Here is a 134600-nt window from a genome sequence, read left to right as displayed (position 1 = left end):
GTATGTCTCAACCATTAATGAATATTTGGGACCAACTTTGAAGTTCTTTCCTTTAAAGAAGCCAAAGGAGAAGCTTCAGTATTGTTATACAGCCCCAGGGATCTGCAGACAGACACACCTCAGTGGCTTATAAATATGTAATGGAGGTAAATGAAAGATCAAGATTCTGATATTGCTAGGTAGAAAACTTTAAGTGAAATATACTTTTTTGAATGAATGAATATTTTATACAAACATTTCCATTAATCCTGGAATTGATCACTTATTCCACCTCAATGATTACTACAGGATGCATTCCCAATGAATTTGGTATTTCTCTGAACTGAATTCTTAGAATAATAAAAATAAAATCACAAATCTGGGTGTGACGTTTTGTAGGATCTCTGCTGGGTGGATAATTTTATCCCTTCACAGTCAGTTTAATTCTTGTTTTGCTGTAGTTGTGATGTATTAGGCTCTGTTTTAATGAATGAAATTAAACATTTCTCTCTTCAGAAATGTTTCATGCATTGGTGTAAAAATTTAAGCTTCAGACTTTCTTCATTTTTCTTCATTTGGTTAGCCAAAATTACCAACTCAAATTATTTGATTGTAGTATAGATGATTGTTTGCTACACCACCTGAATGAAGCATTTGGTTTTCTGTGTTTGGATATGGTAATAAATCAACTGAAAGTATGTGTCCAAGCAATTGCATGGATGCCATCTTCTCATGTATTCTCAATTGCTTTAATTTCTTTCCTACAGCAGAGTTGTCTGAATACTGTAAGTGGATGTTCTGGATACCGAATTGTTATGCCAGTACATAAAACCTTAGCATATTACACCCCTAATTAGACTAGGGAAACAACTTGTCCAATGGCCCATATACAACAGCAGATGCTGAACAGTATGTTTCCACTGAGAAATGCTTCGTAGAACCATTCTGGTTTGCTTTAAAAAAACCACCAATTTGCTGTGCTAAATTCCTAAGTCAGCATCTCTCAACACCTGCGGCACTTTTTCCATTGAGTTTCATCTCAAACATTTAATGGGATGTTTTTGTATCTTGTACTATTACAGTCTTCACTGCTATCAGTACACGGATGATTCAAAGTCCTGTTGTGAGAAGAGTTTTTTCTGTACTTCATAGGTGTCTGGACTGTCCGATGTTGCCCAATGGATTTTAATTGATATCTTGAATGTGCAATTCAGTATCTGGCCAGGTAGAAACAGCTGACCTAACTCATTGTCCTTGCACAGTTTGAACACGAGTCCATAAAGTGTGAAAGTTTTCAGTCTTAGCTTGGTGAGATAATTCTCAGTCTGACTGATGTCAGGAAAGGATTCTCCTTACAAGTAGCTGCTCCATTTTCTGACTCCATGTAAAAACATAAGATATCCTCCGTACAGACCTCAGCATACTATTGGAAGAAGGAAAGGAAAAACTCTTCGAGGCTTTACAGAAATTGCTCTGCGGGTCAACAGGAAAATTATTTCTAAAAATGGCTTGAAGTGTTAAGTTGGCTTGGAAGAACACACTTTTTTGAACATTCTGATGGTACCATGTTGTGTGTTGGGAATTAAAAGTAGTTGGAGATTCTACAAAATTGGAAGGTAGTGACACAATAAGCTATAAACCATGATGTGATTTCTGAAATGAAATGGTTAATGTTGACTGACAAACTAAAAATTTGCTACTATGCAGGGTATGTGACCTAATTAGGCTTGTGTCGAAAAAAAATATTTCACTCTCAATGACAGACTCAAACTAGATATGTGGCGCAATCCTAAGAAAAAGAGATAAAAACCTGGAAGTATATTTGCGCAAAACATGCAAATTTTCCAATTTTGTAACTAAGTTGAGTCTCACATTGTTCTAATTTGTAAATGGCCCTGTAAAAGACAAGTCAGTGACTAAAATGACAGAGGAGGAAAAATGCATTGTTTTCCAAGCAGATCACCATAAATGTCTAAATTACCTGAATCAACAGTGCTGTGCATGAAACTCATTTGATCTCTACTTAAGTCACATAAAGCAAGGCTTTAGGGTGGAATGGGCATGCCATTAGCAAGGAAATGGGGAGGGAGCATTGCAAGCACCAAATCAAAGCCTACTTCAGTAGTAGGGAGCGCTTGCCATACAAGATGAGCTTGTTGGTAAACACATTACATGTGCAAATGGTGCCTCTGGGCCTGGGGCGGTCTGGACCAGTATAAAAGCCAGTCCAACTGCAGGCTTCCTCACCCACTTCTCTTGCCTTCTCGTCCTTGGTGAACAAGGTAAGTAGCGAGACCATTCATGTGTTTCTCCTCTTTGTCCTTTTCTCTTTCTTTTCTGGGCTTGATCTATCTTTTGGTGACACCGTTGCTCCTTTGTCGTGTTCAAAACTCTCAGATCCTTGCCACCACCATGGGAGGTGGGAGAAGGTCTTGGGCTTTCTTTGCAGGGAAACGGTGGGGACCAGGGCTCTTTTGTCTCCCTTCCTCCCTACGCAGGCTGTCCCTGCTCCCCAGCCTCTGCCTTTGCTCTCGCCGAGCAGGCTGTCAGGCTGCGCCTCACCTGCTGCCTGTGCTTTCCCTGCCCTCTCTCCCAGGTGTGCCTCCGTCCCGCAGCCATGTCCTGCTACGATCTGTGCCGTCCCTGTGGCCCAACCCCGCTTGCCAACAGCTGCAACGAGGCCTGCGTCAGGCAGTGCCAGGACTCGCGGGTGGTCATCGAACCATCTCCCGTGGTGGTGACCCTGCCCGGACCCATCCTCAGCTCCTTCCCCCAGAACACCGCTGTGGGATCCACCACCTCCGCTGCTGTTGGCAGCATCCTGAGTGCTGAGGGAGTGCCCATCAACTCCGGGGGCTTTAACCTCTCTGGCCTTGGTGGCCGCTACTACGGCAGAAGGTGCCTGCCCTGCTAAAGCCGTGCCGGACGTCCCATGAGTGCATCGACCAGGAAGCCCACAGCCAGGTGCCGGACCGAGGATGGAGCTGCCGGCCAGGCTTTCCAGAGGGGTTGAGCACCCTCGTGCCCTCCTGCAAAGGAGGGAGGGAAGGAAGGTGCCAGCCTGTGCTGTCTGGAAACACGGCCAACTGATGTCTTCGTCTTCTTCTCCTGCTTTCTTCTCCGCATCATGAGTCCCTGTTGTCTCCTGCTGTCCTGTGCCATGGGTTCATCCTGAAGCAAGCTGAGAGGGGCCCTGCTCATCACCCTCTCCCGATGTGTGTGGGAGGAAGACGTGTGTCCCGTTGCTGCGAAGGGGTGCCTGCCTGTCAGCTGCCCTTGTAGCAGCCTGGACAGGGTCCCTTCCGACACGCACTGCTTTGTTTCACTCTTTAGACTCATTAAAGTTTGTGCTGCATTGTAGCTTGACGTCTCCTCGTGTTCCTTCCCTCCTGAGAAGCCCAGCCAAGCTGTTGAGGAGAAATGTGGTGCCCTGGAGGGGACAAGGGTGGGTGGGTAAGGGCCAATGGTGGTCCTGCGTCATGCGTGTAGGCGCTGAGTACCCTCAAGGGCCATGGTCATTGGCAGAGACATGGGGCAGTGGAGGGGTGCGTGGTATTGTCTGAGTATGGCAAGGGTTGCCAGGAGGTCCCCCAAGGGACATGTGAGCAACAAGTAAGGTTGGATCTTGGCTTCCAGTTGATGAGGCAAGCCCTTGACCTGCTGGAAGACATTTCTGTGCAGGCTAACTCCCACCTGCCCAAGGCTCTGATTGCATGTTTCCACCCACAGTGTGTCCTTGCCCTTCCCTCCTCCAAGCACTTCTTCCAAACCCCGGAACTGGAGGGAGTCCCAAAGGAGTTGAGGGGACATGTGGCAGGCAGGGCAACTGTGTAAAAGGAAATATGAGTCCTGATTTTCAGTTTGCTTCTCTTTCCTTCCCTTCTGTGGTCTGTTTCTCCATGGCGAATGCTCTGCACGTGGCCCTACAGTCGTCTTCTGACAGAGTCAAAGACTACTCTTGTGCACTGTCCTGGGGTTAAAAGCATATGTTTGCACCTGATGGCTACCTTCTTGTCTTCCCTGAAAGCAAGCTATCCTTCAAAATACCCCTTGGTCTGTATCTGCTGGGAGACCCTGTAGAAATGTACTCCCACCCATGACTGTAAGCCACGCGGAGCCATTAGCAGAAGCAAGGCCAAGATCGAACCAGGGAAGGAAGGCAACATCCTCAGCAGATGCTCTGAGGGAGCAGGGTGCGTCCGGATGCTTGAGCCTTTCCGTAGACCCTCAGTATGGGGGGCTGAGTCAGGGAGAATGGAGAGATGGTAGGAAACGGCTCCTCTGCATTTAACGTGTTGCTTGTGGAAGGGTTTTAAGTGGAAGTGCCACGGGTAGAAAACCGGTGTGCAATATGGTTTGAGCGTAATGAAAACACTTTTATGTTTGAAGGAAATCTTTCCATTACATGCAGGGCTGCTGTGTTGCAGTCACACTGGGGATTTCTTCTGCATGCGTGTTTGCCTAGATCAACATCTCCTGTCAAGCTAAAAGCTCCCTTCATCTTCCTGAAGGAGGAATTTGGCCTGGGCGTCTGTGATTAGAGAGTTGCCCGTCTCCGATGGAGTCCCAGCCTAGCTGGGGAAGGTGTTTTGTCCACCGTTTGCAATGAGTCCCTAGCTGGGGTGTCAGAGGAGTGCAGCTGGTTCCCCAAGCGGAGCTGTCATTCCTCTTGGGGACGTTCAGCCCCTGTCTTGCCCCAGGAAATGCAGTGCAGAGCATTGGATCCTTGCCTTAGAATGCATGCCTGGGGAGATCCTGACATCCACTGCTCTCCAGACTGTCCTTGCTGGCACTGCCAGCCCTCGCTCGCTTCTGCAGAGGGTTACATGTTGCATGGAAATCTTGCTGAGTGTTTGGAACCGTGTGTGCTGTCCTGTCGGTATGTAGGGCCCAAGACAAAGTTGAGGTACGGACACGGGGAGTGGAAGAAGGAAGAGTTTTGAAGCCGGAAGACGTTCCTGCTTGGGAGTGGTTTCTGCAAGATAACAGCAGTGGCTCAGTAATACTTACTTGTGGGAAAGCAACGTTATTCTTCCCGAAACATTCTTGTTCTGGTGATTGGGGAACTCCAGGCACTGCTGAAAGAGGGGAGAGGCAAAAGAGACAGGCTAAAGTGTTCGAAGGGCAATGCGAGATAGCAAAGAAAGTTCAAAAACCCAACAGCATAGTGTCCCTGATGAAAAAATGATTCCTAAGACAGCTGAAAAGGCCTTGGAGGCAGAGAGAGCAATGGATGTGGCCAGTCCCCGCATAAAGAAAGCCTGCCCTTTAATCCTAGGTTTATAATGAAAAAAACTGCGTTCATGACAACAAAGGCTAAAAGCATGCCTCAAGAGGGTAAGATGCTGACACCACCTGAAAATATGGCACCACTCCACTCAGTTGGCTGAAACATCTGCCTGATTTTTGTTGTAAATTCCCCTGGAAACGTTTTGCCCTCTAATACTGTCACTTGAAAGGAGCCTGTGTGGCTGAATGGGCATGTCATGAACAGGGAAATGAAAAGGCAGCGTTGCAGGGAACATAAGCAGTGTCCCCATTTCTTTAATTGTGATGCTTTGCATGCAAGACGAGCTTGTTGGTAAACACATTACATGCGCAAAGAGTGCCTCTGGGCCTGGGGCGGTCTGGTCCAGTATAAAAGCCAGTCCAACTGCAGGCTTCCTCACCCACTTCTCTTGCCTTCTCGTCCTTGGTGAACAAGGTGAGCTGCTACCACCTTTGCTTTGCTCTTCTCTTTCTCTTGTTCTCCTCTTTCTTTTCTGGCCTTGCTATAGCTTTTATCGAGACCCTAGCTCTTTGGTTGTCTTCCTGACTCTCGGCCCCTTGCCACCACCATGGGAGGTGGGAGAAGGTCTTGGGCTTTCTTTGCAGGGGAACGGTGGGGACCAGGGCTCTTTTGTCTCCCTTCCTCCCTACGCAGGCTGTCCCTGCTCCCAGCCTCTGCCTTTGCTCTCGCCGAGCAGGCTGTCAGGCTGCGCCTCACCTGCTGCCTGTGCTTTCCCTGCCCTCTCTCCCAGGTGCGCCTCCGTCCCGCAGCCATGTCCTGCTACGATCTGTGCCGTCCCTGTGGCCCAACCCCGCTTGCCAACAGCTGCAACGAGGCCTGCGTCAGGCAGTGCCAGGACTCGCGGGTGGTCATCGAACCATCTCCCGTGGTGGTGACCCTGCCCGGACCCATCCTCAGCTCCTTCCCCCAGAACACCGCTGTGGGATCCACCACCTCCGCTGCTGTTGGCAGCATCCTGAGTGCTGAGGGAGTGCCCATCAACTCCGGGGGCTTTAACCTCTCTGGCCTTGGTGGCCGCTACTACGGCAGAAGGTGCCTGCCCTGCTAAAGCCGTGCCGGACGTCCCATGAGTGCATCGACCAGGAAGCCCACAGCCAGGTGCCGGACCGAGGATGGAGCTGCCGGCCAGGCTTTCCAGAGGGGTTGAGCACCCTCGTGCCCTCCTGCAAAGGAGGGAGGGAAGGAAGGTGCCAGCCTGTGCTGTCTGGAAACACGGCCAACTGATGTCTTCGTCTTCTTCTCCTGCTTTCTTCTCCGCATCATGAGTCCCTGTTGTCTCCTGCTGTCCTGTGCCATGGGTTCATCCTGAAGCAAGCTGAGAGGGGCCCTGCTCATCACCCTCTCCCGATGTGTGTGGGAGGAAGACGTGTGTCCCGTTGCTGCGAAGGGGTGCCTGCCTGTCAGCTGCCCTTGTAGCAGCCTGGACGGGGTCCCTTCCGACACGCACTGCTTTGTTTCACTCTTTAGACTCATTAAAGTTTGTGCTGCATTGTAGCTTGACGTCTCCTCGTGTTCCTTCCCTCCTGAGAAGCCCAGCCAAGCTGTTGAGGAGAAATGTGGTGCCCTGGAGGGGACAAGGGTGGGTGGGTAAGGGCCAATGGTGGTCCTGCGTCATGCGTGTAGGCGCTGAGTACCCTCAAGGGCCATGGTCATTGGCAGAGACATGGGGCAGTGGAGGGGTGCGTGGTATTGTCTGAGTATGGCAAGGGTTGCCAGGAGGTCCCCCAAGGGACATGTGAGCAACAAGTAAGGTTGGATCTTGGCTTCCAGTTGATGAGGCAAGCCCTTGACCTGCTGGAAGACATTTCTGTGCAGGCTAACTCCCACCTGCCCAAGGCTCTGATTGCATGTTTCCACCCACAGTGTGTCCTTGCCCTTCCCTCCTCCAAGCACTTCTTCCAAACCCCGGAACTGGAGGGAGTCCCAAAGGAGTTGAGGGGACATGTGGCAGGCAGGGCAACTGTGTAAAAGGAAATATGAGTCCTGATTTTCAGTTTGCTTCTCTTTCCTTCCCTTCTGTGGTCTGTTTCTCCATGGCGAATGCTCTGCACGTGGCCCTACAGTCGTCTTCTGACAGAGTCAAAGACTACTCTTGTGCACTGTCCTGGGGTTAAAAGCATATGTTTGCACCTGATGGCTACCTTCTTGTCTTCCCTGGAAGCAAGCTATCCTTCAAAATACCCCTTGGTCTGTATCTGCTGGGAGACCCTGTAGAAATGTACTCCCACCCATGACTGTAAGCCACGCGGAGCCATTAGCAGAAGCAAGGCCAAGATCGAACCAGGGAAGGAAGGCAACATCCTCAGCAGATGCTCTGAGGGAGCAGGGTGCGTCCGGATGCTTGAGCCTTTCCGTAGACCCTCAGTATGGGGGGCTGAGTCAGGGAGAATGGAGAGATGGTAGGAAACGGCTCCTCTGCATTTAACGTGTTGCTTGTGGAAGGGTTTTAAGTGGAAGTGCCACGGGTAGAAAACCGGTGTGCAATATGGTTTGAGCGTAATGAAAACACTTTTATGTTTGAAGGAAATCTTTCCATTACATGCAGGGCTGCTGTGTTGCAGTCACACTGGGGATTTCTTCTGCATGCGTGTTTGCCTAGATCAACATCTCCTGTCAAGCTAAAAGCTCCCTTCATCTTCCTGAAGGAGGAATTTGGCCTGGGCGTCTGTGATTAGAGAGTTGCCCGTCTCCGATGGAGTCCCAGCCTAGCTGGGGAAGGTGTTTTGTCCACCGTTTGCAATGAGTCCCTAGCTGGGGTGTCAGAGGAGTGCAGCTGGTTCCCCAAGCAGAGCTGTCATTCCTCTTGGGGACGTTCAGCCCCTGTCTTGCCCCAGGAAATGCAGTGCAGAGCATTGGATCCTTGCCTTAGAATGCATGCCTGGGGAGATCCTGACATCCACTGCTCTCCAGACTGTCCTTGCTGGCACTGCCAGCCCTCGCTCGCTTCTGCAGAGGGTTACATGTTGCATGGAAATCTTGCTGAGTGTTTGGAACCGTGTGTGCTGTCCTGTCGGTATGTAGGGCCCAAGACAAAGTTGAGGTACGGACACGGGGAGTGGAAGAAGGAAGAGTTTTGAAGCCGGAAGACGTTCCTGCTTGGGAGTGGTTTCTGCAAGATAACAGCAGTGGCTCAGTAATACTTACTTGTGGGAAAGCAACGTTATTCTTCCCGAAACGTTCTTGTTCTGGTGATTGGGGAACTCCAGGCACTGCTGAAAGAGGGGAGAGGCAAAAGAGACAGGCTAAAGTGTTCGAAGGGCAATGCGAGATAGCAAAGAAAGTTCAAAAACCCAACAGCATAGTGTCCCTGATGAAAAAATGATTCCTAAGACAGCTGAAAAGGCCTTGGAGGCAGAGAGAGCAATGGATGTGGCCAGTCCCCGCATAAAGAAAGCCTGCCCTTTAATCCTAGGTTTATAATGAAAAAAACTGCGTTCATGACAACAAAGGCTAAAAGCATGCCTCAAGAGGGTAAGATGCTGACACCACCTGAAAATATGGCACCACTCCACTCAGTTGGCTGAAACATCTGCCTGATTTTTGTTGTAAATTCCCCTGGAAACGTTTTGCCCTCTAATACTGTCACTTGAAAGGAGCCTGTGTGGCTGAATGGGCATGTCATGAACAGGGAAATGAAAAGGCAGCGTTGCAGGGAACATAAGCAGTGTCCCCATTTCTTTAATTGTGATGCTTTGCATGCAAGACGAGCTTGTTGGTAAACACATTACATGCGCAAAGAGTGCCTCTGGGCCTGGGGCGGTCTGGTCCAGTATAAAAGCCAGTCCAACTGCAGGCTTCCTCACCCACTTCTCTTGCCTTCTCGTCCTTGGTGAACAAGGTGAGCTGCTACCACCTTTGCTTTGCTCTTCTCTTTCTCTTGTTCTCCTCTTTCTTTTCTGGCCTTGCTATAGCTTTTATCGAGACCCTAGCTCTTTGGTTGTCTTCCTGACTCTCGGCCCCTTGCCACCACCATGGGAGGTGGGAGAAGGTCTTGGGCTTTCTTTGCAGGGGAACGGTGGGGACCAGGGCTCTTTTGTCTCCCTTCCTCCCTACGCAGGCTGTCCCTGCTCCCCAGCCTCTGCCTTTGCTCTCGCCGAGCAGGCTGTCAGGCTGCGCCTCACCTGCTGCCTGTGCTTTCCCTGCCCTCTCTCCCAGGTGCGCCTCCGTCCCGCAGCCATGTCCTGCTACGATCTGTGCCGTCCCTGTGGCCCAACCCCGCTTGCCAACAGCTGCAACGAGGCCTGCGTCAGGCAGTGCCAGGACTCGCGGGTGGTGATCCAGCCCTCTCCCGTGGTGGTGACCCTGCCCGGACCCATCCTCAGCTCCTTCCCCCAGAACACCGCTGTGGGATCCACCACCTCTGCTGCTGTTGGCAGCATCCTGAGTGCTGAGGGAGTGCCCATCAACTCCGGGGGCTTTAACCTCTCTGGCCTTGGTGGCCTCTGCTACAGCAGAAGGTGCCTGCCCTGCTAAAGCCGTGCCGGACGTCCCGTGAGTGCATCGACCAGGAAGCCCACAGCCAGGTGCCGGACCGAGGATGGAGCTGCCGGCCAGGCTTTCCAGAGGGGTTGAGCACCCTCGTGCCCTCCTGCAAAGGAGGGAGGGAAGGAAGGTGCCAGCCTGTGCTGTCTGGAAACACGGCCAACTGATGTCTTCGTCTTCTTCTCCTGCTTTCTTCTCCGCATCATGAGTCCCTGTTGTCTCCTGCTGTCCTGTGCCATGGGTTCATCCTGAAGCAAGCTGAGAGGGGCCCTGCTCATCACCCTCTCCCGATGTGTGTGGGAGGAAGACGTGTGTCCCGTTGCTGCGAAGGGGTGCCTGCCTGTCAGCTGCCCTTGTAGCAGCCTGGACGGGGTCCCTTCCGACACGCACTGCTTTGTTTCACTCTTTAGACTCATTAAAGTTTGTGCTGCATTGTAGCTTGACGTCTCCTCGTGTTCCTTCCCTCCTGGGATGCCCAGCCAAGCTGTTGAGAGGGAAATGGGATGCCCTACAGGGTAAAGGGGTGGCTGAAGGGATGTGGTGCGCTTGCCTCATTCTTGGGGGATTGGGAGTGGGTGTCCCACTGAAAGGGTCACCGGGAGGGGACCGTTCTTTACCTGTGACAAAGCCTTCCCAAAGTCACCCGCATCCCTGAGTCCTAAACACCAGACTTGTTGTGTCTCTCGGCAAACCCCTGCGATGCCTTCCATGGCTCCAAGACATGTGTGGTGTGTTGACAGATGCCCAAGGAGCTGTAAGCCTTCACTTCTGCCCCCAGTCCATCTCTCTGTGCCCCCCAGCCCCCCATTCTGAAGCACTCAGCAATGTTGTCAGAGCCGCACAGTCAGTGCTTGGGAGGTTACATGACCTGTGGCCCAGGACACTGAAGGGAGGGCATTTAGCAAGTCCTTCTCCGTCCCTTGCACACCACAGGATGGAAAGAAAGAACCCTCCCGGATGCAGCCGTTGTGTCTTCCTGCCTTTCTGCCCTGAACTGCAAGACCTCCGACATCAGGGAGGGAAGTAACCTTGCTTGTGCACGGAGCTGGTGTGTAGTTGGTGTGGTAAACTCCACGGGATGCGGTGCTTGTTCCTGCCACGGGGGATGTAGGAGAGGAGAAGCAGCCTGTCCCTTCCTCCCACATGCTCTAGTCCTCCATAGGCGACGTTTTGCCTCGTGCCATGCCACTCCTGCTTCAGATAGAGTGAGGGGCACCTCCTGTGCTGCCCCATACGCTGTGGGAACCCCTACAGTGCCTTTCCCCGTGGCTAGAGCCCTGTCTTCCCTGAGAGACAGCTGCCGTCAGCAACCCCCTGTGCCCTGCTGATGCACTCTCCATCAATGCTCATGAGCCATGCTGAGCTGACAGCAGAAGCACGGTGGGGGAACAGATCATCGCAGGAGGGAAGGCAGCATCTGCGGCACGGGATCGGAGAGAGCAGGGTGCGGCAGGGCACTGGAGCCTTTGGGCAGACCCTCGCCATAGGTGCTGACTGCGGGACTTGCACGGGCCCTTGGGAAACTGCATGTCTGAGTGTGCTGAGATGCTTGGGAAGAGGAAACAGAGATCCTGATGTCTACTTGCCTCCAGTGTGTTGCTGCTGACGTTCCCAGACCATGAGTCCTTGTGATGAGTTTTGATGTCCTATGGAAAGCTTTCCAAGGTTTTTGCAGTGCCTGCTATGGAGTTAGTGTGTAGGCTCAAAGAAGAAGTGTTTGGTAGGCTTGGGGCTGAAGCAGGAACAGTTGGGAAGCGCCAACACTGACCTTTGGTGCTGGGTAGCGGCGGGGAGTAGACTTTGTGTGTGTTGGAGAGGAGTGTCTCTGCTTCTCAAACGTCCTTCTCCTGTTGATGGGAGGCTGCGGGAGGCTCTCCAGATAAGGTAAGGAAGGGCAAAGAGCGTATGAATTTCTCTTGATGTGAAATTGCTGAGCCTAAAACCTTACAGGGTATCCAAGGTGACTGGGAAGTTTATGCCTGACTTTGATGGCGTTAGGTGTTAGGTTACGCAATGGATACGGTGACTCCTGTCACAGAAACTTCTTTTTAAGTCTGGCCTTGTATTTTAGGGTTGCCAGAAAACATGCCCCGTTCTTTCTGAGATTCCGTAAAGTGAGGCCCTGGAGGGCAAGGGGATGGCATCAGCTGGCGAGGTGGGACACTCCTCATGCCTGGCCGCACCATCTGCCTATGCTGACGTGTCATTTCCCCTGGAAACGTTTTGCCCTCTAATACTGTCACTTGAAAGGAGCCTGTGTGGCTGAATGGGCATGTCATGAACAGGGAAATGAAAAGGCAGCGTTGCAGGGAACATAAGCAGTGTCCCCATTTCTTTAATTGTGATGCTTTGCATGCAAGACGAGCTTGTTGGTAAACACATTACATGCGCAAAGAGTGCCTCTGGGCCTGGGGCGGTCTGGTCCAGTATAAAAGCCAGTCCAACTGCAGGCTTCCTCACCCACTTCTCTTGCCTTCTCGTCCTTGGTGAACAAGGTGAGCTGCTACCACCTTTGCTTTGCTCTTCTCTTTCTCTTGTTCTCCTCTTTCTTTTCTGGCCTTGCTATAGCTTTTATCGAGACCCTAGCTCTTTGGTTGTCTTCCTGACTCTCGGCCCCTTGCCACCACCATGGGAGGTGGGAGAAGGTCTTGGGCTTTCTTTGCAGGGGAACGGTGGGGACCAGGGCTCTTTTGTCTCCCTTCCTCCCTACGCAGGCTGTCCCTGCTCCCCAGCCTCTGCCTTTGCTCTCGCCGAGCAGGCTGTCAGGCTGCGCCTCACCTGCTGCCTGTGCTTTCCCTGCCCTCTCTCCCAGGTGCGCCTCCGTCCCGCAGCCATGTCCTGCTACGATCTGTGCCGTCCCTGTGGCCCAACCCCGCTTGCCAACAGCTGCAACGAGGCCTGCGTCAGGCAGTGCCAGGACTCGCGGGTGGTCATCGAACCATCTCCCGTGGTGGTGACCCTGCCCGGACCCATCCTCAGCTCCTTCCCCAGAACACCGCTGTGGGATCCACCACCTCCGCTGCTGTTGGCAGCATCCTGAGTGCTGAGGGAGTGCCCATCAACTCCGGGGGCTTTAACCTCTCTGGCCTTGGTGGCCGCTACTACGGCAGAAGGTGCCTGCCCTGCTAAAGCCGTGCCGGACGTCCCATGAGTGCATCGACCAGGAAGCCCACAGCCAGGTGCCGGACCGAGGATGGAGCTGCCGGCCAGGCTTTCCAGAGGGGTTGAGCACCCTCGTGCCCTCCTGCAAAGGAGGGAGGGAAGGAAGGTGCCAGCCTGTGCTGTCTGGAAACACGGCCAACTGATGTCTTCGTCTTCTTCTCCTGCTTTCTTCTCCGCATCATGAGTCCCTGTTGTCTCCTGCTGTCCTGTGCCATGGGTTCATCCTGAAGCAAGCTGAGAGGGGCCCTGCTCATCACCCTCTCCCGATGTGTGTGGGAGGAAGACGTGTGTCCCGTTGCTGCGAAGGGGTGCCTGCCTGTCAGCTGCCCTTGTAGCAGCCTGGACGGGTCCCTTCCGACACGCACTGCTTTGTTTCACTCTTTAGACTCATTAAAGTTTGTGCTGCATTGTAGCTTGACGTCTCCTCGTGTTCCTTCCCTCCTGAGAAGCCCAGCCAAGCTGTTGAGGAGAAATGTGGTGCCCTGGAGGGGACAAGGGTGGGTGGGTAAGGGCCAATGGTGGTCCTGCGTCATGCGTGTAGGCGCTGAGTACCCTCAAGGGCCATGGTCATTGGCAGAGACATGGGCAGTGGAGGGGTGTGTGGTATTGTCTGAGTATGGCAAGGGTTGCCAGGAGGTCCCCCAAGGGACATGTGAGCAACAAGTAAGGTTGGATCTTGGCTTCCAGTTGATGAGGCAAGCCCTTGACCTGCTGGAAGACATTTCTGTGCAGGCTAACTCCCACCTGCCCAAGGCTCTGATTGCATGTTTCCACCCACAGTGTGTCCTTGCCCTTCCCTCCTCCAAGCACTTCTTCCAAACCCCGGAACTGGAGGGAGTCCCAAAGGAGTTGAGGGGACATGTGGCAGGCAGGGCAACTGTGTAAAAGGAAATATGAGTCCTGATTTTCAGTTTGCTTCTCTTTCCTTCCCTTCTGTGGTCTGTTTCTCCATGGCGAATGCTCTGCACGTGGCCCTACAGTCGTCTTCTGACAGAGTCAAAGACTACTCTTGTGCACTGTCCTGGGGTTAAAAGCATATGTTTGCACCTGATGGCTACCTTCTTGTCTTCCCTGGAAGCAAGCTATCCTTCAAAATACCCCTTGGTCTGTATCTGCTGGGAGACCCTGTAGAAATGTACTCCCACCCATGACTGTAAGCCACGCGGAGCCATTAGCAGAAGCAAGGCCAAGATCGAACCAGGGAAGGAAGGCAACATCCTCAGCAGATGCTCTGAGGGAGCAGGGTGCGTCCGGATGCTTGAGCCTTTCCGTAGACCCTCAGTATGGGGGCTGAGTCAGGGAGAATGGAGAGATGGTAGGAAACGGCTCCTCTGCATTTAACGTGTTGCTTGTGGAAGGGTTTTAAGTGGAAGTGCCACGGGTAGAAAACCGGTGTGCAATATGGTTTGAGCGTAATGAAAACACTTTTATGTTTGAAGGAAATCTTTCCATTACATGCAGGGCTGCTGTGTTGCAGTCACACTGGGGATTTCTTCTGCATGCGTGTTTGCCTAGATCAACATCTCCTGTCAAGCTAAAAGCTCCCTTCATCTTCCTGAAGGAGGAATTTGGCCTGGGCGTCTGTGATTAGAGAGTTGCCCGTCTCCGATGGAGTCCCAGCCTAGCTGGGGAAGGTGTTTTGTCCACCGTTTGCAATGAGTCCCTAGCTGGGGTGTCAGAGGAGTGCAGCTGGTTCCCCAAGCAGAGCTGTCATTCCTCTTGGGGACGTTCAGCCCTGTCTTGCCCCAGGAAATGCAGTGCAGAGCATTGGATCCTTGCCTTAGAATGCATGCCTGGGGAGATCCTGACATCCACTGCTCTCCAGACTGTCCTTGCTGGCACTGCCAGCCCTCGCTCGCTTCTGCAGAGGGTTACATGTTGCATGGAAATCTTGCTGAGTGTTTGGAACCGTGTGTGCTGTCCTGTCGGTATGTAGGGCCCAAGACAAAGTTGAGGTACGGACACGGGGAGTGGAAGAAGGAAGAGTTTTGAAGCCGGAAGACGTTCCTGCTTGGGAGTGGTTTCTGCAAGATAACAGCAGTGGCTCAGTAATACTTACTTGTGGGAAAGCAACGTTATTCTTCCCGAAACGTTCTTGTTCTGGTGATTGGGGAACTCCAGGCACTGCTGAAAGAGGGGAGAGGCAAAAGAGACAGGCTAAAGTGTTCGAAGGGCAATGCGAGATAGCAAAGAAAGTTCAAAAACCCAACAGCATAGTGTCCCTGATGAAAAAATGATTCCTAAGACAGCTGAAAAGGCCTTGGAGGCAGAGAGAGCAATGGATGTGGCCAGTCCCCGCATAAAGAAAGCCTGCCCTTTAATCCTAGGTTTATAATGAAAAAAAACTGCGTTCATGACAACAAAGGCTAAAAGCATGCCTCAAGAGGGTAAGATGCTGACACCACCTGAAAATATGGCACCACTCCACTCAGTTGGCTGAAACATCTGCCTGATTTTTGTTGTAAATTCCCCTGGAAACGTTTTGCCCTCTAATACTGTCACTTGAAAGGAGCCTGTGTGGCTGAATGGGCATGTCATGAACAGGGAAATGAAAAGGCAGCGTTGCAGGGAACATAAGCAGTGTCCCCATTTCTTTAATTGTGATGCTTTGCATGCAAGACGAGCTTGTTGGTAAACACATTACATGCGCAAAGAGTGCCTCTGGGCCTGGGGCGGTCTGGTCCAGTATAAAAGCCAGTCCAACTGCAGGCTTCCTCACCCACTTCTCTTGCCTTCTCGTCCTTGGTGAACAAGGTGAGCTGCTACCACCTTTGCTTTGCTCTTCTCTTTCTCTTGTTCTCCTCTTTCTTTTCTGGCCTTGCTATAGCTTTTATCGAGACCCTAGCTCTTTGGTTGTCTTCCTGACTCTCGGCCCCTTGCCACCACCATGGGAGGTGGGAGAAGGTCTTGGGCTTTCTTTGCAGGGGAACGGTGGGGACCAGGGCTCTTTTGTCTCCCTTCCTCCCTACGCAGGCTGTCCCTGCTCCCCAGCCTCTGCCTTTGCTCTCGCCGAGCAGGCTGTCAGGCTGCGCCTCACCTGCTGCCTGTGCTTTCCCTGCCCTCTCTCCCAGGTGCGCCTCCGTCCCGCAGCCATGTCCTGCTACGATCTGTGCCGTCCCTGTGGCCCAACCCCGCTTGCCAACAGCTGCAACGAGGCCTGCGTCAGGCAGTGCCAGGACTCGCGGGTGGTGATCCAGCCCTCTCCCGTGGTGGTGACCCTGCCCGGACCCATCCTCAGCTCCTTCCCCAGAACACCGCTGTGGGATCCACCACCTCTGCTGCTGTTGGCAGCATCCTGAGTGCTGAGGGAGTGCCCATCAACTCCGGGGCTTTAACCTCTCTGGCCTTGGTGGCCTCTGCTACAGCAGAAGGTGCCTGCCCTGCTAAAGCCGTGCCGGACGTCCCGTGAGTGCATCGACCAGGAAGCCCACAGCCAGGTGCCGGACCGAGGATGGAGCTGCCGGCCAGGCTTTCCAGAGGGGTTGAGCACCCTCGTGCCCTCCTGCAAAGGAGGGAGGAAGGAAGGTGCCAGCCTGTGCTGTCTGGAAACACGGCCAACTGATGTCTTCTTCTTCTTCTCCTGCTTTCTTCTCCGCATCATGAGTCCCTGTTGTCTCCTGCTGTCCTGTGCCATGGGTTCATCCTGAAGCAAGCTGAGAGGGGCCCTGCTCATCACCCTCTCCCGATGTGTGTGGGAGGAAGACGTGTGTCCCGTTGCTGCGAAGGGGTGCCTGCCTGTCAGCTGCCCTTGTAGCAGCCTGGACGGGGTCCCTTCCGACACGCACTGCTTTGTTTCACTCTTTAGACTCATTAAAGTTTGTGCTGCATTGTAGCTTGACGTCTCCTCGTGTTCCTTCCCTCCTGGATGCCCAGCCAAGCTGTTGAGAGGGAAATGGGATGCCCTACAGGGTAAAGGGGTGGCTGAAGGGATGTGGTGCGCTTGCCTCATTCTTGGGGGATTGGGAGTGGGTGTCCCACTGAAAGGGTCACCGGGAGGGGACCGTTCTTTACCTGTGACAAAGCCTTCCCAAAGTCACCCGCATCCCTGAGTCCTAAACACCAGACTTGTTGTGTCTCTCGGCAAACCCCTGCGATGCCTTCCATGGCTCCAAGACATGTGTGGTGTGTTGACAGATGCCCAAGGAGCTGTAAGCCTTCACTTCTGCCCCAGTCCATCTCTCTGTGCCCCCCAGCCCCCCATTCTGAAGCACTCAGCAATGTTGTCAGAGCCGCACAGTCAGTGCTTGGGAGGTTACATGACCTGTGGCCCAGGACACTGAAGGGAGGGCATTTAGCAAGTCCTTCTCCGTCCCTTGCACACCACAGGATGGAAAGAAAGAACCCTCCCGGATGCAGCCGTTGTGTCTTCCTGCCTTTCTGCCCTGAACTGCAAGACCTCCGACATCAGGGAGGGAAGTAACCTTGCTTGTGCACGGAGCTGGTGTGTAGTTGGTGTGGTAAACTCCACGGGGATGCGGTGCTTGTTCCTGCCACGGGGGATGTAGGAGAGGAGAAGCAGCCTGTCCCTTCCTCCCACATGCTCTAGTCCTCCATAGGCGACGTTTTGCCTCGTGCCATGCCACTCCTGCTTCAGATAGAGTGAGGGGCACCTCCTGTGCTGCCCCATACGCTGTGGGAACCCCTACAGTGCCTTTCCCCGTGGCTAGAGCCCTGTCTTCCCTGAGAGACAGCTGCCGTCAGCAACCCCCCTGTGCCCTGCTGATGCACTCTCCATCAATGCTCATGAGCCATGCTGAGCTGACAGCAGAAGCACGGTGGGGGGAACAGATCATCGCAGGAGGGAAGGCAGCATCTGCGGCACGGGATCGGAGAGAGCAGGGTGCGGCAGGGCACTGGAGCCTTTGGGCAGACCCTCGCCATAGGTGCTGACTGCGGGACTTGCACAGGCCCTTGGGAAACTGCATGTCTGAGTGTGCTGAGATGCTTGGGAAGAGGAAACAGAGATCCTGATGTCTACTTGCCTCCAGTGTGTTGCTGCTGACGTTCCCAGACCATGAGTCCTTGTGATGAGTTTTGATGTCCTATGGAAAGCTTTCCAAGGTTTTTGCAGTGCCTGCTATGGAGTTAGTGTGTAGGCTCAAAGAAGAAGTGTTTGGTAGGCTTGGGGCTGAAGCAGGAACAGTTGGGAAGCGCCAACACTGACCTTTGGTGCTGGGTAGCGGCGGGAGTAGACTTTGTGTGTGTTGGAGAGGAGTGTCTCTGCTTCTCAAACGTCCTTCTCCTGTTGATGGGAGGCTGCGGGAGGCTCTCCAGATAAGGTAAGGAAGGGCAAAGAGCGTATGAATTTCTCTTGATGTGAAATTGCTGAGCCTAAAACCTTACAGGGTATCCAAGGTGACTGGGAAGTTTATGCCTGACTTTGATGGCGTTAGGTGTTAGGTTACGCAATGGATACGGTGACTCCTGTCACAGAAACTTCTTTTTAAGTCTGGCCTTGTATTTTAGGGTTGCCAGAAAACATGCCCCGTTCTTTCTGAGATTCCGTAAAGTGAGGCCCTGGAGGGCAAGGGGATGGCATCAGCTGGCGAGGTGGGACACTCCTCATGCCTGGCCGCACCATCTGCCTATGCTGACGTGTCATTTCCCCTGGAAACGTTTTGCCCTCTAATACTGTCACTTGAAAGGAGCCTGTGTGGCTGAATGGGCATGTCATGAACAGGGAAATGAAAAGGCAGCGTTGCAGGGAACATAAGCAGTGTCCCCATTTCTTTAATTGTGATGCTTTGCATGCAAGACGAGCTTGTTGGTAAACACATTACATGCGCAAAGAGTGCCTCTGGGCCTGGGGCGGTCTGGTCCAGTATAAAAGCCAGTCCAACTGCAGGCTTCCTCACCCACTTCTCTTGCCTTCTCGTCCTTGGTGAACAAGGTGAGCTGCTACCACCTTTGCTTTGCTCTTCTCTTTCTCTTGTTCTCCTCTTTCTTTTCTGGCCTTGCTATAGCTTTTATCGAGACCCTAGCTCTTTGGTTGTCTTCCTGACTCTCGGCCCCTTGCCACCACCATGGGAGGTGGGAGAAGGTCTTGGGCTTTCTTTGCAGGGGAACGGTGGGGACCAGGGCTCTTTTGTCTCCCTTCCTCCCTACGCAGGCTGTCCCTGCTCCCCAGCCTCTGCCTTTGCTCTCGCCGAGCAGGCTGTCAGGCTGCGCCTCACCTGCTGCCTGTGCTTTCCCTGCCCTCTCTCCCAGGTGCGCCTCCGTCCCGCAGCCATGTCCTGCTACGATCTGTGCCGTCCCTGTGGCCCAACCCCGCTTGCCAACAGCTGCAACGAGGCCTGCGTCAGGCAGTGCCAGGACTCGCGGGTGGTCATCGAACCATCTCCCGTGGTGGTGACCCTGCCCGGACCCATCCTCAGCTCCTTCCCCCAGAACACCGCTGTGGGATCCACCACCTCCGCTGCTGTTGGCAGCATCCTGAGTGCTGAGGGAGTGCCCATCAACTCCGGGGGCTTTAACCTCTCTGGCCTTGGTGGCCGCTACTACGGCAGAAGGTGCCTGCCCTGCTAAAGTCGTGCCGGACGTCCCATGAGTGCATTGACCAGGAAGCCCACAGCCAGGTGCCGGACCGAGGATGGAGCTGCCGGCCAGGCTTTCCAGAGGGGTTGAGCACCCTCGTGCCCTCCTGCAAAGGAGGGAGGGAAGGAAGGTGCCAGCCTGTGCTGTCTGGAAACACGGCCAACTGATGTCTTCGTCTTCTTCTCCTGCTTTCTTCTCCGCATCATGAGTCCCTGTTGTCTCCTGCTGTCCTGTGCCATGGGTTCATCCTGAAGCAAGCTGAGAGGGGCCCTGCTCATCACCCTCTCCCGATGTGTGTGGGAGGAAGACGTGTGTCCCGTTGCTGCGAAGGGGTGCCTGCCTGTCAGCTGCCCTTGTAGCAGCCTGGACGGGGTCCCTTCCGACACGCACTGCTTTGTTTCACTCTTTAGACTCATTAAAGTTTGTGCTGCATTGTAGCTTGACGTCTCCTCGTGTTCCTTCCTCCTGAGAAGCCCAGCCAAGCTGTTGAGGAGAAATGTGGTGCCCTGGAGGGGACAAGGGTGGTGGGTAAGGGCCAATGGTGGTCCTGCGTCATGCGTGTAGGCGCTGAGTACCCTCAAGGCCATGGTCATTGGCAGAGACATGGGGCAGTGGAGGGGTGCGTGGTATTGTCTGAGTATGGCAAGGGTTGCCAGGAGGTCCCCCAAGGGACATGTGAGCAACAAGTAAGGTTGGATCTTGGCTTCCAGTTGATGAGGCAAGCCCTTGACCTGCTGGAAGACATTTCTGTGCAGGCTAACTCCCACCTGCCCAAGGCTCTGATTGCATGTTTCCACCCACAGTGTGTCCTTGCCCTTCCCTCCTCCAAGCACTTCTTCCAAACCCCGGAACTGGAGGGAGTCCCAAAGGAGTTGAGGGACATGTGGCAGGCAGGGCAACTGTGTAAAAGGAAATATGAGTCCTGATTTTCAGTTTGCTTCTCTTTCCTTCCCTTCTGTGGTCTGTTTCTCCATGGCGAATGCTCTGCACGTGGCCCTACAGTCGTCTTCTGACAGAGTCAAAGACTACTCTTGTGCACTGTCCTGGGGTTAAAAGCATATGTTTGCACCTGATGGCTACCTTCTTGTCTTCCCTGAAAGCAAGCTATCCTTCAAAATACCCCTTGGTCTGTATCTGCTGGGAGACCCTGTAGAAATGTACTCCACCCATGACTGTAAGCCACGCGGAGCCATTAGCAGAAGCAAGGCAAGATCGAACCAGGGAGGGAAGGCAACATCCTCAGCAGATGCTCTGAGGGAGCAGGGTGCGTCCGGATGCTTGAGCCTTTCCGTAGACCCTCAGTATGGGGGCTGAGTCAGGAGAATGGAGAGATGGTAGGAAACGGCTCCTCTGCATTTAACGTGTTGCTTGTGGAAGGGTTTAAGTGGAAGTGCCACGGTAGAAAACCGGTGTGCAATATGGTTTGAGCGTAATGAAAACACTTTTATGTTTGAAGGAATCTTTCCATTACATGCAGGGCTGCTGTGTTGCAGTCACACTGGGATTTCTTCTGCATGCGTGTTTGCCTAGATCAACATCTCCTGTCAAGCTAAAAGCTCCTTCATCTTCCTGAAGGAGGAATTTGGCCTGGGCGTCTGTGATTAGAGAGTTGCCCGTCTCCGATGGAGTCCAGCCTAGCTGGGGAAGGTGTTTGTCCACCGTTTGCAATGAGTCCCTAGCTGGGGTGTCAGAGGAGTGCAGCTGGTTCCCCAAGCAGAGCTGTCATTCCTCTTGGGGACGTTCAGCCCCTGTCTTGCCCCAGGAAATGCAGTGCAGAGCATTGGATCCTTGCCTTAGAATGCATGCCTGGGGAGATCCTGACATCCACTGCTCTCCAGACTGTCCTTGCTGGCACTGCCAGCCTCGCTCGCTTCTGCAGAGGGTTACATGTTGCATGGAAATCTTGCTGAGTGTTTGGAACCGTGTGTGCTGTCCTGTCGGTATGTTAGGGCCCAAGACAAAGTTGAGGTACGGACACGGGGAGTGAAGAAGGAAGAGTTTTGAAGCCGGAAGACGTTCCTGCTTGGGAGTGGTTTCTGCAAGATAACAGCAGTGGCTCAGTAATACTTACTTGTGGGAAAGCAACGTTATTCTTCCCGAAACGTTCTTGTTCTGGTGATTGGGGAACTCCAGGCACTGCTGAAAGAGGGAGAGGCAAAGAGACAGGCTAAAGTGTTCGAAGGCAATGCGAGATAGCAAAGAAAGTTCAAAAACCCAACAGCATAGTGTCCTGATGAAAAATGATTCCTAAGACAGCTGAAAGGCCTTGGAGGCAGAGAGAGCAATGGATGTGGCCAGTCCCGCATAAAGAAAGCCTGCCCTTTAATCCTAGGTTTATAATGAAAAAAACTGCGTTCATGACAACAAAGGCTAAAAGCATGCCTCAAGAGGGTAAGATGCTGACACCACCTGAAATATGGCACCACTCCACTCAGTTGGCTGAAACATCTGCCTGATTTTTGTTGTAAATTCCCCTGGAAACGTTTTGCCCTCTAATACTGTCACTTGAAAGGAGCCTGTGTGGCTGAATGGGCATGTCATGAACAGGGAAATGAAAAGGCAGCGTTGCAGGGAACATAAGCAGTGTCCCCATTTCTTTAATTGTGATGCTTTGCATGCAAGACGAGCTTGTTGGTAAACACATTACATGCGCAAAGAGTGCCTCTGGGCCTGGGGCGGTCTGGTCCAGTATAAAAGCCAGTCCAACTGCAGGCTTCCTCACCCACTTCTCTTGCCTTCTCGTCCTTGGTGAACAAGGTGAGCTGCTACCACCTTTGCTTTGCTCTTCTCTTTCTCTTGTTCTCCTCTTTCTTTTCTGGCCTTGCTATAGCTTTTATCGAGACCCTAGCTCTTTGGTTGTCTTCCTGACTCTCGGCCCCTTGCCACCACCATGGGAGGTGGGAGAAGGTCTTGGGCTTTCTTTGCAGGGGAACGGTGGGGACCAGGGCTCTTTTGTCTCCCTTCCTCCCTACGCAGGCTGTCCCTGCTCCCCAGCCTCTGCCTTTGCTCTCGCCGAGCAGGCTGTCAGGCTGCGCCTCACCTGCTGCCTGTGCTTTCCCTGCCCTCTCTCCCAGGTGCGCCTCCGTCCCGCAGCCATGTCCTGCTACGATCTGTGCCGTCCCTGTGGCCCAACCCCGCTTGCCAACAGCTGCAACGAGGCCTGCGTCAGGCAGTGCCAGGACTCGCGGGTGGTGATCCAGCCCTCTCCCGTGGTGGTGACCCTGCCCGGACCCATCCTCAGCTCCTTCCCCCAGAACACCGCTGTGGGATCCACCACCTCTGCTGCTGTTGGCAGCATCCTGAGTGCTGAGGGAGTGCCCATCAACTCCGGGGGCTTTAACCTCTCTGGCCTTGGTGGCCTCTGCTACAGCAGAAGGTGCCTGCCCTGCTAAAGCCGTGCCGGACGTCCCGTGAGTGCATCGACCAGGAAGCCCACAGCCAGGTGCCGGACCGAGGATGGAGCTGCCGGCCAGGCTTTCCAGAGGGGTTGAGCACCCTCGTGCCCTCCTGCAAAGGAGGGAGGGAAGGAAGGTGCCAGCCTGTGCTGTCTGGAAACACGGCCAACTGATGTCTTCTCTTCTTCTCCTGCTTTCTTCTCGCATCATGAGTCCCTGTTGTCTCCTGCTGTCCTGTGCCATGGGTTCATCCTGAAGCAAGCTGAGAGGGGCCCTGCTCATCACCCTCTCCCGATGTGTGTGGGAGGAAGACGTGTGTCCCGTTGCTGCGAAGGGGTGCCTGCCTGTCAGCTGCCCTTGTAGCAGCCTGGACGGGGTCCCTTCCGACACGCACTGCTTTGTTTCACTCTTTAGACTCATTAAAGTTTGTGCTGCATTGTAGCTTGACGTCTCCTCGTGTTCCTTCCCTCCTGGGATGCCCAGCCAAGCTGTTGAGAGGGAAATGGGATGCCCTACAGGGTAAAGGGGTGGCTGAAGGGATGTGGTGCGCTTGCCTCATTCTTGGGGGATTGGGAGTGGGTGTCCCACTGAAAGGGTCACCGGGAGGGGACCGTTCTTTACCTGTGACAAAGCCTTCCCAAAGTCACCCGCATCCCTGAGTCCTAAACACCAGACTTGTTGTGTCTCTCGGCAAACCCCTGCGATGCCTTCCATGGCTCCAAGACATGTGTGGTGTGTTGACAGATGCCCAAGGAGCTGTAAGCCTTCACTTCTGCCCCCAGTCCATCTCTCTGTGCCCCCCAGCCCCCCATTCTGAAGCACTCAGCAATGTTGTCAGAGCCGCACAGTCAGTGCTTGGGAGGTTACATGACCTGTGGCCCAGGACACTGAAGGGAGGCATTTAGCAAGTCCTTCTCCGTCCCTTGCACACCACAGGATGGAAAGAAAGAACCTCCCGGATGCAGCCGTTGTGTCTTCCTGCCTTTCTGCCCTGAACTGCAAGACCTCCGACATCAGGGAGGGAAGTAACCTTGCTTGTGCACGGAGTTGGTGTGTAGTTGGTGTGGTAAACTCCACGGGGATGCGGTGCTTGTTCCTGCCACGGGGGATGTAGGAGAGGAGAAGCAGCCTGTCCCTTCCTCCCACATGCTCTAGTCCTCCATAGGCGACGTTTTGCCTCATGCCATGCCACTCCTGCTTCAGATAGAGTGAGGGGCACCTCCTGTGCTGCCCCATACGCTGTGGGAACCCCTACAGTGCCTTTCCCCATGGCTAGAGCCCTGTCTTCCCTGAGAGACAGCTGCCGTCAGCAACCCCCTGTGCCCTGCTGATGCACTCTCCATCAATGCTCATGAGCCATGCTGAGCTGACAGCAGAAGCACGGTGGGGGGAACAGATCATCGCAGGAGGGAAGGCAGCATCTGCGGCACGGGATCGGAGAGAGCAGGGTGCGGCAGGGCACTGGAGCCTTTGGGCAGACCCTCGCCGTAGGTGCTGACTGCGGGACTTGCACGGGCCCTTGGGAAACTGCATGTCTGAGTGTGCTGAGATGCTTGGGAAGAGGAAACAGAGATCCTGATGTCTACTTGCCTCCAGTGTGTTGCTGCTGACGTTCCCAGACCATGAGTCCTTGTGATGAGTTTTGATGTCCTATGGAAAGCTTTCCAAGGTTTTTGCAGTGCCTGCTATGGAGTTAGTGTGTAGGCTCAAAGAAGAAGTGTTTGGTAGGCTTGGGGCTGAAGCAGGAACAGTTGGGAAGCGCCAACACTGACCTTTGGTGCTGGGTAGCGGCGGGAGTAGACTTTGTGTGTGTTGGAGGGAGTGTCTCTGCTTCTCAAACGTCCTTCTCCTGTTGATGGGAGGCTGCGGGAGGCTCTCCAGATAAGGTAAGGAAGGGCAAAGAGCGTATGAATTTCTCTTGATGTGAAATTGCTGAGCCTAAAACCTTACAGGGTATCCAAGGTGACTGGAAGTTTATGCCTGACTTTGATGGCGTTAGGTGTTAGGTTACGCAATGGATACGGTGACTCCTGTCACAGAAACTTCTTTTTAAGTCTGGCCTTGTATTTTAGGGTTGCCAGAAAACATGCCCCGTTCTTTCTGAGATTCCGTAAAGTGAGGCCCTGGAGGGCAAGGGGATGGCATCAGCTGGCGAGGTGGGACACTCCTCATGCCTGGCCGCACCATCTGCCTATGCTGACGTGTCATTTCCCCTGGAAACGTTTTGCCCTCTAATACTGTCACTTGAAAGGAGCCTGTGTGGCTGAATGGGCATGTCATGAACAGGGAAATGAAAAGGCAGCGTTGCAGGGAACATAAGCAGTGTCCCCATTTCTTTAATTGTGATGCTTTGCATGCAAGACGAGCTTGTTGGTAAACACATTACATGCGCAAAGAGTGCCTCTGGGCCTGGGGCGGTCTGGTCCAGTATAAAAGCCAGTCCAACTGCAGGCTTCCTCACCCACTTCTCTTGCCTTCTCGTCCTTGGTGAACAAGGTGAGCTGCTACCACCTTTGCTTTGCTCTTCTCTTTCTCTTGTTCTCCTCTTTCTTTTCTGGCCTTGCTATAGCTTTTATCGAGACCCTAGCTCTTTGGTTGTCTTCCTGACTCTCGGCCCCTTGCCACCACCATGGGAGGTGGGAGAAGGTCTTGGGCTTTCTTTGCAGGGAACGGTGGGGACCAGGGCTCTTTTGTCTCCCTTCCTCCTACGCAGGCTGTCCCTGCTCCCCAGCCTCTGCCTTTGCTCTCGCCGAGCAGGCTGTCAGGCTGCGCCTCACCTGCTGCCTGTGCTTTCCCTGCCCTCTCTCCCAGGTGCGCCTCCGTCCCGCAGCCATGTCCTGCTACGATCTGTGCCGTCCCTGTGGCCCAACCCCGCTTGCCAACAGCTGCAACGAGGCCTGCGTCAGGCAGTGCCAGGACTCGCGGGTGGTGATCAGCCCTCTCCCGTGGTGGTGACCCTGCCCGGACCCATCCTCAGCTCCTTCCCCCAGAACACCGCTGTGGGATCCACCACCTCTGCTGCTGTTGGCAGCATCCTGAGTGCTGAGGGAGTGCCCATCAACTCCGGGGGCTTTAACCTCTCTGGCCTTGGTGGCCTCTGCTACAGCAGAAGGTGCCTGCCCTGCTAAAGCCGTGCCGGACGTCCCGTGAGTGCATCGACCAGGAAGCCCACAGCCAGGTGCCGGACCGAGGATGGAGCTGCCGGCCAGGCTTTCCAGAGGGGTTGAGCACCCTCGTGCCCTCCTGCAAAGGAGGGAGGGAAGGAAGGTGCCAGCCTGTGCTGTCTGGAAACACGGCCAACTGATGTCTTCGTCTTCTTCTCCTGCTTTCTTCTCCGCATCATGAGTCCCTGTTGTCTCCTGCTGTCCTGTGCCATGGGTTCATCCTGAAGCAAGCTGAGAGGGGCCCTGCTCATCACCCTCTCCCGATGTGTGTGGGAGGAAGACGTGTGTCCCGTTGCTGCGAAGGGGTGCCTGCCTGTCAGCTGCCCTTGTAGCAGCCTGGACGGGGTCCCTTCCGACACGCACTGCTTTGTTTCACTCTTTAGACTCATTAAAGTTTGTGCTGCATTGTAGCTTGACGTCTCCTCGTGTTCCTTCCCTCCTGAGAAGCCCAGCCAGCTGTTCAGGAGAAATGTGGTGCCCTGGAGGGACAAGGGTGGGTGGGTAAGGGCCAATGGTGGTCCTGCGTCATGCGTGTAGGCGCTGAGTACCCTCAAGGTCCATGGTCATTGGCAGAGACGTGGGCAGTGGAGGGGTGCGTGGTATTGTCTGAGTATGGCAAGGGTTGCCAGGAGGTCCCCCAAGGGACATGTGAGCAACAAGTAAGGTTGGATCTTGGCTTCCAGTTGATGAGGCAAGCCCTGACCTGCTGGAAGACATTTCTGTGCAGGCTAACTCCCACCTGCCCAAGGCTCTGATTGCATGTTTCCATCCACAGTGTGTCCTTGCCCTTCCCTCCTCCAAGCACTTCTTCCAAACCCCGGAACTGGAGGGAGTCCCAAAGGAGTTGAGGGACATGTGGCAGGCAGGGCAACTGCGTAAAAGGAAATATGAGTCCTGATTTTCAGTTTGCTTCTCTTTCCTTCCCTTCTGTGGTCTGTTTCTCCATGGCGAATGCTCTGCACGTGGCCCTACAGTCGTCTCTGACAGAGTCAAAGACTACTCTTGTGCACTGTCCTGGGGTTAAAAAGCATATGTTTGCACCTGATGGCTACCTTCTTGTCTTCCCTGAAAGCAAGCTATCCTTCAAAATACCCCTTGGTCTGTATCTGCTGGGAGACCCTGTAGAAATGTACTCCCACCCATGACTGTAAGCCACGCGGAGCCATTAGCAGAAGCAAGGCCAAGATCGAACCAGGGAAGGAAGCAACATCCTCAGCAGATGCTCTGAGGGAGCAGGGTGCGTCCGGATGCTTGAGCCTTTCCGTAGACCCTCAGTATGGGGGGCTGAGTCAGGGAGAATGGAGAGATGTAGGAAACGGCTCCTCTGCATTTAACGTGTTGCTTGTGGAAGGGTTTTAAGTGGAAGTGCCACGGGTAGAAAACCGGTGTGCAATATGGTTTGAGCGTAATGAAAACACTTTTATGTTTGAAGGAAATCTTTCCATTACATGCAGGGCTGCTGTGTTGCAGTCACACTGGGGATTTCTTCTGCATGCGTGTTTGCCTAGATCAACATCTCCTGTCAAGCTAAAAGCTCCCTTCATCTTCCTGAAGGAGGAATTTGGCCTGGGCGTCTGTGATTAGAGAGTTGCCCGTCTCCGATGGAGTCCCAGCCTAGCTGGGGAAGGTGTTTTGTCCACCGTTTGCAATGAGTCCCTAGCTGGGTGTCAGAGGAGTGCAGCTGGTTCCCCAAGCGAGCTGTCATTCCTCTTGGGGACGTTCAGCCCCTGTCTTGCCCAGGAAATGCAGTGCAGAGCATTGGATCCTTGCCTTAGAATGCATGCCTGGGGAGATCCTGACATCCACTGCTCTCCAGACTGTCCTTGCTGGCACTGCCAGCCCTCGCTCGCTTCTGCAGAGGGTTACATGTTGCATGGAAATCTGCTGAGTGTTTGGAACCGTGTGTGCTGTCCTGTCGGTATGTAGGGCCCAAGACAAAGTTGAGGTACGGACACGGGGAGTGGAAGAAGGAAGAGTTTTGAAGCCGGAAGACGTTCCTGCTTGGGAGTGGTTTCTGCAAGATAACAGCAGTGGCTCAGTAATACTTACTTGTGGGAAAGCAACGTTATTCTTCCCGAAACATTCTTGTTCTGGTGATTGGGAACTCCAGGCACTGCTGAAAGAGGGAGAGGCAAAAGAGACAGGCTAAAGTGTTCGAAGGGCAATGCGAGATAGCAAAGAAAGTTCAAAAACCCAACAGCATAGTGTCCCTGATGAAAAAATGATTCCTAAGACAGCTGAAAAGGCCTTGGAGGCAGAGAGAGCAATGGATGTGCCAGTCCCCGCATAAAGAAAGCCTGCCCTTTAATCCTAGTTTATAATGAAAAAAACTGCGTTCATGACAACAAAGGCTAAAAGCATGCCTCAAGAGGGTAAGATGCTGACACCACCTGAAAATATGGCACCACTCCACTCAGTTGGCTGAAACATCTGCCTGATTTTTGTTGTAAATTCCCCTGGAAACATTTTGCCCTCTAATACTGTCACTTGAAAGGAGCCTGTGTGGCTGAATGGGCATGTCATGAACAGGGAAATGAAAAGGCAGCATTGCAGGGAACATAAACAGCCACACCATTGACTTAAGAGGGATGCTTAGCATAAAATATGAGCTTGTTGGTAAACACATTACATGTGCAAAGAGTGCCTCTGGGCCTGGGGCGGTCTGGTCCAGTATAAAAGCCAGTCCAACTGCAGGCTTCCTCACCCACTTCTCTTGCCTTCTCGTCCTTGGTGAACAAGGTGAGCTGCAACCGCCTTTGCTTCGCTCTTCTCTTTCTCTTGTTTTCCTCTTTGTCTTATGGGTTCGGCCAAATCTTTGACTTGGTGTAGCTGTTGCTGAGAGCTTTGCTCCTTGATCCTGCTCCCAGCATCTTTGTTCTCCTGTTCTCCACTGCGGCGAGATGTGAGAAGGTCTTGGGCTTTCTTTGCAGGGGAACGGTGGGGACCAGGGCTCTTTTGTCTCCCTTCCTCCCTACGCAGGCTGTCCCTGCTCCCCAGCCTCTGCCTTTGCTCTCGCCGAGCAGGCTGTCAGGCTGCGCCTCACCTGCTGCCTGTGCTTTCCCTGCCCTCTCTCCCAGGTGCGCCTCCGTCCCGCAGCCATGTCCTGCTACGATCTGTGCCGTCCCTGTGGCCCAACCCCGCTTGCCAACAGCTGCAACGAGGCCTGCGTCAGGCAGTGCCAGGACTCGCGGGTGGTGATCCAGCCCTCTCCGTGGTGGTGACCCTGCCCGGACCCATCCTCAGCTCCTTCCCCCAGAACACCGCTGTGGGATCCACCACCTCTGCTGCTGTTGGCAGCATCCTGAGTGCTGAGGGAGTGCCATCAACTCCGGGGGCTTTAGCCTCTCTGCCTTGGTGGCCGCTACTACAGCAGAAGGTGCCTGCCCTGCTAAAGCCATGCCGGACGTCCGTGAGTGCATCGACCAGGAAGCCCACAGCCAGGTGCCGGACGAGGATGGAGCTGCCGGCCAGGCTTTCCAGAGGGTTGAGCACCCTCATGCCCTCCTGCAAAGGAGGGAGGGAAGGAAGTGCCAGCCTGTGCTGTCTGGAAACACGGCCAACTGATGTCTTCTTCTTCTTCTCCTGCTTTCTTCTCCGCATCATGAGTCCCTGTTGTCTCCTGCTGTCCTGTGCCATGGATTCATCCTGAAGCAAGCTGAGAGGGGCCCTGCTCATCACCCTCTCCCGATGTGTGTGGGAGGAAGACGTGTGTCCCGTTGCTGCGAAGGGGTGCCTGCCTGTCAGCTGCCCTTGTAGCAGCCTGGACGGGGTCCCTTCCGACACGCACTGCTTTGTTTCACTCTTTAGACTCATTAAAGTTTGTGCTGCATTGTAGCTTGACGTCTCCTTGTGTTCCTTCCCTCCTGGGATGCCCAGCCAAGCTGCTCAATGAGAAATCACAGAATCACAGCATGATTGAGGTTGGAAGGGAGTTCTGGAGGTCCTCTGGTCCAACCCCCTGCTCCAGGAGATCAACCAAGAGCCTGTTGCTCTAAGTCCAGATGGCTTTTGGATGTCTCCAAGGATGGAGACTCCGTAATCTCCCTGGGCAACGAGTTCCAGTGCTCAGTGACCCTCACAGTTTCCTGATGTTCAGTTGGAGCTTTCTGTGTTTCCTTTTGTGCCCATTGCCTCTGGTCCTTTCAATGGGCAGCACTGAAAAGAGCTAACTCCTTCCTCCTTGCACCTTCCCTTCAGGTATTTAAATACATTAATGAGCCCCACCCCCCGCAAGCCTGCTCTTCCCAGCCCTTCAGTCTTTCCTCATATGTGCGACGCTCCAGTCCCTTCATCATCTCTGTGGCCTTTCATTTGACTCTCTCCAGTACGTCCATGTCTCTCTCGCACTGAGGAGCCTGGAACTGGACACTGTACTCCCGGTGTGGCTTCTTGAGTGCTGAGTGAAAGGGAAGGATCAAGTCCCTCAACCTGCTGGAAATACTTTGTCTAAAGCAGCCCGGGGTCCAATAGCATGCCGCATTAGCAAATGTGATCCCATATAGGCTGAAAGGATGTGGTGCGCTTGCCTCATTCTTGGGGGACTGGGAGTGGGTGTCCCACTGAAAGGGTCACCAGGAGGGGACCGTTCTTTACCTGTGACAAAGCCTTCCCAAAGTCACCCGCATCCCTGAGTCCTAAACACCAGACTTGTTGTGTCTCAGCAAACCCCTGTGATGCCTTCCATGGCTCCAAGACATGTGTGGTGTGTTGACAGATGCCCAAGGAGTTGTAAGCCTTCACTTCTGCCCCCAGTCCATCTCTCTGTGCCCCCCAGCCCCCCTATTCTGAAGCACTCAGCAATGTTGTCAGAGCTGCACAGTCAGTGCTTGGGAGGTTACATGACCTGTGGCCCAGGACACTGAAGGGAGGGCATTTAGCAAGTCCTTCTCCGTCCCTTGCACACCACAGGATGGAAAGAAAGAACCCTCCCGGATGCAGCCGTTGTGTCTTCCTGCCTTTCTGCCCTGAACTGCAAGACCTCCGACATCAGGGAGGGAAGTAACCTTGCTTGTGCACGGAGTTGGTGTGTAGTTGGTGTGGTAAACTCCACGGGGATGCGGTGCTTGTTCCTGCCACGGGGGATGTAGGAGAGGAGAAGCAGCCTGTCCCTTCCTCCCACATGCTCTAGTCCTCCATAGGCGACGTTTTGCCTCGTGCCATGCCACTCCTGCTTCAGATAGAGTGAGGGGCACCTCCTGTGCTGCCCCATACGCTGTGGGAACCCCTACAGTGCCTTTCCCCATGGCTAGAGCCCTGTCTTCCCTGAGAGACAGCTGCCGTCAGCAACCCCCCTGTGCCCTGCTGATGCACTCTCCATCAATGCTCATGAGCCATGCTGAGCTGACAGCAGAAGCACGGTGGGGGGAACAGATCATCGCAGGAGGGAAGGCAGCATCTGCGGCACGGGATCGGAGAGAGCAGGGTGCGGCAGGGCACTGGAGCCTTTGGGCAGACCCTCGCCGTAGGTGCTGACTGTGGGAGTATCAAGGTCTTGTAGGAGACTCCACCTTTGCATTATCTGGGGCAGGGATGTGCTTGAAAGGAGTCTTAGAAGAAAAGACAGATTTTACACCTCTGAAATGAATGTAAGCTTCCTTTCTTGAAGGAACAAGTCCTTTCTCCCTCATTGCTGAGCTAGATGGAGCTGGTGTCCTGTGTCCCAGGTGTACAGAAGATTTCCTCTTCTTGCACCTGAATGGCCTGAGTGCAGTGACAACAGGCCCAATGGCCCTGATGGGCCTCCCCTGGGGTCTCTCACTCCTCCCTCTTCCCTTTGAGCCAGGGCTCTATTTAAGCTCTGTCCTGAGCCCTCAGCCCTTTCTTCAGCTTGGTGGCAGAGTGTAAGCCTCCTGTTCCTTAGCAGATTTGCTTAGGCCTGACTGTGAGCCCCCTGGATCTGGACCCTAAGTTGCCCACTGATTTTCCAGCCTCTTCTTGGGTCTGTCTGGTCATTATGGCCCTGGTCAGCAGTCAGTGGGCTCTGTTGACCCAGGTTACCACCACTGGATCTGCTCGTGATGTGTGGGCTGACTGCCCTGCTTGATGTCAGTCCTGCTTCATCACCATGAACTTGACGGCTGAGCTGGACTCTGGGCTGCACCTGTCTACTGTCTCTGCATCCTCCTTGCTCAGGTACTGTGCCATGGGGCCATTGCTAGTGAGGCTGCTGCCCTCCTGGCCTTGTCATCATGCTCATCTCCTGGCTCCCATCCTGCAGGGAGCAGCTGGCTCTCACTGAGCCCTGACAGCATTTCTGTTTGGATGGACTTTTACTGTCATCATCAGGCTAACACAGCGCACCTTCTAAGCTCTCTTCATCATCTCAAATGAGGAATTTGGCCTCATGTGATTAGAGAGTTGCCTGCCTCTGGTGGAGTCCCAGCTCAAGTGGGGAAGGTGTTTTGTCCACCGTTTGCGATGAGGACCTAGCTGGGGTGTCAGAGGAATGTGGCTGGTGCCCCAAGCAGGGCTGTCACTCCCCTTGGGGACATTCAGCTCCTCTTCTGCCCCAGGAAATGCAGCGCAGAGCATTGAATCCTTCCCTTGGAACACATCTCCGGGGAGGTCCTGACACCTGCTGCTCTCCGGACTGTCCTTGCTGGCACTGCCAGCCCTTGCTCACTTCTGGGGATAGTTGCGTGTTGCACGGAAATCTTGCTGAGTGTTTGGAACTGTGCGTGCTGTCCTGTCAATACGTAGAGCGAAAGCTGAAGTTGAGGCCCGGACCACAGGGAGGAGGAAAGCAGATGTACTGGGTGCCCAGCATGTGCCTTTGTTTGGGGGGGACGTCCCAGTTTAACAGGAGTGGTGAACCAATACCTGGTTGTGGCAGAGCAACGTCCTTCTTTCTAAAACACACCTGTGCTGGGGACTGGGGACCTCTGGATGCTGCTGATAGAGGTGGGAGGGAAAAGAGCCAGGCTTATTTCTCCGGAGAGCAATGCTCGATATCACAGAAGGGCTAAAGCCCAAGGGCAGAGCTGAGATGCTTGGGAAACTGGTGCCTGAGGCAGCCTGAGCTGGTCGATAGGGAAAGCTGAGGTTGTGGCTGGTCCTCATATAGGAACTTTGTTGGAAGTCTGGCCTTTAATGAGAGGTTTGGCAGGAAATGGGCCCCATCTGTTAGGACAAAACCTCAAAACAAGCCCCAGGAGGGGGAGAGGCTAGCATAACCTGGCAAGATTGGCCATCTCCTTCTCTTTGCCTTCATCTTCTTCCGTCGCTTCTGTGTCATTTCCCCTGGAAACATTTTGCCCTCTAATACTGTCACTTGAAAGGAGCCTGTGTGGCTGAATGGGCATGTCATGAACAGGGAAATGAAAAGGCAGCGTTGCAGGGAACATAAGCAGTGTCCCCATTTCTTTAATTGTGATGCTTTGCATGCAAGACGAGCTTGTTGGTAAACACATTACATGCGCAAAGAGTGCCTCTGGGCCTGGGGCGGTCTGGTCCAGTATAAAAGCCAGTCCAACTGCAGGCTTCCTCACCCACTTCTCTTGCCTTCTCGTCCTTGGTGAACAAGGTGAGCTGCTACCACCTTTGCTTTGCTCTTCTCTTTCTCTTGTTCTCCTCTTTCTTTTCTGGCCTTGCTATAGCTTTTATCGAGACCCTAGCTCTTTGGTTGTCTTCCTGACTCTCGGCCCCTTGCCACCACCATGGAGGTGGGAGAAGGTCTTGGGCTTTCTTTGCAGGGGAACGGTGGGGACCAGGGCTCTTTTGTCTCCCTTCCTCCCTACGCAGGCTGTCCCTGCTCCCCAGCCTCTGCCTTTGCTCTCGCCGAGCAGGCTGTCAGGCTGCGCCTCACCTGCTGCCTGTGCTTTCCCTGCCCTCTCTCCCAGGTGCGCCTCGTCCCGCAGCCATGTCCTGCTACGATCTGTGCCGTCCCTGTGGCCCAACCCCGCTTGCCAACAGCTGCAACGAGGTCTGCGTCAGGCAGTGTCAGGACTCGCGGGTGGTGATCCAGCCCTCTCCCGTGGTGGTGACCCTGCCCGGACCCATCCTCAGCTCCTTCCCCAGAACACCGCTGTGGGATCCACCACCTCTGCTGCTGTTGGCAGCATCCTGAGTGCTGAGGGAGTGCCCATCAACTCCGGGGCTTTAACCTCTCTGGCCTTGGTGGCCTCTGCTACAGCAGAAGGTGCCTGCCCTGCTAAAGCCGTGCCGGACGTCCCGTGAGTGCATCGACCAGGAAGCCCACAGCCAGGTGCCGGACCGAGGATGGAGCTGCCGGCCAGGCTTTCCAGAGGGGTTGAGCACCCTCGTGCCCTCCTGCAAAGGAGGGAGGGAAGGAAGGTGCCAGCCTGTGCTGTCTGGAAACACGGCCAACTGATGTCTTCTTCTTCTTCTCCTGCTTTCTTCTCTGCATCATGAGTCCCTGTTGTCTCCTGCTGTCCTGTGCCATGGGTTCATCCTGAAGCAAGCTGAGAGGGGCCCTGCTCATCACCCTCTCCCGATGTGTGTGGGAGGAAGACGTGTGTCCCGTTGCTGCGAAGGGGTGCCTGCCTGTCAGCTGCCCTTGTAGCAGCCTGGACGGGGTCCCTTCCGACACGCACTGCTTTGTTTCACTCTTTAGACTCATTAAAGTTTGTGCTGCATTGTAGCTTGACGTCTCCTTGTGTTCCTTCCCTCCTGGGATGCCCAGCCAAGCTGTTGAGAGGGAAATGGGATGCCCTACAGGGTAAAGGGGTGGCTGAAGGGATGTGGTGCGCTTGCCTCATTCTTGGGGATTGGGAGTGGGTGTCCCACTGAAAGGGTCACCGGGAGGGGACCGTTCTTTACCTGTGACAAAGCCTTCCCAAAGTCACCCGCATCCCTGAGTCCTAAACACCAGACTTGTTGTGTCTCTCAGCAAACCCCTGCGATGCCTTCCATGGCTCCAAGACATGTGTGGTGTGTTGACAGATGCCCAAGGAGCTGTAAGCCTTCACTTCTGCCCCCAGTCCATCTCTCTGTGCCCCCAGCCCCCCATTCTGAAGCACTCAGCAATGTTGTCAGAGCCGCACAGTCAGTGCTTGGGAGGTTACATGACCTGTGGCCCAGGACACTGAAGGGAGGGCATTTAGCAAGTCCTTCTCCGTCCCTTGCACACCACAGGATGGAAAGAAAGAACCCTCCCGGATGCAGCCGTTGTGTCTTCCTGCCTTTCTGCCCTGAACTGCAAGACCTCCGACATCAGGGAGGGAAGTAACCTTGCTTGTGCACGGAGCTGGTGTGTAGTTGGTGTGGTAAACTCCACGGGGATGCGGTGCTTGTTCCTGCCACGGGGATGTAGGAGAGGAGAAGCAGCCTGTCCCTTCCTCCCACATGCTCTAGTCCTCCATAGGCGACGTTTTGCCTCGTGCCATGCCACTCCTGCTTCAGATAGAGTGAGGGGCACCTCCTGTGCTGCCCCATACGCTGTGGGAACCCCTACAGTGCCTTTCCCCGTGGCTAGAGCCCTGTCTTCCCTGAGAGACAGCTGCCGTCAGCAACCCCCCTGTGCCCTGCTGATGCACTCTCCATCAATGCTCATGAGCCATGCTGAGCTGACAGCAGAAGCACGGTGGGGGGAACAGATCATCGCAGGAGGGAAGGCAGCATCTGCGGCACGGGATCGGAGAGAGCAGGGTGCGGCAGGGCACTGGAGCCTTTGGGCAGACCCTCGCCGTAGGTGCTGACTGCGGGACTTGCACGGGCCCTTGGGAAACTGCATGTCTGAGTGTGCTGAGATGCTTGGGAAAAGGAAACAGAGATCCTGATGTCTACTTGCCTCCAGTGTGTTGCTGCTGACGTTCCCAGACCATGAGTCCTTGTGATGAGTTTTGATGTCCTATGGAAAGCTTTCCAAGGTTTTTGCAGTGCCTGCTATGGAGTTAGTGTGTAGGCTCAAAGAAGAAGTGTTTGGTAGGCTTGGGGCTGAAGCAGGAACAGTTGGGAAGCGCCAACACTGACCTTTGGTGCTGGGTAGCGGTGGGGAGTAGACTTTGTGTGTGTTGGAGAGGAGTGTCTCTGCTTCTCAAACATCCTTCTCCTGTTGATGGGAGGCTGCGGGAGGCTCTCCAGATAAGGTAAGGAAGGGCAAAGAGCGTATGAATTTCTCTTGATGTGAAATTGCTGAGCCTAAAACCTTACAGGGTATCCAAGGTGACTGGGAAGTTTATGCCTGACTTTGATGGCGTTAGGTGTTAGGTTACGCAATGGATACGGTGACTCCTGTCACAGAAACTTCTTTTTAAGTCTGGCCTTGTATTTTAGGGTTGCCAGAAAACATGCCCCGTTCTTTCTGAGATTCCGTAAAGTGAGGCCCTGGAGGGCAAGGGGATGGCATCAGCTGGCGAGGTGGACACTCCTCATGCCTGGCCGCACCATCTGCCTATGCTGACGTGTCATTTCCCCTGGAAACGTTTTGCCCTCTAATACTGTCACTTGAAAGGAGCCTGTGTGGCTGAATGGGCATGTCATGAACAGGGAAATGAAAAGGCAGCGTTGCAGGGAACATAAGCAGTGTCCCCATTTCTTTAATTGTGATGCTTTGCATGCAAGACGAGCTTGTTGGTAAACACATTACATGCGCAAAGAGTGCCTCTGGGCCTGGGGCGGTCTGGTCCAGTATAAAAGCCAGTCCAACTGCAGGCTTCCTCACCCACTTCTCTTGCCTTCTCGTCCTTGGTGAACAAGGTGAGCTGCTACCGCCTTTGCTTTGCTCTTCTCTTTCTCTTGTTCTCCTCTTTCTTTTCTGGCCTTGCTATAGCTTTTATCGAGACCCTAGCTCTTTGGTTGTCTTCCTGACTCTCGGCCCCTTGCCACCACCATGGGAGGTGGGAGAAGGTCTTGGGCTTTCTTTGCAGGGGAACGGTGGGGACCAGGGCTCTTTTGTCTCCCTTCCTCCCTACGCAGGCTGTCCCTGCTCCCCAGCCTCTGCCTTTGCTCTCGCCGAGCAGGCTGTCAGGCTGCGCCTCACCTGCTGCCTGTGCTTTCCCTGCCCTCTCTCCCAGGTGCGCCTCCGTCCCGCAGCCATGTCCTGCTACGATCTGTGCCGTCCCTGTGGCCCAACCCCGCTTGCCAACAGCTGCAACGAGGCCTGCGTCAGGCAGTGCCAGGACTCGCGGGTGGTGATCCAGCCCTCTCCCGTGGTGGTGACCCTGCCCGGACCCATCCTCAGCTCCTTCCCCCAGAACACCGCTGTGGGATCCACCACCTCTGCTGCTGTTGGCAGCATCTTGAGTGAGGAGGGAGTGCCCATCAACTCCGGGGGCTTTAACCTCTCTGGCCTTGGTGGCCGCTACTACAGCAGAAGGTGCCTGCCCTGCTAAAGCCGTGCCGGACGTCCCATGAGTGCATCGACCAGGAAGCCCACAGCCAGGTGCCGGACCGAGGATGGAGCTGCCGGCCAGGCTTTCCAGAGGGGTTGAGCACCCTCGTGCCCTCCTGCAAAGCAGAGAGGAAAGGAAGGTGCTTTCTGGATACATGGCCAACATATGTCTCGTTTTAAATATTCCTGCTTTTGAAGACTGTTGTTGCATCTGTGATTTTTAATTTCACATTGGCTTGGTATAATGCTGTACTTTTAAATGATCAGTGGAGGGGTTATATTTAGGAGTTAAGGAAAAGTGCAGTCTTGCTTTCTGTCTTTCGGTTGGAATGGTTTAAATGGCTTCTTTCGTTTATATAAATATATATATTCCTTTGGTTTTGCAGAATACTACTTGACTTTCCATCATTAAACTGATGTTGCATCTGAATTTGAGTTTCATTGTGGTTTTCTTCTCTTTTTTTCATCTCCTTGGGGAAGGATGTGGCATTATATGGAAAATCTATGGAGAGTACCTTCTCAGTGGAATTTGTGTACTGAATAGTCACCACAATCAACCTGATAAAAATAATTTCATTGTTCACACTCTTGTGAAGCATTGAACAGGTTTACATATGTATTTCCCTGTCTAGTTTTTTTCCAAAATTGTTTCCACATCTGTGTCTAAAAGTACAGTTGTGATATTTCAGTTTGGGAGCTTTCTGATATTATCACTTATTTGGCATCTTCGAAACTCTGCGAATTTGCAAGTGCATAATAAGATTTTCAGAAGCAGTATTTGGGTCTCCATTTTTGGTTGGATTGAATACTACCAGACTCTGAAGCTTTAACCATGACACGCTTTGAGTGATCTTGACTCAAGGCTTCAAAGGTGAAGTGAGTGTTCAAATCGCATCAGAGTAATAAGACTCTTTATATGATTGTGTCATTAATAAATTTTTATGATGGGCTTTGAAGTCCTCTCTTTCAAGCCTTAAACAAAATCCAATAAATCTTACTCCTTACCTAATCCACACAAGAACTCTCATAATATAGAGGAAAAATTACATGAGTGAAGAACTAGACAAATGGCCATAGGTATTTTCCTTAAGAACAGTTTGGTTTTAATCCTGTTACTCACCATCTAGGAATTTTCTCAAAGATGTTAAAACTCAGCACATTGCGTGCAACTAAGAGACATCAAAGAATAGTAAAGAATACCCTCGTGTGTAGGTACATAAGCTTTGAGAACTTTATCCAAGTTCTTAATTGTATCAACTCCTTTGCTCTCCCACTAGAGCTATGTGGGTTCCGGCAGAACACAGCACAGGAAAGCAATAAGAATGAGAGTGGCGTAATTTCTGATGACTCTATACCTCATGCATGGTTTTCTCCTTTAAAGCCCACTAAAATCTATTTTAAAATTAAAGTATCATAGCGCTGTGATAGAAATAGTGGCGGGACCAGAGGGAAGATACCTGGCATTCAGGTTCAGTGCTGGAACCAGTCCAAATGTCCACACAGTAGGGGAAAAGAGGTAGGTTTATTTCTTTCAGATGTTTTACACGAATGTTCTAAGTTTTATTTACTTAAGAATTACTTACTTGCAAAGTTACCAAATCAGAGGAAAAAAAATAGTTTAGAGATAAGATGGGATATGTCCGCTTTTAGGCTGTGGCTTGAGGCAGCAAAAGCAAGGTATGAAAGATGGTAAATCAATAGGCACTAGACTGAGTGGAGTCTCTGCTTAAAAACTGGTTTCCATGAGTGTATTTTCTAAACAAATAATTGAAGGGACTGGAATGCATACACAAGCATACGGTGCCCTGTTGACAGAACTAGTATGACTGAAGTAATTAGTTATTCACTCAGATCTGTGAGAAGTCACTGGTTGCACTCTGATGTACATCAAAGAATGGCTTCGTTCTTGGTGGCAGGAAGGCGTCTTTCTATGATGCAAATGGACATGTAGCATAAAGAGTACAGAAATGAATTTCAGGAGAACGAAATGTCTGGTACGTGAGAGGTACAGTTTTGGTGCTTGTTGTGAAGGAAAAAGCTTGGAGAACTACTCTCTGCCATAAGCCCCTAAGTCTAAGCTTGCTCATTTAAAAGAAAAAAGAAAGCAGTGTCCTGGAACTAGCCATCTTCAGACAGCATGGCATTGTGGAGTGTTTGTGCAGAATGTTGAAGCCTTTATTAAATGTATCATTAAAGAGACAGTTCCTGAAGAATGTGAACATCGGTTTGAAAGCCATGTCCCCTTTGTATGTTAAGATTGGAGAAATGGGTACAATAACTATGCATATGGATGTTTACAAATTTATGAGATTATTGAGGCATCCTTTTTTGCATGAATTAGTTCCCACATATATTTTTGCAGGTGGAACTTTTTCTTGATAATGAAATTGTTTTGCTTTTGTTTTCCAGTCTAGGTTCAGCCTGGCATTGCATGAGAAGCATACTATATTCATTAAAAATTCTTTCATCTTCACAATTTATGGGTACTTCTAATTTCTGGTACTTTTATACTGACTTTATTAGTGTCAATATGAAATTACTCCGAGTGCAGTCTAATAAAGACTTTTTTCAGCTCCTCAGCAATTTGTTAGCTTGTGGGTGTCTTGGGAGCACAATCTAAGATCACATTCAAGACATTTTCTAAAATGCTTTGTGTGCAATTCCCTGTCTGACCCACTTAAGAACAATTGCCAGTTAACTTATTCACCATCTTTAAAAAAATCTCCGAGGACATCTCCAAGCAGGGCTTCAAGCCTCTTGGATGAGTTCTTTGAGCCAATCAGACCAATCTGGAGTTGAGCCATGGTCAGGAGACAGTTCAGGAGTCTTTTTGAAAATACTGTGGTGATCTCTGATGAGTTTGTTTTTAAAATATGAGGTAATATACCAAAGAGAAGCTCTTGTATTAATAGAAGGAAGCAGAACAGAAGTGTTGAAAGCTTCTGTGGATATTATTACAAGTTTTATAGCAAAATTAATTTTCTAGGTTGCCAGTAAGCACCTGATGCTACAGAAGAATTTGTATTTAAAAAATGTACATGTTTACATGTTTATGGGTTGGTAGCATTGTTTAGGTCTGGAAAGGAAGGGAAATACTTAAGAGCATAGGTGGGTCACTTTAGATAATGTTAATGAAACATGAAAAGCAGTTTAAAAATTTGTAAAAGGTTGATCTTTTTCTTTAAGAATTGTTTAGGGTTGGTTTCCATAGAGTCTGTTAAAATACAAATGGCTTCACTTTGTGAAGCTATAAACCTATGTGTGGGCTTGCAGATGGCAAAGAATGATCTTAGTTCAGAGGTTTTAAAGACATCCCATTGGGCAGATGATGAGGGTGTTAAAACCTCATCCTATATCATGAACAGTTTGATAACTTAATTCTGTGAATAAGCACATTGTTAATGAAAATTGTGAAGGATTTTGAAGTCCTTCTTGTTTAGGAACCTAAGACCAAGAACTTTTATTTCCCAGATGTCTAAGAATCCTCATCCACAATATTTAATAACTTTTCTCCAAGGAGAGGTTCAAGGCCTGCAGCTTGTACAGGAGGGATTGCAAAGTAAAGTTAAAAAACATATTAAAATTTTGTATATATATTCCACTTATGCAATGAACTTCCATCAGTCTGCAGTGTAATCACTGTTGTACTGCAGTCTGTAGTAAGGGAAAAAATACAATGGCAAACAGACCCTTGTGTGTTTTTTTCCCCAATGACTCCACAGTTAAGCTTGTGCAAGGATAATACACGTCAAAATAGTTTAAAATTCATATGTGTCCTCAAGATGACTTATGAAGTGCTATTCATATTTGTGGTCTGAGATGGTACAGAAGGGAGTTATGGCTTCCCTTCATAAAAGAACTGATAAATCAAGTTTAAATGTCTCCGTGTGCTAGCAGCTGTGCCTCAAACTGTGTTACCAAAGTGTAATAGAGTGATACTATCCAAATTTGATATGATATAATAGTATTTTTCTCTGAATTTCACACAGGGCTCTGATTCTTTCTCATTGGATTCAGTGGGATTTCAGGTGTGCATATGCTTGTGTTTTTTTGCAGGACCTTCACAAAACACAGAAGTTCAGTCTAGATTGTTTTTATGCTTGGCTGGAGTCAGAGCTTTGTAAACATTGGTGGAGACCAGAATTTATCAAGGATTTACACTCATATTCTTAATAAAAGAACACCTTTGAATGATGAATTATGTATTGTATAAATTCTTCTTAATATTTTTCTTTATGACTAAAGTGAAACATACACTGGAACATAAATTTTGTTGTGACTGAAAGGTGGCACTGGAATAAATTTGGTCCATAATACCAGAAGATGAGAGAAACTTGTATGACAGAATATGTATGTCAGAAGATAAGGAAATGAAAACAAAATAATAAACAGTAAGGAAAAGACATTTAATCAGTTGGAAGCATTTTGCATTCAGGACATACTCGTTGGTAAATAATTTCATGAACAAAGGATGTCTGTGGTCCTCAGGCCATCCGAGATGCAGTATAAAAGCTAACTCAACTCAAGGTCCTTCCTACCACTTCTCTTACCTTTTTCCTCTTTTGTGAACAAGGTTAGTTCAAATCTATTTCTCTTTTTCTATTTGCTGAATTCTTGCCTTTGTAACAATTTGATTGCCGTTTTTCTCCACAGTATCCTGCGAGCTGCTGGATTGGTTGGGGGGAAGACTTTTTCTTTTTAAGAAGTTGTTTTTTACTGTTAGAATTGCAGGTATTTCTGGAGTCCTGACTTGGCCATATAGATCCTTGGAATGGTGATATATAAATTTATTCACATGTGGGCTTTCAGAAATGCTAAGTGACTTAGCAAATACTACTACTACTAATAATAAAGATTAACAAACTGAATGGGTAGAATACCTGTGCAAGGGGGTTGGAACCAGGTGATCTTTAAAGGTCCCTTCCAACTCAAACCTTTCTATGATTCTATGATTACAGAGATCTATGTGCTGAGTCATCTGTGCATTTTATATCTTTAAGGTCTTATCCATCATCTGTAATGCCTGAAATTTCAAGTGGGCTGATATGAAAACAACAGTGTTTGTAAAGGATGTGGATGCATTTATCTTCAGAAATGTCATCCAGAAAAATCCTTTTCTTTGCTGTTTATTCCACAGGAGGCTTCTTCAGTGTTTCCATTTTGTTATGATGAATCTATTACTGGACACAGTGGGAAACAAGAGGGTAAAATGAACCAGATACTAAAAGAAACAGCTGGAGAGCAAGGAAACTAGGAAGGTTTAAAGCAGAGGTTTGAGAGTTTTAAAAATCAATTAGGTTGAACCACAAGCTTTTGAGCTCTAAATACCATTTTCTAAATGAAGATAAAATGAAGCTGCATACTGAGATTAGAAGGAATAGTCACACCGAGTTCAGCAAGGATATTGGCTCTAATCACATATCCTCAACCTTCTTCTGCTATGGTAACCAACATGGACTTCAATATGATAGACATCATCAAAAAGTTCTGCTCGGTGTCTTATAGTTGCCAAGTTCTGAAATTATGTTATGGGGTGCAATGACATCTCCTGCAAGTTTAGAGAAATGGTTTCAGGGACTGTGAGGATGAGGGGAAAGAATAGCAAAAATAGAGGAGAGCTGCACGCCCAACAGACTGAGATGGGCATAGGAAACAGCGAACTTTGTGTTTATTGGTGTGTTGGAACCAGACACAGTGAGTATGCAGGAAACTCCTGGCTTTTCCATAGATGGCATGTCTGTGGACAAGTTGTCTGGGAAAGATTTCCAAAGACCTCAGCTTCAAGTACGCTTAACTATATTGAAATTTTTACTTCTTCATAGGCAAAGTTGGAACCTGAAATAATTCTTTATTTCATTTTCCATATGTCTATTGAACTCTATCCATAAGTACATTTGTGGCTAGGTATTACTCATAATTACTACTTCTACAATGCTCTGAATACCTGGGGCTGGATCTCAGTAGTGTCTTTCCAGACATACAACCAATCAAAATACTAAAATTAAAGTAATGATACAGGTATGTGTCCTTTTGTTCTGCTGCCAGCTATTCCACTGGATCACCAACAAGTGAGAGAGGATTATTTCAGCTTCCATCTTCTTGTAGCATATTTAAGAATTCAGTTTCCTTCTCAGTTCACTCCCCACTCAACTCCTAAAAGGATCCCTGGAAAGCTCCTGTTGTCCTGATACCTGAGCTGAGTAAATGTAAGTGCAATACAACTCCTACATCGCATTAACTTCTGGTCCTGTATTTCAGATTTACCTCCATCCCACAGACATGTCCTGCTACGAGCGGTGTCCTTCCACCTCCTGCAGCCCAACCCCGCTGGCAAATAGCTGCAACGAGCCCTGCATCAGGCAGTGCCAGGACTCGACAGTGGTGATCCAGCCCTCTCCTGTGGTGGTGACCCTGCCCGGACCCATCCTCAGCTCCTTCCCCCAGAACACCACTGTGGGATCCTCAGCATCTGCAGCTGTCGGGAGCGCGCTCAGTGCTGAGGGAGTGCCCATCTCCTCTGGCAACTCCTCAGGATTTGGGAGCTTTGGCTATCCAGGCCTGGGCAGTGGGTACAGCCGGCCCTACCGTCGCTACAGCACCTACCGCAGTGGCTTCTATGGGCCGTGCTAAAGCGTGAGGAGCAAGCAGGAAGAAATGACCAGAAACACTGAAGCACGACCCGACACAGGACTGAGCTCATGGCCATGGTTTTCAGATGCAAAGTTAGATACCCACAGCTCCACCTGAAGTTAATGGAGCTGTGGGAGTTAGTCATTCCCTAAAATGAGGCCCCTACTCTTGTTATACTACTTTATACTTCTAATCAAGTACGTAGTTCTGCTGTGCATCACTGTATTTGGTACTGCCTGGTGTAAAACTCATAATTTAGACAGTCGGTAAGACTTGATTGTCAAGGTGCCATGCTATGCTGAAAAAAGAGCTCTGTCTGTGGAATACATCACCATGAGATGTGCCATTCTTCCCATACTGAAACCTGTTGCTTTGCAGTATTTTAATCCACTCTTTGGTATTATTAAAGTTATGCTTTTATCGTATCTCCAGTCTTCTCCTATTTTTTTCTTTCCCTCCTATCTTCTTTTGAAACTTTTTCTGGGTGAAATTCATCACTGCATAGATCATCACTACCAGGCAGAGACATGATATGAATACTACTGGGGCCACTAATAAGAAGAGAAGAACATATGTTTAAAGCTCAAGATCAAGAAAATATTTAATTTTGCAGCTGAAATGCATATTGATTCCACACTGACTCATCATAATACTTGGCTTTCTGCATCTCTGCCAAGAAATTATTCTCAAGGCTGGAAACATTTTATGATCTAACAGAATGGCAGGGTATCTAATCTAGCATATAATGATATTTGTTTTAAGGAATCCTGTTGTGATTCACACTCTCAATAACTCTGACCTGGAGCTGCAGGGTACAAAGAAAGATTTACATTCTTTTACTGTCAAATCACTGCTTGAATGCTTGGATTTGTGAAGTAAAAAATGAATGGCAGCAGAAGTCTCAAAGGAGGTGTACACATAGCTTTTTGTGACAGAGAGCAAAACTGTTTGATCTATTTACTTGCTATTTACTGCATGTAAAAGCCTGGCTGTCTTTACTGTCCTGGCTGCAGCCCTACAGAATTCCAAAAAGCTCGTGTCAAGGAATGAAACATGTTAACATAAAATAGATATAGGACACTTTTAGGCATTAAAACCTTTAGAAATCCTCCCAAGTAAATTTTTTTTTGCTAAAAATAAGGACCTGAGATTTAAACCAGATTTGCAACAGCCACTGAAGCTACTAAAACAATAGATTTTGGAGAAAAATGAAGAGATTCTCATGTTGGGAAGGTTTGAGGCATTCAAATAATTCCAGTTATAGAAATTCTGTTGCAGCTGGTTAAATTGTTCCCAGTAATTAAATTGCTTATGGTTTATGTACCAGTCTAGTCTCATCCTGGCATCACATGAAAAGCCTTCCTCAAAGCTTCTTTCATCTCAAAGACTTGTGGATCATTTGAATGCCTTGTACTATTACATTCAAGCCTCTGAAGTCAACATAAAGATGATACAAATTTCAATTCATGTAAGTAATTTGTCAGCTCTTTGGCAATTTGGTAGTTCACTAGCCTGTCATGGGAGCACTCTGTTGTTACACAAAGGGTTTTAATTGAGTGTGTGGAATGTGAAACTCCATTACTGATCCATAAGTGAGAGCTGTTATGTCCTGGTTCACCAGCCTTAACAATCCCAAGAAGCAAGATCCAAAGGCTCTCAACCTTTTGGGTGAACTCTAGGTGCTAATGAGACTAAACTGGCAGAATATCAATGAAAACATTTCCAGGCTGTTAATGAGTCTGTTTCTAAAATATTATATACCCTCCAAGAAAAGCTGTTTATGTCCCTAGAGGGAAAAATGAGAAGTTAGCATTCCTTGGCTATCTTATTTTACAGATGAAATGGAAATGAATTCTCAAGGTGAGTGACTGCTTTCACCTACTATAAGGAAATAATTTTTTAGGATATACAAAAAGATGACAGGTAGTATGTTGGATAGCAGAGATTTTGAGGAAAGGGAAGAAAAAGACTCTCCTTTTATAGAAAAGGACAGGAGAATTGTCTTGTGGAGAATCATTAAAATATGTAGAGTTATAGGATCTTACAGAAGATGAAGATTTTACTTTATTTTTTTAAATCAATTATGAAAAATTTTAATAAAATAATTAAAGTTTCTGAAGGTGTTTACCTTGAATTAGTTTGTGAATTCCTTTGAGTGATCTTGACTCACACACTTTGAAATTAGACTATTAGCCAGGTGATGCGAGTGTTGAGATCTTGTCACGTACCTTGAACATTAGGTAGCCTGAAACTTTGCACATTTGAGCCATGAGTGAAATGCTGTTCTGAACTTTGAAGTCCTTTGTTCTTCTGAAGACCAAGACCAACCTATATATAAAGACACTCTTCATTTAGAGTTAATTCATATCTCTTGCTGAGGGACGGTGGTACTAAGGGGAGAGACCTGATCCTTGCTTTTTGCATACTTTCCATCTGTGCAAGTATTTCCAGCAGGTTGGAGTACAGCCAGGGCAGGCCACTGCAGGCTGCAGAGGTGAAAAAAATCATGTAATGATAAATGTTATGGAGAACTGCTCGATGTAACTTCTATTGACACCGTAGTTTGGCTCAGGCAGAGCACTGCCTCTAAGAACCAATACTTGAAAGCAATCTTCAACATGCACACTCATATGTAATTCGATGTGAAAATTGCTGCACATCTCAGTGGCTTATTGGGATTTCAGGTAGGAGTAATGGTGATTCCTCAGATGAGAGGCTGCACAGAAATCATATCGAGAATCAGAGGCAGTTAATAAATGTCACACAGTAATAAGACCAAGTAATCAAGCTCTTTCATTAAAAGTGTGATTGTTTGACTTTGGCATGGAAAATGAAGTTAAAATTTATGATTGGGTAAAGAAATGCAGTCTTGTATGTGTTTGTATTAGCTGTATTTGTACAAACTTGGAAAACCCTGGGTTAGCCCAAGCAGTTTTAGAAGGTGTTTTATTGTCTCTGGTCAGCAATTCTCACCTGTCTTAATTTTCTTTAACCTTTGCAGTACTCTTGGAAATTTGGTCCTCTTCTTCGCTGTATGTTTGTGTGGGATTGAAATAGTGCAGAAGCACAAAATTTGGGAATACCTATTATACATCTTGTCTTGTGGTAAAGCTGAGTCCTTGAAATGGAAATGCTTGTGAATTGAGCCCAGACCCCCACCTCAGAGCTAAATGATTATTCACCTAAAGGAGTGAAGTCTTGAATAAGGACTATGCATCACATACACTCCCCTTAAGCAGTGTCTTGATGACTAAAATGAAACATAAAATGTACATTGGCCTTAGGAGGCAACATAATTACTGCTGTAATTCAAACGAGTCACCACAGTCTTCCAAGCAATTAAGTGGGTACACATTGGTGAAGATGAAAGCTTTGTCTATACTGGAATGTGAATGTAATAAGGGGAAGGGAAAAAATAGAGCAATACTAAAAGAGATTTTGAAAGGGAAAAAAAAAAGTGTTGATCAGTTTGGTGGATTTTGCATGCAAAAGTACGGATCATTAAATAATTTCATGCATAATATATGTCTCTGGTCTGCAGGCAGTCTGGAACATGGTATAAAAGCCTATACAACGCAAGATTCTTCCATCCACTTCTCTTGCCTTATTCTTCCAGGTTGAACAGGTAAGTCTGAATCTACCCAGTGTCTTTTTAAATGCTAAACTGTTACTTTGATGACTGCTTTTTTTGTTTGTTTGTTATTCTTAGTTCTTTATAAATATTGCTAGCTTTTTTCCTTTTGGGAAGGAAAATTAGAAAGGCTTACTTCTATCAAAAAGAAAAGCTTTATTTGCTTCTGAAGCAGGGTGTAATGAGACAGGACTTAGAGAATACTGGCAATATTGTCTCTCAAAACAAGCAGCTTCATGCTCCATTTTAGAGGCCAAAGCTAAGGGAGTAGCTAGCCAATGAACCTGGTTGGAAATACAGTCTCATCTTAAGAAACTGGGACTAGCAAAAAAAAAAAAAAAAAAAAAGAAAAAAAAATTTGTGCTGAGTTCCAGGATCTATCCCCAAGTCCTGTTTTTCACGGGCAGAAGAGCAGGGATCTGAGCATACTCAAATACATTGAATTCAAATCAAGGCAGAAACCTCTGATCGGGAAAATAATCCTTCTTCACACTCCAAGTTTGCCTGTTCTGGTCATATGACATTTGGGAGCAAAGGATGCTTCTCAAACACTTTTCTATAGTTCTGCAAATGCTGCTGGCTGGGCTATTAGCGACTAAGTTCCTGCATTAAGGTACTAAACCCAGTTATGTGTCAGTGTTCAGCTCAGGGCCACTTCCCATGCCTGATGAGAGCTCCAGCTGCTGTTCTCCATCTCCTGGTACAGTCACAATTGCACCTTTTCCAGAGAGACAGTGCAAAGGGAAACTACCAAAGAATGGGAAATGCTTTTGCTGGTAAGGATTAGGGCAAACTTTACCATAACTGCCACCACAGTTCAGAGGCCAGCCACAGAGCAGAGAAACCCTCCAGCAGCCTTATAAAAATAAGAGAAACCCCTATGCTGTTTTCAGACTGTCTACGATGGATTTTGATCTAATAAGTGACTACCTCTCTGACTACCTTCTCTAGGTACTTTCACATATGCTATCCTGTTACCTGTCTTTTATAAGCTTAATATAGCTTTCATATTGCATTTCCTTTCTTCCCTGTATTTCAGACCTCCCTCTGTCCTACAGACATGTCTTCCTATGACCTGTGTCCTCCCAACCCCTGTGGCCCAACCCCACTGGCAAATAGCTGCAACGAGCCCTGCGTCAGGCAGTGTCAGGACTCGACGTATGTGATCCAGCCCTCTCCTGTGGTGGTGACCCTGCCCGGACCCATCCTCAGCTCCTTCCCCCAGAACACCGCTTTGGGATCCACCACCTCTGCAGCCGTGGGCAGCACCCTCAGCTCCGAGGGAGTGCCCGTTTCATCTGGCAACTCCTCGGGATTTGGGAGCTTTGGCTATCCAGGCCTGGGCAGTGGGTACAGCCGGCCCTACCGTCGCTACAACACCTACCGCAGTGGCTTTAGTGAGCTGTGCTAAAGCGTGAGGAGCAAGCAGGAAGAAATGACCAGGAATGCTGAAGCATGACCTGACACAAGACTGAGCTCATGGCCATGGTTTTCAGATGCGATGTTAGATGCCCACAGCTCCGCCTGAAGTTAATGGAGCTGTGGGAGCTTGGCATCTCCTAAAGCAGGCCTTTGCTTGTCTTATTCTTTGAATACTTCATACTTCTGATGAAACATATTTTTTTCTACTCCTGTAGATGGGACTTTATTGTCTCAGTTCACAGTAGCACTGAGAAAAGAAACCGAGGATGAAAAGACATACTAGGTGTTGTCTTACTGAATCCTAGAAATATATACTTATACTTTGTACTTTTTTGTTCCGCTTTTTGCTCTCATTAAAGTTATGCTGTATCACAATCCAAGTCTCCTGGTGTTTGTTTGAAAAACCTTTAGCAGCTCACTTTTTGTAAGATATCTTACTGTTCCTCTGTTTTAGGAATTGAAAGCTACTTTTTCATGTTGACCAGAAACAAGGATTTGGCTGATGACCTCTGTGCCAAGAAATCATTTTACAGCCAGGACATGTTGGCAACATTGTATACAAGGTAGATACTGTGTAACAAAGTAGAGAGGTTTTTCCAGGAATAAATTAGATACATTGTAGCAATGTGGATACTATATACAAAGTAGATACTTTGTCTACAAGTACTATAGATTTGCTACATTTCCTTCCCCAACTCTGGCTTTCATCACGGGGGTAAGATCATGCACTTAAAATGCTTGTTATCAAATTCCTCTTGTTCATCAGAAAGTGTTTCTGATGGCCATGGTCTGAGCAAAGTGGGACCCCCAAAAGAAAAGACCATAGGGAGTTTGGGGGGAATGCTCTAAGAGGAGACCTGCTCCCCCTGCAAATTATATTACGTATTTTTTGTAATTAATGCCAACCTATCTAAGGCTACTTAAATGTAGATTTGTAACTCATGTTGTAAACCGAGCTCCTGGTGCCTCTGTGTGGATCTTCATGGGCTGGTGCTGACATAGTTGGGTTTGGCAGAGGTACTTGTGTACGCTCACTGGTTGCAGGCGTCTGTGGAGTTAAATGACAGGCTGAATTTTCAACCCATTCAAAAGTCTGTAATTTCAAAGTTTATTTTGAGTATGAAACCCCTTGTTTTCTTACTGGGATGGAAAGTCTTTAAATGAATGTGTGTTAGTCCTGGGTCTCTAGCTCCAAACAAGTAGGCTGTGATCTTTTCCTTCCTAAATGACTAATGGAAGTAAATTTAAAATCAGGGACCTAGCATGTAATTGCAGCAAAATTCAGGTGAGTGGTATCTCATGTACCCTTGGCAGAAAGAAACGATGCCTTGTGAAAAAGGTTTATACCAATGATTGTGGGCAATCCCTTGCTCTCAGGTGATGGATTACAAGTACACATTCATCAGTCTTGGTGGCACCAAGACATCGTTCTGCAAGGAAGGTGGATCTCACACATATGTCTACAGGTAGAGAAATACTAATTGCACTCTTACAATTTGAAATATAATTAAAATCTGCGTTTGAAAAATTATTCAAACATATTTGAAAAATAACTAAAGCCCACCCATTTTGGCTGTGATGGTTTGCAGAGATCCTGGTGAGTAAATAATTTCTTCCCTCCAGCATAAATTAATTTTTGTTGTTGTTTCCTTCTACTCTTCCCCATTGAATTCCAGCATAACAACCTCACTACACCTAGCTCTTTGCAGAAATTCTCCACAGATCTGTATGCAGTAGTTAGTTACATTTATTTTTTGACAAAAAGGGAAATTGTAACATAAATTGTTTAAGCTTATTAGACCACAGTAAGATGCAAACCCAAACCTCAAACTTTAGTCATTTTAAAGTTCTTTGTAACAGTATTTGAATAACATTAACAATGAAAATAGCTATGTTAAGGTATGAACTTTCAGGACTACATATCTACCTATATTTGAACACCTTTGCCTTCAGGGGAGCTATTTGAGCAGCAGAAGCTGAAGTTGTGAAGCTCAAGTCGCAGGCTCTGCCTGCACCAAAAAGCAACTCCGATTACACATACAGCATGTACTATTCAGCTGCCTGGGCCAAACAACAAATTACAGCAAATAATGAGTGGTGGGTTGCAATAGAAACAGCAATGCCATGCAGAGGCATCCAGTCTGACTAAACAACCTTAAGCTATAGATACATCTTCTGTTTTAAGCAATAAGCCAGAAATTGCTAATACCATGAGCAGAGTTCAGCCTCAGTGGCCTGGAACCAGGTGCCCTAGATTGTTGTGCAAACTTCAAATGGCTGTGTAGGATACACAGGCTGTTGCTAATGCTGTCAATAAGCATCTGTATTAGTACAATTAGCTATGAATGAGGTCTGAGATAAAAGCAAGAACTATCAGAGCTGTTGTGAATGGTGAGAGAAGGGAATAGCATAGGAGGGTTCTGAGCTGCAAGAACTTTTACAGATTTGTTCAACTGCTCAAAGTCTCTGAGGTATCCATTTCTTTATAGTGAGCTAATTAATTACAGTTCAAAGTTTATTGCAGGTGGCACTCTTCTTGCCAGGGAAACTTCCATTTTCTGTGTGTCTATTTCTCTATGCTCATATTTTGGGGTCACTTTTGTGTCTGGAGCCATTACGTGGGGATTATTGTGAGTAAGCTTCCAGTTCCATTTTGATTAAGAATTTTTTTTCAGATGTTCAGTCACTCGCAGGTGTCTCAGGAGGATGTTCTCGCATTATGCAAGAAGTTTTAATTATAATCTGAATATATAGGTCTGCCCTTGATTATACAAAAAAAGTTGTGAACTTCTGATTCACTCACTTTAATTCATCTCAAAGATCAGGCCACTAAGTCATTCTGACTGTACAATAAAGTGGCTGGAGTTAGAATAATAATTATTGTAAATTATTTTCAAGGAAGGCTGTAGACATCTCTGAAAACATTGCTAGATCCTTTTTTTAAACTCATAGTCTGATTTTAAAAGTATTTTGTGTTTTCCAAACAGAGCCTGGATGAAGGAAGAACAAAAAAAAATTGATGAAAATAATCTATGGATACTGTTATGCAAATTAATTCCCTAAATAGCTGCTAGATACCAGCTGCTATAGAGGAAATTATTTTTGAAAAAGCCTGCTAATCCCTTAGAATACAGAGAAGTACTGAGGAATGGACAGGGTTGGTGAAGCTAAAAAAAGGCTAGGGCAATTTATTTGAGAATCTCCTTGAAATATGAGATGGCTTAAACCAAACCTTGAGCTATTTTTTAATTAAAATTAAAATAGCTGTAATTCCTGCAGCCAGGAACAATGACATAAATTTTAGAACCCAATGACTGACCTGCACTCCCAAATCTTGACAATATGTTATTACAGAAGTGATATGAGAATTCAAATATGGGTTACATATCTTAAATTTGCACATAATATGATACTTTGCATGCCTAGCACTTTAATAAAAGCTTCTGATAAACTTTGAAGTTCTCAGAAACCTATGACCAAGCCAAACAAGTTTCTGTTCCCAGGGGATCTTCACAAAGGCAATCCTAACTCAGAGATGATTTACATGTCTCAGTACTTAAAGTGCTAGGAGAGCAAAAATCTCAGTACTAATCTCTGTGTCTAGGATTGCTCATGTATTTTACCCCTTTATTATTTATCCTGCAAGCCCCCCCTATAGAAGAGGCTCAATTTCATTGTGCGGTCCAAAGACTGCTGTAAAGTGACAGAAAAATTGACTGCAAGTGAAGAAATTATTGACACTTTATATACTTTTGACACTTCTCCAACTGGCTACCATCAGTCTATAACACATCTGTACCAGACACTGCAGGGACAGCTGGAGAAATGAATGCTGCAATAGGAAAGGAAGAATTCTTCTATGTGACTTCTGCCTCCACAGCTGAGTTTTGCAAAGCCTTATCTTTTGCAGAACTCTTCCTTGAGAACAAATGTCACCAAGCAATGTAACATACTTATGCATGTGGAAGTTAACCTAAAAACAGTTGCTGATGTTTGGAGGTCTGAGATAAGAATAAAAGCGGATTTGTGGATTCTTTAGATAAAGAACTCCTGAGAGATCAGGCCCAGAATTAGAAACATCCAGGAAAGATGCTGTATTAATAAGATTTGTCCTTCAGACTCTTCCACAGAAGTGCTATCATTTGGTATTATCTCATTAGACTGGACTTCTAATACTCTCTTTTGTTTCTTCTTCCATGTCAAAGAAGCAGTATTTTAAGTGTTTTTCTAGTTATATCTCAGCCTTTGTACACAGCCATTACACTTTTCAGTTTCTCCTGACTCTCTCAGGGTCCTTCAAGTGTCCTTCCCTTTTAACAGTATTTGTGCTTCTTCTCTCATTTTGGGGCTGGAGTTGGGTGAAAATTGTGTGTGTATTTGTGGCCATTTTCTGAAAAAATCAGTCTCTCTTCTCTTTTCCTTAAAAGCAGCTTGAATCCCCAAACTACAAGTGCTCATGGGTTGACTTCCAAAAGCTGAAATTCTTCATGGTTTCCAACAGTATTTACCTTGCAGAGGAGGGTACAAGGGACTGCATTATGTAAATTATGCTTAATCTGCTTTAATGACACCAAGCAGATCCAAAAGGGTTTTGAAGGCAGAATAAATTCTTCTGAATTAATCATTCTAGTGTTCCCAGAAATTAACTTGGCCCAGAATATTTTAAGATGAAAGAAACTTGTGGTCAGATATACATGCCACAAGATAAGGAAGTGAAGCAGTAATAAACACAAATACTGAGGCAAAAAGACATATAATCAGTAGTGGCTCATAAATAACTTCGTGCACAAAGCATGTCCCAAGTTGTTGAGCAACTTGGGACTCAGTATAAAACCCAGAGCAACTCAAGGCTCTTCCATCCATTTCTCTTGCCTTCTTTGCCTTGGTGAATAAGGTAAGTCTGAACCCATTTATTCTCTCTTTATATGTTGAACTGTTGCCTTGATGATTTTGTAGCTTTTCCTCACTAATGTAGTAGTACCTTCAGCTTTTTTCTCTGAGGGAGGAGGGAGTTTTTATATGAAAGAGGGAGTTTTCCATTGGTGGTCAGTTATAAAAATCATTGAACGGGGCAACTAGCCACACGTTAACCAGTTAGGTCTATTTATTTAACTTTGGGATCCAAACAAGTTTTCAGGTCCTGCAGCTGAACATAAAATATCTGTAGTGAACTCTTGGTTCTGTTCAGAGTAGTGTGCTGCTCTGTGGAAAATTCAGCTAAGGCCAGAAGACCAGAAGAACATGGGGATACTGGTCAATACTGGCAGTCCTGGGTCACCAGCTCTTCACATAGAAAGCAATCATCAGTCCATGCCTGCCTTTGAAACTCAATTCGTAGTTCTTCCGCAGGCGAGGAGTGACCTTTAACCAGTTGCTTCTCCATCCTCCAAACAACTGTGTATAGATTTGCACTGTAGCTTCTGAGATCTGCTGATGCTTTTAATATTAATAACAATACACAAAAATAGAAGTGTTCCTGAATTCGGCTGTCTGTCCTTCCATTTCTTATTGAACAGATTTTAAGTGCTTAAGCTTCTATTTTCCACTTTCTAAAACTGGGAGAAGGGACCTCCAAGATGGAACATGCATGAGAGGAAGCGATAGGAATGAAATGGGAAAGGTTATTTGCTGTATTAGCATTAGGTAGGACGTTTGTCATTGACTGTTTAGCAAAGAGGCAAGCCTTGGAACAGGAATAACAAGCTAAGTCTTACCTGTTCCAGCAGAACACCTTCATCTGAAGGCTACAGAGTCAACCTCCATTTCTCTACGACACACAGAGCCCTAATAGTTCTCCTGTGTGCAGCCACAACTGCAAGGGGAAGTGTTGAAAGTGCCTTTTCCTAGGGTAGTGTTATGGCCACGTGGTTAGGGCACTCTCTGCAATGTGAACAAAGAGGCTTTCAGCACGAGCATGTACCCGGGTTCCTGGGTGAGTTGGCTAACCATGGAGGCTTCAGGGTAAGTTACTGACTGAGATGCACCAGTGCTACCTTCCCTAGCAGTCTCCTTAAAGAAAATGCAAGCTCAATCCTGTTTTCAAAGTACTTCCTCTGGATCTGGTGAAAAATGTCATCTTGCTCACCGTAGAATCTATTGTTAGTTTGTTATCTACTCCCCTTATCAGAGAATTTCAGCTGTACAAATAGTTTTATTTACATTCTTGTATTGCATTTACTTTCTTTTTTTGTGTTTCAGATTTACCTCCACCCCACAGACATGTCTTGCTATGACCTGTGTCCACCCACCCCCTGCGGCCCAACCCCGCTGGCAAATAGCTGCAACGAGCCCTGCATCAGGCAGTGCCAGGACTCGACAGTGGTGATCCAGCCCTCTCCTGTGGTGGTGACCCTGCCCGGACCCATCCTCAGCTCCTTCCCCCAGAACACCGCTGTGGGATCCTCAGCATCCGCGGCTGTCGGGAGCGCGCTCAGTGCTGGAGGGGTCCCCATCTCCTCTGGCAGCTCCTCAGGATTTGGGAGCTTTGGCTATCCAGGCCTGGGCAGTGGGTACAGCCGGCCCTACCGTCGCTACAGCACCTACCGCAGTGGCTTCTATGGGCCGTGCTAAAGCGTGAGGAGCAAGCAGGAAGAAATGACCAGAAACACTGAAGCACGACCCGACACAGGACTGAGCTCATGGCCATGGTTTTCAGATGCAAAGTTAGATACCCACAGCTCCACCTGAAGTTAATGGAGCTGTGGGAGCTTGGCATCTCCTAAAATCAGGCCTTTGCTTGTCTTACTTTTGTTATGCTTTACTTTGTATTTCTGATCAAATGTCTTGTTCTCTTATGCTTTTTTTGTATTTGACAATGACTAGGTAAAATATGTAATTATTAGAAATTGTTCTGCATGAATGAATTAGTACAGTCCACTTAATGAAGAAGGAATATCTCATTTTGCTGAGTGTGTCATTGTGAGAGGGATGAGTGGGCACTGTCCTTACTGGACCATGGAAATGTATTCCTTACACTTTATATTGCTTCCTTCCATTCCTCAGCCTCATTAAATTTGTGCTGCATCATACTCGGAGTCTGCCTGTATTTCTTTCTTCTCCCAGCCCCTTTTCCCATTTGTCTGTGGTGAAACGGGTCCCTTTGCAAGTCATCAGTTCCAGAAAACACTGTGCAAATAACTTCATGCCAATTGCCAAAGGAGAATGAGTCAGATTTCAGTTGTGGAAAAAGTTTTTGTTTTGTCTATACATGGTAAATCCAGCCCAAGACAATTTATCAAAGGCTAGAAAGAGATGAAGTTCACCTGCAATGGGTGTGTCTCCTGTTGCTGCATAAGCAGGAAATCTTAAAGTAAGGGAGCTGCTTCTGTTTACATTTTAAAGGCCCTTTACCTACTGTACCACAAAGATGGAAAAAGGCCCTTTAACTGTTTTAATATTGCTCTTTTATGAGAAAATGCTTGTTTTGAGATGGAAGTCTTTGAAGAGGGATGAGAAAAGGGCAATAAGATGATCTGAGAAGGGAGATTAACTCCCCTTCAATGAGAAGTGGAATAGCCTAATTTCGGGGAAAAGCTTACCGAGGGGAATACTGTTTCTCCTTATCCTTCCGTAGATGTGATAGACAAGAGTATCTACGCAGAAAAAAGGACAGAAAGATGCAGCAGGAAAATCTACAGGGGCATGAGGAACACTAGAAATTATAGGGATAAACCTTTTTCTGAAGCACTACCTCTGCTCATCTGTTCTCAGCTTGCTGAACAAACAGGATACATGTACTATTACCCGGGCAACCTGGAAGAAGATTGTGGCTTTCTTTACCCTATCTGTGATACTTAGGAAGACCCCTTTAAAAGAGGGGAGAGATTATGCTTTTCCTGAGCACAGCTGAGCTTGCTCAGGTCAGAGGTGGTGGGAGAGAGGCAGCAAGCTGGTGCACCCCTTTGAGTGCAGTCCAGAGCTTTCTGATGGCAGCTGAGATCAGGCCCTGGTAAGTGTCGGAGGGGAGGAAGAGAAGGCTATGTGGTGTTTTTGCAAGGGAACTGACCTTTGAAATTTGCTGGCCTGGGAAGCATGTCTGGGAGAAAGAGATTAAAAGATTTTAAGTTCTAACCCTTTCTTAGTGTGTCTTCATAAACTGACTCTTATCTGTTGTGTCTAGTAGATCTGAACTTTATTGGGCATTGCTTTGTTCTAGCTTGATCATCTGTGTTGTAGTAAAGGTGGTGTTTAAAGACTGGGAGCTTTGGTCCCTGAAGGAAGAAGGTTTGAAAAGCTCTGCCTGAAGGCTCTGGATGATTCAATGTTCTGTCGGCAGAACCATACGACTCACAGCCTGATATCTCTGAAATTTCTTGCTTGGAGTCTTTGTCTGTGTCTGTACAAACTGATGTTGAACAGTAATTAAAGCCAGCAAAAGATGTTGACAAAGATATTGACTACAGTCATTAGTGGAGCTAAATTAAAGGAGGTACTTCGTTTCCATGAAAGAATAATTTTAAGGAGTAGGTTTTCTTAATAAACAATAGAAGAGAATGGAAAGTTAGCAGTTTGATATTATAATACAGTAGAAGGTTGGTCTGAATTAAATGTGTAATATATTTTTTGCCATCTCAACTGAAGCTATTGCTTGATCAAAGAGGATGCATTCCAAAGAAGTCATCATTCATTTGCAGTTGTTGCAAAATAGCTTTCTCTTATGGAGGTCAACATGCATATCTAACACAGCAGAGAAGTTACAATTCCACAGTATCGATATGGCTGGAAAGAGTTATGGCTGAGGCACTCCAGTGAAGGTGTCTTTAACATATTCAGGTGGACAGATAATGACATTTCTCATGACGAAGTACCTTTTCTGACTCTCACAATCCCCTTCTGCAATTCTGTTAAGCTTTCTTCTAATCAACTGCACCAAACCGCTCCGCAGAGGTAAGCCCTGTGCATGTACACTCTTTGAAAAGTTGGGAACTTTCCTTCAAGCATTCAGAAATTGTAGCAGAAAGGTCTGGTATGCAGCTCACTTCTTCAAAACGAAAAGCAAAAAAAATCCTCAAGCATCATTTTCCTCCTTCATTCCTGCCCCAATGTGCCTTCTTTGGGTTAAAACTTACCATAGCAACAAGTATAGCACAGTCCCAAAGTAAAAGGTTTCTCTTTTTGGTTTTGTTGTTAATCAGAAAGTGTTTTATTCACTGCTGCAGAATATGAGCTAGCTTATCATGTTACAGGGAAAATTTTCTAGGCAAGACAAGCTCAGGTGCTGCCTCTCAAGTTGTTATTGTGTTTGCTTTGGAAGTGTCATACCGTGTTAGACTGGGGTCTGTATAATCAGGCAGCATAACACATAGTACGAGACAATAAAACAGCAGCATAAAAAACGGTGCATGGTAGAGTACACATGCTCTGAACAAAAGAACTGTCTGTATCTTCTCTTTCTTGATTTTTATAAACTTGCATCTGTTAATATCTATCACTGAATAGCTGGAACAAGTTGGTCCATAGAAAAAAGAATAACATGAGCTGTTTTTGCAGGACACTAAGTATTTGCTTCTGCTGTCAGTGAAAATGTATTTCAATACCAAATTTTGTAAAGCTGAAGCCAGAATTGTAGCATCTGCTGTGCATACAGGGATAAGGGAAGAGGCAGGAAGGCCCTGAAGAGCAAGAGCTTTTATAGCTTTCTCAGGCTGCCTGGAGGATCTGAGACATTCTTACACATTTGCTAACTAGTTCCTGCATTAATTTTTTTTTTTTTTTTTTTTTTTTTTGCATATGGCTGGATTCCCACTAGTGAAATTGTTTTGTTTACTGTTTATGTTTATTGCCTGGACTTACCCTGGCATTGGATGAAAACCACAATCCATGACGTCTCTTTCATCTTTTTGGTTTGCATCCATTAAATATGCCTGGCTCCATTATACTGACTCCACCTTCCCGAAATGTGGATGAGTCAAAATTCAATTTGGTTAGGAATTTTGTCTGCTCTTTAGCATTTTGGTCACACTGGCCCATGGGAGTACCTCCTGCTGTCACAGCAAGAGCTTTTAATTTAAGTCCTGAGTGTGCAATTTCATCCCTGATAAGTGACTGTGAGATTTAGGATCACTACTCTTTGTAATATTCCAACAAGCAATATCCCGAAGCTTTCAGCTCCTGGGATGAGGACATTGAGCCAGCTGGGCTAACCTGACATATGATCACCTTCAGGAGAGGACTTGTGATTCTTTTTATCATCACTATACCTTTTGATGAGTTTGTTTTCAAAACCACATGCTTCTTTTATGGTCAATAGATAGTTATTGCTATAAAGGAATATGTTTTTTAACATTTTGATACCGCAGTAGTGTGTCTGTGTGTGTGCATTGGTAAGAACATTGGGGAAAGATTGGTAAATCTCAAGGGACACGAGAGCTTCAGTCAGTAGTGTCACTGATGGGGATCATCACGTACCTAAGAGCATCCAGTGACTGATGACTGGAATGGGGTTCTTAACATGTGACTTTGTGCAAATACTTGTTTGTATTTTAAGTAAAAATTGGAAGGGCTCCAGTTTGTGACACCATATAAAGCGAGGAAGTTTGTGCAATTCATTAGTAATCCTGGTCACAAATTTTAAACGCTGATCATGTTCAAATAGTGTCACATACCTTCACATTTTCTGATAATGCATTATTTGCATGTCTCAGCCGTTGATGAAAATGTATTGCGAGCTTCGAAGACTTTTGTTCTTCAAAACTGTACAATCAGCATTTATTTCCCAGGAGATCTTCATGATGATACTCAGTTCAGAGATAATTTGCATGTCTCTAGCTAAGTGATTTAAACATTAGGAGAGGAGAGATTGGAATACTGATCCCTGCCCTAAAGTCTGCTTATGCATGGTATGCAATTACTTTTTAATCTAGAAGCTGTCTTTGAAAAAGAAATTGAATTGTTGCACATTGCGATGCTCTTTAAGACCATGCAAAATGAAGACAACATTATTTGCTTTCAAAAGAGGAAAAAAGAACAAGAATATTATAAACTTCTGTAAGTAGCTACCATTAATTTGGATTATAATTTTGTGTAATAGTGCAGGACACAGTAGGGGAAAATAATAATTTAATGGCAAATGTAAAACTCTTTGGCGTCTTTAATGGCCCTGTAGGTAAGCTTGTGCAAGACTTTGAGCATAAGTGTCTCTGACTAGCCTAAAATTCACATGCATCCCCAATCTGACCTGAATTGTTTTCCTGGAGTTTGATGTAGGAAGAAAGCTAAAACTGCAGACTCCTTAGATTAAGGACTTTGACACTCAGTTCCCAAATTGAAGACCTGTGTCTCAAATTCCTCCATGGAAGTGTAGTAGTTTAATATTAAATGAATAGATCAGACTGCTGGTACTCTTTCATCCTGTCTCCTGAGTCAAGAAAGTAAAACAATATGTTCCCTCAAATAATCTATTTCCCAGTAAGTACCTTTGAGACTGGTAAGGTGTAATCAGCTTTGCTAAGTGCTTTCTGTAACAATTTTTTTTTCTGAATTTGTGCAGCTGTCTGGCTGTTTGAGAGGAATTTGGCAAACATACAGTCCAATTCAGAGTCACAAATAGTAACTTCTGGCCTTTTCGGAGTGGGATGTGTCAAAAACTTACGCTCTCCATGAAAAGGGAAGGGGGATTTCACAGAGTAATTCACATGCGTCTTTCCTAATATATGTATTCATCTCTTTCAAATGACTTACGTTGCATATATTGTCCTTAGGATGCAAAATAATTTCTTTAGTAACTCAGATGAATCAGTTGATCTGACCAGGAATTAACTAGGCTCATAAGATTTTAAGATAAAAGAAACCTCTATAGTGGAATGCATACATTATGGTGAGGAAATTAAATCAAGGCAATAAATACAAACAGTGAGGAAAAAGTAAATCATCAGCTGGGAATATTTTTGCATATAAGAAGTCTTTAGCAATTGGTTGGTAAATAGCTACATGCACAAAGTATGTCTCAGGTCCTCAGGCACTCTAGGATACAGTATAAAAGCCAGCACAGTGAGAGTTGCTGCCATTCACTTCTTCTGTTTTATTCTCCTTGGTGAAAAGGGTAAGTCTGAATCTGCTTACTATGTTTCAATATCCTGAACTGTTGCCTTTATCGTGTTTTATTTTTACACTGTCTTGTCTATAGCAGTCTAAGGTTTATGCTCTTTATCAGTCTGTGTGTGAGACCTGCAAGTAGCTCTTTCTCTAAAAGAGGGTAGCTGTCTTTTGAAGGGTGGCAATTGCTGGACATGGGACTTCAGACTCATTTTTCGTTTGTGTCACCGGATCATTCAGTTCCAAGATGTTCAAATCTCTGCATGTGAATTGCTCAGCAACTAGAAGGGGATGTGGAGAATCTGCACAGAGATTTTGGCTTTCTCAGAGCTTTTTCTGTAGGCAGATAAGTAAATGGGCTCAAATTTTCAAAAGTGTGCTGAACAATATTGAAAGTATATCTCTTCTTGCACCAGGATACCATGAAAATAATCCTTCTCCATTCCTAAGCACTTTGGGACCAGAAATATTTGAGTCATCACCTTCTAAACTGCTCTGAATACTTTGGCACTAGATCTCCATTGCAGCACCTCAGTAACCTGTAACTGAAATATCAATAGTAAAGCTTCCACCTGTACTATTTGCTTTCAAATGATCTTGGACACTGTCAACTTCCATTTCCACCCCCCTTCAGAAACAGGCAGAAAGTTGCTTTCTCTGTAAGACTGATGTAAAAGGAAATAAGCACAAGGAAAAGGGGGTGATTAAATAAGAATTAGGTAGAATATTTGTTCTTTTGCTGTTTAAGAGACAAGCCCGTCTGTGGGAAGGATAACAGCTCCCTTTCACAGGTGAGCGTCACTTTATCAGGTTATGCTCCTCACTTCTACCTGCTGAGGAATTTTTTCTTCTTCACTCCGTTGTGGGGCAAAGTTTCTCCTAGCCGTATCATACAGGAGATCAGATGCCTTGTCCCTCGCTTCCCACCTATTGCAGGGCTGCACGCATTCTGGAGGAGTGTTGTGGGAAATGAGCTATCAAAGACTGCTCAGGAGGAGGTACAGCTACCTCTTGAGCCATCCTCTGAAGCGTAGATGAGTTTGGGTTTCACTGAAGTCTCCTTTCAGCCCAAGACTAAAATATTATTCCATTCTCAACATAGTCTCCAGTTAGTTTCTTGCACTGTCCATCATCTTAGCAGCTTAATTACATGACTATAATTACAATTTCTTTCTTGTGTTTACTTCCTTCCCTGTGTTTCAGACTTAGTTCCGTCTCGCAGACATGTCCTGCTACGATCTGTGTCCTCCCACCCCCTGTGGCCCAACCCCGCTGGCAAACAGTTGCAACGAGCCCTGCGTCAGGCAGTGCCAGGACTCTACATATGTGATCCAGCCCTCTCCTGTGGTGGTGACCCTGCCTGGCCCGATCCTCAGCTCCTTCCCACAAAATACCACAGTGGGATCCTCAGCATCTGCAGCTGTAGGGGATGCTCTCAATGCTGGAGGGGTCCCTATCTCCTCTGGCAGCTCCTTGGGACTCGGGAGCCTTGGATATTCAGGTCTAGGTGGCCTTTATGGGAGGTCCTACCGTCGTTACAACCGGTGTGGGCCATGATAAAGCTTTGGGCAAAAACGACAAAGGAACAACCAGAAGCTTAAAAGCGTGATCCGGATGCAGGACTGAGTTCATGACCATGGCCATATGCTTGCTGACCACCCTCTACTTTTCCCTAAGCTAATGGGACTGCAGGAGCCTGGCATTTCTGATTTAATGCCTTTCTCTGTTATGAATGAGGTGAAAAATGTAACTTTTATTGTTGCATGTAGGAGTTGGGTGCCCAGCTGTAAAGCATTGCCTTGAAATGGATGATTAGTTTTATCCATATTCAACCCTACCGCTTTCTTACGCTGTACATTTTTTTTTTTTTAAATTCTACTTCTCACTCATTAAATTTATGGTGCATCATAATATGTGTCTTGCAATGTTCTTCCTCTCTTTTCCTCTTTGGAGCCTTCTCTGGGAGAAATCTGCCTGTGCATAAATTGTCAGTAACAGGCAGATTTTCATTTAAATCATACCATTCCAATTAGTAAAGAGGTAATCATAGATAAATGTAAGCAATGAGCAATACCCCTTTTTTGATAGGGTATATTTTCCCTTAGTTACACTTCTTTAAGTACAATACAAAATAATTATTCCTGGCTAACAATCAATGGGGGGAAAGAGGGGGGAAAGCTAACGCTGCCTTACAGGCAATATATCATTTCATCGCTTGGTATTCCAATTCCTTGGAGATCATAAAATCTCAGCAATCTCTGGTATTATTTTCATACTCACTTTTTAGATTATGAAGAAGATTTTGCCATTAACACAGATTGACAGTAAATATCAGGAAGAACATTTAAAAATCAACAAATTAAAAAAAAAATTATGTATGATTCTGCCTTTGTTGGCTTGGTAGTTTAGGAATGCTGCGATTATGTGGTAATTGGTTGCTAAATTATGTGGTGATTGGGAGGCCTTTGGGGTGTCACCAGAAATACTCAGAGCAATAACAATTATCCTGCCTGTTCTGAACCTTGGGGAAGATAATGACTGCTAAATTGCTAAACAAACATTCATTAACACAACACTGTTGATGCCTTACGGATCCAAATTAAACTTTCATTCCACATTTTAAAGAGAGATTGAGCAGGGCAGATTGTTTGATAAGTTAACTCAGCACACCAGGGAGTTTTGCTCCAAGAGGAAACTAAAGGACAAACGAAAACCAGAGAGGCTTTTGTGCAACACCATGGGGTTTTAATGTGAAAGAGAAGCATAGCAGCCAACTACAGAAAATCAAGGCAATACAAGGGGAAACGCGTGATGCAGGTATCGTGCTCTGGTACCAGAGCCCCGCTGAGGATCCAGGGGACAGCCGAGGTGATGGAGGGATGCAGGGGATACCAAGGCTCAGCCATGCAGCCAGGGCACAGGGTGGCACAGGGTAGTGGGCTGCTGGGCACACACAGCCTCCTCCTGTCCCCATGCCAGGGCAGCTGATGCATGCTGCCAGTCCCCAAGGCTCTTGCTCCATGTCCTCATGCTGTGGTCCTTGCTTCAGGGCTGTTGTTGGTTCTGGACACCATCCTGGGGGCTTTAGAAAGCCCCGCAGCTCCCACGGCGGGACCTGCCCCACCTCTGGGCACCAGGGAGGTAGTACCCCGTGCCACACGAGGAGAAGCCAGAGCTGTAGGACCTCCCGCAATTGACAAAGCCGATGGACCCACGTTGGCCCCCATAGCCCAGGGAGCCCCCGTAGCCCATGTCATCTCCATAACCTAGGGAATGGCCATACCCAAGTGAGCCCCCATAGCCCCCCAAACCAAAGGAGCTCCCATAGCCCCGGGAGCCCCCATAGCCAGAGGAACCCCCCAAGCCCAGGGAGCTCCCATAGCCTCCCAAACCAAAGGAGCTCCCATAGCCCCAGGAGCCCCTGTAGCCAGAGGAACCCCCCAAGCCCAGGGAGCTCCCATAGCCTCCCAAACCAAAGGAGCTCCCATAGCCCCAGGAGCCCCTGTAGCCAGAGGAACCCCCCAAGCCCAGGGAGCTCCCATAGCCCTGGGAGCCCCTGTAGCCAGAGGAACCTCCCAAGCCCAGGGAGCTCCCATAGCCCCCCAAACCAAAAGAACCCCCATAACTCCGTGACCTCCCATAGCCCAAGGAGCTCCCATAGCCCTGGGAGCTTCGGGAACTGAAGGAACGCCCCAACCAGACTGGGCCTGACGATCCCACAATGCTCTCCTGAGGAAAAGAGCTGAGTATGGGGCCCAGGACTGTCACCACAGCCGGCGGGGGGAAGATCACTGCTCTGGAGTCGGGGCATTGCTGCACACATGGCTCATTGTAGCTCTTGGCAATTGGTTGAGGGCAGGTCACCCCACAGGGTCTGCAGGACTCACTGTAGCAAGACATCCTTCTTGTGATGGCTGTGAGTCTGCAATGCACAGCAGTAAGCAGGTTTTGGGTGCAGAAATTTTCACCTGACTCTAGATGCCTGTGCTTGCTTAAATGAAAATTGTGACAGCCCAGAGTTCATTACCTGGCAAAGTATACCTACATCTGGTCACATAAATCACATTCTAGACTCTGTTTATTGTCAAGATCCCCTAGACGTCATGCACAGATGCAGACATCTAGTGTCATGTCTGGTGAATCCCACACTTGACATCACTGCTCTTGTTTGTAGCATGATGAATCTAATTTATTAAGACCAGCTGAAACAGACTGAAGTTTGGTAATGTATTTACAGTAAGTTAAGAAAAGAAGTGTCAGATATAGCCAGCTATTTCTACAGTTTCATATTGCTTCCCCAGTAGCACTCAACTTCCAAATAGGAATATTTGCCCCTACAGGGCAAACACTACCACAAGGTGGTAGATACTATGATCACTCTAATATCTTTAAATTTTATAATGCATGTAGATCCTGAATTGGAACTAAGATGCCTGGGAAATGGTTATTCAAAGTGGCATAGTAAAACTTCCCATTTTGTTCTAAAGATAATGCCTTCTGACACCTGCAGTTCTCTAACCTGCCAATCCGTAGCATCATGTAGAATTTAGCATCAACAGAAAAAAGCTTGAAAAGGATAGAGGTTGAGCCAAATTGGACTTACCCTGTTCACCAAGGAGAATAAGCCGGGAGATGTGGATGGAGAGTCTCAGAGTGGAGACAGCTTTTATACATTTCTCAAACTGCTTACAGATATGAAACACCCTTTGTGCCTCAGGTCCCACATAGTAACAAAACAACCTTCACGTTGAAGGATTTAATTTTGCTTGCTTTGCACTGCCACTCCCCACCTTCAAAAACAGGTGTGATACAATGTCAGTACCAACTTGTGGGCATTGGTCTGGTGAATGACGAGATCTTTCAGACATCTAATACCCAGTACCAGCATTGGGGCATCTGCTATTTAATTCCACTTCAAGTTTTAAGATAAGTTTGATTTTTAGGGTAGATGAATAAGGATCAATTAAGTTATCTGTCTTTTAAGAATAGTGCTGTTTAAGTGAATACTATGAAAATACATGCAAGCTGGATAAAAAGAAGGAGAGAGGTAATAGAAAGAGGGAGAATTTCAGGTATCTACATCTGGTTTAGAAACATGGTGTTTTTAACATCTGTATTTGCACATCAAATACCATTAATTACTCATGAATTATAAGGTGGATTCCATTGGTACTTTTACTGCTGTCTTTGAAATGTCATTGAGGCAGTGACACTTCAGAGATGTTCCAGATCCTCCTAGGAATGGTAAGAGGCTTTACAAACACCCACTAAAAATTCATATTTGATGTGTTTTACCATTGTTATACACAAACACGCAACTATCAGCATGCAAATCTTGTGCAAGAGCATCAATTTAGAGGTGTGAACGAAGTGCTCTGTGCCATTAGGTACAGCTTCATACATGAGAGGAGGTCATTTAGAGGTGAGAGCAAGTGATCTGGAGAGTCTAAGAGTAGAGATTTTAGGCCATCAGTGTGAGACCCCTTGTTTTTCAGAACATGACAGCTAGCCAGTTAAGCCTGAAAATTCAGATAATTTTTAATGGGGCTCTTTTTTCCCCTCCTAGAATTTAAGGCAATAGACGTTTCAGGCATATTAGCAAAATACTGGCTCACAAAGGGAGATGAAGCTACTGTCTATAGTCTGTAGCATGGACATGTCATAATCTCCCCAAACATATTAATACTTAGTAAAATAAAGAACTTGATATCATGAATGAAAACCAAATCATTGCAAGCGTTGAAGTTATAAATCGCAGTCTGGTTAGGGAATCAAAAGGAGTGGCATTGGTTGGCATATTTTTAAATGATGCTGTTTCATAACAAGGGAGCTTCTAAATCCTGCCCTTCTTTATTTAATATGATAATAACAGAAATTGCAAGCACTAAGTATTAACGAGTATTTGTGAAGCAGCTTAAAGTCATTATCGTCCAGGTGCCTCTCATTATTATCAGCAAATCCTGGTGACACTTCAAAGGCACAGCTATCTTACAATTTAGAGGTAATTTATAGCCTATCTTTTGCAATATTGTAAAATTAGAAAACAACAGATTTGCAATAACTGTGTGATGCCACAGACTTATCCCATTAAAATATATCCTTTTTAACACTATTTTATTAATTTCCCACTTTTTCTTAAGAGGTCAGTACTTCAGGGGTGAGGGGAAAGAAAATTAGGATTGTTTTTAGATGTATTTCTAACTGAACTTCTAGAAGTAGAGATTTCAAATGAAATTTTGAAATGTTTGGTGTTAGCTTTGTGTTGTTGAGTTGAGTTGTGGTATTTGAAATTCATTCCTAATTCTCATTGACATTTTTTGTACATTTTCCTTTGAAGGGGTGGTTTCCTGGGCCATTGTTCCTAGACGCCATGATGGGATGTACAGGCTGTTGAGCTCAAATGAGTTCACAGACTCTTACTCTCCTTGGCAGAGGGGCTCAATTAAATGATGAAGAAAATGTGGGGTTTTTTCTTGGATCTAAATGTCTTTGTTGCCATAAAAAAACAGTAGCCAAGGGAACAAGGGGAAAACCTCATGAAAGGCAGGAGTGGGATTTCTGCAGGGTTTATGAACTGCTTTTGTCTGCCGGTGACGGGGATGGAAACCTGCTAGCAAAAGCTGAGCTTCACAATCTGTGAGACTGTTAGCAAAGCCACACTTAAAAGCGGGGAGGGAAGCAGAAATCTGATTGATTGTATTATACAGCAGAACTTTAATAAAAATGAATGTTAGAAGAAAACAACACAAACCTTTCCTTCATTAATGGAGTTTAAAATAATACCCACATTTCTTAAATTAGTCCATGACAAATGTCCTCAACCAGCATAAAATGAGAACCAAGATAGGAACAATGTAGATCATTAATCCAAAGAAAAAGGAGATTAACACTTTCAGGAGATTAACCAGGGATGCTCCTGCTACCTTCAGCATGGCCCACAGCTGCTGTGGAGGAACCGGCTGTACTGGTGGGAGGAGTATGGGCTGCAGTACCTGCTCCTGAGCATGGAGAAGGCTGAAATCCCATAACCAAGAGGGGCCCTGGAGTCGTACTGGTACGTACAGGTAACTGAAGGGGCTCCCCAATCCAAGGTATTGCCCAGAAGCAAAAGAGCAGTGGGACCTGGTGGAGCTGGTGCCGCTCCCAGGCTGAGAAGGCCAGACAAAGGAGCACTGCCAGCACCTGTCCTGCTCTCTGCCCTCTGCCCTTTCCCCAGCTCCTGCAAGAACCACCAAAAGGCTTTCTCTCCCCTGCTGCTCCTGCCTGCATCCTCCCTGGCCCAACACCACCCCGCTCACCTCGCCTGCACATCTCGGCCCCACCTTTTGCCCTCCCACTGCTGCCGGACAACCGCCCCCGCCCCCGGGGTCTTCCCAGCTTGGGACAAGGAGGGAGGGAGACACGACTTGGATGCAGGAAGTCTTTATTGTGCCCCGAGGGGCAGGAGAGACTGTCAGAGAGTCAGAGAGTCGGTGGGCAAGACCCAGAGAGGCTGGTTGCCACGTGTTGGGGGAGGCAGAGGGACCTTGTCCAGAGCATGGCTTCTCGCTCCGCATGCCCCCTTGGTGCGGCATTCCAGATGGCCAGGACTTGGCCCTGCAGCCCCAAGGGGGCCTTTCGCCTGTGCCTCCTGCCCCGCCTGACAGCTGGGAAGAGAGGGGAGGGGAGGGGAGGAGAGCAGAGGGCAGGAGAAGAGGGCAGGGAAGGGCCGAGGGTGGGCGGCACTGCCAGCTGCGCAGGCGTTGGCTGGGGCTGGGGCAGCTCAGCACTCCTCGGTGCCTCATGCCCGCCAGCTCAGCCCTGCATGGACGATGGTGGTGTTGGCGTTTGGGCTGGGGGCAGCGCCTGGGGCTGGGCTGGGTCTAGCAGGGCCCACAGGTGTCCCAGAGCTTCTTGCTGTAGCGGGGCAAGACGCAAGGGCTGCAGGCGGGAGAAGCGTAGGGTCTGCCAAAGGTGCAGAGGCCGCCCGAGCCCTGCGTGGCCCCGGCGCCGTAGAGGCCCCCCAGCCCCAGGGAGCCCCCAAAGGCGGGGGCTCCGGAGGAGCCCACCACGGCTTGCTGGGGGAAGGAGCTGAGGATGGGGCCGGGGAAGGTGACGACGACGGGGGGCGGCTGGATGAAGGCCGTCGAGTCGGGGCACTGGCGGGCGCACAGCTCGTTGCAGCTCTCGGCGATGGGCTGGGGGACGGCGACGCTGGTTTTTGGTGGGCACAGGTCGTAGCAAGACATCTTGCAGGGGTGGAGATTGGTTTGCAACAGATGGAGATGGAAAAGACTAAAAACAAGGCAGAGGTTTTATGAGATATGTTTTTCAATGCTCATATGAGAGAAATTACTATGTTGTGCTGTCCTGTGCTGTAGTGTATGTTTTATGTGCAGCCTTGATCAACTTGATTAACACTAGCTGAGCACCTGGATCCAAAGTTTCTGACTGTATAAGACTACCCCAGGAATGACCAGACCCCACAGATGGGCCTTTCTTCTGGACTTGCATGGATGTTTCTGACACTTCCTGCAAACACACATCCTGAAGAACTGTGTAGGAACCTCAGTGTTGTCTACCACAGAGTTCCCCAAAGTGGGGGAAGAGCCCCAAGTTAGATGTGGCTTTGCTTGAAATAAGAGGGTTTATTTATGTCTCCCAGAATGCCACTGAACACCGTTGAAAAGTTGGCCATCTATTACATTTATCTTAAATTTTATAAAATATGAAAATAATTATTTGAAATAACAGTATTTTTGTCTGTGATTTTTAAGCTTCTAAATGGCTTAGAACACTCAAATTAATTTCTCAGAGTTTCTGCACCCACACCCAGTCTCCCAAATCCGGCATTTACCACTGCTTTCACTGAGAGTAGTTACAGACAGAAAAGATCTGATGCTGCTCAAAATCTAAGCGTACCTATAGGAATCTTCTGCATGTACTGTGATATAGGTTCCGATTAAGTAAATAGAAAGAAATCAAAAAATCATACTCACTAAGTTCAGCAAGGTGAATAAGTCAGAAGTGTCTGGATGAACTCAGGGGCTGGAGCTTATATAGAGTTTCTCAGCATTCCTATGGGGTTTGAATCTCACTTGGTGCTGGGGGTTGCATTTGGCTACCTGACAGAAATTGTTTAACAGCTTTGCGTGACGAAAGTTTTGTGTTTATCGTGGTTATGATTTTATTCAAATTCTCACACCATGTGATGTCCATGTTACACCATCATGATTTCTTTAATCTTGGGTCTTAATTGGCTAGGGTAATTCCTGGTATCATTATAGTGACCTCACTGGAATTACCATGTGCATTAAGCTGACTCCACATGTTACTTCTTCCTTTACAAAGTTGTCATAAGCTTGTCTGCTCAGAGATTTTGTAAGACTCATCTTTGGCTGACAAAGCCATTTTTCCTTAACAGCCCTTTAAATTTATCTGGTAAATTAACTGGAGACAGAGTGCAGCTTATCCTAGGACTACCCAGGAATTTGTCTGTTCCATCCTTAACTTAAATTAGACCTCATTGACCTAAGATGGATTTCAAGTGGTCATGAATATCAGCTGAGATCATACAATACACATGAGAATTCCCCAACAGCTTTCCATTGAGAGGAACAGTCTTTTGAGTAGTAACCCAATCCTATGTAAAAATTATTTTGTTTCACTAAAAGACTTTAAGTGGGAATTGAAATTCAGCTTTAAAGGGGCCCATGGTTCTGCTAACTGATTTGAGCTAGGAAGTCAAAGAAATCACCGTCCAGAAATGTATGAAGTCCCACCTCTGCCTGTGATCGACCAAAACAGGTACAATTTTGAGGAAAAATCAAAGCAGCAGATAAAGGTTTCTTGTTAGATGTTGTGGGCATTAACTCTTGTCAAGTATGTTCTGGGGCTTCTTGAGAAAAAAGTACTTTGTAATGATTTCACAAACATTCATTAGTTGATGTTCAATCCAGCTAATGTTTGGTGTTGTGTTAATGTATGAAAATGTGTGAGTGATTTAGACGCTTCAGTGTTACACAATCACATTTGCTTTAACGTACAGGAAACAAGGCGGTGCACGCCATTATTTTAATTACATCATGATTTGTGCCATTGGAAGTCATGGGTCAATATTAATGTAGCTCTTCTTTTCTTTCATTAAAAAAAAATCCTTTCAATATTCTTGATTAAATCCTCTGCTAGTATAAGATGTCGCATTTGCTGTATATCAGGTGAAAATATGTAGTTATTTCAAACTATACCTTCCAGAAAAAAATTCTACATACATTTGTGATTATTTACCCTTTTTCTGTGCTTTTTCAGAGGACAGTCAGTATCTTTTATTCCAATTTTTAGGTTTTTACCCATGTCCAAGGCATTTTACAGACCCTTCTCATTGTGATCTCTGAGAAGACCCCCAGAGCTGAAATATCTGGTCTTAATTCCTGCAATGCCTAAGCTGAATATTTCTTGTTGTGATACAGCTTTACCCCAATCCTTTCCTTTTCTCTTCAGGTGATAAAGGAATTGTGTTCAGATTTCTGTTTTGGTTTGTTTTTCTGACATATATTGCTGCAGTTTGGGAGGAGTTGTGGCTGGGGAGGTTAAGTGCAAACAACAGCTGGCTAAAGTGACTGTTTCCCCAAGAAAAACTGCCCTGCATTTGTTGCAGGGGAAGACAAAAAACACTCTCCGGGCATAGAAAGTGAACTACTACAATCTACGTCTCCCCGCTTGGGGGATGACTTCCTTGCCTAGATTTACATTTTACCTCGAAGTCTGCAAGTCAGAGCAAGTTGTGCCTCATTACCCTGTCTCAGGGCAACAAACCGTCTCCACATCAAAGGCCTCCCTTTTCCTCTCTCCACTTGGTAGCATTACTTTGTATTTAATAACATTGTGATTTAAATGCTCTTCGAATTACAAAATGTCTTTTGGGGGTTCCCGTGGGAAAAAAAGTGCTTATTGCAGATTTTCTCAAGCAGCTTAGAAACAAAGGATATCAAAGCACTTTAGAAACACTGACTAATGATTTATGCATGCTGTTTTGTTGTTATAATGTAACTTCCATGTCCCAATGGTGAGTAATAGCATCAGTCTAAACAAGGAGACACTGTCAGTCGTATCACTCCCCTAATCAGATTGCGGTTCATAGCTGCTGGGGCTGGCCAGCTCTGTCCCTGCCCTACTTTCCCTTTTGTGTCATCCAGGGTAGTCTGCTCCTTTCACAGAGCGTCTACAGCTGTCTTCAGCAGGAGCCTGCTGGACTGCGATAAAAACTTCCTGTTCTTTCCAGCGTCTCTCTAGAACTTTAGGCAACCAGAAAGGGTGAAGTTGAAAAGCTGGATGTTAAAGACAGGAGATTAGGAGAGTTGAAAGGTGATATTTTCAAAATTAATCATAATTTCTGCATTTTAAATGAGAGACAGGAGTATTTCACTGGTCTGGAGATCTACTAGTGTCTCAAAGTAACTCTTAAAACTAAGGAAGTGTGACAAAATTTATCATAGGAGACAATTTAGAATGTATTTTCATGGAAGATAAAGAAAGTGAAGGTTTTATACCGTAATAGTAACAGCATCAATCAGAGAAAATTCATTCAGTACTTTAAAATGTATTGCTAATCATATGCTAATAAATATCAACTAAGCAGAAGAGACAAGGAAAAAAACTTATGGCAGTAATGCGCAGGAGATAATTTTTGAAGTTTAAAGAAAAACCTTAAGAGAAAGAAAATATGTACAGGATGGAAATAGCTATTTTTAGTCTTTAACTCTGTTGCGCTCTGCACTAATTGGCCATGAAAGAAAATTACTGCTCAAAATAATCAATGGTAGAAAATATGTAACAAGAGGGAATATACCACATCATTGGAAGGAAACAGAATATGGACTGTGGCAGTGGAGCAGAACATCACCTGTATTACGAACAGGTATAAAGTCAGGTGAATCCTAAACAATGTCTAGAATAAAAAAAAAATTAAAAAAACACTACAAATTTGATGCATAAAAGCTTTATTGGAAAAAACAAGTTGAATAAATCAGACAGAGTATACAAAACAAAACATATGAAGACAAGAGGAAGAACAACAAATGAAAAAATGCAGCTAAAAATTTCTACACTTAGAGGTGTCAAAACTAAACTTCAATAACAGATACATAAGTACAATATTTTACATGACGTTAATGACATAAACAATAAAGATACTTACAGAGTGAAAGAACCATGAAAATGTAAGATATAACACATTTTAAAAACCAGCACATTAAGGAAGAGAACTGTGAATATGGACTGAAAGTAAAAGATTAAGAAAAGAAAAGAAAAAGAAAAGCTTTAAAGAAAATATTAATGCTTGCAACATTTGGGATGACTACGTTCTTGTAAGTTTCTCCACTCCTGACAGATATGAAGGGTCTGGGTCTGGATCTAGCAGGGCCCACAGGTGTCCCAGAGCTTCTTGCTGTAGCGGGGCAAGACGCAAGGGCTGCAGGCGGGAGAAGCGTAGGGTCTGCCAAAGGTGCAGAGGCCGCCCGAGCCCTGCGTGGCCCCGGCGCCGTAGAGGCCCCCCAGCCCCAGGGAGCCCCCAAAGGCGGGGGCTCCGGAGGAGCCCACCACGGCTTGCTGGGGGAAGGAGCTGAGGATGGGGCCGGGGAAGGTGACGACGACGGGGGGCGGCTGGATGAAGGCCGTCGAGTCGGGGCACTGGCGGGCGCACAGCTCGTTGCAGCTCTCGGCGATGGGCTGGGGGACGGCGACGCCGGTTTTTGGTGGGCACAGGTCGTAGCAAGACATCTTTGTGCGAGAGAGCTGAGCCTGAAACACACGGCCCCAAGGACAGGTGTCATGAGCGAGGAGGAGATGCCCCGGCCGAGCAGCGCCCTGTTCCCAGGGCTGCCCTGCAGCTGGAGGGGCCAGAGCCACCGCCTTGCCCGCACTGCCCGCCGCTTGCCCTTTGCCCAGCCAGCCCCCCTCAGCGCCCTGCTCTCCGCACACAGAGGGCACGCAAGCCGTCCCAAGAGCCTGTGCAGGGCCTGGCTCTGCCTGTCCCAGCCACGCGCCTCCTTCCTCCCTCCGCCACGGCTCAGCGCGCCCTGGCCGTCCAAGCCCGCTGCCAGCACGCCTGCTGCTGTCAGAGCTCTCCTGGCCAGGGAGGCCCCACGCCGGCCCCTGCCATAGGAGGCAGAGGCCCGCAGGCACCCACTTACCCTTGTCCTGAGCAGAGCGAGGCAGGAGTGGCGGATGCCAGCGCTGGCCGAAGGCAGCGCTTTTATGCGGGGCCGGCGAGCGTGGGGAGGAGCTGGCCGTGCTGGGGGCACGTGGCTCGCGGCGGCCGAGCCCTGCCTCCTCCCTGCATGGCACGGGGCTCTTTTGCTGACGCCGTTTCCTCACCAGCCCCAACCCGCTCTATCAGCCCCTGCAATTACCCCGCCGGGACGCTTGCCAGCTGCCACCTAATGGGCCAAATGAGCCCCGCTGTCTTTTCATTATCTCGCTGTGTAAGAGGGCACGCAGCGTGACAAAGGCTGACTGCGAGCGCCCTGCGTGCCATAGCTCTTGCCCAAGGGCTTGGTCTCGGGGCGGCCTCATGCCCTCTTTGCAGAGCCACAGGGAAGACCGGGGTCCTGGCGCTGGCCAAGAAGGCCGCCTTGCAAAGGCCTCCCACACGCCAGCCACCGCATGACATACGCCGTGTGGCTATTATCTACAGAGGCGCGAGGTTACGAAACGCCAAATCAAAGGCACTCCTCTCGGGCACTGCCTGCTCAGCACGATGCATCACTCGCCAGCCCAACGGAGCCGGCCTGCATCCGCCTCCAGTCACTGGCCATCGACCTCTGCAAGTCTGAGAAGGGGGAGAAAGACCCCTCGTGCTCTTCCACGAGGGGCACGAGGCAAGGATCACAGATGCCCACGTGGGTTCACGCGGCACAGGCTGGTGCCAGCCCTGCCCCAGCCCCACCGGCCCCTCACAGCTGTCGCGGGAGGCCCAGTGCTGGGGGACGGTGCCAGACGGGGGCTGCCTTCGGGGCGCTGGGGAGCTGGGAGTCCCGTCGCAATGCACAGCCGCAGCAGCCCCCGGCTGGGCTGGCCCCACCGGTGCTCGGTGGCAGCTCTCGTCCCAGCAGAGCCTGCCCCAGCTGCGGGCACAGGGCAGAGGTGTCTTCCCAGGGCAGAGCACAAGGCAGGCAGCGAGGAGCTGCAGAAGCACGGCCCTCGCCTGCCGTGCGCAGCCCCCAGCAGGGAGGTGCCTGCTGTCATTTAGCCCACGAAGCAGAAAGGCTCGGAAAGGCTCGGAAGCGGCATGTGCCGGTCTGGCGAGGGGATGCTGACTCAGGGAGGGGCAGGAGCCGGACAGCCCCGTCGTCATGGGCAGGAGGGAGTGCCGCCTCTGCAGATTGGCCCAGGTGGTGCTGAGCAATGGGGGGCCCATATAAAAGCTCTGCCTCTGCCAGGCTCTCCCAACCACTGCTCTGGCCGCCTTCTCCTCGGGAAACAGGGTAAGTCTGAGAGCCCTTCTCCTCCTCCTGGCCCCCTGCTTCGGCCACGGCCCCTCTGCCTCGGGCGCTCCCCGCTGCTGCTCTCTTGCAATCCCTTCCCTCTTGCAGAGCACCATCCGATCCCACGCCAAGATGTCTTGCTACGACCTGTGCCCACCAAAAACCGGCGTCGCCGTCCCCCAGCCCATCGCTGTCCCCCAGCCCATCGCCGAGAGCTGCAACGAGCTGTGCGCCCGCCAGTGCCCCGACTCGACGGCCTTCATCCAGCCGCCCCCCGTCGTCGTCACCTTCCCCGGCCCCATCCTCAGCTCCTTCCCCCAGCAAGCCGTGGTGGGCTCCTCCGGAGCCCCCGCCTTTGGGGGCTCCCTGGGGCTGGGGGGCCTCTATGGTGCTGGGGCCACGCTGGGCTCGGGCGGCCTCTGCACCTTTGGCAGACCCTACGCTTCTCCCGCCTGCAGCCCTTGCGTCTTGCCCCGCTACAGCAAGAAGCTCTGGGACACCTGTGGGCCCTGCTAGACCCAGCCCAGCCCCAGGCGCTGCCCCCAGCCCAAACGCCAACACCACCATCGTCCATGCAGGGCTGAGCTGGCGGGCATGAGGCACCGAGGAGTGCTGAGCTGCCCCAGCCCCAGCCAACGCCTGCGCAGCTGGCAGTGCCGTCCACCCTCGGCCCTTCCCTGCCCTCTTCTCCTGCCCTCTGCTCTCCTCCCCTCCCCTCTCTTCCCAGCTGTCAGGCGGGGCAGGAGGCACAGGCGAAAGGCCCCCTTGGGGCTGCAGGGCCAAGTCCTGGCCATCTGGAATGCCGCACCAAGGGGGCATGCGGAGCGAGAAGCCATGCTCTGGACAAGGTCCCTCTGCCTCCCCCAACACGTGGCAACCAGCCTCTCTGGGTCTTGCCCACTGACTCTCTGACAGTCTCTCCTGCCCCTCGGGGCACAATAAAGACTTCCTGCATCCAAGTCGTGTCTCCCTCCCTCCTTGTCCCAAGTTGGGAAGACCCCGGGGGCGGGGGCGGTTGTCCGGCAGCAGTGGGAGGGCAAAAGGTGGGGCCGAGATGTGCAGGCGAGGTGAGCGGGGTGGTGTTGGGCCAGGGAGGATGCAGGCAGGAGCAGCAGGGGAGAGAAAGCCTTTTGGTGGTTCTTGCAGGAGCTGGGGAAAGGGCAGAGGGCAGAGAGCAGGACAGAGAGACGTGGGGCTGCTGCAGAGAGTCCAGCAAAGGGCCACAGAGGTGATTGTGCTGGTTTGGACTGGGATGGAGTTAATGTTGTTGCTAGTAGCTAGTACGGGGCTCTGTTTTGGATTTGTGCTGAAAACAGTGTTGATAAGCCCGGGAGGTTTTTGTTATTGCTGAGCTGTGCTTACCCAGTCAAGGCCTTTTCTCTTCTCCCCCTGCCCCGCCAACGAGGAGGCTGGGGGTGCCCGAGAAGTTGGGAGGGGACACAGCCGGGACAGCGGACCCCAGCTGACCAAAGGGATAGTCCACACCATGGGACAGGCTGCTCAGCAATAGAAAGCTGCGGGAAGAAGAAGGAAGGGGGGACGTTTGGAGTGATGGCGTTCGTCTTCCCAAGGAACCGTTACCCGGGATGGAGCCCTGCTTTCCTGGCGATGGCTGAACACCTGCCGCCGATGGGAAGCAGGGAATGAATCCCTTCTTTTGCTTGGCTTGCGTGCGCGGCTTTGGCTTTACTTATTCAACTGTCTTTACCTCAGCCCACGAGTTTTCTCCCTTTTACCCCTCCGATTCTCTCCCCCATCCCAGCAGGGGGGAGGCCGCAAGCTGCTCTGTGGTGTTTAGCTGCCGGCTGGGGTTAAACCACAAAATGAAGAAGGGACAGGGAGCAGCTCTCTCCGGGGGAGGGCCTCGGAGAGATGAGACCGTTCGGCCTGGCATCGAGGAGGCTCAGCGAGTCTTATCAATGTGCACACATGTCTGAAGGGAAGGCATCAAGAAGAGGGAGCCAGGCTCCTTGCAGAGGTGTCCAGTGCCAGGACAAGAGGCAACGGGCACCAGCTGAAACACAGGAGGCTCCGCCTCACCATCCCCAAACCCTTTTTTCCCTGGGAGGGGGAGCGAGCACTGGCACGGGTTGCCCCGGGAGGTTGTGGCATCTCCGTCCTTGGAGACGTGCGGAAGTCGTCGGGACGTGGCGCTGGGCAGCCGGCTCTGGGTGCCCCTGCTTGAGGGGGCAGCACGAGAAGATGCCCTGCAAAGGCTCCCGCCACGATAATGAGGCTGTGATCTTTGTGATTTTGCGGCTGCGAGAGAGAAGCGAGGAGCACGGAGTGTGTTGGGCTGTGGTGGGGGTGAGAAGGGGAAGGGGAAGGGGAAGCGGAAGGGGAAAGGGAAGGTGAAGGAGAAGAGGGCAGGGGAGAGGGCAGGGGGAGGGAAGGGAAAGAAGAAGAGAAAGAGAAGAGGAAGGGCAGGGGGTAGGGAAGAGGAAGGGGAAGGCTCCAGCAGAGCCATGGAGGCACAAAGAGGCTGGAGCCGCGGCAGGCATGGGCCCTGGCTGGCTCCCAGCCCCCGGGGCAGCCGCGCTCATGCGCCAGGAGGCTGGAGGTCTGCAAACGCCCTGGGGCTGCATGTCCTGCAGGCAGGGGAGCAGCCTGCGTTGAGGCAGGGCCCTTGGAGCTCGGTCGCGGGAGCGTGTGTGGCCAGAGCTGCCAGGGCTGTGGGGTCTCCCGAAAGGCAGCTCCGCCTGGCTCTGGTGGGGCTGAGAGAGTGCCCTGGCCCGGCTGGCAGGGGCCACGTGCAGGGCGAGGGAACCCCGCGGCCCAGGCTGGGCTTTGAAAGAAAAGGTGGAGAGGCAGGCGTTGGATGCAGGCTTGTTTTATTGCAGTGGAGAAAGACACATGAGGCAGAGGCAGGCAGGTTGTCAGCCCGAGCTTCGAGAGAGGTGTTCCTTCAGGCTGCTCCCAGGCGGGGGCTGTTGCAGCGAGAAGCAAGTGCCCTGTGGGAGGATGGTGGAGTGGCGCATCTGGGCATGGGGAGGAGCAAGGAGGAGAGGCGGCATGGAGAGAGGGGAAGGAGGGGAGAAAGGAGAGGAGGCGTGAGGCTGAGGAGGGCCAGGGGCTCTGGGGGCTTTGGGGCTGGGTCTAGCAGGGCCCACAGGTGTCCCAGAGCTTCTTGCTGTAGCGGGGCAAGACGCAAGGGCTGCAGGCGGGAGAAGCGTAGGGTCTGCCAAAGGTGCAGAGGCCGCCCGAGCCCAGCGTGGCCCCGGCGCCGTAGAGGCCCCCCAGCCCCAGGGAGCCCCCAAAGGCGGGGGCTCCGGAGGAGCCCACCACGGCTTGCTGGGGGAAGGAGCTGAGGATGGGGCCGGGGAAGGTGACGACGACGGGGGGCGGCTGGATGAAGGCCGTCGAGTCGGGGCACTGGCGGGCGCACAGCTCGTTGCAGCTCTCGGCGATGGGCTGGGGGACGGCGACGCTGGTTTTTGGTGGGCACAGGTCGTAGCAAGACATCTTGGCGTGGGATCGGACGGTGCTCTGCAAGAGGGAAGGGATTGCAAGAGAGCAGCAGCGGGGAGCGCCCGAGGCAGAGGGGCCGCGGCCGAAGCAGGGGGCCAGGAGGAGGAGAAGGGCTCTCAGACTTACCCTGTTTCCCGAGGAGAAGGCGGCCAGAGCAGTGGTTGGGAGAGCCTGGCAGAGGCAGAGCTTTTATACGGGCCCCGCCATTGCTCAGCACCACCTGGGCCAATCTGCAGAGGCGGCACTCCCTCCTGCCCATGACGACGGGGCTGTCCGGCTCCTGCCCCTCCCTGAGTCAGCATCCCTCGCCAGACCGGCACATGCCGCTTCCGAGCCTTTCCGAGCCTTTCTGCTTCGTGGGCTAAATGACAGCAGGCACCTCCCTGCTGGGGGCTGCGCACGGCAGGCGAGGGCCGTGCTTCTGCAGCTCCTCGCTGCCTGCCTTGTGCTCTGCCCTGGGAAGACACCTCTGCCCTGTGCCCGCAGCTGGGGCAGGCTCTGCTGGGACGAGAGCTGCCACCGAGCACCGGTGGGGCCAGCCCAGCCGGGGGCTGCTGCGGCTGTGCATTGCGACGGGACTCCCAGCTCCCCAGCGCCCCGAAGGCAGCCCCCGTCTGGCACCGTCCCCCAGCACTGGGCCTCCCGCGACAGCTGTGAGGGGCCGGTGGGGCTGGGGCAGGGCTGGCACCAGCCTGTGCCGTGTGAACCCACGTGGGCATCTGTGATCCTTGCCTCGTGCCCCTCGTGGAAGAGCACGAGGGGTCTTTCTCCCCCTTCTCAGACTTGCGGAGGTCGATGGCCAGTGACTGGAGGCGGATGCAGGCCGGCTCCGTTGGGCTGGCGAGTGATGCATCGTGCTGAGCAGGCAGTGCCCGAGAGGAGTGCCTTTGATTTGGCGTTTCGTAACCTCGCGCCTCTGTAGATAATAGCCACACGGCGTACGTCATGCGGTGGCTGGCGTGTGGGAGGCCTTTGCAAGGCGGCCTTCTTGGCCAGCGCCAGGACCCCGGTCTTCCTGTGGCTCTGCAAAGAGGGCATGAGGCCGCCCCGAGACCAAGCCCTTGGGCAAGAGCTATGGCACGCAGGGCGCTCGCAGTCAGCCTTTGTCACGCTGCGTGCCCTCTTACACAGCGAGATAATGAAAAGACAGCGGGGCTCATTTGGCCCATTAGGTGGCAGCTGGCAAGCGTCCCGGCGGGGTAATTGCAGGGGCTGATAGAGCGGGTTGGGGCTGGTGAGGAAACGGCGTCAGCAAAAGAGCCCCGTGCCATGCAGGGAGGAGGCAGGGGCTCGGCCGCCGCGAGCCACGTGCCCCCAGCACGGCCAGCTCCTCCCCACGCTCGCCGGCCCCGCATAAAAGCGCTGCCTTCGGCCAGCGCTGGCATCCGCCACTCCTGCCTCGCTCTGCTCAGGACAAGGGTAAGTGGGTGCCTGCGGGCCTCTGCCTCCTATGGCAAGGGCCGGCGTGGGGCCTCCCTGGCCAGGAGAGCTCTGACAGCAGCAGGCGTGCTGGCAGCGGGCTTGGACGGCCAGGGCGCGCTGAGCCGTGGCGGAGGGAGGAAGGAGGCGCGTGGCTGGGACAGGCAGAGCCAGGCCCTGCACAGGCTCTCGGGGACGGCTTGCGTGCCCTCTGTGTGCGGAGAGCAGGGCGCTGAGGGGGGCTGGCTGGGCAAAGGGCAAGCGGCGGGCAGTGCGGGCAAGGCGGTGGCTCTGGCCCCTCCAGCTGCAGGGCAGCCCTGGGAACAGGGCGCTGCTCGGCCGGGGCATCTCCTCCTCGCTCATGACACCTGTCCTTGGGGCCGTGTGTTTCAGGCTCAGCTCTCTCGCACAAAGATGTCTTGCTACGACCTGTGCCCACCAAAAACCGGCGTCGCCGTCCCCCAGCCCATCGCCGAGAGCTGCAACGAGCTGTGCGCCCGCCAGTGCCCCGACTCGACGGCCTCATCCAGCCGCCCCCCGTCGTCGTCACCTTCCCCGGCCCCATCCTCAGCTCCTTCCCCAGCAAGCCGTGGTGGGCTCCTCCGGAGCCCCCGCCTTTGGGGGCTCCCTGGGGCTGGGGGGCCTCTACGGCGCCGGGGCCACGCAGGGCTCGGGCGGCCTCTGCACCTTTGGCAGACCCTACGCTTCTCCCGCCTGCAGCCCTTGCGTCTTGCCCCGCTACAGCAAGAAGCTCTGGGACACCTGTGGGCCCTGCTAGACCCAGCCCCAAAGCCCCCAGAGCCCCTGGCCCTCCTCAGCCTCACGCCTCCTCTCCTTTCTCCCCTCCTTCCCCTCTCTCCATGCCGCCTCTCCTCCTTGCTCCTCCCCATGCCCAGATGCGCCACTCCACCATCCTCCCACAGGGCACTTGCTTCTCGCTGCAACAGCCCCCGCCTGGGAGCAGCCTGAAGGAACACCTCTCTCGAAGCTCGGGCTGACAACCTGCCTGCCTCTGCCTCATGTGTCTTTCTCCACTGCAATAAAACAAGCCTGCATCCAACGCCTGCCTCTCCACCTTTTCTTTCAAAGCCCAGCCTGGGCCGCGGGGTTCCCTCGCCCTGCACGTGGCCCCTGCCAGCCGGGCCAGGGCACTCTCTCAGCCCCACCAGAGCCAGGCGGAGCTGCCTTTCGGGAGACCCCACAGCCCTGGCAGCTCTGGCCACACACGCTCCCGCGACCGAGCTCCAAGGGCCCTGCCTCAACGCAGGCTGCTCCCCTGCCTGCAGGACATGCAGCCCCAGGGCGTTTGCAGACCTCCAGCCTCCTGGCGCATGAGCGCGGCTGCCCCGGGGGCTGGGAGCCAGCCAGGGCCCATGCCTGCCGCGGCTCCAGCCTCTTTGTGCCTCCATGGCTCTGCTGGAGGCCCTGAGGGAGAAAGCAAAGGGGAGCCTTCCCCTTCCTCTTCCCTACCCCCTGCCCTTCCTCTTCTCTTTCTCTTCTTCTTTCCCTTCCCTCCCCCTGCCCTCTCCCCTGCCCTCTTCTCCTTCACCTTCCCTTTCCCCTTCCGCTTCCCCTTCCCCTTCCCCTTCTCACCCCCACCACAGCCCAACACACTCCGTGCTCCTCGCTTCTCTCTCGCAGCCGCAAAATCACAAAGATCACAGCCTCATTATCGTGGCGGGAGCCTTTGCAGGGCATCTTCTCGTGCTGCCCCCTCAAGCAGGGGCACCCAGAGCCGGCTGCCCAGCGCCACGTCCCGACGACTTCCGCACGTCTCCAAGGACGGAGATGCCACAACCTCCCGGGGCAACCCGTGCCAGTGCTCGCTCCCCCTCCCAGGGAAAAAAGGGTTTGGGGATGGTGAGGCGGAGCCTCCTGTGTTTCAGCTGGTGCCCGTTGCCTCTTGTCCTGGCACTGGACACCTCTGCAAGGAGCCTGGCTCCCTCTTCTTGATGCCTTCCCTTCAGACATGTGTGCACATTGATAAGACTCGCTGAGCCTCCTCGATGCCAGGCCGAACGGTCTCATCTCTCCGAGGCCCTCCCCCGGAGAGAGCTGCTCCCTGTCCCTTCTTCATTTTCGTGGTTTAACCCCAGCCGGCAGCTAAACACCACAGAGCAGCTTGCGGCCTCCCCCCTGCTGGGATGGGGGAGAGAATCGGAGGGGTAAAAGGGAGAAAACTCGTGGGCTGAGGTAAAGACAGTTGAATAAGTAAAGCCAAAGCCGCGCACGCAAGCCAAGCAAAAGAAGGGATTCATTCCCTGCTTCCCATCGGCGGCAGGTGTTCAGCCATCGCCAGGAAAGCAGGGCTCCATCCCGGGTAACGGTTCCTTGGGAAGACGAACGCCATCACTCCAAACGTCCCCCCTTCCTTCTTCTTCCCGCAGCTTTCTATTGCTGAGCAGCCTGTCCCATGGTGTGGACTATCCCTTTGGTCAGCTGGGGTCCGCTGTCCCGGCTGTGTCCCCTCCCAACTTCTCGGGCACCCCCAGCCTCCTCGTTGGCGGGGCAGGGGGAGAAGAGAAAAGGCCTTGACTGGGTAAGCACAGCTCAGCAATAACAAAAACCTCCCGGGCTTATCAACACTGTTTTCAGCACAAATCCAAAACAGAGCCCCGTACTAGCTACTAGCAACAACATTAACTCCATCCCACTCCAAACCAGCACAATCACCTCTGTGGCCCTTTGCTGGACTCTCTGCAGCAGCCCCACGTCTCTCTGTCCTGCTCTCTGCCCTCTGCCCTTTCCCCAGCTCCTGCAAGAACCACCAAAAGGCTTTCTCTCCCCTGCTGCTCCTGCCTGCATCCTCCCTGGCCCAACACCACCCCGCTCACCTCGCCTGCACATCTCGGCCCCACCTTTTGCCCTCCCACTGCTGCCGGACAACCGCCCCCGCCCCCGGGGTCTTCCCAACTTGGGACAAGGAGGGAGGGAGACACGACTTGGATGCAGGAAGTCTTTATTGTGCCCCGAGGGGCAGGAGAGACTGTCAGAGAGTCGGTGGGCAAGACCCAGAGAGGCTGGTTGCCACGTGTTGGGGGAGGCAGAGGGACCTTGTCCAGAGCATGGCTTCTCGCTCCGCATGCCCCCTTGGTGCGGCATTCCAGATGGCCAGGACTTGGCCCTGCAGCCCCAAGGGGGCCTTTCGCCTGTGCCTCCTGCCCCGCCTGACAGCTGGGAAGAGAGGGGAGGGGAGGAGAGCAGAGGGCAGGAGAAGAGGGCAGGGAAGGGCCGAGGGTGGGCGGCACTGCCAGCTGCGCAGGCGTTGGCTGGGGCTGGGGCAGCTCAGCACTCCTCGGTGCCTCATGCCCGCCAGCTCAGCCCTGCATGGACGATGGTGGTGTTGGCGTTTGGGCTGGGGGCAGCGCCTGGGGCTGGGCTGGGTCTAGCAGGGCCCACAGGTGTCCCAGAGCTTCTTGCCGTAGCGGGGCAAGACGCAAGGGCTGCAGGCGGGAGAAGCGTAGGGTCTGCCAAAGGTGCAGAGGCCGCCCGAGCCCAGCGTGGCCCCAGCACCGTAGAGGCCCCCCAGCCCCAGGGAGCCCCCAAAGGCGGGGGCTCCGGAGGAGCCCACCACGGCTTGCTGGGGGAAGGAGCTGAGGATGGGGCCGGGGAAGGTGACGACGACGGGGGCGGCTGGATGAAGGCCGTCGAGTCGGGGCACTGGCGGGCGCACAGCTCGTTGCAGCTCTCGGCGATGGGCTGGGGGACGGCGACGCTGGTTTTTGGTGGGCACAGGTCGTAGCAAGACATCTTGGCGTGGGATCGGACGGTGCTCTGCAAGAGGGAAGGGATTGCAAGAGAGCAGCAGCGGGGAGCGCCCGAGGCGGAGGGGCCGCGGCCGAAGCAGGGGGCCAGGAGGAGGAGAAGGGCTCTCAGACTTACCCTGTTTCCCGAGGAGAAGGCGGCCAGAGCAGTGGTTGGGAGAGCCTGGCAGAGGCAGAGCTTTTATACGGGCCCCGCCATTGCTCAGCACCACCTGGGCCAATCTGCAGAGGCGGCACTCCCTCCTGCCCATGACGACGGGGCTGTCCGGCTCCTGCCCCTCCCTGAGTCAGCATCCCCTCGCCAGACCGGCACATGCCGCTTCCGAGCCTTTCCGAGCCTTTCTGCTTCGTGGGCTAAATGACAGCAGGCACCTCCCTGCTGGGGGCTGCGCACGGCAGGCGAGGGCCGTGCTTCTGCAGCTCCTCGCTGCCTGCCTTGTGCTCTGCCCTGGGAAGACACCTCTGCCCTGTGCCCGCAGCTGGGGCAGGCTCTGCTGGGACGAGAGCTGCCACCGAGCACCGGTGGGGCCAGCCCAGCCGGGGGCTGCTGCGGCTGTGCATTGCGACGGGACTCCCAGCTCCCCAGCGCCCCGAAGGCAGCCCCCGTCTAGCACCGTCCCCCAGCACTGGGCCTCCCGCGACAGCTGTGAGGGGCCGGTGGGGCTGGGGCAGGGCTGGCACCAGCCTGTGCCGCGTGAACCCACGTGGGCATCTGTGATCCTTGCCTCGTGCCCCTCGTGGAAGAGCACGAGGGGTCTTTCTCCCCCTTCTCAGACTTGCGGAGGTCGATGGCCAGTGACTGGAGGCGGATGCAGGCCGGCTCCGTTGGGCTGGCGAGTGATGCATCGTGCTGAGCAGGCAGTGCCCGAGAGGAGTGCCTTTGATTTGGCGTTTCGTAACCTCGCGCCTCTGTAGATAATAGCCACACGGCGTACGTCATGCGGTGGCTGGCGTGTGGGAGGCCTTTGCAAGGCGGCCTTCTTGGCCAGCGCCAGGACCCCGGTCTTCCCTGTGGCTCTGCAAAGAGGGCATGAGGCCGCCCCGAGACCAAGCCCTTGGGCAAGAGCTATGGCACGCAGGGCGCTCGCAGTCAGCCTTTGTCACGCTGCGTGCCCTCTTACACAGCGAGATAATGAAAAGACAGCGGGGCTCATTTGGCCCATTAGGTGGCAGCTGGCAAGCGTCCCGGCGGGGTAATTGCAGGGGCTGATAGAGCGGGTTGGGGCTGGTGAGGAAACGGCGTCAGCAAAAGAGCCCCGTGCCATGCAGGGAGGAGGCAGGGGCTCGGCCGCCGCGAGCCACGTGCCCCCAGCACGGCCAGCTCCTCCCCACGCTCGCCGGCCCCGCATAAAAGCGCTGCCTTCGGCCAGCGCTGGCATCCGCCACTCCTGCCTCGCTCTGCTCAGGACAAGGGTAAGTGGGTGCCTGCGGGCCTCTGCCTCCTATGGCAGGGCCGGCGTGGGGCCTCCCTGGCCAGGAGAGCTCTGACAGCAGCAGGCGTGCTGGCAGCGGGCTTGGACGGCCAGGGCGCGCTGAGCCGTGGCGGAGGGAGGAAGGAGGCGCGTGGCTGGGACAGGCAGAGCCAGGCCCTGCACAGGCTCTCGGGGACGGCTTGCGTGCCCTCTGTGTGCGGAGAGCAGGGCGCTGAGGGGGGCTGGCTGGGCAAAGGGCAAGCGGCGGGCAGTGCGGGCAAGGCGGTGGCTCTGGCCCCTCCAGCTGCAGGGCAGCCCTGGGAACAGGGCGCTGCTCGGCCGGGGCATCTCCTCCTCGCTCATGACACCTGTCCTTGGGGCCGTGTGTTTCAGGCTCAGCTCTCTCGCACAAAGATGTCTTGCTACGACCTGTGCCCACCAAAAACCGGCGTCGCCGTCCCCCAGCCCATCGCCGAGAGCTGCAACGAGCTGTGCGCCCGCCAGTGCCCCGACTCGACGGCCTCATCCAGCCGCCCCCCGTCGTCGTCACCTTCCCCGGCCCCATCCTCAGCTCCTTCCCCCAGCAAGCCGTGGTGGGCTCCTCCGGAGCCCCCGCCTTTGGGGGCTCCCTGGGGCTGGGGGCCTCTACGGCGCCGGGGCCACGCAGGGCTCGGGCGGCCTCTGCACCTTTGGCAGACCCTACGCTTCTCCCGCCTGCAGCCCTTGCGTCTTGCCCCGCTACAGCAAGAAGCTCTGGGACACCTGTGGGCCCTGCTAGACCCAGCCCCAAAGCCCCCAGAGCCCCTGGCCCTCCTCAGCCTCACGCCTCCTCTCCTTTCTCCCCTCCTTCCCCTCTCTCCATGCCGCCTCTCCTCCTTGCTCCTCCCCATGCCCAGATGCGCCACTCCACCATCCTCCCACAGGGCACTTGCTTCTCGCTGCAACAGCCCCCGCCTGGGAGCAGCCTGAAGGAACACCTCTCTCGAAGCTCGGGCTGACAACCTGCCTGCCTCTGCCTCATGTGTCTTTCTCCACTGCAATAAAACAAGCCTGCATCCAACGCCTGCCTCTCCACCTTTTCTTTCAAAGCCCAGCCTGGGCCGCGGGGTTCCCTCGCCCTGCACGTGGCCCCTGCCAGCCGGGCCAGGGCACTCTCTCAGCCCCACCAGAGCCAGGCGGAGCTGCCTTTCGGGAGACCCCACAGCCCTGGCAGCTCTGGCCACACACGCTCCCGCGACCGAGCTCCAAGGGCCCTGCCTCAACGCAGGCTGCTCCCCTGCCTGCAGGACATGCAGCCCCAGGGCGTTTGCAGACCTCCAGCCTCCTGGCGCATGAGCGCGGCTGCCCCGGGGGCTGGGAGCCAGCCAGGGCCCATGCCTGCCGCGGCTCCAGCCTCTTTGTGCCTCCATGGCTCTGCTGGAGGCCCTGAGGGAGAAAGCAAAGGGGAGCCTTCCCCTTCCTCTTCCCTACCCCCTGCCCTTCCTCTTCTCTTTCTCTTCTTCTTTCCCTTCCCTCCCCCTGCCCTCTCCCCTGCCCTCTTCTCCTTCACCTTCCCTTTCCCCTTCCGCTTCCCCTTCCCCTTCCCCTTCTCACCCCCACCACAGCCCAACACACTCCGTGCTCCTCGCTTCTCTCTCGCAGCCGCAAAATCACAAAGATCACAGCCTCATTATCGTGGCGGGAGCCTTTGCAGGGCATCTTCTCGTGCTGCCCCCTCAAGCAGGGGCACCCAGAGCCGGCTGCCCAGCGCCACGTCCCGACGACTTCCGCACGTCTCCAAGGACGGAGATGCCACAACCTCCCGGGGCAACCCGTGCCAGTGCTCGCTCCCCCTCCCAGGGAAAAAAGGGTTTGGGGATGGTGAGGCGGAGCCTCCTGTGTTTCAGCTGGTGCCCGTTGCCTCTTGTCCTGGCACTGGACACCTCTGCAAGGAGCCTGGCTCCCTCTTCTTGATGCCTTCCCTTCAGACATGTGTGCACATTGATAAGACTCGCTGAGCCTCCTCGATGCCAGGCCGAACGGTCTCATCTCTCCGAGGCCCTCCCCCGGAGAGAGCTGCTCCCTGTCCCTTCTTCATTTTCGTGGTTTAACCCCAGCCGGCAGCTAAACACCACAGAGCAGCTTGCGGCCTCCCCCCTGCTGGGATGGGGGAGAGAATCGGAGGGGTAAAAGGGAGAAAACTCGTGGGCTGAGGTAAAGACAGTTGAATAAGTAAAGCCAAAGCCGCGCACGCAAGCCAAGCAAAAGAAGGGATTCATTCCCTGCTTCCCATCGGCGGCAGGTGTTCAGCCATCGCCAGGAAAGCAGGGCTCCATCCCGGGTAACGGTTCCTTGGGAAGACGAACGCCATCACTCCAAACGTCCCCCCTTCCTTCTTCTTCCCGCAGCTTTCTATTGCTGAGCAGCCTGTCCCATGGTGTGGACTATCCCTTTGGTCAGCTGGGGTCCGCTGTCCCGGCTGTGTCCCCTCCCAACTTCTCGGGCACCCCCAGCCTCCTCGTTGGCGGGGCAGGGGGAGAAGAGAAAAGGCCTTGACTGGGTAAGCACAGCTCAGCAATAACAAAAACCTCCCGGGCTTATCAACACTGTTTTCAGCACAAATCCAAAACAGAGCCCCGTACTAGCTACTAGCAACAACATTAACTCCATCCCAGTCCAAACCAGCACAATCACCTCTGTGGCCCTTTGCTGGACTCTCTGCAGCAGCCCCACGTCTCTCTGTCCTGCTCTCTGCCCTCTGCCCTTTCCCCAGCTCCTGCAAGAACCACCAAAAGGCTTTCTCTCCCCTGCTGCTCCTGCCTGCATCCTCCCTGGCCCAACACCACCCCGCTCACCTCGCCTGCACATCTCGGCCCCACCTTTTGCCCTCCCACTGCTGCCGGACAACCGCCCCCGCCCCCGGGGTCTTCCCAACTTGGGACAAGGAGGGAGGGAGACACGACTTGGATGCAGGAAGTCTTTATTGTGCCCCGAGGGGCAGGAGAGACTGTCAGAGAGTCGGTGGGCAAGACCCAGAGAGGCTGGTTGCCACGTGTTGGGGGAGGCAGAGGGACCTTGTCCAGAGCATGGCTTCTCGCTCCGCATGCCCCCTTGGTGCGGCATTCCAGATGGCCAGGACTTGGCCCTGCAGCCCCAAGGGGGCCTTTCGCCTGTGCCTCCTGCCCCGCCTGACAGCTGGGAAGAGAGGGGAGGGGAGGAGAGCAGAGGGCAGGAGAAGAGGGCAGGGAAGGGCCGAGGGTGGGCGGCACTGCCAGCTGCGCAGGCGTTGGCTGGGGCTGGGGCAGCTCAGCACTCCTCGGTGCCTCATGCCCGCCAGCTCAGCCCTGCATGGACGATGGTGGTGTTGGCGTTTGGGCTGGGGGCAGCGCCTGGGGCTGGGCTGGGTCTAGCAGGGCCCACAGGTGTCCCAGAGCTTCTTGCCGTAGCGGGGCAAGACGCAAGGGCTGCAGGCGGGAGAAGCGTAGGGTCTGCCAAAGGTGCAGAGGCCGCCCGAGCCCAGCGTGGCCCCAGCACCGTAGAGGCCCCCCAGCCCCAGGGAGCCCCCAAAGGCGGGGGCTCCGGAGGAGCCCACCACGGCTTGCTGGGGGAAGGAGCTGAGGATGGGGCCGGGGAAGGTGACGACGACGGGGGGCGGCTGGATGAAGGCCGTCGAGTCGGGGCACTGGCGGGCGCACAGCTCGTTGCAGCTCTCGGCGATGGGCTGGGGGACGGCGACGCTGGTTTTTGGTGGGCACAGGTCGTAGCAAGACATCTTGGCGTGGGATCGGACGGTGCTCTGCAAGAGGGAAGGGATTGCAAGAGAGCAGCAGCGGGGAGCGCCCGAGGCAGAGGGGCCGCGGCCGAAGCAGGGGGCCAGGAGGAGGAGAAGGGCTCTCAGACTTACCCTGTTTCCCGAGGAGAAGGCGGCCAGAGCAGTGGTTGGGAGAGCCTGGCAGAGGCAGAGCTTTTATACGGGCCCCGCCATTGCTCAGCACCACCTGGGCCAATCTGCAGAGGCGGCACTCCCTCCTGCCCATGACGACGGGGCTGTCCGGCTCCTGCCCCTCCCTGAGTCAGCATCCCCTCGCCAGACCGGCACATGCCGCTTCCGAGCCTTTCCGAGCCTTTCTGCTTCGTGGGCTAAATGACAGCAGGCACCTCCCTGCTGGGGGCTGCGCACGGCAGGCGAGGGCCGTGCTTCTGCAGCTCCTCGCTGCCTGCCTTGTGCTCTGCCCTGGGAAGACACCTCTGCCCTGTGCCCGCAGCTGGGGCAGGCTCTGCTGGGACGAGAGCTGCCACCGAGCACCGGTGGGGCCAGCCCAGCCGGGGGCTGCTGCGGCTGTGCATTGCGACGGGACTCCCAGCTCCCCAGCGCCCCGAAGGCAGCCCCCGTCTAGCACCGTCCCCCAGCACTGGGCCTCCCGCGACAGCTGTGAGGGGCCGGTGGGGCTGGGGCAGGGCTGGCACCAGCCTGTGCCGCGTGAACCCACGTGGGCATCTGTGATCCTTGCCTCGCGCCCCTCGTGGAAGAGCACGAGGGGTCTTTCTCCCCCTTCTCAGACTTGCGGAGGTCGATGGCCAGTGACTGGAGGCGGATGCAGGCCGGCTCCGTTGGGCTGGCGAGTGATGCATCGTGCTGAGCAGGCAGTGCCCGAGAGGAGTGCCTTTGATTTGGCGTTTCGTAACCTCGCGCCTCTGTAGATAATAGCCACACGGCGTACGTCATGCGGTGGCTGGCGTGTGGGAGGCCTTTGCAAGGCGGCCTTCTTGGCCAGCGCCAGGACCCCGGTCTTCCCTGTGGCTCTGCAAAGAGGGCATGAGGCCGCCCCGAGACCAAGCCCTTGGGCAAGAGCTATGGCACGCAGGGCGCTCGCAGTCAGCCTTTGTCACGCTGCGTGCCCTCTTACACAGCGAGATAATGAAAAGACAGCGGGGCTCATTTGGCCCATTAGGTGGCAGCTGGCAAGCGTCCCGGCGGGGTAATTGCAGGGGCTGATAGAGCGGGTTGGGGCTGGTGAGGAAACGGCGTCAGCAAAAGAGCCCCGTGCCATGCAGGGAGGAGGCAGGGGCTCGGCCGCCGCGAGCCACGTGCCCCCAGCACGGCCAGCTCCTCCCCACGCTCGCCGGCCCCGCATAAAAGCGCTGCCTTCGGCCAGCGCTGGCATCCGCCACTCCTGCCTCGCTCTGCTCAGGACAAGGGTAAGTGGGTGCCTGCGGGCCTCTGCCTCCTATGGCAGGGGCCGGCGTGGGGCCTCCCTGGCCAGGAGAGCTCTGACAGCAGCAGGCGTGCTGGCAGCGGGCTTGGACGGCCAGGGCGCGCTGAGCCGTGGCGGAGGGAGGAAGGAGGCGCGTGGCTGGGACAGGCAGAGCCAGGCCCTGCACAGGCTCTCGGGGACGGCTTGCGTGCCCTCTGTGTGCGGAGAGCAGGGCGCTGAGGGGGGCTGGCTGGGCAAAGGGCAAGCGGCGGGCAGTGCGGGCAAGGCGGTGGCTCTGGCCCCTCCAGCTGCAGGGCAGCCCTGGGAACAGGGCGCTGCTCGGCCGGGGCATCTCCTCCTCGCTCATGACACCTGTCCTTGGGGCCGTGTGTTTCAGGCTCAGCTCTCTCGCACAAAGATGTCTTGCTACGACCTGTGCCCACCAAAAACCGGCGTCGCCGTCCCCCAGCCCATCGCCGAGAGCTGCAACGAGCTGTGCGCCCGCCAGTGCCCCGACTCGACGGCCCTCATCCAGCCGCCCCCCGTCGTCGTCACCTTCCCCGGCCCCATCCTCAGCTCCTTCCCCCAGCAAGCCGTGGTGGGCTCCTCCGGAGCCCCCGCCTTTGGGGGCTCCCTGGGGCTGGGGGGCCTCTACGGCGCCGGGGCCACGCAGGGCTCGGGCGGCCTCTGCACCTTTGGCAGACCCTACGCTTCTCCCGCCTGCAGCCCTTGCGTCTTGCCCCGCTACAGCAAGAAGCTCTGGGACACCTGTGGGCCCTGCTAGACCCAGCCCCAAAGCCCCCAGAGCCCCTGGCCCTCCTCAGCCTCACGCCTCCTCTCCTTTCTCCCCTCCTTCCCCTCTCTCCATGCCGCCTCTCCTCCTTGCTCCTCCCCATGCCCAGATGCGCCACTCCACCATCCTCCCACAGGGCACTTGCTTCTCGCTGCAACAGCCCCCGCCTGGGAGCAGCCTGAAGGAACACCTCTCTCGAAGCTCGGGCTGACAACCTGCCTGCCTCTGCCTCATGTGTCTTTCTCCACTGCAATAAAACAAGCCTGCATCCAACGCCTGCCTCTCCACCTTTTCTTTCAAAGCCCAGCCTGGGCCGCGGGGTTCCCTCGCCCTGCACGTGGCCCCTGCCAGCCGGGCCAGGGCACTCTCTCAGCCCCACCAGAGCCAGGCGGAGCTGCCTTTCGGGAGACCCCACAGCCCTGGCAGCTCTGGCCACACACGCTCCCGCGACCGAGCTCCAAGGGCCCTGCCTCAACGCAGGCTGCTCCCCTGCCTGCAGGACATGCAGCCCCAGGGCGTTTGCAGACCTCCAGCCTCCTGGCGCATGAGCGCGGCTGCCCCGGGGGCTGGGAGCCAGCCAGGGCCCATGCCTGCCGCGGCTCCAGCCTCTTTGTGCCTCCATGGCTCTGCTGGAGGCCCTGAGGGAGAAAGCAAAGGGGAGCCTTCCCCTTCCTCTTCCCTACCCCCTGCCCTTCCTCTTCTCTTTCTCTTCTTCTTTCCCTTCCCTCCCCCTGCCCTCTCCCCTGCCCTCTTCTCCTTCACCTTCCCTTTCCCCTTCCGCTTCCCCTTCCCCTTCCCCTTCTCACCCCCACCACAGCCCAACACACTCCGTGCTCCTCGCTTCTCTCTCGCAGCCGCAAAATCACAAAGATCACAGCCTCATTATCGTGGCGGGAGCCTTTGCAGGGCATCTTCTCGTGCTGCCCCCTCAAGCAGGGGCACCCAGAGCCGGCTGCCCAGCGCCACGTCCCGACGACTTCCGCACGTCTCCAAGGACGGAGATGCCACAACCTCCCGGGGCAACCCGTGCCAGTGCTCGCTCCCCCTCCCAGGGAAAAAAGGGTTTGGGGATGGTGAGGCGGAGCCTCCTGTGTTTCAGCTGGTGCCCGTTGCCTCTTGTCCTGGCACTGGACACCTCTGCAAGGAGCCTGGCTCCCTCTTCTTGATGCCTTCCCTTCAGACATGTGTGCACATTGATAAGACTCGCTGAGCCTCCTCGATGCCAGGCCGAACGGTCTCATCTCTCCGAGGCCCTCCCCCGGAGAGAGCTGCTCCCTGTCCCTTCTTCATTTTCGTGGTTTAACCCCAGCCGGCAGCTAAACACCACAGAGCAGCTTGCGGCCTCCCCCCTGCTGGGATGGGGGAGAGAATCGGAGGGGTAAAAGGGAGAAAACTCGTGGGCTGAGGTAAAGACAGTTGAATAAGTAAAGCCAAAGCCGCGCACGCAAGCCAAGCAAAAGAAGGGATTCATTCCCTGCTTCCCATCGGCGGCAGGTGTTCAGCCATCGCCAGGAAAGCAGGGCTCCATCCCGGGTAACGGTTCCTTGGGAAGACGAACGCCATCACTCCAAACGTCCCCCCTTCCTTCTTCTTCCCGCAGCTTTCTATTGCTGAGCAGCCTGTCCCATGGTGTGGACTATCCCTTTGGTCAGCTGGGGTCCGCTGTCCCGGCTGTGTCCCCTCCCAACTTCTCGGGCACCCCCAGCCTCCTCGTTGGCGGGGCAGGGGGAGAAGAGAAAAGGCCTTGACTGGGTAAGCACAGCTCAGCAATAACAAAAACCTCCCGGGCTTATCAACACTGTTTTCAGCACAAATCCAAAACAGAGCCCCGTACTAGCTACTAGCAACAACATTAACTCCATCCCACTCCAAACCAGCACAATCACCTCTGTGGCCCTTTGCTGGACTCTCTGCAGCAGCCCCACGTCTCTCTGTCCTGCTCTCTGCCCTCTGCCCTTTCCCCAGCTCCTGCAAGAACCACCAAAAGGCTTTCTCTCCCCTGCTGCTCCTGCCTGCATCCTCCCTGGCCCAACACCACCCCGCTCACCTCGCCTGCACATCTCGGCCCCACCTTTTGCCCTCCCACTGCTGCCGGACAACCGCCCCCGCCCCCGGGGTCTTCCCAACTTGGGACAAGGAGGGAGGGAGACACGACTTGGATGCAGGAAGTCTTTATTGTGCCCCGAGGGGCAGGAGAGACTGTCAGAGAGTCGGTGGGCAAGACCCAGAGAGGCTGGTTGCCACGTGTTGGGGGAGGCAGAGGGACCTTGTCCAGAGCATGGCTTCTCGCTCCGCATGCCCCCTTGGTGCGGCATTCCAGATGGCCAGGACTTGGCCCTGCAGCCCCAAGGGGGCCTTTCGCCTGTGCCTCCTGCCCCGCCTGACAGCTGGGAAGAGAGGGGAGGGGAGGAGAGCAGAGGGCAGGAGAAGAGGGCAGGGAAGGGCCGAGGGTGGGCGGCACTGCCAGCTGCGCAGGCGTTGGCTGGGGCTGGGGCAGCTCAGCACTCCTCGGTGCCTCATGCCCGCCAGCTCAGCCCTGCATGGACGATGGTGGTGTTGGCGTTTGGGCTGGGGGCAGCGCCTGGGGCTGGGCTGGGTCTAGCAGGGCCCACAGGTGTCCCAGAGCTTCTTGCCGTAGCGGGGCAAGACGCAAGGGCTGCAGGCGGGAGAAGCGTAGGGTCTGCCAAAGGTGCAGAGGCCGCCCGAGCCCTGCGTGGCCCCGGCGCCGTAGAGGCCCCCCAGCCCCAGGGAGCCCCCAAAGGCGGGGGCTCCGGAGGAGCCCACCACGGCTTGCTGGGGGAAGGAGCTGAGGATGGGGCCGGGGAAGGTGACGACGACGGGGGGCGGCTGGATGAAGGCCGTCGAGTCGGGGCACTGGCGGGCGCACAGCTCGTTGCAGCTCTCGGCGATGGGCTGGGGGACGGCGACGACGCTGGTTTTTGGTGGGCACAGGTCGTAGCAAGACATCTTGGCGTGGGATCGGACGGTGCTCTGCAAGAGGGCACGGATTGCAAGAGAGCAGCAGCGGGGAGCGCCCGAGGCGGAGGGGCCGCGGCCGAAGCAGGGGGCCAGGAGGAGGAGAAGGGCTCTCAGACTTACCCTGTTTCCCGAGGAGAAGGCGGCCAGAGCAGTGGTTGGGAGAGCCTGGCAGAGGCAGAGCTTTTATACGGGCCCCGCCATTGCTCAGCACCACCTGGGCCAATCTGCAGAGGCGGCACTCCCTCCTGCCCATGACGACGGGGCTGTCCGGCTCCTGCCCCTCCCTGAGTCAGCATCCCCTCGCCAGACCGGCACATGCCGCTTCCGAGCCTTTCCGAGCCTTTCTGCTTCGTGGGCTAAATGACAGCAGGCACCTCCCTGCTGGGGGCTGCGCACGGCAGGCGAGGGCCGTGCTTCTGCAGCTCCTCGCTGCCTGCCTTGTGCTCTGCCCTGGGAAGACACCTCTGCCCTGTGCCCGCAGCTGGGGCAGGCTCTGCTGGGACGAGAGCTGCCACCGAGCACCGGTGGGGCCAGCCCAGCCGGGGGCTGCTGCGGCTGTGCATTGCGACGGGACTCCCAGCTCCCCAGCGCCCCGAAGGCAGCCCCCGTCTAGCACCGTCCCCCAGCACTGGGCCTCCCGCGACAGCTGTGAGGGGCCGGTGGGGCTGGGGCAGGGCTGGCACCAGCCTGTGCCGCGTGAACCCACGTGGGCATCTGTGATCCTTGCCTCGCGCCCCTCGTGGAAGAGCACGAGGGGTCTTTCTCCCCCTTCTCAGACTTGCAGAGGTCGATGGCCAGTGACTGGAGGCGGATGCAGGCCGGCTCCGTTGGGCTGGCGAGTGATGCATCGTGCTGAGCAGGCAGTGCCCGAGAGGAGTGCCTTTGATTTGGCGTTTCGTAACCTCGCGCCTCTGTAGATAATAGCACACGGCGTACGTCATGCGGTGGCTGGCGTGTGGGAGGCCTTTGCAAGGCGGCCTTCTTGGCCAGCGCCAGGACCCCGGTCTTCCCTGTGGCTCTGCAAAGAGGGCATGAGGCCGCCCCGAGACCAAGCCCTTGGGCAAGAGCTATGGCACGCAGGGCGCTCGCAGTCAGCCTTTGTCACGCTGCGTGCCCTCTTACACAGCGAGATAATGAAAAGACAGCGGGGCTCATTTGGCCCATTAGGTGGCAGCTGGCAAGCGTCCCGGCGGGGTAATTGCAGGGGCTGATAGAGCGGGTTGGGGCTGGTGAGGAAACGGCGTCAGCAAAAGAGCCCCGTGCCATGCAGGGAGGAGGCAGGGGCTCGGCCGCCGCGAGCCACGTGCCCCCAGCACGGCCAGCTCCTCCCCACGCTCGCCGGCCCCGCATAAAAGCGCTGCCTTCGGCCAGCGCTGGCATCCGCCACTCCTGCCTCGCTCTGCTCAGGACAAGGGTAAGTGGGTGCCTGCGGGCCTCTGCCTCCTGTGGCAGGGGCCGGCGTGGGGCCTCCCTGGCCAGGAGAGCTCTGACAGCAGCAGGCGTGCTGGCAGCGGGCTTGGACGGCCAGGGCGCGCTGAGCCGTGGCGGAGGGAGGAAGGAGGCGCGTGGCTGGGACAGGCAGAGCCAGGCCCTGCACAGGCTCTCAGGGACGGCTTGCGTGCCCTCTGTGTGCGGAGAGCAGGGCGCTGAGGGGGGCTGGCTGGGCAAAGGGCAAGCGGCGGGCAGTGCGGGCAAGGCGGTGGCTCTGGCCCCTCCAGCTGCAGGGCAGCCCTGGGAACAGGGCGCTGCTCGGCCGGGGCATCTCCTCCTCGCTCATGACACCTGTCCTTGGGGCCGTGTGTTTCAGGCTCAGCTCTCTCGCACAAAGATGTCTTGCTACGACCTGTGCCCACCAAAAACCGGCGTCGCCGTCCCCCAGCCCATCGCCGAGAGCTGCAACGAGCTGTGCGCCCGCCAGTGCCCCGACTCGACGGCCTTCATCCAGCCGCCCCCCGTCGTCGTCACCTTCCCCGGCCCCATCCTCAGCTCCTTCCCCCAGCAAGCCGTGGTGGGCTCCTCCGGAGCCCCCGCCTTTGGGGGCTCCCTGGGGCTGGGGGGCCTCTACGGCGCCGGGGCCACGCAGGGCTCGGGCGGCCTCTGCACCTTTGGCAGACCCTACGCTTCTCCCGCCTGCAGCCCTTGCGTCTTGCCCCGCTACAGCAAGAAGCTCTGGGACACCTGTGGGCCCTGCTAGACCCAGCCCCAAAGCCCCCAGAGCCCCTGGCCCTCCTCAGCCTCACGCCTCCTCTCCTTTCTCCCCTCCTTCCCCTCTCTCCATGCCGCCTCTCCTCCTTGCTCCTCCCCATGCCCAGATGCGCCACTCCACCATCCTCCCACAGGGCACTTGCTTCTCGCTGCAACAGCCCCCGCCTGGGAGCAGCCTGAAGGAACACCTCTCTCGAAGCTCGGGCTGACAACCTGCCTGCCTCTGCCTCATGTGTCTTTCTCCACTGCAATAAAACAAGCCTGCATCCAACGCCTGCCTCTCCACCTTTTCTTTCAAAGCCCAGCCTGGGCCGCGGGGTTCCCTCGCCCTGCACGTGGCCCCTGCCAGCCGGGCCAGGGCACTCTCTCAGCCCCACCAGAGCCAGGCGGAGCTGCCTTTCGGGAGACCCCACAGCCCTGGCAGCTCTGGCCACACACGCTCCCGCGACCGAGCTCCAAGGGCCCTGCCTCAACGCAGGCTGCTCCCCTGCCTGCAGGACATGCAGCCCCAGGGCGTTTGCAGACCTCCAGCCTCCTGGCGCATGAGCGCGGCTGCCCCGGGGGCTGGGAGCCAGCCAGGGCCCATGCCTGCCGCGGCTCCAGCCTCTTTGTGCCTCCATGGCTCTGCTGGAGCCTTCCCCTTCCTCTTCCCTACCCCCTGCCCTTCCTCTTCTCTTTCTCTTCTTCTTTCCCTTCCCTCCCCCTGCCCTCTCCCCTGCCCTCTTCTCCTTCACCTTCCCTTTCCCCTTCCGCTTCCCCTTCCCCTTCCCCTTCTCACCCCCACCACAGCCCAACACACTCCGTGCTCCTCGCTTCTCTCTCGCAGCCGCAAAATCACAAAGATCACAGCCTCATTATCGTGGCGGGAGCCTTTGCAGGGCATCTTCTCGTGCTGCCCCCTCAAGCAGGGGCACCCAGAGCCGGCTGCCCAGCGCCACGTCCCGACGACTTCCGCACGTCTCCAAGGACGGAGATGCCACAACCTCCCGGGGCAACCCGTGCCAGTGCTCGCTCCCCCTCCCAGGGAAAAAAGGGTTTGGGGATGGTGAGGCGGAGCCTCCTGTGTTTCAGCTGGTGCCCGTTGCCTCTTGTCCTGGCACTGGACACCTCTGCAAGGAGCCTGGCTCCCTCTTCTTGATGCCTTCCCTTCAGACATGTGTGCACATTGATAAGACTCGCTGAGCCTCCTCGATGCCAGGCCGAACGGTCTCATCTCTCCGAGGCCCTCCCCCGGAGAGAGCTGCTCCCTGTCCCTTCTTCATTTTCGTGGTTTAACCCCAGCCGGCAGCTAAACACCACAGAGCAGCTTGCGGCCTCCCCCCTGCTGGGATGGGGGAGAGAATCGGAGGGGTAAAAGGGAGAAAACTCGTGGGCTGAGGTAAAGACAGTTGAATAAGTAAAGCCAAAGCCGCGCACGCAAGCCAAGCAAAAGAAGGGATTCATTCCCTGCTTCCCATCGGCGGCAGGTGTTCAGCCATCGCCAGGAAAGCAGGGCTCCATCCCGGGTAACGGTTCCTTGGGAAGACGAACGCCATCACTCCAAACGTCCCCCTTCCTTCTTCTTCCCGCAGCTTTCTATTGCTGAGCAGCCTGTCCCATGGTGTGGACTATCCCTTTGGTCAGCTGGGGTCCGCTGTCCCGGCTGTGTCCCCTCCCAACTTCTCGGGCACCCCCAGCCTCCTCGTTGGCGGGGCAGGGGGAGAAGAGAAAAGGCCTTGACTGGGTAAGCACAGCTCAGCAATAACAAAAACCTCCCGGGCTTATCAACACTGTTTTCAGCACAAATCCAAAACAGAGCCCCGTACTAGCTACTAGCAACAACATTAACTCCATCCCACTCCAAACCAGCACAATCACCTCTGTGGCCCTTTGCTGGACTCTCTGCAGCAGCCCCACGTCTCTCTGTCCTGCTCTCTGCCCTCTGCCCTTTCCCCAGCTCCTGCAAGAACCACCAAAAGGCTTTCTCTCCCCTGCTGCTCCTGCCTGCATCCTCCCTGGCCCAACACCACCCCGCTCACCTCGCCTGCACATCTCGGCCCCACCTTTTGCCCTCCCACTGCTGCCGGACAACCGCCCCCGCCCCCGGGGTCTTCCCAACTTGGGACAAGGAGGGAGGGAGACACGACTTGGATGCAGGAAGTCTTTATTGTGCCCCGAGGGGCAGGAGAGACTGTCAGAGAGTCGGTGGGCAAGACCCAGAGAGGCTGGTTGCCACGTGTTGGGGGAGGCAGAGGGACCTTGTCCAGAGCATGGCTTCTCGCTCCGCATGCCCCCTTGGTGCGGCATTCCAGATGGCCAGGACTTGGCCCTGCAGCCCCAAGGGGGCCTTTCGCCTGTGCCTCCTGCCCCGCCTGACAGCTGGGAAGAGAGGGGAGGGGAGGAGAGCAGAGGGCAGGAGAAGAGGGCAGGGAAGGGCCGAGGGTGGGCGGCACTGCCAGCTGCGCAGGCGTTGGCTGGGGCTGGGGCAGCTCAGCACTCCTCGGTGCCTCATGCCCGCCAGCTCAGCCCTGCATGGACGATGGTGGTGTTGGCGTTTGGGCTGGGGGCAGCGCCTGGGGCTGGGCTGGGTCTAGCAGGGCCCACAGGTGTCCCAGAGCTTCTTGCCGTAGCGGGGCAAGACGCAAGGGCTGCAGGCGGGAGAAGCGTAGGGTCTGCCAAAGGTGCAGAGGCCGCCCGAGCCCAGCGTGGCCCCAGCACCGTAGAGGCCCCCCAGCCCCAGGGAGCCCCCAAAGGCGGGGGCTCCGGAGGAGCCCACCACGGCTTGCTGGGGGAAGGAGCTGAGGATGGGGCCGGGGAAGGTGACGACGACGGGGGGCGGCTGGATGAAGGCCGTCGAGTCGGGGCACTGGCGGGCGCACAGCTCGTTGCAGCTCTCGGCGATGGGCTGGGGGACGGCGATGGCCTGGGGGACGGCGATGCCGGCTTTTTGGTGGGCACAGGTCGTAGCAAGACATCTTGGCGTGGGATCGGATGGTGCTCTGCAAGAGGGCAGGGATTGCAAGAGAGCAGCAGCGGGGAGCGCCCGAGGCGGAGGGGCCGCGGCCGAAGCAGGGGGCCAGGAGGAGGAGAAGGGCTCGCAGACTTACCCTGTTTCCCGAGGAGAAGGCGGCCAGAGCAGTGGTTGGGAGAGCCTGGCAGAGGCAGAGCTTTTATACGGGCCCCGCCATTGCTCAGCACCACCTGGGCCAATCTGCAGAGGCGGCACTCCCTCCTGCCCATGACGACGGGGCTGTCCGGCTCCTGCCCCTCCCTGAGTCAGCATCCCCTCGCCAGACCGGCACATGCCGCTTCCGAGCCTTTCCGAGCCTTTCTGCTTCGTGGGCTAAATGACAGCAGGCACCTCCCTGCTGGGGGCTGCGCACGGCAGGCGAGGGCCGTGCTTCTGCAGCTCCTCGCTGCCTGCCTTGTGCTCTGCCCTGGGAAGACACCTCTGCCCTGTGCCCGCAGCTGGGGCAGGCTCTGCTGGGACGAGAGCTGCCACCGAGCACCGGTGGGGCCAGCCCAGCCGGGGGCTGCTGCGGCTGTGCATTGCGACAGGACTCCCAGCTCCCCAGTGCCCCGAAGGCAGCCCCCGTCTAGCACCGTCCCCCAGCACTGGGCCTCCCGCGACAGCTGTGAGGGGCCGGTGGGGCTGGGGCAGGGCTGGCACCAGCCTGTGCCGCGTGAACCCACGTGGGCATCTGTGATCCTTGCCTTGCGCCCCTCGTGGAAGAGCACGAGGGGTCTTTCTCCCCCTTCTCAGACTTGCAGAGGTCGATGGCCAGTGACTGGAGGCGGATGCAGGCCGGCTCCGTTGGGCTGGCGAGTGATGCATCGTGCTGAGCAGGCAGTGCCCGAGAGGAGTGCCTTTGATTTGGCGTTTCGTAACCTCGCGCCTCTGTAGATAATAGCCACACGGCGTATGTCATGCGGTGGCTGGCGTGTGGGAGGCCTTTGCAAGGCGGCCTTCTTGGCCAGCGCCAGGACCCCGGTCTTCCCTGTGGCTCTGCAAAGAGGGCATGAGGCCGCCCCGAGACCAAGCCCTTGGGCAAGAGCTATGGCACGCAGGGCGCTCGCAGTCAGCCTTTGTCACGCTGCGTGCCCTCTTACACAGCGAGATAATGAAAAGACAGCGGGGCTCATTTGGCCCATTAGGTGGCAGCTGGCAAGCGTCCCGGCGGGGTAATTGCAGGGGCTGATAGAGCGGGTTGGGGCTGGTGAGGAAACGGCGTCAGCAAAAGAGCCCCGTGCCATGCAGGGAGGAGGCAGGGGCTCGGCCGCCGCGAGCCACGTGCCCCCAGCACGGCCAGCTCCTCCCCACGCTCGCCGGCCCCGCATAAAAGCGCTGCCTTCGGCCAGCGCTGGCATCCGCCACTCCTGCCTCGCTCTGCTCAGGACAAGGGTAAGTGGGTGCCTGCGGGCCTCTGCCTCCTGTGGCAGGGGCCGGCGTGGGGCCTCCCTGGCCAGGAGAGCTCTGACAGCAGCAGGCGTGCTGGCAGCGGGCTTGGACGGCCAGGGCGCGCTGAGCCGTGGCGGAGGGAGGAAGGAGGCGCGTGGCTGGGACAGGCAGAGCCAGGCCCTGCACAGGCTCTCGGGGACGGCTTGCGTGCCCTCTGTGTGCGGAGAGCAGGGCGCTGAGGGGGGCTGGCTGGGCAAAGGGCAAGCGGCGGGCAGTGCGGGCAAGGCGGTGGCTCTGGCCCCTCCAGCTGCAGGGCAGCCCTGGGAACAGGGCGCTGCTCGGCCGGGGCATCTCCTCCTCGCTCATGACACCTGTCCTTGGGGCCGTGTGTTTCAGGCTCAGCTCTCTCGCACAAAGATGTCTTGCTACGACCTGTGCCCACCAAAAACCAGCGTCGCCGTCCCCCAGCCCATCGCCGAGAGCTGCAACGAGCTGTGTGCCCGCCAGTGCCCCGACTCGACAGCCTTCATCCAGCCGCCCCCCGTCGTCGTCACCTTCCCCGGCCCCATCCTCAGCTCCTTCCCCCAGCAAGCCGTGGTGGGCTCCTCCGGAGCCCCCGCCTTTGGGGGCTCCCTGGGGCTGGGGGGCCTCTACGGCGCCGGGGCCACGCAGGGCTCGGGCGGCCTCTGCACCTTTGGCAGACCCTACGCTTCTCCCGCCTGCAGCCCTTGCGTCTTGCCCCGCTACAGCAAGAAGCTCTGGGACACCTGTGGGCCCTGCTAGACCCAGCCCCAAAGCCCCCAGAGCCCCTGGCCCTCCTCAGCCTCACGCCTCCTCTCCTTTCTCCCCTCCTTCCCCTCTCTCCATGCCGCCTCTCCTCCTTGCTCCTCCCCATGCCCAGATGCGCCACTCCACCATCCTCCCACAGGGCACTTGCTTCTCGCTGCAACAGCCCCCGCCTGGGAGCAGCCTGAAGGAACACCTCTCTCGAAGCTCGGGCTGACAACCTGCCTGCCTCTGCCTCATGTGTCTTTCTCCACTGCAATAAAACAAGCCTGCATCCAACGCCTGCCTCTCCACCTTTTCTTTCAAAGCCCAGCCTGGGCCGCGGGGTTCCCTCGCCCTGCACGTGGCCCCTGCCAGCCGGGCCAGGGCACTCTCTCAGCCCCACCAGAGCCAGGCGGAGCTGCCTTTCGGGAGACCCCACAGCCCTGGCAGCTCTGGCCACACACGCTCCCGCGACCGAGCTCCAAGGGCCCTGCCTCAACGCAGGCTGCTCCCCTGCCTGCAGGACATGCAGCCCCAGGGCGTTTGCAGACCTCCAGCCTCCTGGCGCATGAGCGCGGCTGCCCCGGGGGCTGGGAGCCAGCCAGGGCCCATGCCTGCCGCGGCTCCAGCCTCTTTGTGCCTCCATGGCTCTGCTGGAGCCTTCCCCTTCCTCTTCCCTACCCCCTGCCCTTCCTCTTCTCTTTCTCTTCTTCTTTCCCTTCCCTCCCCTGCCCTCTCCCCTGCCCTCTTCTCCTTCACCTTCCCTTTCCCCTTCCGCTTCCCCTTCCCCTTCCCCTTCTCACCCCCACCACAGCCCAACACACTCCGTGCTCCTCGCTTCTCTCTCGCAGCCGCAAAATCACAAAGATCACAGCCTCATTATCGTGGCGGGAGCCTTTGCAGGGCATCTTCTCGTGCTGCCCCCTCAAGCAGGGGCACCCAGAGCCGGCTGCCCAGCGCCACGTCCCGACGACTTCCGCACGTCTCCAAGGACGGAGATGCCACAACCTCCCGGGGCAACCCGTGCCAGTGCTCGCTCCCCCTCCCAGGGAAAAAAGGGTTTGGGGATGGTGAGGCGGAGCCTCCTGTGTTTCAGCTGGTGCCCGTTGCCTCTTGTCCTGGCACTGGACACCTCTGCAAGGAGCCTGGCTCCCTCTTCTTGATGCCTTCCCTTCAGACATGTGTGCACATTGATAAGACTCGCTGAGCCTCCTCGATGCCAGGCCGAACGGTCTCATCTCTCCGAGGCCCTCCCCCGGAGAGAGCTGCTCCCTGTCCCTTCTTCATTTTCGTGGTTTAACCCCAGCCGGCAGCTAAACACCACAGAGCAGCTTGCGGCCTCCCCCCTGCTGGGATGGGGGAGAGAATCGGAGGGGTAAAAGGGAGAAAACTCGTGGGCTGAGGTAAAGACAGTTGAATAAGTAAAGCCAAAGCCGCGCACGCAAGCCAAGCAAAAGAAGGGATTCATTCCCTGCTTCCCATCGGCGGCAGGTGTTCAGCCATCGCCAGGAAAGCAGGGCTCCATCCCGGGTAACGGTTCCTTGGGAAGACGAACGCCATCACTCCAAACGTCCCCCCTTCCTTCTTCTTCCCGCAGCTTTCTATTGCTGAGCAGCCTGTCCCATGGTGTGGACTATCCCTTTGGTCAGCTGGGGTCTGCTGTCCCGGCTGTGTCCCCTCCCAACTTCTCGGGCACCCCCAGCCTCCTCGTTGGCGGGGCAGGGGGAGAAGAGAAAAGGCCTTGACTGGGTAAGCACAGCTCAGCAATAACAAAAACCTCCCGGGCTTATCAACACTGTTTTCAGCACAAATCCAAAACAGAGCCCCGTACTAGCTACTAGCAACAACATTAACTCCATCCCAGTCCAAACCAGCACAATCACCTCTGTGGCCCTTTGCTGGACTCTCTGCAGCAGCCCCACGTCTCTCTGTCCTGCTCTCTGCCCTCTGCCCTTTCCCCAGCTCCTGCAAGAACCACCAAAAGGCTTTCTCTCCCCTGCTGCTCCTGCCTGCATCCTCCCTGGCCCAACACCACCCCGCTCACCTCGCCTGCACATCTCGGCCCCACCTTTTGCCCTCCCACTGCTGCCGGACAACCGCCCCCGCCCCCGGGGTCTTCCCAACTTGGGACAAGGAGGGAGGGAGACACGACTTGGATGCAGGAAGTCTTTATTGTGCCCCGAGGGGCAGGAGAGACTGTCAGAGAGTCGGTGGGCAAGACCCAGAGAGGCTGGTTGCCACGTGTTGGGGGAGGCAGAGGGACCTTGTCCAGAGCATGGCTTCTCGCTCCGCATGCCCCCTTGGTGCGGCATTCCAGATGGCCAGGACTTGGCCCTGCAGCCCCAAGGGGGCCTTTCGCCTGTGCCTCCTGCCCCGCCTGACAGCTGGGAAGAGAGGGGAGGGGAGGAGAGCAGAGGGCAGGAGAAGAGGGCAGGGAAGGGCCGAGGGTGGACGGCACTGCCAGCTGCGCAGGCGTTGGCTGGGGCTGGGGCAGCTCAGCACTCCTCGGTGCCTCATGCCCGCCAGCTCAGCCCTGCATGGACGATGGTGGTGTTGGCGTTTGGGCTGGGGGCAGCGCCTGGGGCTGGGCTGGGTCTAGCAGGGCCCACAGGTGTCCCAGAGCTTCTTGCCGTAGCGGGGCAAGACGCAAGGGCTGCAGGCGGGAGAAGCGTAGGGTCTGCCAAAGGTGCAGAGGCCGCCCGAGCCCTGCGTGGCCCCAGCGCCGTAGAGGCCCCCCAGCCCCAGGGAGCCCCCAAAGGCGGGGGCTCCGGAGGAGCCCACCACGGCTTGCTGGGGGAAGGAGCTGAGGATGGGGCCGGGGAAGGTGACGACGACGGGGGGCGGCTGGATGAAGGCCGTCGAGTCGGGGCACTGGCGGGCGCACAGCTCGTTGCAGCTCTCGGCGATGGGCTGGGGGACGGCGACGCTGGTTTTTGGTGGGCACAGGTCGTAGCAAGACATCTTGGCGTGGGATCGGACGGTGCTCTGCAAGAGGGAAGGGATTGCAAGAGAGCAGCAGCGGGGAGCGCCCGAGGCAGAGGGGCCGCGGCCGAAGCAGGGGGCCAGGAGGAGGAGAAGGGCTCTCAGACTTACCCTGTTTCCCGAGGAGAAGGCGGCCAGAGCAGTGGTTGGGAGAGCCTGGCAGAGGCAGAGCTTTTATACGGGCCCCGCCATTGCTCAGCACCACCTGGGCCAATCTGCAGAGGCGGCACTCCCTCCTGCCCATGACGACGGGGCTGTCCGGCTCCTGCCCCTCCCTGAGTCAGCATCCCCTCGCCAGACCGGCACATGCCGCTTCCGAGCCTTTCCGAGCCTTTCTGCTTCGTGGGCTAAATGACAGCAGGCACCTCCCTGCTGGGGGCTGCGCACGGCAGGCGAGGGCCGTGCTTCTGCAGCTCCTCGCTGCCTGCCTTGTGCTCTGCCCTGGGAAGACACCTCTGCCCTGTGCCCGCAGCTGGGGCAGGCTCTGCTGGGACGAGAGCTGCCACCGAGCACCGGTGGGGCCAGCCCAGCCGGGGGCTGCTGCGGCTGTGCATTGCGACGGGACTCCCAGCTCCCCAGCGCCCCGAAGGCAGCCCCCGTCTAGCACCGTCCCCCAGCACTGGGCCTCCCGCGACAGCTGTGAGGGGCCGGTGGGGCTGGGGCAGGGCTGGCACCAGCCTGTGCCGCGTGAACCCACGTGGGCATCTGTGATCCTTGCCTCGCGCCCCTCGTGGAAGAGCATGAGGGGTCTTTCTCCCCCTTCTCAGACTTGCAGAGGTCGATGGCCAGTGACTGGAGGCGGATGCAGGCCGGCTCCGTTGGGCTGGCGAGTGATGCATCGTGCTGAGCAGGCAGTGCCCGAGAGGAGTGCCTTTGATTTGGCGTTTCGTAACCTCGCGCCTCTGTAGATAATAGGCCACACGGCGTATGTCATGCGGTGGCTGGCGTGTGGGAGGCCTTTGCAAGGCGGCCTTCTTGGCCAGCGCCAGGACCCTGGTCTTCCCTGTGGCTCTGCAAAGAGGGCATGAGGCCGCCCCGAGACCAAGCCCTTGGGCAAGAGCTATGGCACGCAGGGCGCTCGCAGTCAGCCTTTGTCACGCTGCGTGCCCTCTTACACAGCGAGATAATGAAAAGACAGCGGGGCTCATTTGGCCCATTAGGTGGCAGCTGGCAAGCGTCCCGGCGGGGTAATTGCAGGGGCTGATAGAGCGGGTTGGGGCTGGTGAGGAAACGGCGTCAGCAAAAGAGCCCCGTGCCATGCAGGGAGGAGGCAGGGGCTCGGCCGCCGCGAGCCACGTGCCCCCAGCACGGCCAGCTCCTCCCCACGCTCGCCGGCCCCGCATAAAAGCGCTGCCTTCGGTCAGCGCTGGCATCCGCCACTCCTGCCTCGCTCTGCTCAGGACAAGGGTAAGTGGGTGCCTGCGGGCCTCTGCCTCCTGTGGCAGGGGCCGGCGTGGGGCCTCCCTGGCCAGGAGAGCTCTGACAGCAGCAGGCATGCTGGCAGCGGGCTTGGACGGCCAGGGCGCGCTGAGCCGTGGCGGAGGGAGGAAGGAGGCGCGTGGCTGGGACAGGCAGAGCCAGGCCCTGCACAGGCTCTCGGGGACGGCTTGCGTGCCCTCTGTGTGCGGAGAGCAGGGCGCTGAGGGGGGCTGGCTGGGCAAAGGGCAAGCGGCGGGCAGTGCGGGCAAGGCGGTGGCTCTGGCCCCTCCAGCTGCAGGGCAGCCCTGGGAACAGGGCGCTGCTCGGCCGGGGCATCTCCTCCTCGCTCATGACACCTGTCCTTGGGGCCGTGTGTTTCAGGCTCAGCTCTCTCGCACAAAGATGTCTTGCTACGACCTGTGCCCACCAAAAACCGGCGTCGCCGTCCCCCAGCCCATCGCCGAGAGCTGCAACGAGCTGTGCGCCCGCCAGTGCCCCGACTCGACGGCCTCATCCAGCCGCCCCCCGTCGTCGTCACCTTCCCCGGCCCCATCCTCAGCTCCTTCCCCCAGCAAGCCGTGGTGGGCTCCTCCGGAGCCCCCGCCTTTGGGGGCTCCCTGGGGCTGGGGGGCCTCTACGGCGCCGGGGCCACGCTGGGCTCGGGCGGCCTCTGCACCTTTGGCAGACCCTACGCTTCTCCCACCTGCAGCCCTTGCGTCTTGCCCCGCTACGGCAAGAAGCTCTGGGACACCTTTGGGCCCTGCTAGACCCAGCCCAGCCCCAGGCGCTGCCCCCAGCCCAAACACCAACACCACCATCGTCCATGCAGGGCTGAGCTGGCGGGCATGAGGCACCGAGGAGTGCTGAGCTGCCCCAGCCCCAGCCAACGCCTGCGCAGCTGGCAGTGCTGCCCACCCTCGGCCCTTCCCTGCCCTCTTCTCCTGCCCTCTGCTCTCCTCCCCTCCCCTCTCTTCCCAGCTGTCAGGCGGGGCAGGAGGCACAGGCGAAAGGCCCCCTTGGGGCTGCAGGGCCAAGTCCTGGCCATCTGGAATGCCGCACCAAGGGGGCATGCAGAGCGAGAAGCCATGCTCTGGACAAGGTCCCTCTGCCTCCCCCAACACGTGGCAACCAGCCTCTCTGGGTCTTGCCCACCGACTCTCTGACAGTCTCTCCTGCCCCTCGGGGCACAATAAAGACTTCCTGCATCCAAGGCGTGTCTTCGTCTCGTCTTGTCCAAAGTTCAGTGCCCGGCATCTATGAGGGGGCAAAAGGTGGTCTCTGCATATTTCACCAGTTGATACCGTACGTCTTGTCATACCTAGGAACAAAGGGGCTATTCCTGGCTTCTCTTTCTGCAGCTCCAGATGAGTGGTGCTCTGGTGAAGGAAAATCTTCTTTTCCCTAATCGGGGAGAGGAAAGATTCAGTTACAGAAAGGTAGAAATGAATTGGGAAGAGGTGGTTGGACTACAGATGCCTCTTCAAGAAAGGTGTGCATACTTGTATGTTCATATGTCTACAGATATATATTTGGGACCTAATATTCATGTATTAGAGGGTGGTGGCTTCGCTACTGTTCATGGTCTTCCAGAAGATGCTGCCCTCTCACTCTCCAAAACTTTGTCCTTCTATAAAAGTGCTACTGTATCACAATCAGGGAATTTGTAACTCCCTTGGAGTCAAAAGCAAGCACAGATCATCTTTTTCCTCATTTTACTCAAGGTGACCCATCCCACAACATTATCTTACCCCTTACTGTGTTACATGGGAGATTAATTAACTTAAGATTAGTGCCATTAAAATTTCTTGGCTTCACCCTGTCTGTTGAAGTAGTGGCATGTTGGTAGTAAAAGGGAAATTGGGTGTGCTCTTCCCCTTGTTTTACAAGTTCTGCTTATATTAGCACTACTCTCTGGTATTCTATATTTACAATGGATTCACTCAAGAGCATGCAATCTCCCTATACCTTACCATCACCTATTTGGGGATACTCAGAGAATTTTTCCTCTTCTGTCACTTCTTTCTGATTATAGCCTGTGTTACACCAGATCTTTTCTCCATAGTGAGCAGGTGCATGGCTTTGCACCGTATTACTGAAGGCCATGCTGTTACTCTTACTCCCATCAGTTAAGCCATCTCATTTTTCCAGTCTTAAAGTCTGATTTCCTCCTGTTTAAAGCCACTCAGCTTTATGTTATCAGCACATAAAACAGAGTGCTCCCACATTATGTGCCAATGCCGTTAATGCAAAAAAATAAGTAGAGGTTTTCTGAGACTGATCCTTGAGTAACCAATGTAGTAAACTCTCTCTATTCCTATAACTCCCATACAACATTAGACACTGACAGAAAGAGTATCTCTATGTACTATTTTGCAATCAGACATGAGCTCACCCTGAACAGGCATCCAGCCCAAATACAAGCTACGTAATCATGTTAGCTGGGTGCTAATAGCTCCCACCAATCTTATTATCTTGGGCTAGGCACTTGCTGTCTGACACAATACCCATCTAATTGGGTGCTGGCTGGTACCTGCCTGACACTGTCTCATTGAGAGTATCAGTGGAAATGTTGGCAGTTGGAGCTCAGGTGTTCAGCTGTGATCATGTATGATTTACACTGAAGTACCTCTTAGAGGCTGTGCGTGAGAGCAAGGATCCTGGTGTTGAGCAGAAAAGAAACGGAGAGGAAACCAGGCATCCGTGTTTTGTAAAGTTGTCCCAGGAACTGCCCTGGGCTGAAATAGCTGGGAGGAAAGAGGGCTTTGCTCAGCACAAGAGAGGTGCCTGAGCCAAGGAGATGCAGGGCTGGTGCGGCACAAGCCAGGAGGTTGACTGCTGAGCTCCTGGGAATTCATGGCAGCAGCGTCCTTACCTCAAGCCATGTGAGGATGGAGAGCAGCAGCAGGGACAGAGAGCTGTTTCCTCGTGCCCAGAAGGCAGGAGCCTTTCTTCTCCACCTCAGCTGCCTGGGCTCTTCACACATCCTGGGCACTCATGGGGCAGGGTCTGGGCCCTCAGCTGGGCCCTCCAAGCTCCAGTCCCTTCCCAGACCTTTCCCAAAAAACCCAGGGCCATGAGAGCAGGCAGTGTTGGGACAGGGAGGATGAAGCAGGCAGAGAGAGGAGAACTTTTCAGTAAAGGGCTTTTTTTGGTCAAAATATTCTCAATAAGTATTTGTTAACCATTAAAAATAAAATAGTATTTTCTTAAAATAAAAGTGAGATTCGTGAGTACCATAGACTAATTTTCATTTCAGCTTGTTACTACTTACAGCACAGAGGCATCTGACATATCCAGTTACATTTGGGGGGGGACTGGGGGAACATTGAAATTACCTGTTAAAATCAGACTTGCTAGTCCATGACATTGACAGAGGATTGAGATCAAGAAATTGTACATTCATGCAAGGAGCTTTTCTTTGAAAGAGTCTCAGTGAATAGGTAATTCATCTGTAATGCATTAGTTCTTACTCTTTTCACTTCACCCAGGTGACTTACAGGCTCAGCCAAAACTTCCCTGAGGCAACTGTTATCACAGCAGTGATTAACAAAAAAGGAAGAGGTAGTGGTTGATCTTTGCTCATCAGATACCTATCTCAAAAATTGTTTCCCATTGTTTACCTTCCTCCTATTGTTCCTTTTCAGAATATGCTTTGACAGAACTTGAGGCCACATTTTTTTTACTTTGTCTTTGAACACAGTTTGATGATTTCCAGTACATCATCTGGGAAGACATAAAATTAAAAGAAATTCCAGCACTAAATTAACTAGTGAAAGAAATTGGACTAACTACTGGAAGTCTGATAACTAGAATAATTAGTGTAGGGGAGACAATAATTTCAGCTCAGTAGCAATGAAAGACTGGGCAGATTGGTTTCTTACCAGCAGGACTGTGTGCGGCCAGGGCTGTGGGGTCTCCCCAAAGGCAACTCAGCCCGGCTTTGCTGGGGCTGAGATACTGCACTGGCCTGGCTGGCAGGGGACATGTGCAGGGCGAGGGAGCTCTGCAGCCCGCATGGGGCTTTGAAAGTAAAGGCAGGGAGGCAAGTGTTGGATGCAGGCTTGTTTTATTGCAAGTGCAGGAAAACACCCACTGGAGAAAGACACACAAGGCAGAGGCAGGCAGGTTGTCCTCCCAGGCTTCAAGAGAGGTGTTCCTTCAGGCTTCTCCCAGGAGGTGGCAGTTTCAGGGAGAAGCAAGTGTCCGCTGGGATGACAATGGAATTACGCGTTTGGCCACTGGCAGGGGCAAGGAAGAGGAGCCGAAACAAATGAAGAAGGAAATGAGAAGTGTAATTTATGGAGCTATTCTGACTCCACTATATTAAAGTGGAAGTCTTTGATGCTCTGCCCCTTACTCAGGAGCTCAGTTGAGGATGAAGATTGTATCATGCATTTGCCCGTAATTCTTTAGTCAAGGGATATTTCTGTAGGATTTAGCAGGGCCCGCAGCTGCCACGGCTATACCTGCTGTACCGGTAGGAGTAAGGGCTGCAAAAGCCAGAACCATAGGATCTACCGTAGCCATACAGGCCCCTGTAACCCAGGGAGCCCCCATAGCCATACAGACCCCCACAGCCCAAGGAGGAGCCCCATATCCTACAGACCCCATAGCCCAGGGAGCCATAGCCCCCATAGCCATACAGACCCCCATAGCCCAGGGACCCGTAGCCCCCATAGCCAAGGGAGCCCCCATAGCCAAGGGAGCCCCCATAGCCACCAAGGACGGGTGCTCCAGAGGATCCCACAACTGAATCCTGGGGGAAGGAGCTGAGGATGGGGCCGGGGAAGGTGACAACGACTGGAGGCGGCTGGATCATGGTCGTGGAGTCAGGGCACTGACGAACACATGGCTCATTCCCACTGTCAGCAAGGGGCTGGGGGCGGTTGATGCCACCAACAGCAGTTGAGCACAGGTCGTAGCAAGACATCTTGCAGGGATGGAGGTCAATCTACAAGAGCTGATTTTACCAAGTACAAGACATTATTTACACACATAAAAGTGCTATAGAGTTTGCTGCCTTTCCTCAGACAAGAGTGCTTTGAAGTCCACCAATTTACCCATGTCTATTAGAAATGAAAATTGAAACAGAACAGCAAAATTCTTTGCTCAGATGCTTTGATGAGTCAGTGGATCAGCACAGACTGGGACTCCAAGAACGGAGTGTGTTGTTATGCATGATTTCAGACTCTAACTCTTCATTCCCACTGATCTCCTTTGTGCTGAGCCTTGTCAGAACAGGGATTATAAGTCATTGTCTATTCAGATTTGCTCAGTAACTTGTTTGATGAGACCATTACAAGGGAATTGCAAAGATTATTGTCCCCATTTTCCAAACCTTGAATCAGGGCACCGAGATATTTACAACTAGCTTAACAACACAGTGTTTTGATTCTGGGCTCTGAACTCTTTTGAAAAAGCTTCACCCCAAACAGCTTGCCCCCATTAACATGAAAAACCCAGCGCTTCACCTGTCAGCTCCTTAAATTCCCTCCATGATCCCTCTTTCTCTTAATTAAATAAATTTCTCACAGAGCATTTTCAACAGCTCTTGATTCCTCTCTGTGTCCTACTCTATCCAAGCCAGTGCCTGATCTGTGGTAGTCTTTATGCCCATTTATCTTGAATTAATGTAAAAGCACTTTGAGTGATCTGTAGTAGAATAAACTGGAGATAATGGAAGGTCTGCTTCTAAGCTCAGCATTTCCCTGTGAATCATGAAAATTTAAACTTTTTCAAATAATTTCTAGTTACCCATATAAACAGAGAAGAGGAACGTGTATTGAACTAGCCACATAATTTCTTCAGCTGTTGGAAGTGACCTAATAACGAACTTAATTTTCTGCCATATCAAGAAACTTTCAGTTTGCTTTGAAATTAAATGCCAACCCTGAATGCAGAGAACAGCTGTCCGTAACATTTTTAATCATTTTTGTAAGCTTTACTTTTCACCTAAAATTTTACCCACTAGTTCTTAATGGAAGAGACCATTAAATTGTATAGCAAAGAGCTATTCCAACAGTTGTAAAGAGCAGATTCAGACTTACCCAATTCGCTGAGAAGAACGAGTGAAGAGAAGAGGTTGGAAGAACAGTGAGTGGAGAGAGCTTTTATACAGTTCAGACTGCCTGAAGGGATGAGAGGCTGGTTTTGTGAATGTGGATCTAATTAGTTGACACGGCACATTTTTTGTATTGATAGCTCTGCAAAGTGATGAAATTGTTTCGCTTTCTGTTTTTGTTTATTACTTGATTTCAATTATCATGTAGCATAACACACGAGTTACATCACGCAAGGTTCTTTCATCTAAAAGACTGATGGATGAAATTAATGCATCTTTCATCCTAAAACATGATTCATTAAATTAATATCAGTTTTCTATTCTCTTTGGAGTTGCACCATGTAGTAAGCTGCTTATACATAGATATTCTTCTTCTGCTGTCTTATATGACAATGATGCTCAGACATTTATCAGAAATAACCTGCTGTGAGGTGTTTCTTTTGAAGTCTCTTACGTAAGTTTTCTCTCTTCTTAAAGATAAAACACAGTCTATCGTTAAATCCTCAGGAAGGTGAGCAATATTTTTTGTGTGCTTAGGTTTGTTTCTGAGATGTGATACAATTCATATTGGAATCTATGGAGGATTCTCAATACTCTCTGAATCAAATTATATTGTGAGCATTCCCAAACACAGTGGCAGATGTCCAAAACAGCCTTAGGTTTCATCTGACCCTCAAACTACAGCTTAAAGCTGAATTTAGTTCTGAAAGGAGAGATATTTATATTTTTAATGCTCAGGATGGGTAGCTCAAAATAATCAAAGTGTACATTGAGTTAATATCTAAATTTGTGATTTACTGAGACAGCTGTGTGGTTTTGTAGAAGGTATATAGGAGAAACCCCAAATTTAACTGTATTAGAAAAAAAGTTCTTTTTTGAAAGGAGGAAGAGAGCTGTGAAGTGAGATTTCAGAGTAACAGACTAAGCCACAGTCTAATAGCATTATCGGCTCAACGGATTCATCCCAGAACATGCAATTCTTACTGGTGTCCCATTTGCTCATCTTCTATGTTTTATCTCTGCCCTTCTTCTAGCATGTCTGCAGGTACATTGAACAGGCTCCTTTTGGGTGTTCAAAACTGCTGAGACCTCCTGCTTGAATCAAAGACCATTCACAGGTGTTAAAGGATTTCTACAGCTCTTATTTCATGAGCATATCCAATAGATAAAAGCAACCTTTTAGACATCAAAGTGTCTAAAGTGTCATCGAAGTGACATCAAAAAGTGGACAGATTCCCAGTGAACATCTGAAATCATAAGCAGTCAGCGATACTCAAAACTTTCAGCTCAGTTTGATCCACAAGTTTGAGAGGGTCCATTTTCCTGAAGTTTCCTTTAATTTCTAGCTTGCTCCTCAGGAGTCCTTGATCCTGGTCTACAACTGATCTTGAAGCTAACCCCATCATTGATGGCATCTTTCAGTAGAGAGCAATTATGAGGTGGGAATCCGCTGGGAAAGGCAAATGCTGGCTTTTGCTGAAGTGTCTTTCTTTGTTTATGCCATTACTGTAATACTATATCATTATCATGGTTATCATAATCATCAACTTGTTTATCTTCAGACCACATATTATTTCTAAATTATGAGCTTTTCCAAATCTGGGGACACATATGGAGATTTCCTGAGCTATAATACTGAAAAAAGCCATCTCAAAGTTTTACAAGAACATTCCAAGGGATTTTCAAATACCTCATGAACACCCATTACTAGCTTGTACATACTGTGTCATAATTATATAAAGTATGCCTGGATGCATACACCCCACTATTACGAGAGATTATCACATTAAAATAAGTAAGTTAAGGTCACTTAGTTCTTTCCCGTAATCAGTTCATGGTTTAAAACACTTTTTGGACCTTCCTTTCTTTGACTTTAAAAATAAAATCTACCTTCTTTTTTATTAAAGTGCACATTGGTCCAGAAACAGAAATCTGCTCATGTTAACTGAACTACTAGCCCCCCCCCCCCCAAAAACCAAACCAACCCAGGGTACAATGGGGTCTGTCTTCATTGCATCAGGGCTAGCATCCGCTTCGGTAGTCATGTCTTATTGCCTGATTTACTTGCTTCTCTTAGTCCTACGTTCCTAGGTATGTCTCTCTAACACGTAACAATAGGAGGAGAAAACACAATAAAATATAAAGGAAAGCAAAGCTCGATGAAACAACTCAGAAAAATCAGTTTCCTTAGACTTGGGACTGCCAGCTGAAATATTTCTCTGTTCCCGGAACTGAAAGACAACTAGTAGAGAACCGTCCAAAAGCCATTAAAAGATGCTCCTATTATTGTGTTTGTCTTGTATTGAGTAGCTGGAGGTAGAAGTGCTGAGCCTGCAGAAAGAATGTTTTTAGCCTTGTTATTTGTGTCCAGCCTTCATTTGAGATCCTAAAAGAAATTCCATTTTGTCTCCAGGTATACTGTTGATTACACTAAAAGACTTGTAACTGGACAAAAGAAATGACCGTCCTCCTCTCATCTTAATTATGCAGGTCTCTTAAATAAATCAAGTCAGCTTACTTCCTCCCCTAATGTTAAAGAGAGCAATGGAATAATAAAAAATAATTCCACACATAAAGCCTGGAGATAATAGAGAGGCCTGTGGTGGAGTTGGCATGTCACGCTATGCGTGGGTTTGAAGTACCTGCAACGCACAAGCAATAAGCAAAAACAATTTCAGCACTTTGAGGAACTACGTGGCCTACAATTTGGGGTTGGTACCTAATTATGAACTCACGCATAGGATGCCTAATGTCCTCCAGGCGACCGACGGAGCTGTATAAAAGCTCTCTGCATTAAGTCTTTCTATCCACTTCTCCTACCTTACTTGCCTTCGTGAATTGGGTAAGTCAGATTTCTCTCAAACTTCGCTAAACTTCACTTGCTGTCAAGAACTCTTGATTTTAACTTAGGACCAAGTCCTCTTCAGTTACTGCCAGGCTGCCAGTGATCTGTAGATTATTTGCTGCTGGAAATAATGTTTGCCTTCTCATTCGTTACCCAGGCCCCAGAAGAGTGGTGTATCAAGCAGTTTTGAATCCCAAACTTGTAACATTTTAGCGCTTCAAAGAATTCCTTGACTATTTTAGGAGATAAAGAATAGTTCATATACATGGTTGTATATGGCTGCATTCAGCAGAGTTCTGCTGAGTTTATAACAGGAAAGATCAAACTTATTAAGTAGAAACCATCAACTAATAGTAATGTAATACTATCAAAATTAGCTCATCTGGAAATATCAAAGATTCAATTGTAAAGTACATGACTATGTCATACTAAAGTCAAAACTAGCCTCCAGATTACAATGCTAGGAAGAAAGGTAATAGAAAATATGTTTACTTCCCAGATTTATTACTGATACCCTGTTGGTATGCTATATGATATGCTATATGATACCCATGCTTCATCATAACCTAATGTTTGATATTTCTTTAATGTTGACATAAGTGACCATGTTTTACAGACTGAGTTCCATCCCTGCGAGATGTCTTGCTACGACCTGTGCTCCACCTCTGCCTGCGGCGTCTACCGCCCCCAGCCCCTTGCTGACAGCGGGAATGAGCCGTGTGTCCGTCAGTGTCCTGACTCCACAACCGTGATCCAGCCGCCTCCAGTCGTTGTCACCTTCCCCGGCCCCATCCTCAGCTCCTTCCCCCAGGATTCAGTTGTGGGATCCTCTGGAGCACCCGTCCTTGGGGGCTACGGCTCCCTGGGCTACGGCTCCCTTGGCTACAGGGGTCTGGGGGGCTATGGCTCCTCCCTGGGCTATGGAGGTCTGTATGGCTATGGGGGCTCCTCCTTGGGCTATGGGGGCTTCCTGGGTTACAGGGGCCTGTATGGCTATGGTAGATCTTATGGTTCTGGCTTTTGCAGCCCTTACTCCTACCGGTACAGCAGGTATAGCCGTGGCAGCTGCGGGCCCTGCTAAATCCTACAGAAACATGCCAAGTGAGGTATAACCGACAAATGAGATGTGATGGTTTCACAGCTAAAGAGGTCTGAACCTCCACTGCACTGTTCCAAGACCACGGAGCTGTACCCCTTCAGTCCCTTTTGAATTTCTCCTCTTAAATTCTACTTTCAGTTTCTGCCTTAATGTTTCTCCCATCACATTTCCATATTGCCTGGGGTAAACATGTAACAAAGTTGCTCAAAATGGTTCCTTTTTGTTCAAATCAACAGCTAAGACTCAGGAAGAAAAAAAAAAAATCAGTCATATGTGAATGTATCCCTGACTGTAGAACAGTTTTGTACCTCTTGGAGACTCTGAAAATGTATTCCTTTTCTCACTATCATTAAAAGTTTATTGCATCAAAGTTGCCATGTTCTGGTGTTCTTGTCTCATGTTTTTACCCTTGCTATTTGTCTTAGGAGAAGTCTAACCTGTGCAGCTGTCAGTAACAGTCTAAACTATGTAGATGAACGTCCTGCCCAAAAAAAATCAGGGATTTCAAATGTACAAAAGCAGCATGAAGCCCTCAGCACAGAAGGAACTACTGTCCTGCCCTTCCCATTTTTCAGATAAAGATTCTTGACATTTTTGAAGAATTTGGCTTCTTGGTTGTACATCCACTAGTTACAGATTAGTAGTGGTAGAGAAATGAAACAGTGGATTACTAATTTTAAACTTCCTAAAAACATTAGACTTCAGTAAGAATTTCTTCCAGGTAAGTCTTCGATTCATCTCTTTGAACTTCGGGTTCTCACTCAAATACTTAAACTCCATCCTCAGTAATAATCTCTGCAGAAAGTTGAATTAATTTTCTGTCAAATCCTTAAAGAGAGAAAGTTTTCTGGGCCATGCAATGGAACTTTTAAATCTGGAGTGGGGGTAATGGTCTTTCTGTATAATAATGAAATCTAAGGTGTTGGATGCTTTTTGATGGAAAAACAGCCACTCCGTACAGCTACTCCAAGGGCTAATTCATCTATGCCAGCAAGAAGAGCTGGAACAGACAGAACAGAGTTATGGTGCCCAGAAAGCTTAAAAGGTAGAAAAAGTCATAACCTTGTATGCATATCCGCAACACTGTTGTTGTGTTTCCCAATTCCTTCTGCATGGGAAGTCCTCACAACAGAACCCCCCATTTTCAGCAGCTCTAACTTTCAGCCTCTCCCATAATATTCCCCTTTTAAAATAGTCTACCCACCTCTGAAGAGCTCATTTCCGTGTTGCAGCTCCTCCAGTTCTCTCCCTCTCAGCAGCTCCATGTCAGTACCCTTCACCACTCTCCCCCCACCTCCCTAAATCCCTTCTGACTCAGGAGCATCCCTCCTACCTGAGGGCCTCATCTGCCACCCTTTTCCCCATAATCTGCTTTGATTCCAGCCTCAGCTGAGCCACCAGTTCTGCTCCTGCTATGATCAGCAAAGACATTCAAGTGGCTCATTAGGGAATGGAGGTTTAGTGTGGTTTCTTTCTAAACATGTTATTATTGTAACCCAGGCCACCTGGGGAGGGAGGATTCCTGCTCCCAAATGTGTGTACTGAGTGCAACAAGGGGTGACTGACTTCACTGATAGCTGGGCCATTTCAGCTCTGTTTTTGAAGTCTGAGCCTCATCCTATGTAAGGATGTGAGTTTTCCCCATTTACAGAGAGGAGAGTTGTATATCCATAGCAGAAGAAATTAAAACTAAAAGTTGATTTGTTTGATGCAGAGTAGAATCATTTTAATGAGAAATAAACATTCACAGAAAAGCATTGTAGAATATCAAGAATATGCATCAGAGTGCAGGCAATTCCGTCCATATTTCTTCTTCGGTTGGACAGTGAAGTGCAATTTTATAAGAATATAAATTACTTGTTTTATCCCGCCCATTATACACATAGATGGAAAAGACCACAAGTAGAGGGTGAAGAAATTAAGGATGTGCTGTGTGCTCCCAGCTCCACTGCAGTGGGGTGGCAGTGATCAGGACTTCACAACATCTCCTTTGGGACCACTGTTGTGGATCAAGATTGTATCTCTCAGTTGCAGGTTATTCCTTACTCAGGGGATATTTCTGTAGGATTTAGCAGGGCCCGCAGCTGCCACGGCTGTACCTGTTGTGCCAGTAGGAGTAAGGGCTGCAATAGCCAGAACCATAGGGTCTACCACAGCCATACAGACCCCCATAACCAAGAGAGCCTCCATAGCCGTACAGACCCCCATAGCCCAGGGAGCCATAGCCCCCATAGCCATACAGACCTCCATAGCCCAGGGACCCGTAGCCCCCATAGCCATACAGACCCCCATAACCCAGGGACCCGTAGCCCCCGTAGCCCCCATAGCCCCCAAGGACAGGTGCTCCAGAGGATCCCACAACCGAATCCTGGGGGAAGGAGCTGAGGATGGGGCCGGGGAAGGTGACGACGACTGGAGGCGGCTGGATCACGGTCGTGGAGTCAGGGCACTGACGGACGCACGGCTCGTTGCAGCTGTCAGCGAGGGGCTGGGGGCGGTAGACGCCGCAGGCAGAGGTGGAGCACAGGTCGTAGCAAGACATCTCGCAGGGATGGAGGTAAGCTGCAACACACATTGATGATTAGACTAAGTAGAAGACAAAGACTTCAAAATTCAACAGTTTACATGAAAATAATGAGTCAAATATAGGATTTTGAGTAAATAAATTGATTTCCCACTTTGCAATCTTTTTTCAAAAAGCAGGTTTTTGAAAATTCTCTAAAAGATGTCTACACATACACAAGCATATGGGAAATGTTATGCCTAGCTCTGAAAGTGTTGTCCCTCATGAATATCCTCCAAAGAACTGAGATATATTTCTACACATTAAACTGAAAACTGACAAACAAAAGCAGAGAGAGCAAAATGACTTTGTCCAAGGTCATTTGATGAGTCAGTAGGAAAACTTGGATTTGGGTTCAGCAGGTTTACATGAGATGTAGTTTATACATAACTTAATTACAGTAGCTTCTTCTTCCCACTCCTCCCAATTTTGCTGAGAGTCGTAGGAACAACAGATTATAGGATTGTGACTGCCCAGACTGTTCAGAAAGCCATTTGACAAGACAATAAAGGACAGATGGTAGTGTTGTTGTCCCAGTTCCCACCTATACAGCCACTGTATGGACACAGCCTGGACAATTTCAATATAAATAGTGGTTCAGTCCGTAATGTCTTTCAGAAAACTCATTTCAAATTATTATTCCCAGGACAAACCAGAACTCCTTGGTAAACCCAAGAATTCAGCCTATATTCTCCCCTCTAAACTTAGTTATTTTCTCCAAGGCTGATTTTACTCTTCTCCACTCCTTATGTCCTGCAAGTCTTTAGCAGGGTTTTGAGGAAGAATATGAAAGCCAGAAAGTAAAGGACAGCCAGAAGATTTGCTGTACCAGGACAACACACATAACTTTCTCAGATGCATTGCTCGTTCATCTCAGGTTGCATGAATGGTGGCAGTGGTGATGCCCTTATTAAACGTTGAACCTCATATACAAACTCTGGAAGAAGTTAGATGCATTGAAGTAAGAATCATAGAATATCTCAAGTTGGAAGGGACCCATAAGGATCATCGAGTCCAACTCCCTGCTCCTCGCAGGACTCCCTAAAACTAAACCAGATGACTAAGAGCGTCTTCCAGTCGCTCCAGGGTCCAGTGTTTCTGACACTGAGAACTCCACAGGGCCCCACACACCAAATAGGTGTATCTGCCACCCCAGAGCCAGCATTAGAATCTCTGTCCCAAGGCAATGCAGATATACTCAATAGTATGGATGGTGGACATCAACTGAAGTAGAAACAAGCAATAAAAAGATACATTGATAGCAATAAAGAAGAATCAGACTTACCCAAGTCACCCAGAAGTCAAGGGAAGTGTTTGGAAGAGCTATGAGAGAGAGGAGCTTTTATATCGGAGCAGCTGGAGGTACAAGATCAACATTGGTTGCCCGCCCCAATTTCAAACACATGTAACCTGTCGAGATGATGAAATTGCTGTGTTCTTTATTGGAGTTTATGAGGCCTTTCAAATTTGTTTGTAATAAGGACCTAAACATTACTTTAGATTATAGAGAATTCTTTCGTTATGTGACGACTTGGGGAAAATTAATACCTGGCATTATATCAGTCACTTCCTTGAAATTACAACAGAAATTATTAAGCCAGCTCCTCTTGTATTAACTTAACACCTGGAGACTGTCTCATGGGTTTATCAGAATTACAAACTGCTGTCATGGGCAGGATTGTTGTTTAAGTACATATAATTCACATTACAACCTGCCAGGACAGAAGTTAAAGAATGTCAATGTGATATGCAGGAAGGTTGGGAGTAGTTTCTGCATGTCTAGCTTCCCCACCTACAGCTGGGGGACACAGCAGCCTTGGGAGTCCATGATGTTTTCCAGTAGTATTTGACACTGGCTGTAATGGGGACAGCTCAGCTCAGAAGAGCAGCGGCAACTCCAGGGACCTGCAACATGTGCTTCAGTCTCTCAACAGGGCTTATGTGGAAATTGAAATTTAACCTTGAGCAGAAAAAATGGTGAAATTCTTCATTTTGGAGTGCTGGGAACTCTTTTCATGCAGATATGAGCTGAATCAGTTTCTCCATCCACCAGTCACTCAAAGAGTTGTATTCTCTTACAAAAACGTGTAGGGCTAAGTCTGCAGAATTTCACATAGGAGACAGAGAGGAAGCCTTTATCTTACTGAGGCTTGCTTTTGTTTTTTAAGAGATGAACAAGGAATGAGTTTCTGAAGTTAACTAAAGCTGCAAAGGGATTGGAGATCCCAAAGATACTTTTCCAGGTATTGTTGGTTTGATGTTCTCAGTACAAAGAAGGTACTTGAGAATATTTAATAGGCCTGAGGAAACCTAAGCTTTTTCAGTACAAATGGACCCTCTGGTGCAAAAATTGAAATGTGACAGAAGTAATTTGAATTATTGACTTTGATTCTCAGGAATTCATGACCTCCTGTAATACACTATTGTTGCCGCAAGCCATAAGTCCAGAATAGGGCTGAGGTGGCAGTTTCTGCAAACAGGGAACATTTATGAACATGGAATGCACCACACAAAACGCTGGTTCTTCCCTTGTTTACAGATGTGTTATTTTAATACTACTGACTCTATGCCATAGATTAGCTCTAAATTATGAGGTGGGTTTCTCAGCCTTTGAGGTGGTTAGCAGTTTTTTGGACAATAATATTTTCAAGCTTCCAGGGAGCAAGTCTTTTGAAATGCCACAAACTATCCACTAACGATTTGAGAACACATTCTTACAATTAGATTAAAGGCATGTACCTGGATTTAGGTGCCTAGCAATTATGGAATGACATCACATTAAAATATGTAAGTCAAGGTATTTGTGTCCTTGGTATGATCAGTTCATGGCTGAATACTGGGGATTTGTGCATCTTCAGTTTATTTCAGTGTAGAAGTATAGAATGAAATATAAACTTTTAAATAAAATACAGCCTTTCATAAGCTGTATAATCAGTGTATCTTTATCATTTTCAGTTGCACATCAGACCATAGAAACAGAGGATTTAATCATTTTCTTGAGATGTTACAATTCTGTCAATGATCAGCCTTTATCCACGTAAATTATTTCTCTGTCTCTTTCGTGGCATACCTCCAGATAGCTTTAGCAAGTTGCCACCAGTCATGTTTCATTTAATTTCGTTTCTCAGTAGTCTTCAATATTGTCTGATCTGAAGATGGAACTAAAAATGGATCCCTGAAGGCTTTGTATCAGGAGACAGAAAACTGGAAAATGTGGGTGACAAATGCTTCACAAAGAAAGTGCCTTGCAATCTTGAGAACAGAAAGGGTAAGTATTAGTTTGCCTCTAGACTCCAACCTAGGTTGAAATACAGTGAGAGAGACCTGTTGGAAAAATCTGAGTAGTTTAAAAGGATGTTCTATCTCTGCCTTCTGCTTAAAATTGTCCAAAGGACTTGCCAATGTTTGAGAAAAGGACAGGGAGAGTAATCCACGGCTGAATGCACAACGAAGAATATTTCCCCAAGTCCCTCATTCATTAAATGAGGCCAGCATTGTGTTCAGGAGCAAAAGCCAAGCAACAGAAAACCATTTAAGGACCACAGGATGTTTTCTATGGCTTCCTTTGGGTACAGTATCGGTCTCACACTAAGTAGCTGGGAATGCAAATTATAAAGATAAAAATGATGACCCCAAAGTTGCTCTAATGGAACTCCATTTTATCTCCGGGTATCTTACAGCCTGGATTTAATGGAAAAATCTATGCACATCAGGTGATCACAGCCATGCAGTGAGCAGCCGGGTTTTGCCATTAATAATGGAGAAGCTAAGGAAGAGCGTTAGTATAATTCTTGTTGTAACGCCAAGGATGTGAATGGAATGATAACAGGAATGAATATGACATGTAACCATTTGAGGTGAAAGAGGCTTCTGTGATGAAATGCACCTATCATATTTCACGAGACTTTGAACCAACAAATAAACAAATCGTCAGCAAAACTTTGAGGACCTACGTGTCGTATTAGTTTGGGGTTTGCCCCAATTATGCACATGTACAAATTGCAGCTTAGGTGATCCCCATGATCCAGGGAACTGTATAAAAGCTCTCCCAACTCAGGGCTGTTCATTCCACCTTGCTTGCTTTACTCACCTCTGTGAAAAAGGTAAGTATCATTCTACGTGATCTCTTTCCTAAAATTAGAGTATCTCTTTTCTGCTGGTTTTAATTAAGGTCGGAATCATCCATAAGTATTCTGAGATTCTTAATAATATTGGACTATTTCACCATGAATTTATTTTTCTTATTTGGTGTTGGACATCCACGTATTCGGGTTTAAAATGGTAAAACTAGGTTTTTCAAAAATTATTGTTTCCTGTTAATACAAACTTAAGCTATCAAAGCAGCTTCCAAAACATCAGCAGAAGGCTTGTTCAATCACTAGGAATTTTTTAAGGATTTTGCACGTGAGTTTTTGATATGTGTCTATGTATATGTATGTATTTGTTGAGGGGACAAGCTTAACCAGAAAGAATACAGAAGTATTGTCTAAAGAAGTGTTAGAAAACAGAGATGAAGCTAGGAAATCATAACCTACCCTTTACGTTGTCCTTGCTTTGAGCAGGCAGGTGGACTAGATGACCTCCAGAAGTCTCTTCTAATCTAATGTTTTATTGATTCTAGTGGGGAAAAAATTTGTTCACAGGCAGTATTCCTAGTCCTTCCATGGGTTTTCTTTTAGATTGGATCAGATCTTATGGTGAAAATCTTTCTGAAGAGCTCAGATGCCAACATACTTATCTGCAGTAGAAACCTAGCCCAAGTTGTCTGAGTGTACCAGTTTCCCATCTGGGAAATAGGACAAATAATCTTTTCTCCCACCCTGTGACTCTCAAGCTACTTTGCAAGCACTTCAGGGCAGGGAATGCCTTATATAATCTATGTCTATAGCAGGTTCAGCATACCGGCAGCATGATTTTAGCTATTGCTTCTGGAAGCACGTTACAAGTCAATATGCCAGAGCTGTTCTTCCAGCTACCCATTAATTTACCACATGAGCTTCGCTGGTTGTCAGGTTACACTGCTTTGGTTTTGCTAGTATAAAACAAACATGAAAATACCTTTCAGACACAGACATTGTAAGAGTGGCTGCAAAGTATAGCAGAAGTAAATTGCAAAGTAAAGTGCTGGATAATATTTTTGCAGTGTTTGGCAGTGGGGTAGAACAAAGAACTACTTCTTAAACGGAATCAAGTATAAGAAATTAGGAATGAGACCATAGAAGAGATGACTGCTCAGTGTGCAATCTGGGCAATGCTGATTTACAAGAGGGAGTGAGGTCTCATGAAAAATACTGAAGAGAAGGAAGGACAATCAAGACCTGAAAGATAAAGCCATTATTCTAATCCATGTGTCCAACTTTCAAACTCTTTTTTCCATTGAATTTGTGTCTTTCCTTTACTCATCAAGTGTGTGTTGCAGCTTACCTCCATCCCTGCGAGATGTCTTGCTACGACCTGTGCTCCACCTCTGCCTGCGGCGTCTACCGCCCCCAGCCCCTCGCTGACAGCTGCAACGAGCCGTGCGTCCGTCAGTGCCCTGACTCCACGACCGTGATCCAGCCGCCTCCAGTCGTCGTCACCTTCCCCGGCCCCATCCTCAGCTCTTTCCCCCAGGATTCGGTTGTGGGATCCTCTGGAGCACCTGTCCTTGGGGGCTATGGGGGCTACGGGGGCTACGGGTCCCTGGGTTATGGGGGTCTGTATGGCTATGGGGGCTACGGGTCCCTGGGCTATGGGGGTCTGTATGGCTATGGGGGCTATGGCTCCCTGGGCTATGGGGGTCTGTACGGCTATGGAGGCTCTCTTGGTTATGGGGGTCTGTATGGCTGTGGTAGACCCTATGGTTCTGGCTATTGTAGCCCTTACTCCTACTGGCACAACAGGTACAGCCGTGGCAGCTGCGGGCCCTGCTAAACACAACAGGAAAATCCATTGAATAATGTACAAGTAAAAACAAAATGTAGATTCACCAGTGAACAGATGAGTGACAGCTTTGTGAAAGCACTCACAAATCCTGTTCAGTGCAGTGCCTTCTGCATGCTCCGCACCTCTCCTTTTTTTCCTTTGAATTCTTTCCTGATGTCTTCACGGGTTCAATTCCTTGTTATCTTCTACTTTATCATACTTGTGACTGAATGCAGTGAGACATTTAACAGCGTCTTTCAAAATGCATTTGACTCTGACATCTTGGATATACATTCTTGATATTGCAATTTTTTTTGTTCTTTTCATTCTCATTAAAATTCTGTTGCATCATTTAAAATAAGTATGTTGTAGTTTTGTGTTCTCATCCATTCTGAACTTGCCAACTTTTCTGGATAAAGCTGCCTGTTGTACATTTGGCTGCAATAATATTGTGCAAACCCTGCCCACATAGTGGAAGTCTCCATGAGGAGCCCTTGCTAGGCCTGTTTCACCACTGAATTGCAACAACACGGTCACAACGTGCTGGCCATAGATGAACAGCAGCCTTCTCTACACATTACTTTATCAGACTCCCCATTCATGAGTTTGTGTGATAATTCTTTGAACTTCAAGTGACTGTTCACACTCTGAAAGTTAAGCTCTTGCTTATTCCACTGCAGACTTCTAATCCAATGTCGTACAAGTAATTACACCTCCACAGCTCTTAATGGAAGGTGGGTGACTGATATTAAATGAATGTCAGGTTCTGTGTCTCTCTAGCACAGACCAGCCTAGATCCATGCTATTAAATTGTCTCACTCTCCAAAATTCAGGCTGTGTGCAGATGAGACTTCTTCAAAACCACAATAAGTAGCATGTGCATAATTTCACAGTATATCTGATGGAGTTCCTGGGTTTGGGACTTCTTTGGTTCTGTTTAAGTTATGTGTATATTCAATATAAACAGAATTTGTGTGAATATTATATATGTGGTCTAAAACTGAACAAAAATACTGCACCATACATGGCATATCTTTTTAGGTTATCAGTAAAGCGTGTAACCATCTCCTGATACAAGCAGATGCTTATCTCGCAGGATAGTTTTCTTTATGTGGTTCAGCTGCCAAAAGATCTTAGGCTACATATTTTACTACAGTAAGAAGTATGGCTAAGCACAAAGTAACAGTGTTCAGCGAACATCCGACCAGAAAATGAAGGTAGAATATGAAGAAAGAAAGGCAAGAGCTGCTGCACACACCCAGCTCCACTCTCTATAACTGGACAGTGCATACAGCACACTTCTCAGCTGTATGTCAGCTATAAATCTGCCTTTTATTTGTTTTTATTTAATTGTCTCTGGTAAATTGAATAGTTCTTCCAGCAAGACCCACAGCTTCCACAGTGGTATCTAGTATCAAAACAACAGCCAGAAGGCATGTTCTACTTGCTGCAAGGACCTGAAAATCTGTAAGAAAATCTGTTGTGGTAAAGACTATCATAACAAAAGCTCCCATAGCAAAAGGAGCCCTTAAGCATGAGTGCTAACAGAGATCCCGCTATGCTGTCCTGAAGGAAGAAACTAAGCATCTGGGCTGGGAAGGTGATGACAATGGATGGCGGCTGAGCCACTGCCCTCAGGTCAGGGCAGTCAGCTCCTTGCAGCTATTGGCGCTGGTGCTGGACATAAATTGGCCAACTGGAAACATGACTAAATGTAAGTGTAACACAGCACAAATTCCCCTGGAACAGGAAGAAAAACTTAGATCTCATGGAAATGGGAAAGGCACAGCAGTCTGGATCCTCTGCAACACTGATTTAGTTCCAGATCCATCCTACCTAATTGTAGTTTCCCCTCTAAGATCTGCTTGCTGCTGTGGATGTAATTCCTCAAATTTGTATAAGCTCTGTAAGAAAAATGATTTTTAAGTGATAGTTAATCATTGCTTAGTGAAAACACAGGAATATAGAAGGTCACATGCTTCCTCAGACAAATGGCTACTCTTATCCTATACATTGTCTCTGATAAAAGTCAGTTCCACGTAGTCTGAAGTTTAGTGTAAAAATCCTGATGCTATGCAATATTGAATGAACTGTCCAAAGGCTCACCTTATTCCTAACACCCTGGAGGCCTTTTTTTGCTGTAAGGAAGCTTTGCTTACATCCCTTTCAAGCTTTGGCTTTCTTCCATACAAACTAATTTGAAACAGCAGCTGGAAGACCCAGTAATTAGCTATCAAGAAGACATATCCTCTGTTAAACGTGGCTGTGACTGAGGCCTTTGTGGTGCAGGAGCACAGAGCAGTTTGTAGGACTACAGTCTGGGGTTTTGGTATCTGTTTAGCAGATTATAACCCTGAGATCTGAACTAGTAGAGAGCTGGCAGTTCCTATGCAATCCATTGTGGAAAATACCAGCTTAGCCCTTAAAACCTGCATGTAACATTGCCTCCTCATAAATGACAAAAGAGGACTAATTTAAATTTACAGAAAAAGAACAGTTGGATATCTAGAAAATAGCTGGCTCTGGGAAGAAGGCAAGAGAAGTAAATACAAGGCAATTTTGAGGAGGGACTTCTTATACATTTCCTCAAACTGCTTGAAGAGCCTGAGACTCCCATTAACACCAGCCCATATTTATCACACATGGTTCACCTCAAAATGATGAAACAGTTTTGCTCAATATTTATGCTTATTAGTTGATTCAAACTCTTACGCTGCATGAAATGCAAATTACAAAACAAATATTTCTTTCATCCTAGCACTTAATTGGCAAGATTCATTCCTGGTAACATTCCATTAAATGCGTTAGAATGACAGGAGGAGTTATGCTGGCTTCATTTATTTACCTCTTCTTTTATTGGTTGGCATAATGATGGTGGCTCAAATGTTAATCATAATTGCCATCTGCTTTCATATGCAGGTTTTCTTTCCATCCTTCCTTACCCATGCTAGATAAAGCATAATTGATACAAAACATGGTGTCTTTCTTGTGAAATCAGCAACCCTTACATGAAGTTAGAATTAAGATTTGGACAGGACCATCCTGCACTTTTCAGGGGAAAAATAAAAAGATACATTGCAAAGTACTTTTAAAAATCATCCAGACCCATACCTTGTCTCCCAGACTACCCAGTTGTATGGGTTTTTTCACATTTTAGAGGTAAATTCATTGGTCACAACACAGGTAAACAGTTTCTTAGCCAGATTACAGGCAACTTGTTAAATACATTTTTTTAGGAAGCTGAGCATGTGTTTAAAACACAGAAGAAAGGTAGACCGCTCACAGTTAGACTAGGAAAGTCCTAGGAAAAGCTTTCAAAACATGAGGACAGAGGCAGATGTTGCAGATCTTTGTGCTACAGACACTGAAGGGGATGTGAATTAATACAATATCAGCACTGACGGAGCTTATACGCAAACTTAAATAAATAAATGAAAACCTAAATTATAAAAGAAAATCAACTGAAATCCTAAGGTTAGAAACCATGAGCTGGTAAAGAGAACAGGAAGAGTGCTCTTGAGTAGTACAATTTGATAAATATATTTCAAAATGCTGGGCTGCTTGAGTCCAACCACATGCTTATATTACAATAATGACACACCACTTCATGCGTAAACTACTAAGGAGGGTTTGGGAAGTGCTTAAAAACACACACAAAAAATATTTGAATAACCTTTGTGAATATTATTGCTCTTGTGATCTCCTAGGGCCATGTCAAAGTCTGGAAAAAATAACCTCATAATTTAAGTATAACTTCTGGTAGAAATGTTGCAGTGGTTTTTAACAGGTGATCCATAGGCTAATGAGGATTTCTGAGGCTGGACCAGGCACGGTTTATTACACAGAATGTCAGAATATGGGAATATGGGTGGGACACATCTCATCAAACCTTCCCTGTTTAAAAGCTGGGTGTTTCAGTTGAGCTTATTTTCTGTCTCTATAGTCAATGAAAGCAAAATTGTTACGTTTTGAGGGTGATACCAATTCTGGTAACGTAAGCATCTGAGACAGGATGAATCGTCTTGCAGAAATTCTTGTCCCTCCCCACTAAGTATTGGGGAAGCCTGAGTAATTTCAAGTAACAAGTCACTTGAAATCTCGGCAGCCAAAATTGGGCTCTGCAACAATATGCACACTGCAGGTGATGTCCTGCTAGTCAGGAAAGAAAGAAGAGGGAAAAAAGAAAATCCATTGTTGCAATAACTATTCCTTGGATAATTCCATTGCTTTTGCTGCCACTTACCCAGTAATTCTGGGAAGGAAGCACTCAAAAATTGTTTCTGTGACATCCTCCAGTGAAACTTTGGTTCAATTCCTTTGTAAGGTGAAGGAGTAGATCTTAGCGCAAGCTACACTCTGTCATACGAACAAAAAGAAAGAGAAGATATAGACTGAATGAATGCAGTGGTGGACAGAAACATATAATTTCACAAAGAAACTGAGAAATTTGCACCTGCTTCACCACTGTCTTGTGTTATGTCCTCCTTCAGAGCTGTGCAATGTCAATACAGGGTAGCTAGTAACGATTAATCTGTTTGCATTTGCAGCCATTCTACATTGCTGAACCCACGAGATAATCTCTGTGTGCCTTTGAAGATTCCAGGTGAAAAATAAGGAAAAAAATACTGATATCCCTTCAGAGAAAACTTTAGCCTTTGGTTTAAACACTGTTTCAGGTGCTAAAATACTATGTTTTCTGCTGGTCTTGCCAAGCAGCAAAGAAAATTCAGAATTTCTAAATCAAAGACTATTAGATGATGTCCATGATTACTACAGGTACAGGACCTCTGTCATGTTTTGTGGCTGTGGGTGGGAAAAGGATCAGAAGGTGTCTTCCATCTCACTGAACATTTCATTGCAAAATGTGTGAGTAGATTAGAGCTTAGATCTAAAGCACTTAAATACAAACATGTATATGACAGCAGGTTATAGCTCTGATTAAAATCATTACGGGAAGTTAATGAAGGAAGTGCTAAATAAATAGAACCAGTTTAATTCCTCCTGCAATGCCAGTGAGCAGGGTGGAATGATACCAGCAATGAAGCTGGTCAATTAGGCTTCAAGATGAAAGAGAACCGGGAGCTGGAATGTGCATATCATGCTATCCAGAGATTTAGGGTGATTTTGCAAACAGCAAGCGAAAACAGTTTCATCACTTTGGGAAGTTATATGTGCTTCAAATTTGGGCTGGTTGGTGATTATGACTTCATGTGTACAGCATGCCTCAGACCCCCCCAGGCAATCTGAAGCACTGTATAAAAAGAGCAGGTACGCAGACCTATTCCATCTCCCTCTCCTGCGTACTCTCCTCTACATCAGGTAAGTCTGATGCCATTTCATTTCTTTCTAAATGCCAGAATGCCTTTGCACTGCAGCTTAGAATATTGTTCACTACTATTACATTGGAGTTTTTAGGACTTTGATTCTCTTTCTTTTTCTCTCCTTTTTTTTTTTTTCTTTAGTATATTGTCAAGTTGTGTTACTGGTAGGCTTTAGGAGTCAAGATGAGGGTTTGACGTCTGCATTTCAGGGCTACTTTAAGAACAAAATAATATTTCCTCTTTTTTACTGGAAAAAGTGCTAAGCCACAAGCTTTTGTGACCAGACATTTAGATGAAATGGTAGTTTGCAAACTGTATTTTTACCTGATGAAGGAAATCAGCTCCTTACATTTTACCAACCTGCCCCACACTCTATATGAAATTACACTGCTATGCCAAGAATATTTGGATAGAAATATTTTATAGGGTATATTTACTTATTATATCAAGTAGATGAATCTATCTTCAGGCTCTGATGCTTTGGGGTTTTACCAGAGGGATTACAGAGATTAAGAGAACGTAGAACTAAAAGGGAACAACTGAAAGTATATTACCCCAAAGAGCTTGAAAAGAAACAGGGACCAGGAAAGGAGGAGGAAAAGTGTGGTTAAAGCAGTGCTGGGTTCTTGACTCCATCCCATCTCTCCCAAGACAAAACCTGCTTCTGTCCCATTCAGTGTAACGAGGAGGTCAGCTCTGGTGTAGCTCCTCAGCTCCTGGGTTTCAACCCACATTCACCAGGGAGGAGTGCTGGGGTTTTAGTAAAAACTGTGCCGCCGACACTTTGTTCTTCTGGGAGGGAAAGCGCATTAAAAAAAAAAGAAGCAGCAATTTCAGAAGGCTTGGTGGATGTGACAAATGCAGGGATTACTGGATGGGGAAGATCAGAGCAATGCTGATTGACAGGAAAATTTGTCAACAGCGTCATCAATTTTGCTTATGTATCTGGTGATCATTTTCCCTGTTCCCCAACAACCCAGCACCAAACCTTGACCTGTTGTTCCAGTAGATCTTGTGCTTTGTTTTTAACGCAGCTCTGTGCTCTGTGTTTCAGGATCGCCTTCATCCCTGCAAAGAAATGTCTTGCTACGACCTGTGCCCCACCACCAGCAGCATTGCCTGCCCCCAGCCCATCGCTAACAGCTGCAATGAGCCGTGTGTCCGGCAGTGCCCTGACTCGACGGCCCTGATCCAGCCACCTCCTGTCGTCGTCACCTTCCCCGGCCCCATCCTCAGCTCCTTCCCCCAGCAAGCCGTGGTGGGCTCCTCCGGAGCCCCCGCCTTTGGGGGCTCCCTGGGGCTGGGGGGCCTCTATGGCTCCGGGAGCTTCTATGGTTATGGGGGCTCTCTGGGATATGGGGCCCAGTATGGATATGGAAGTTCAGCCCTCTCCACGCTCGGCAGTGGGTACTGCAGCCCATACTCCTCCCGCCGGTACAGCCGGTTCCTCCGCAGCAGCTGTGGGCCCTGCTAAAGGCAGCAGAGAGGTCTCAGAAGAGCCACAAATGAAGGCCCAAATGCAGAGCAATGAGGATGGGGGTTCAGTGTTCCCGCAGCCCTGCAATGGAGCTACTGCCGCTTAGCATTTCTGATCTTTCTTCTGTTTTTTTTTTACCCTTCAGTTTCTAGTTTGTTGTTTGCTATTGTTGCCTGTTCCAGCTTTCCCATTTTTTTTAACCATCGTGGGCCAGTGTATTACATATGGACATCACTCATAATGACAAGTATCTTCATCAGTAGTTGCACAACAGACTGAAGAAAACCACCTGAGGACAGCAATATCTCTGAGCAGGACATTTGTTGAACATTTTCTGAAATTGTCTGGAAACAGATTTTTCATATTCTGTGATATCTCGCTTTGCAAGCATAGACATTTCTTGCTCATTAAAATTTTATTGCATCACACAGCAGCCTTCTGGTTTACCTTCCTCCCTTGATCCACAGCCTGTCCTGGGTGATATCTTCCCACAGGCAGGACCAAGCTGCTAACTGAGCAGTAGAACTGCAGAACATTTTAACACAAACTGAATTTACACAGTGTCACAAATATTTCCGTAATGACACTTCTGAGTAGCAGCTTTCCATCCTTTGAGGATATGAAAAGTTTAAAATAACGTAGTATCTTAACTCCTGTTATTTAAACATGATTTCAGTGGGGTCTTTCCATGAGCATCCAAACAGAGAATTGTGGGTTTCCATGTTGAACTCAGCATGACCACAAATGCCACCAAGGTGGTGCCCAGCAGAGTACTTTCCAAATGTAAATTTGCACCTATAAATTCACAGATACAATGCTCAATCTACAGCATTGACATTGCTCAGCAGTACTTGAACTCCAAACATCCTAAGCAGCTAATACTTATTCCTCCTTGCAGTCATCAGCCTTTCCACCCCAGTAAGAAAGAGGAATAATCCCTGTTCCCTGTAAGAAATAACTGTAGCACAGTAAGTATCAGGAGCAGCAGAGACTCGGTGCTTCTAACCTTCTGGTAATGTAGCCAATTCAAATTGTAATGAAGCTGCAAATGAGGCACTTTCAGTGCTGTGCAAACAAAGAATAAAGCCAATCCACACCCTCAAGTAAAGCACTTGAGTAAATAGACAAGAGTAGGCCCAGAGTAAATAGACAAGACAAGCAAAGCATAAGCATCATTGTTCTTTTCCCTTTTTTTGCAGGTAAGCATCTTTTACACAGAGATTAAAGGCCGTGTCTTCCATACTGATAAAAACATTAGTAAATGTTTTCCCCAGGTGACAAAGGAATCACTTGGCAAAGCCCAGAACTGAATTCCTCTCTCCGATATCCCCATCTAACAATTGACATACGGTCTCTGTTTCCAGTTTTCTATTCCACTGTTTAGGTTCAGGTTTGCCTTTCAACGTTACTCTCATCTCCTTTACAAAAAGAGGAAAATAACAGCAGGTAAGGAGCACATCATGGAATATTCCTGTCTGCCTCTTTGCCCTGGTGTCAGAAACGCTGGCATATATTGGGACAGGGAGAATTTCAGTAATGCTAATTTCCATATTAATATTCAAATTTGCCTGTAATCTAGGTCAGTACTCTGACTGCTATGTGTGAGTCAATAATGCTGATTTTTAAAATAGAAAATATCCTGACTGCTTTTGTTTTAAGACAGAACTCTGAAAATGAGATAATCCATCAAACTGACATGTTTTCATGGAGTTCCGTTTATTTTAGCTGAAAGACGGTATATGGCATGGCCAGTAGTATACGGGACATAGGAAATTTAACAGATCATAGAATCATGGAATCAAGGAATGGTTTGGGTTGGAAAGCACCTTTAAAGATCATCTAGTCCAACCCCTCTGCCATGGGCAGGGACATCTTTCACTAGATCATGTTGCTCAAAGCCCCTTCCAACCTGACCTTGAACACTTCCAAAAAACAGTGACCTAAGGATTCAAGACATGGCTTATTATATAATTTGTTTTCTAAGTAAAACGGGAGAATGAGCTAAAAAAAAGATTCCTTTCTTCAGGTTTCTCTGACAGAGCATTTTATTTAAAACATCTGAAACATTCAAGTTCAGATCCTCCAGTTGCAAAACTGATAAAAGGTAGACTGCAAGTAGTGACTTTGCTAATTCCTCCAGAATCAAGCCCTGGAAGGAAGCTGGCATTCAGCAGGGCATATTTCTGGTTCTGTTATGTTGAGCCATTGTGCCTGCAGGCTATTTAACAGTGGCGTGAGTCTGAACCACATAAAAAACCATTATGCTGTAGTAGTGACTAAACATTTAGTGAATCTACCTATTTAAATCAAGCATGAAAGGCTTAACTCCCACAGATATCTGTCTTGAACTGTAATTTAGTGCGTGGGGAGGACATGTACTTCAGGCTGTGTTTACAACACCTTTATGAATCAACTTCTGATTGCATCTCATTTACCGATAGTGTTACCTTGTACTAGGATACAAACACATGCTCAGAGCACATTTAGACAAGAGAGAGGAGAGTGTAGTGACCTCTATTGTTCAAGATGAGACAGTGTGATTTCATTTATTGTTGCTTCCTGTTCTTGGTAATTACTTGTTTCACTGACAGGAGGAACAGGAGTCTGAGTTGCTGGTGCTAACTGTCGACAGCCTGGACTTCCCACGGCTGACCAAGAACTACAGGAGACCTTGTAGTCAGATACGGTCCCCATGTTGCAGTGGCCAGCAAACTGTCGAGATCTCAGCACTGCTTCCAGATTACCGTAATAAACAGCAGCTGGTGTTCCTCCCATCTCGTATCTGCATGTGGTGTGACCCGAGATGCGTTGGGTCTGCCAGTGAAATTAGTTCTCTTACCTTTTACTGTGTTCATCTGTGATTACACTTACATGAAGGTATAATCCAAGTTCAGCCTGCTGTGCATTTGGGAAATGGCAGATTGCTGATGGTCAGGAGCAGTACAGAACAATGGAAGGTAGTTAAAGAACTGTCCTTCAGCGTTTGCTCCGGTCTATGGTCATAACATGCAAATTCAGGCTGGCAGATGAGAATCAGCAATGCAAATTTTGCAGTTCCTGCTCTCCAAGGGACAGTCTCTGCAGGTCACTTTACC

General features: G+C 51.1%; 23 protein-coding genes and 5 pseudogenes across 23 annotated transcripts; 17 read left to right on the top strand and 11 right to left on the bottom strand.

Annotated features, from left to right (window-relative positions):
* The first annotated feature begins 5573 nt into the window (after positions 1–5573).
* On the top strand, positions 5574–6729 carry LOC127026845 (feather beta keratin-like). Its single transcript, XM_050912144.1, is given in 3 exon segments — positions 5574–5642; positions 5644–5679; positions 5997–6729. Coding segments are annotated over 3 exon segments (426 nt in total). The 3' UTR covers positions 6318–6729.
* Positions 6730–18693: 11964 nt separating this feature from the next.
* LOC127026847 (feather beta keratin-like) lies at positions 18694–19438 on the top strand. The gene is given in 3 exon segments (XM_050912146.1): positions 18694–18762; positions 18764–18799; positions 19118–19438. Coding segments are annotated over 3 exon segments (426 nt in total).
* Positions 19439–36552: 17114 nt separating this feature from the next.
* On the top strand, positions 36553–37387 carry LOC127026846 (feather beta keratin-like). Its single transcript, XM_050912145.1, is given in 3 exon segments — positions 36553–36621; positions 36623–36658; positions 36977–37387. Coding segments are annotated over 3 exon segments (426 nt in total). The 3' UTR covers positions 37298–37387.
* A 6188-nt stretch (positions 37388–43575) lies between these two features.
* On the top strand, positions 43576–44024 carry LOC127026853 (feather keratin 4-like). The gene has a single exon (XM_050912150.1). The coding sequence runs from the start codon at positions 43576–43578 to the stop codon at positions 43924–43926; it is 351 nt and encodes a 116-aa protein (XP_050768107.1). The 3' UTR covers positions 43927–44024.
* A 4593-nt stretch (positions 44025–48617) lies between these two features.
* Positions 48618–48968, top strand: LOC127026854 (feather keratin 1-like). Its single transcript, XM_050912151.1, has one exon. The coding sequence runs from the start codon at positions 48618–48620 to the stop codon at positions 48966–48968; it is 351 nt and encodes a 116-aa protein (XP_050768108.1).
* A 2446-nt stretch (positions 48969–51414) lies between these two features.
* Positions 51415–55659, top strand: LOC127026852 (feather keratin 1-like). Its single transcript, XM_050912149.1, has 2 exons — positions 51415–51450; positions 55178–55659. Exon 2 carries the CDS (start codon positions 55199–55201, stop codon positions 55547–55549), a length of 351 nt encoding a protein of 116 aa, XP_050768106.1. The 5' UTR covers positions 51415–51450; positions 55178–55198; the 3' UTR covers positions 55550–55659.
* A 6565-nt stretch (positions 55660–62224) lies between these two features.
* On the top strand, positions 62225–62917 carry LOC127026874 (feather keratin B-4-like). Its single transcript, XM_050912170.1, has one exon. The coding sequence runs from the start codon at positions 62237–62239 to the stop codon at positions 62567–62569; it is 333 nt and encodes a 110-aa protein (XP_050768127.1). The 5' UTR covers positions 62225–62236; the 3' UTR covers positions 62570–62917.
* Positions 62918–64096: 1179 nt separating this feature from the next.
* LOC127026911 (scale keratin-like) lies at positions 64097–64912 on the bottom strand. The gene is made up of 2 exons (XM_050912206.1): positions 64576–64912; positions 64097–64476 (listed from the first exon to the last, which is right to left on the bottom strand). The coding sequence occupies exons 1-2, from the start codon at positions 64910–64912 to the stop codon at positions 64097–64099; spliced, it is 717 nt and encodes a 238-aa protein (XP_050768163.1).
* Positions 64913–68685: 3773 nt separating this feature from the next.
* On the bottom strand, positions 68686–69246 carry LOC127026869 (scale keratin-like). Its single transcript, XM_050912164.1, has one exon. It carries the CDS (start codon positions 69238–69240, stop codon positions 68875–68877), a length of 366 nt encoding a protein of 121 aa, XP_050768121.1. The 5' UTR covers positions 69241–69246; the 3' UTR covers positions 68686–68874.
* A 4156-nt stretch (positions 69247–73402) lies between these two features.
* On the bottom strand, positions 73403–74805 carry LOC127026910 (scale keratin-like). The gene is made up of 3 exons (XM_050912205.1): positions 74747–74805; positions 74174–74324; positions 73403–73789 (listed from the first exon to the last, which is right to left on the bottom strand). Exons 1-3 carry the CDS (start codon positions 74803–74805, stop codon positions 73403–73405), a joined length of 597 nt encoding a protein of 198 aa, XP_050768162.1.
* Positions 74806–75600: 795 nt separating this feature from the next.
* On the top strand, positions 75601–76075 carry LOC127026867 (scale keratin-like). The gene has a single exon (XM_050912162.1). It carries the CDS (start codon positions 75607–75609, stop codon positions 75988–75990), a length of 384 nt encoding a protein of 127 aa, XP_050768119.1. The 5' UTR covers positions 75601–75606; the 3' UTR covers positions 75991–76075.
* Positions 76076–78570: 2495 nt separating this feature from the next.
* LOC127026873 (scale keratin-like) lies at positions 78571–78942 on the bottom strand. The gene has a single exon (XM_050912169.1). The coding sequence runs from the start codon at positions 78934–78936 to the stop codon at positions 78571–78573; it is 366 nt and encodes a 121-aa protein (XP_050768126.1). The 5' UTR covers positions 78937–78942.
* A 1833-nt stretch (positions 78943–80775) lies between these two features.
* LOC127026850 (scale keratin-like) lies at positions 80776–81139 on the top strand (annotated as a pseudogene).
* Positions 81140–83315: 2176 nt separating this feature from the next.
* Positions 83316–84117, bottom strand: LOC127026871 (scale keratin-like; annotated as a pseudogene).
* A 796-nt stretch (positions 84118–84913) lies between these two features.
* On the top strand, positions 84914–86315 carry LOC127026909 (scale keratin-like; annotated as a pseudogene).
* Positions 86316–88491: 2176 nt separating this feature from the next.
* LOC127026870 (scale keratin-like) lies at positions 88492–89294 on the bottom strand. The gene has a single exon (XM_050912167.1). The coding sequence runs from the start codon at positions 89286–89288 to the stop codon at positions 88923–88925; it is 366 nt and encodes a 121-aa protein (XP_050768124.1). The 5' UTR covers positions 89289–89294; the 3' UTR covers positions 88492–88922.
* Positions 89295–90090: 796 nt separating this feature from the next.
* Positions 90091–91495, top strand: LOC127026908 (scale keratin-like). The gene is made up of 3 exons (XM_050912204.1): positions 90091–90139; positions 90572–90723; positions 91109–91495. Exons 1-3 carry the CDS (start codon positions 90091–90093, stop codon positions 91493–91495), a joined length of 588 nt encoding a protein of 195 aa, XP_050768161.1.
* Positions 91496–93671: 2176 nt separating this feature from the next.
* Positions 93672–94477, bottom strand: LOC127026868 (scale keratin-like). The gene has a single exon (XM_050912163.1). It carries the CDS (start codon positions 94469–94471, stop codon positions 94103–94105), a length of 369 nt encoding a protein of 122 aa, XP_050768120.1. The 5' UTR covers positions 94472–94477; the 3' UTR covers positions 93672–94102.
* A 796-nt stretch (positions 94478–95273) lies between these two features.
* On the top strand, positions 95274–96677 carry LOC127026907 (scale keratin-like). Its single transcript, XM_050912203.1, has 3 exons — positions 95274–95322; positions 95754–95905; positions 96291–96677. The coding sequence occupies exons 1-3, from the start codon at positions 95274–95276 to the stop codon at positions 96675–96677; spliced, it is 588 nt and encodes a 195-aa protein (XP_050768160.1).
* A 2149-nt stretch (positions 96678–98826) lies between these two features.
* Positions 98827–99648, bottom strand: LOC127026865 (scale keratin-like; annotated as a pseudogene).
* A 796-nt stretch (positions 99649–100444) lies between these two features.
* LOC127026906 (scale keratin-like) lies at positions 100445–101849 on the top strand. Its single transcript, XM_050912202.1, has 3 exons — positions 100445–100493; positions 100926–101077; positions 101463–101849. The coding sequence occupies exons 1-3, from the start codon at positions 100445–100447 to the stop codon at positions 101847–101849; spliced, it is 588 nt and encodes a 195-aa protein (XP_050768159.1).
* Positions 101850–104344: 2495 nt separating this feature from the next.
* On the bottom strand, positions 104345–104801 carry LOC127026872 (scale keratin-like). Its single transcript, XM_050912168.1, has one exon. It carries the CDS (start codon positions 104793–104795, stop codon positions 104430–104432), a length of 366 nt encoding a protein of 121 aa, XP_050768125.1. The 5' UTR covers positions 104796–104801; the 3' UTR covers positions 104345–104429.
* A 1362-nt stretch (positions 104802–106163) lies between these two features.
* Positions 106164–107002, top strand: LOC127026863 (scale keratin-like; annotated as a pseudogene).
* A 3668-nt stretch (positions 107003–110670) lies between these two features.
* On the bottom strand, positions 110671–111165 carry LOC127026826 (scale keratin-like). The gene has a single exon (XM_050912131.1). The coding sequence runs from the start codon at positions 111163–111165 to the stop codon at positions 110671–110673; it is 495 nt and encodes a 164-aa protein (XP_050768088.1).
* Positions 111166–115778: 4613 nt separating this feature from the next.
* On the top strand, positions 115779–116222 carry LOC127026829 (scale keratin-like). Its single transcript, XM_050912134.1, has one exon. It carries the CDS (start codon positions 115779–115781, stop codon positions 116220–116222), a length of 444 nt encoding a protein of 147 aa, XP_050768091.1.
* A 1730-nt stretch (positions 116223–117952) lies between these two features.
* LOC127026827 (scale keratin-like) lies at positions 117953–118782 on the bottom strand. The gene has a single exon (XM_050912132.1). The coding sequence runs from the start codon at positions 118780–118782 to the stop codon at positions 118309–118311; it is 474 nt and encodes a 157-aa protein (XP_050768089.1). The 3' UTR covers positions 117953–118308.
* Positions 118783–124242: 5460 nt separating this feature from the next.
* Positions 124243–124716, top strand: LOC127026828 (scale keratin-like). Its single transcript, XM_050912133.1, has one exon. The coding sequence runs from the start codon at positions 124243–124245 to the stop codon at positions 124714–124716; it is 474 nt and encodes a 157-aa protein (XP_050768090.1).
* Positions 124717–131103: 6387 nt separating this feature from the next.
* On the top strand, positions 131104–131502 carry LOC127026864 (scale keratin-like). The gene has a single exon (XM_050912161.1). It carries the CDS (start codon positions 131107–131109, stop codon positions 131500–131502), a length of 396 nt encoding a protein of 131 aa, XP_050768118.1. The 5' UTR covers positions 131104–131106.
* Positions 131503–134600: the final 3098 nt, after the last annotated feature.

The sequence above is a fragment of the Gymnogyps californianus genome, chromosome 29 (assembly GCF_018139145.2).
Source record: "Gymnogyps californianus isolate 813 chromosome 29, ASM1813914v2, whole genome shotgun sequence".
Taxonomy (NCBI): domain Eukaryota; kingdom Metazoa; phylum Chordata; class Aves; order Accipitriformes; family Cathartidae; genus Gymnogyps; species Gymnogyps californianus.
Note: the sequence above shows the minus strand (reverse complement) of the source record. Positions and strands in the feature narration are given on the sequence as shown.

Coding starts and splice junctions, on each gene's coding strand:
- LOC127026907 (XM_050912203.1), top strand. CDS start 95,274: ATGGCCAGTGACTGGAGGCGGATGCAGGCCGGCTCCGTTGGGCTGGCG. Junction 95,323..95,753: donor CGGCTCCGTTGGGCTGGCGA/GTGATGCATCGT, acceptor CGTGCCATGCAG/GGAGGAGGCAGGGGCTCGGC. Junction 95,906..96,290: donor CTCAGGACAAGGGTAAGTGG/GTGCCTGCGGGC, acceptor CGTGTGTTTCAG/GCTCAGCTCTCTCGCACAAA.
- LOC127026910 (XM_050912205.1), bottom strand. CDS start 74,805: ATGGCCAGTGACTGGAGGCGGATGCAGGCCGGCTCCGTTGGGCTGGCG. Junction 74,325..74,746: donor GGGCTGGCGAGTGATGCATC/GTGCTGAGCAGG, acceptor CGTGCCATGCAG/GGAGGAGGCAGGGCTCGGCC. Junction 73,790..74,173: donor CTCAGGACAAGGGTAAGTGG/GTGCCTGCGGGC, acceptor CGTGTGTTTCAG/GCTCAGCTCTCTCGCACAAA.
- LOC127026908 (XM_050912204.1), top strand. CDS start 90,091: ATGGCCAGTGACTGGAGGCGGATGCAGGCCGGCTCCGTTGGGCTGGCG. Junction 90,140..90,571: donor CGGCTCCGTTGGGCTGGCGA/GTGATGCATCGT, acceptor CGTGCCATGCAG/GGAGGAGGCAGGGGCTCGGC. Junction 90,724..91,108: donor CTCAGGACAAGGGTAAGTGG/GTGCCTGCGGGC, acceptor CGTGTGTTTCAG/GCTCAGCTCTCTCGCACAAA.
- LOC127026827 (XM_050912132.1), bottom strand. CDS start 118,782: ATGTCTTGCTACGACCTGTGCTCCACCTCTGCCTGCGGCGTCTACCGC.
- LOC127026869 (XM_050912164.1), bottom strand. CDS start 69,240: ATGTCTTGCTACGACCTGTGCCCACCAAAAACCAGCGTCGCCGTCCCC.
- LOC127026868 (XM_050912163.1), bottom strand. CDS start 94,471: ATGTCTTGCTACGACCTGTGCCCACCAAAAACCAGCGTCGTCGCCGTC.
- LOC127026873 (XM_050912169.1), bottom strand. CDS start 78,936: ATGTCTTGCTACGACCTGTGCCCACCAAAAACCAGCGTCGCCGTCCCC.
- LOC127026864 (XM_050912161.1), top strand. CDS start 131,107: ATGTCTTGCTACGACCTGTGCCCCACCACCAGCAGCATTGCCTGCCCC.
- LOC127026828 (XM_050912133.1), top strand. CDS start 124,243: ATGTCTTGCTACGACCTGTGCTCCACCTCTGCCTGCGGCGTCTACCGC.
- LOC127026867 (XM_050912162.1), top strand. CDS start 75,607: ATGTCTTGCTACGACCTGTGCCCACCAAAAACCGGCGTCGCCGTCCCC.
- LOC127026911 (XM_050912206.1), bottom strand. CDS start 64,912: ATGTCTTGCTACAGTGAGTCCTGCAGACCCTGTGGGGTGACCTGCCCT. Junction 64,477..64,575: donor GGGCTTGGGAGGTTCCTCTG/GCTACAGGGGCT, acceptor TTGGTTTGGGAG/GCTATGGGAGCTCCCTGGGC.
- LOC127026829 (XM_050912134.1), top strand. CDS start 115,779: ATGTCTTGCTACGACCTGTGCTCCACCTCTGCCTGCGGCGTCTACCGC.
- LOC127026854 (XM_050912151.1), top strand. CDS start 48,618: ATGTCTTCCTATGACCTGTGTCCTCCCAACCCCTGTGGCCCAACCCCA.
- LOC127026874 (XM_050912170.1), top strand. CDS start 62,237: ATGTCCTGCTACGATCTGTGTCCTCCCACCCCCTGTGGCCCAACCCCG.
- LOC127026852 (XM_050912149.1), top strand. CDS start 55,199: ATGTCTTGCTATGACCTGTGTCCACCCACCCCCTGCGGCCCAACCCCG.
- LOC127026906 (XM_050912202.1), top strand. CDS start 100,445: ATGGCCAGTGACTGGAGGCGGATGCAGGCCGGCTCCGTTGGGCTGGCG. Junction 100,494..100,925: donor CGGCTCCGTTGGGCTGGCGA/GTGATGCATCGT, acceptor CGTGCCATGCAG/GGAGGAGGCAGGGGCTCGGC. Junction 101,078..101,462: donor CTCAGGACAAGGGTAAGTGG/GTGCCTGCGGGC, acceptor CGTGTGTTTCAG/GCTCAGCTCTCTCGCACAAA.
- LOC127026826 (XM_050912131.1), bottom strand. CDS start 111,165: ATGTCTTGCTACGACCTGTGCTCAACTGCTGTTGGTGGCATCAACCGC.
- LOC127026870 (XM_050912167.1), bottom strand. CDS start 89,288: ATGTCTTGCTACGACCTGTGCCCACCAAAAACCAGCGTCGCCGTCCCC.
- LOC127026853 (XM_050912150.1), top strand. CDS start 43,576: ATGTCCTGCTACGAGCGGTGTCCTTCCACCTCCTGCAGCCCAACCCCG.
- LOC127026872 (XM_050912168.1), bottom strand. CDS start 104,795: ATGTCTTGCTACGACCTGTGCCCACCAAAAACCAGCGTCGCCGTCCCC.